We start from the raw sequence: 144,179 nt of genomic DNA, 5'->3' as shown, positions 1-144,179 counted from the left end.
GGTCCTGTGTCATAGAGTAGAGCAGCATCCATTCCTCTCTATGACCCAGGCACCAAAGCAACGATGGCAGCAGTGCCTGGGTCACAGAGAAGAGCGCGGGAGTGATGAGAAGCCTATCTATCTACTGAGAGGCATGTGCTGTGACTACCTATCTACTGGGGCCTGGGGTCATGTGCTGGGGCTACCTATCTACTGGGGGCATGTGCTGTGACTACCTGTCTACTGGAGCCTGGAGGTATTTACTGTGGCTACCTGTCTGCTGGGAGGTATTTACTGTGGCTACCTATCTACTGGGGGCATGTGCTATGACTACCTATCTACTGGGTGCATGTGCTATGACTACCTATCTACTGGGTGCATGTGCTATGACTACCTATCTGCCTTGGGCATGTGCTATGACTACCTATCTGCCTTGGGCATGTGCTGTGGCTACCTATCTACTGAGGGCATGTGCTGGGGCTACCTTTCTACTGGGGGCATGTGCTGGGGCTACTTATCTGCTGGGGGGGGCATGTGCCGTGATTATCAATATATTGGGAGGCATGTGCTCATCATATTCGGATATCGGATACATTTTCTGCTACTTTGTGCCTTTTCTGCAAAGGCTCCTGGGGTATGAGCTTGCTATAGAAGATAGTGAACATTGTATAAAACAAATAATAGTTTGCATCTCGTCCATGAATGAGGATTTTTTTTCTCTTAGGAGATTATCTATACAGTCCTCGCAGACCATACAAGCCATGGGATAACAATATCATTCATTACAAGGCAACAGTAGGCCACCTGAAAAACATTAACTGGTGACATAAGTTGTCAGAGCCCTGCTCAGAACACGATCATGGGAGCACACATGGCGAGCCCGGGTAGAGGAGATACTTGTCAGAGACCCAATAGCAGCGTGCGAACCGGCTGCATTTTTAAACTTACCACTCCATGCTCCTGTATCCACCATCACTGCTGACCCGAAGCCGGAACACATGCTGCTTTATCCCGGTGTTGTTAGCCTTGCACGGCAGCGGACAGAGCCGGATGACCCGATAACGGCAAGGAAGGAAGACACCGATCGATGCCTTGGCCGGACTGATAAGGAAACCAAGCCACACGCTGCAACTGCGTCTCCCTCCCCCCCCCCTTTCTTAGTGTCCCCCTTGGAGGAGGAAGCGAGGAGAGATTTCTCTCTACTCCCTGCCCTGTATAGGGACAGGAAGCCACTGGAGTGTGGATGCATGGGTGGGGTATTTAACCTCTCTGCTTCCTGTGCCTACAAAGGTTCATGGGTCATCCTCCAAGTTGGGGACGTCATGGAAAAACATATTTCTTTAAAATAAAAAAATAAAATAAAAATAGAAAATAAAACACAGACTGATGAACACAATTGTACTTGGTGTAGTATAAGGTTAAGCCGCCATCAAATGTAGATTAATGCAAAATATATCCAGACAACATCAACATTTAGTCACATGTGGACACTTAAAGGGTTTGTGTCACCATAGCACATGGCTGTAATTGGGTCCAATGCATTGTGACAGGTACTTTCCCCATTTACACTTCTTACTGAGATAACTCTTTTTGTCCTGGTTGCTGGCCCCCCTGCTGGTAGCTGTGTCCCGTCCTGAGCTACAGCTGATCTGGCCGAGTCTGCGCACAAGCATTCAGCCTGCTGCGCTGCACTACAGATCACTCCAGCTACTCTCCACACTGAGAGATCAGCTGACACACTGCAGCCAATAGGAAGTGAGAGAGGAGGAGGGGCAGAGATTGTGCTGTGATGGCCACTGCTTACCAGCTCCACAGGTGCTTCCAGCTGCAGATACATGGTAACTGCAGCCAGACATGACTATCTGCAGCTCAGAGGAGTCCTCCCCTAACATGGATCATAGCAATGTAGCAGCCCTTTCCTCGCTCCACCATTAGTCAGGTCACACAGGAGATAACACAAGTAACAGGCTGAGCTCTGACATCTCCTGATGCAGTCCTCCCCCTGTACTCTCCTCGATGCACTGTCCCTCCATGCTACCCTGCTCTCCTGCAAAGGGGCCCCTGTGCCTGACTAGCAGGCAAGTAGCTAAAGATCAGTAACATGTGAGAAGCTGTCACCTATTTATCTATCCAAGTCCTATTATGTATCACCTGTCATCTATCTATCTCCTATCTATCTCATATATATCTTCTATCTATCCATCATCTGTCATCTATCTATCTCATGTCTATCCATCCATCTATCTCTATCTATCTATCTAGTGAATTAGTTGCAATTCCTTACAAAATACACAAAAAGAGATGCAATTAACGGCCCCAGAGTTACATACAAAAATACAAAAGTTTATTAGTAAAAGTCATAAAAACAACTAAAAAGGTCCATTTTAATGCACCTAATATTGTACAATCAACGCATACAAGTAGAGCAAAACAATATATTCTCACAGCATCATGGTCGGTCAGGCGGACAGTAAAGTGTAAATATGTCGGAGGTCTAGAAAAAGGCAGGGACGGCAAACTCCATGCGTTTCCTCACATTGAAGTCACTTTGGAGTGACGATACACGTGGGGTTTGCCTCCCCTGCACCCACCTAGACTTCCGCCATGCATGTCAGCCTGACCGACCATGATGCTGTGAGAATACATAGATAGAATACATAGATGCAAATTTTCTAAAAACAGTGCAGTGTGTACTATGTGCAGTGACCTGTGTAGTGTGCAGGGGCCACCAGATTTAGGATTTTTGGCGCACGTTCTTCATGAATCTGGAGGCCCCTGCACTGCCCTGACAGAGTGTACCAACTTTTTTTGCACTTTTAACATGGGGCGTGTGACACATTTCTATTGGATTTTGCATGTTAAATCTGGCGCATGGTCAGACTGAGCTCCGGAATGCCCCCTAATTTGTCATGTATTTTCTTTTTCATGTATATATTGACATTGGCTTTGGTAGGTGACACACAGCATCAATAGCAGATTCCTGCTGTGCTGGGGATCAATAAATGCAGGGACTATTTAAGCACAGCAGGTGGAAGGAGACTCTGAAGGCTGATCGCTAGGCCCCTCCCACATCTGCTTCTGTGTGGAGCAGAATAGAGGCTGAACAAGCATCATAATAACAAATAGAAAGGTATTTTTACTTCCAGGTTACCATTACAAATAGATTTTTGAAATATTTTAAACTCTTTGACAGCTTTTTGTAGTAAATAGTTTCGTGGCATAACCCCTTTAAGGGAAGTCTGAAGAACAGAGAAATTTCAGTGCATGGAAAAAAATATGTATACAGGCAGACCCCATGTGACATACAAGATAGGTATGTGTTCCTCACTGTATGGGGCAGTGTTCCTCACTGTACGGTGGTAGTGTTCCTCACTGTATGGGGGTAGTGTTCCTCACTGTATGGGGGTAGTGTTCCTCGCTGTATGGCGGTAGTGTTCCTCACTGTATGGAGGTAGTGTTCCTCACTGTATGGGGGTAGTGTTCCTCACTGTATGGGAGTAGGGATACCAAATTTGTATAGGTTTTATAATGTTTTCATACATTCACAAAAATTAAACCCCCCCCCCCAATTTTTTTTTTTCATTTTGCCATTTTCTGGCGCTAATAATTTTTTTTTATACTTTGGTGTACGGAGCTGTGGGTGGTGTCATTTTATGAAACTTTTGATGACATTTTCATTTCTATCATTTTAAAGACTGTACGACCTTTTGATCACTTTTTATTGAATTTTAAATATTTTTCAAAATGGAAAAAAACTGCTATTTTCGACTTTTGGTGCTATTTTCCGTTACAGGGTAAAATGCAGTGAAAAAACATTTATCATATTTTGATATATCGGGCATTTTCGGATGCAGCGATAGCTAATGTGTTTATTTTTACTGTTTATTTATATTTATATCAGTTCTAGGGAAAGGGGGTGATTAGAATTTTTAGGTTTTATTATTTAAATTTTTTACTTTTTTTAAATTTTTACTATTTTTCACCCTAGGTTGTCTGATCGATCCTATCATACACTGCCATACTACAGTATGGCAGTATATGGGGATTTCCCTCATTCATTACAAAGTGCTGATCGCACATTGTAATGAAGGGGTCAAACCGAGGCAGCATCGGGTCTTCGGAAGACCGGGGGGCTGTCATGGCGATGGATCGTCGCTCCCTGATGGCGTCACGGGGAGCGACGATCCTTGGAAAGATGGCGGCGCCCATGCCCCACTATACTTTTGAAGCCGCCGGCAGTTTTTTGACAAATTGGGTCGAACCGAATTTTCACTAATTCGCCCAGCTCTACTGACCACCCAACCCTCCAACCTCACCAAGTTTTCTATCACCAGATAAATGCCATAATTTTACAACTTGCCAACAATCCAAAGTTTAGCAGCCTGCAATCCCACTCACATTGCCTCCCCATGACACAGCTCAAACCTAGCTCTGCCTTTCCATCAGACATAACCACAGCTCCTCATACCACCCCCACAGCTCTGCCTCACACAATGCCACAGCTCCTCATACCACCCCCACAGTTCTGCCTAACACAATGCCACAGCGCCTCATACCACCCCACAGGTCTGCCTCACACAAGGCCACAGCTCCTCATACCACCCCACAGTTCTGCCTAACACAATGTCACAGCTCCTCATAACAACCCCACAGCTCTGCCTCACACAATGCCACAGCTCCTCATACCACCCCCACAGCTCTGCCTAACACAATGCCACAGCGCCTCATACCACCCCACAGGTCTGCCTCACACAAGGCCACAGCTCCTCATACCACCCCACATTTCTGCCTGCCACAATTCCTCATACCACCCTACAGTTCTGCCTAACACAATCCCAAAGCTCTTCATACTACTCCCACATCTCTGCCTCACACAATGCCACAGCTCCTCATACCACCCCCACAGATCTGCCTCACACAATGCCACATCTTCTTATACCACCCCCACAGCTCTGCCTCACACAATGCCACAGCTCCTCATACCACCCCCACAGCTCTGCCTCACACAATGCCACAGCTCCTCATACCAGTCTCATGCCTCCAAGTTTGCAAACCTCTATTCTTTCTGTCCCAAAACCCCATATTCACCATCCACCATCACATGAATGTAGCACGGCAGACACACGTCGGTGCCCCTCTACATAGAGAAAAATAGCGCACAACGCTTTGTTACGGGGAAAGAAAGGACATGTCCTATCTTTTCCCTAGGTAAGGAACGGTGCCGCACCGTACAGCGCCCGTTGCCATCTATGGGGGACGTATATGCGGCCGCCGTATATACATCCCCCATAAGGTCGTGTGAATGTAGGCTGACTGAACACAAACATGATCAGCTTGTGAACAAATACCTGTATCCAATCCCATAGACTGAACACATAATATGGGATGGTAGTTCTTGCATCATATAGAAATATAATGCACGGACTCCCTGTCATCCGAATTGCAGCACCAGCACTGTAAGAACTGTTACAGCATCAATGCAGACAGGGAGTCCTTGCATCGTATTTCTGTATGATACAAGGACTCCCATCCTGTATAAAAATGAGTGAACTTTAAAGAGAGCTGGTCATCAGAAACTTTACACCTTACAGCATAGTTCTATCACCCAGAAAATCAACTTTTAAATGAAATGTAAACTGGTAGTATAAAGTCAAAGAGGTGGAGAGCTTAAAGGACACCTGTCATCAGGTCTGTGTCACTAGTCCTGTCACCTCTACCTGTTGGAGCAGCTCACAAGGATCCCATCCCAGCCTTTATCTAGTTATTTCATACATTATTCATTGTAAAATCATCTATTCTTTATCATGTAAATGAGGCTGGTCACATGGTCAGAGGCAGTGATGTCACCCCTGTTCCCCCTCCCCTCTCCTCCCCCTGCTCATGTCTGTGTGTAATGTATAGTAAAGCATGGCTAGTGTGTGTTGCATCTGCTGACATGTTGCATCCTCCTAATATACAGGTGAGAGACACAGACATCAGCTACACATGAATCTGACATGTTCTGCTGTAACATGACTGCCTGGAGCTGCTGTATCTCTCCTAAACACACACACATGCACACACAGGCTGCCGGAAGCACATTATTATACAGCCTCACATCATTATGCAGGCTGTCAGTCAAGCACTGGGGGTGTGGCTGTGCCTCCCACTCATGAATAGAGTGGACAGCTTGAATATGCTAATGCTTCATTGGACATTTCTCAGGTCATTTGCATACAGCTTTAGGACCTCATTGCTTAGGTTTACAGGCATGTAGAGGGACAATGAAGGGATAGAGGCAATGCTCTCTAATGGCAGTTTATGAAAATATATTTAGTTTAGGGGGTTTTTTTTGCATGACGGGTTCTCTTTAACAGTGAAGTCAAGCTCTCCTTGCCTCTGGACACCTCCTCGCATGACTTGTATCATGCACCAGACATCAGGAGATCTGCTTGGTAATTTCTCCGGGTGCAGGACTATCAATTACAGTGAAGCAGGATTTCTGGGACAGGGAAAGCTTGAATTCAGTGTTAAACGGTCCGCCTCTTTGACTTTATTCAACAAATTTACACTCACTTCAATGTTGATTTTTTTTTAGATGATACCACCAGCCTGGGCCATGAAAGTAATGAGATCTGGAAGGTGTTCACCTGCTTAACAACATACTGGTAGTGGCTCATTGGGTCAATTTCTGCTGACAGGTTCCCTTTTAGTTTGGGTCTGGATGATTGGTCAGGGCTAAAGTAATAGCTAGGGGCGTCAATTTGCACGGCCGGGTGAGTAAGGCTCAGGCCGGCGCCACACGTGGAGCTTTTGTCTGCGTTTGCAAACGCAGACAAAGTCGCGCCCACCGGGGCGGGCCTCGGCCTGATCGCATCGGCGTTTCTATGGAAACGCCTGCGATCGGGAACGAGCCGCCGGTGTTTCGCGTTAAATTAACGAAAAACACCGGCGGCTCGTTCCCGATCGCAGGCGTTTCCATAGAAACGCTGATGCGATCGAGTCGAGGCCCGCCCCGGTGGCCGCGACTTTGTCTGCGTTTGCAAGCGCAGACAAAAGCGCCACGTGTGTCTTCACCCTCAGTTGAGCTGGAACAGGTAGGTTTATCCACTTCACCTACTATGCTGTACACTAGGAAATTTTTATGAATTTTTGAAGTTTTATCCCTCATTTTGGATGTGCACTATAATTTTTTCGTATATTTATTGGCCTGTGGCAGAATTGAACTAACCCTAACCAATATGTTCAGTCCATGGGCTCGGACCAACATAGTTATATCAACACAGGCTGAACACGTTCATGTGCAGCTGACTTACTCCACTGCTTATTGGCCTCATCATTAGCTTTTGATAAGGTTAGTTTACAATATCTACACTCAACCTGCTCTCATGCCACTAGAATTACTAATCCCCCTCCTCCTGCAGCGCCGAGCCTCCATGTGCCTGCAGAGCCCAGACACCTCAGCCTGGGAGTAACGAGCTTCTCCTCATCAGAACCTCACAGCCCGCCTCTCCTTCCGAATCACGTGGCTCAAAAACTTCCTTCGTGACTCCACCCACCTGCGTCGATTCGACTCGGGGAGAAGGCTTAGCAACAGCATTCTAATTGGCCAGCTGGTATTTCCCGACAGCGACGAAAAACAAGTAGTTAGCCAGTGATTGGCTCTGCGCATCTCCCTTGTGGACCAATTGCAGCAGAGCGCAACGTAATTCAAAACGCGAACTCTGAGAGGGAGTTACGTAAAGTTAACCGTCTCAGTTGGCGGTCGCCATTCTCTGCGTCGGAAACTTGTGGGATATTTGCTGCCTATACCGACAACATGTCATTCAAAAATATCTATTATTCCGACAAATACACGGATGAGAAGTACGAGTACAGGTAAGAACGTGTGAATGTGCTGGACAACGGGGGCCCGAGATATCTTCACTGCCTATTGTCAAGCCTGTCCGACAGCATGACTCCCAGAAGGCGGTGAGGTGCATGAGGGCTCCTGGCTGTTATTACTGGCGCTCGCTATCGTGCTGGCTGTAATGTGCCCGCAAGTGCTATAATCCCCGTAGGAAGAACCAATTCACCGTTAGTCTCCGTTGTGTCAAGCTTCAGGGCAGGATAGTGCAAGCTGCTCTACAATTCAAACGCTGATGCCTGAACTTCTTGGATCATGTTCACACTAAGCAGAGAAAGGGATTTCCCCTCCCTAGACTGAGGTTAGACCAATATTGCCGGGATGTTCTCCCTATGCCAGTGGGGATGAATTTAGAAACTACAGACTTATTCACACCATATGAGGGAAACTGCTCAATAAAAATGTTTGCTTATTTTACATGAAGGTACTGCAGAATGAATATACTTTTACCCCCTCGCCTCTACAGTTTCTGTTTTTGCACCCCTCTTTCTAGGAGCTGGAACTATTTTTTTTTCCCATTTGTGGTGTATAAAAGGGTCTATGTGCTCCCAACTGCCACTGTTTGATTTTACTGTATATTCTAAATGACACACCCTTAAAAAAAATATTTATATATAATTTTTTTTTTTTTATCCTTAAGCATAATAGTAAGGTTAATGACAAATGGTTTTAGCACAGCTGCAGAGAGCCTTTGACAACAATTCCAACTACACCTGTCTCCTGGTGTCTTCCTCGCTTTGGATAACAACTGGTATATCTATCTTCTTATAAAATCATATTTGGGTATTCCTGAAGGGGGCGGCACTTCCTGGTTGTGACATCAGCTAAAGGCACTGAGGGCTTTTACATAAATCTGGACAGCAAGTTTGTAGTAGGATGACATGAAACATGTGATGACACACATGTTTGTGACATCACCCAGGGACCTATTTTTTTGCACCCCTCTAATACTGTCCCTCCCAACAAGCTTCCTCTTGTCTCCAGCCCTGGTGTACGGTTTCCCATAGTTACCAGTAAGCACGACAAATGGAGATTAGCCTGGGGAGCAAGGTAAAGACTCTGCTAGCAGCTAAATACCCGCAGATAGCTAAGTAGAGTAAATTAGAGAATTGGTTATTATTGCTTAGTGCAGAGCTAGGCAAGTTTTTATACTTTACAGCTCTTTAAAGAGGACCCATCGCCTATAAAAACGGCACTAGGAGCTGCTTACTAAAGTCATCTTGCACCCCCACTTTGAGAATGGTCCAGCCTTTCTAGTGTACAGCGCAGCAGTGTTTGCAGGTCCTCTTTACGGCTACATAAATACAGATCTTTGTATTAACATTTTTAGAGCTATATGCCTGCAAAAAGGTCTGACCAAGCCACAAACTTTGACTAGAATATGGACTGCTCTGAGTTTTCCTCTCACTCACTGGTCTATAGCAATTCATGTGTTAAATTAATGTATTGCATACAGACAAAAATAATGTTCATGTACTCGTAGCTTTAGCAGTTGTCTGACATCTTGCACCCCCACTGACCAGTTACTCAATGTGGTCTGTGGTGCATATCATGATCATGATCTCCTTCTGCCCTTTTGGACAAATGTACTGTGGCTGTTCTCACAAAACAACTTTTCTTATTTGTGTGAATAGATATTTAAAATATATTTTTTTTCCAATAACACCTTTTTATAGTCTCATATTTGGAATATTGTGGAGCTGTCACCTGCACAGTGTAAATCTCATAATGTAAAGTTTGTAAAAAAATTTTAATTTGTTTTTAGGCATGTTATGCTGCCAAAAGATTTGGCAAAACAAGTGCCAAAAACACATCTGATGTCTGAAGAGGAGTGGAGAAGACTTGGCGTTCAGCAAAGCCTCGGTTGGGTTCATTATATGATCCATGAACCAGGTGAGTAATAGATGGGGCTCCTGATGTAAGCCGGTTTGATACAACTATTGGGAATAAGGCCAGCAGATCAATTTTGGGCTGTAAATATGGATAGTAAGTTTTCTTGGACCAAACAAAATTCATAGGGTAGGACTCCCAGTATCATAGCTGTAGTGATGTAGGTCACTGCCTCCACGAGGAGGCAAAACATGATTACAGAACAATAATCCTATGGGAAGGCAGAAATTCACAGCATTATAGAGTACTATTTCCTGTACAGTGTTCAGTCTGTAAAGTGCAGATGATGTTTTACAGTTGGTGCTCAGCTCCTTTAACCACTTCCTGACATGTGACGTAGTATTATGTTACATGCCGGCTGCGGGGGTACGCTGCGGGGGTACGGAGAGGGCTCATGGGCCGAGCCATTTGCATACAGGGTGGGTGCTTGCCGCATATTGCATATAACACGAGCGGTTGCGAGTGTTAACCCTTTAAATGCCCCCGGCAAAGCTGCCAGAGGCATTTGGATCCTGTTGGTGCGTGGGTGCCGCCATCTTTTAGCCGATCGCCACCTAAACCTACACAAGTTTGGTATCACCATGATTGCACCAACCATAAGAATGAAGTAGACATGTCGTTTGGGGCGCACAGTGAAAGCCATAAAATCCAAGTCACCAACCATAAGAATGAAGTAGACATGTCGTTTGGGGCGCACAGTGAAAGCCATAAAATCCAAGTCCACAAGAATACGGCTCTGGACACCATAGGTGTTAATGTAGCTTGCAGCTTTTTTTTTTCTTAAAAACAAGGGCATGGAAAGCTAAAAGAGCAGATCCTGCCAGAGGGGACACACACCACTATGTCAGTGGGCTTGGTGTACAATCCCCCCGCCCCCTCTCCCCCATCATTCATCTGAAGTTCTACCTTTAATATAGTCCCTCCCATTAGTACTGATTGGAATCAAAGCAATAAGGGGGTTCTCAGGGATTACAAAATGTTTTATTTTGTTGCTTTGACACACAGCCAAAAATATTGTGGTCGTATTGAGCCCAAGTTATTAGATATCAACACTTACACAGGACCGGTTGTTGTTTGGCAGGGGATTGCTACATTTCTGCTATTGCATTTAATAAGCCTACTTTCTCTTTGGCAGAGCCTCACATCCTGCTTTTCAGAAGACCACTTCCAAAAGACCAGCAGAAATGAACTTTTCACTTGTGGCTTTTGGGACATTCTGTATATATTGTAGTATTCAGTGAATACAAGGACTATGACCATCGCAACCACCACTGTGCAAGAGCTGTATTCTTAACAGCACAAGAGCTCAGTTAAAACGTCTACATGATGGAGCTGCTATTGCAATTTTTTCCCCCTTTTTGTCTACTGTCACATTTCTGTGTGAATTTTCTTTCTTGCACCACTGTTTAATAAAGTTTCTATGTTCCTCTTGGCAAGTGTGATTTTAGATTGTGGGTTAAGGTTTTGTTGTGAGAAACTTGTTAAACTTGTTTTGCGTTTTTAGATGTTATGATCTGTTCTGTAAATGTAGACATGAAGTACCCTGTTTTGAGAATTTGCCACTTTTTGTGATATTGATGGCACAAGATACACAACATTGAAGAGCCTACACTTTAATTTGTGGTGTAAGTGGAAGCCATTTTTTAAAGGTTAAGATATGCACACTTGTGTTGTGTGGTGCTTCCACAATGCATGCAAGCGGTTTTCTTCTAGTGTGCATTAACACATGGCGTTGAATGCATGTTTCAAAAAGCAATGGATCAGCTGAAGAGAGATTTGCCTAATTAAATGGTTAACGCTTGCATTTACAAAACACAACCATCAATGCAATGTTAACAGCCATTTAATTGGGCATATCCCTCAGCTGATCCATTGCATTTTGAAACCCATGTGGTTTATGCCATGTATGGATGCATCCTCAAATGTTCTAGATATGGAGCCGGCAAAGGACACTACTCATGCCATCAGTTACTGATTGTGGATGTTTGCGCTCTGTATTGCATCTCAATAAAATTGGAAGCCCTGTTCTTGCGGCTAAAAATTTCTGTAGTCAAGGTTCATTTTTGTTTATCACTTAGTATTGATTAGATTTTTTTTCATACAAAAGGCAATACAGACGATGAATTAACAAATGGCACATTACAAATTTCACAAAAAGGAGAAAGTTACCTAATGTAAATTGATTAAAGGCAGTCCCTGGGTTACGTACAGGGTAGGTTTGTTTTTAAGTTGAATTTGTATGCGAGTCGGAACTGTATATTTTATCATTGTAACCACAACTAAAACTTCTTGGTCCCTGTGACAAATGGATTTTATAAAATGTTGGGTTGTCATAAGAACCAGGATTAACAATAAAGCTTCATTACAGACACCTGTGATAACTGTTACAGCTGTTTATTATATATTACCAACATCCAGAGGTCCACTTGTAACTAGGGGTAGTCTGTAAATTGGGTGTTCTTAAGTAGGGGATCGCCTGTACTAAACTGCTATTAACAGAATGGGGGACATTTACATAAAGTGTCGGTGTCTGCATTGGCTTTGTTACCGACCTGCTCTGGGAAAGAAGATACACATTTAATATTGTGGAGCTGTGCAGAGACATTTCTGGCGCCGAGACTATTTTCTGTCCCTGGGACCAAAATCTGTCCCGAGCACCAGAAATGTGTCCAACAGTCCCTGCTAGACCAGTTTTCTTTTGGTCTACTTTCCGCCAGTTTACAGCGCCCAAAAAGGGCTGCGACACATTAATTGTGTCTGAGTTTCCACTCCGCCAAAGCCACGCCCCTTTTCGGAGAAGAGTCGGAGCAGGCGGAAAAAGGCATTTTTTTTTCTGGCGCCGCCAGCTAATAAATAGGTCTGAGAGCAGAACATGTGGTGAGAGCGCCACAAAACTGGCGGAAACGCCATAGTAAATGTCCCCCAATGTGTTTTAAAGAGGACCTCACAAATTAAGGAAGAGGGATGCACATGCGCTAAATATGAAAATTATTTTATGAAACATGTTTTTAACCTTTGTGATATTTCAATAAAATTTTCATATTTAGTGCATGTATTAATTTGTGATTTATTTATTGGATGCATTCTTATAAAGCCATAAAAGGCCTGGTTTTTTTTTTTTTTTCTTTTTTGAAAATACGTTTAAAGAGGACATGTCATCAAGAAATTCGGCACTAGGAGCTGCTTACATTGCGCCTAAACTCGCCCACAATCCTGCCTCCTCATGAATACACTGAACAGCTGTGAGAGCGGTCCGGTGTTTACATTGTACTCCACTGCAGTGCTAGATAGCTTTATCATTCTAACACCGCTGCATTTGTTTTAGCTCTAGGAGCTGCAGCTGCTAGTGCCAAGTTTCTGAGTGACCGTTCTCTCTAAGTAACCATTAGTGTAAATCCCCCCCCCCCTTTGTCACTAAAACTGATACAAAAATAACCTTCCACCCCCCCCCCCCCCCCAAAAAAAAAATCAATACACAGGTTATTGATATGTCCAAATCTTAACACTGACAGTGAAACCTGTAAGGTTGTTCAGTCCCTAAAATGATACTACTGATATATGTCCTCCAAACTGCTGTGTGTAGCCTTTCACAGTTCTGCACAACAGTACAATTTTTTTTATTTTTTTTGTACAAAAGATTTAAGGTTTTTTTTTAGAATCTATTAAAACCAGTATAAATTTGGTGTCGCTGTTCTCATACAGACCCAAAGAATAATAGGAAGGTGTCAGTTTGTGGGCCATAAAAATGCTTCTATTTCAGGGCATGAAACATTATATAGTCATGAGGAAATTCAATTTGTTGTGCAAAAAACAAGCCCTTGTACAGCTTTGTACCCAGAAAAATAAAGTTATGGCTTTTTGAAATTGGGGAGTGAAAAATGGTTAAAAAGAAAACCTGAAATCTCGTACGATGGATCTCATCACCTGACTTGTTACCCTCTGTGTAAAGTACAAGCTGTGTCAGCAGTCATCTGACATTACAAGAGGAAGCATACGCCTCCAGCAGCTCTGCCCAGCGGCCATGTTTCCGGAGATACAGCGGTAAAGAACATCGCATGGGCGTCACAAACATGGCCGCCGACTGCACGGCACCTCTATTCTTCGTCAGTGTTTACAGCCCACGCTGACGTCATGGCTCTCACTGTTTTGCCCCACATGATGCTTGTTTTTCCGGTTTGTACTATTCCCGGGAATGTTCTTATCAGATGACGTCTGCTAGTGACCGGGCGCCTGGCTTCCAGCACAAGAAGTTATAGCACGAGATTAACATGGATGCCGTGCGGCTAGGGGGTAGGTACAAGCACTCCCTACAACTTACCGTGTCTCCGGTTATCTAGTGAGACTGCTGCAGCACTGTCTATGTAGGCGGCATTCTACAAGGGAACATACTGTACATGTCATTAAAGATCGGAACGTCAGGGGGCGCTGCCACTGGCAACAAACAGCAGTAGATCTTGTATAAAACTGCATTGTAAATTGAGGTGCCTCTTCCTTCCCCTTCTAGATGTAAGGGTCGTCAGTGTTACAAGGGGGCCCGGCCTCTACCCCTCTAATGGTGCTTGAATACACCAATAAAGTGAATGTTGTTACTCACTATGTAATGAAGAGTGTAGGGGTTTATACTAACCGTTCATGAGGATTAAGGACCCACAACCACCTCCATCCTGTTATTCAAGATGGTGACCGGTCCACAGTGATTCAGCAAAATGCAGAAGAAGGACTGCTCTCAAATGATCTGTAATAATGATAATCTTTATATAGCACCATCATCCTTTATAAATCATAGGGGACATATACAAATATAATATTACATTACAGAGTACAGACAGTGATATGGAACAATATAGCTCAGAAGAGCTTTCAGTCTATGAGAATCTGTAAGGAGTCATGAGGGAGGGGACATCCCAGCATGACTCCCAGTAACTTTCCATAAAGTGACCTGGGGTTGTGTTGCCTCTATTTACTGGTTACCATAAGCCACAATCGTAGGTCTTGTGACCCGAACAGGTGCCTATTGTAACATTACGAAAAGCTTAAAAACAATCCTCATGTTTTTAAAAGTTTAAGACCACCATACCTTCATCGCTGGGTGCAGTAGAGACAGTGGCTCTGCATGTATTGAGCTTTATTTAGACTGGTTTCTAGCCTCTTCTGATTTTTCTGGGCCCCGGGCTATCTTTAACTAACGGACCTGCTTCTAGATTGCATTTACACTAGCAGGGTGGTGTGCTCTACTAGAGCTTCACCCTCAATTACTTTTTTAAGGTAAAACATATATGCATGTAAACATGGCTCTTCTCTCTCTTTCCCCTAGATAACTTCACTGGTCTATAAAACTGTTGCTCTTTTTTTCCGGTCTTTAGATATGGCTTACGTGTCTTCTGCAGGACCATCGCCGACACCATCATGGGCGAGCAAAGTAAAGCAGCCCCCAAGAAATGTGACCTCCTCACCTACCTCAGTGAGAACAGCCTACTCTGCCCCCAGCACCACCAAGGATCCTAAATTACAAGGTCACAATAAGGTAATGTTTGTACGTGCCATGTCTACATACAATTTGGGGGGGGGATTTAACAATGTGTCTCCGCTTCCGCCAGTCTCTGGCTGGAAAACACTTCTTTTTTTTATCTTTTGCAGTGACAGATGATAGTGAATTCTGGTGCAGCTGACTGTTGGTTCCTACTTTAGGGCCAGTTTTAGTTAGTCTAAACTGTGCGGCAGACCACAACAATGATAGATGATACTATTTCCGTACCACTTTGCATTTCCTATTACCTCATCACTTTAGCAGGTTAAGGATGCAGAATGAGGTAGAACGTCCTAATTAGTGGGTGCTTCCCTCATTAGGACAATCTATCTCTTCCTCCTGATGGCCAGTGTGCCAGCCCGAACTGCAGCAGGAGACCGATTGTTACATATAGCCACGTCTCTGTTGCGTTGGCCCAGCAGGGAGATCTTTGCCAGACAGTTTAACACCTTAGCTGCCATGATCAATCAAGATCGCAGCCGCTAAGTAGAGAGCCAGAAGGAAAGGGGTACACTCTATCCCCCGCGATTCCCTAACATGATTTCAGGGTCAGATGAATGCCTCAGTATCTACCATGTACGGTGGCCTATTAGGCCCAGTCTACTGAGTCTTATAGGCAAAGTGTCAGTACCACCAAGTACTGCAATGTTTTGTATGAGGGATCAAGGTAATCCCAGTGTAAGTCCCCTAGTATATAATTATATTTTAAAAAATAAATAAATAACCCACACACAAAATTGGTATTGTCACATCTGTAGCGACCTTGGCAATCAGATATAACATTATTATACCCATATTGTAAAGGGTATGAAAAAATAAAAAAACTAATTAAAATTTTAAATTTCATTTCATATAAGAAAATATTGGGGGAGATTTATCATAGGTCTCTTAGAGCAGAACTGTCTCAGGTGAGCATGGCTCAGCTTTCATTTTCCCAGAGCTGTTTATAAAATGATGATAAACAGAGAAAGGTTGACATTTTCCTTGTTAGAGCTAATTCACAACTGGCGTTCTCTTGCAGCCATCGCTTATACCTAACATAGCTACAGAAGCAGAACCTGAAAAAGTTATGTCAAAGAAAAAAAGAAAATCAAAAAAGAAAAATAGACATGATGTCTCCGAAACTGTGAAGTCCACAAATGAGAACTTTGTCTATCAGGAGCCCCCAAAATTTCAGGTATGGCTGATGTGCGTAGAGGGAATTTACTGATTTGTTAACAGACATATTTATATGGAGCCTCTTGTAGATGGGTGGTCCATTCAAAGCAGACACGCAGTTTTCGTTTCAAAATTGGGAGATCTGAGATCTGACTTTTCATATTAACCCCTTAATGCTCTGTGCCATATCTGTACGGCACAGAGGTGCGGGGGTGTATGAAGAGGGAACACAGGCTACACCCTCTTCATACACAGGGGGGTTTGTTGTATATTGCAGCAAACACCCACCGCTTATAACCGCTGTCGGTGCTTGCTTTTCTTTAAGTTGGGACAACCCATTTAATTGTAAAAGCAATTACAATTGCTTAATTGTGTGGAGATGATCATAGCAATCATAAGGCATGATTGGGGGTCCGGTAGATTCGGATCCCAGAGGTGGGATGTCAGATATTTAAGGCATAACCAATGGTCCATTAAATGAATGTAATTGGACCACCCTTAAATGTTATTTGCATTCCTGTCATCAATGTTTAGTTCCAGCAGATGTCCTTTTAGTATAGAAATTTTAACCCCTTTGTGACATTTTACGTAATAGCACTGCATGGCGGGAGGCGAGTTCCCACATTATGCAGTCCTATTACGTCAAGCTTTGTTAGCTGTATGTTACAGCTTACACCGGTCTCTTACACCTGTAATCACACATTCCTCCGATTGTGGGCTTTAACCACTTACACGCTGGGGGGTTACAAATGACCACGGCATGTAAGGGTCTTCTAAACTGGATCGAGCCCCCCCCAGGTGGGGGAGGCAGTTTCTCTGATGGCTGGCCTGGGGTGTGTGATGCACTCCGGAAAGTCGACCCTGCCTCCTGGCAGGACATGGTTGTAACACACTGAACATGTGCAGCATCTTCAATGTGTTACATACCACTGTGTAATACAATTGTATTGTATTTTTTTTTTCCCTTAAAACCAAGGGCATAGGAAGCTTAAAAAAGAGTGGATTCTACCAAAGGGGTCACACGCCAGCATGTCTGCGTATTTGGTTTACAATCCTTCATCCTGGTGGTAGATGTCCTTTTAAACAAGCAACATGTCAGGTTTTAGAGTTTTCCCCTTGTTGCCGAAGACACTTTCCACCTTCCTGATGCGGCCCATTGTTAAAGGGGTTATCCGGGTTTAATTTTTTTTTTTTTATGGCCGGGCAGGGGAGGGCTAGTTAAACATAATAAACATGGACTTACCCCCTCCGGCGCCGCCGATGTCCGGCGCCGCCGATGTCCCGCGCCGCGGTCCCTTCGGTCCCCACGATGTGGACGGCTCCTCCCATGCGTCCCTATGTCTTAGCGTTGTAAGCGCTGAGAGATGGTGCGCATGGGAGCATCCGGCCGGCCGGAAGCTCCCTGTGCGCCGGTGTAATGAAACCGGCGCACAGAGAAGACGGGCCGCGGCGCGGGACATCGGCAGCACCGGAGGAGGTAAGTACATGTTTATTATGTTTAACTAGCCCTCCCCAGCCCGGACATAAAAAAAAATTTAAACCCGGATAACCCCTTTAAAAATTTGCCCTGTGTCACTATAAGTGTTTTGGAACGCTTTAACACAGCCAAGTGATTTTGAAATTGTTTTCTCGCAACACTTTATGGTCTTAAGGTTAGTTGAAAAATTTTGGTGGTATGTGTTGTGTTATTTATGAAAAATATGTATATTTGGATATGTGGCCATCCTTTACATATACCGTATTTTTCGGACTAGAAGGCGCACAAAAAATCCTTTGATTTTTCTCAAAGTCTCCTTATACAGTTGCCTTGAACTGTGCACAGGTCTGCCACCTGCTGGTCATTCATTCTTATAATCAGGTGCGCCTTATAATCCGGTGCGCCTTATATATGAACCTAGACGTTTTAGCAGGCATTTATTGATGGTGCGCCTTATGGTCCGAAAAATACTGTGCATAAAAATATTATATAAATATGCAGCGTTTATTACTAATAAAATAACTAACATGGTATTAACAATTACTCTTCCACACAGGATAATGAAGAATTCCCTGAACTGATATCCTCTTCTGCAGGTGGCAAGAACGAAAATAAAAGCAACCCTAGACAGAGCTGGGGACCTAGAGGATCAGCGGTAAGGACTTAATGTATAAGGTGTGATAAGCCTTTACCCCTCAGGTACATAGCAGAGCCATGTGTGGTAAGCCTTTACCCCTCAGGTACATAGCAGAGCCATGTGTGGTGAGCCTTTACCCCTCATGTACATAGCACAGCCATGTGTGGTAAGCCTTTACCCCTCAGGTACATAGCAGAGCCATGTGTGGTGAGCCTTTACCCCTCATGTACATAGCACAGCCATGTGTGGTAAGCCTTTACCCCTCAGGTACATAGCACAGCCATGTGTGGTAAGCCTTTACCCCTCATGTACATAGCACAGCCATGTGTGATAAGCCTTTACCCCTCATGTACATAGCACAGCCATGTGTGGTAAGCCTTTACCCCTCAGGTACATAGCAGAGCCATGTGTGGTGAGCCTTTACCCCTCATGTACATAGCACAGCCATGTGTGATAAGCCTTTACCCCTCAGGTACATAGCACAGCCATGTGTGATAAGCCTTTACCCCTCAGGTACATAGCACAGCCATGTGTGGTGAGCCTTTACCCCTCATGTACATAGCACAGCCATGTGTGATAAGCCTTTACCCCTCATGTACATAGCACAGCCATGTGTGATAAGCCTTTACCCCTCAGGTACATAGCACAGCCATGTGTGATAAGCCTTTACCCCTCATGTACATAGCACAGCCATGTGTGATAAGCCTTTACCCCTCATGTACATAGCACAGCCATGTGTGGTAAGCCTTTACCCCTCATGTACATAGCACAGCCATGTGTGGTGAGCCTTTACCTCTCAGGTACATAGCACAGCCATGTGTGATAAGCCTTTACCCCTCATGTACATAGCAGTGCCATGTGTGGTAAGCCTTTACCCCTCAGGTACATAGCACAGCCATGTGTGGTAAGCCTTTACCCCTCAGGTACATAGCACAGCCATGTGTGGTAAGCCTTTACCCCTCAGGTACATAGCACAGCCATGTGTGATGAGCCTTTACCCCTCAGGTACATAGCACAGCCATGTGTGGTAAGCCTTTACCCCTCAGGTACATAGCACAGCCATGTGTGGTAAGCCTTTACCTCTCAGGTACATAGCACAGCCATGTGTGGTAAGCCTTTACCCCTCATGTACATAGCACAGCCATGTGTGGTAAGCCTTTACCCCTCAGGTACATAGCACAGCCATGTGTGATAAGCCTTTACCCCTCAGGTACATAGCACAGCCATGTGTGATAAGCCTTTACCCCTCAGGTACATAGCACAGCCATGTGTGATAAGCCTTTACCCCTCAGGTACATAGCACAGCCATGTGTGGTAAGCCTTTACCCCTCAGGTACATAGCACAGCCATGTGTGGTAAGCCTTTACCCCTCAGGTACATAGCACAGCCATGTGTGGTAAGCCTTTACCCCTCATGTACATAGCACAGCCATGTGTGGTAAGCCTTTACCCCTCATGTACATAGCACAGCCATGTGTGGTAAGCCTTTACCCCTCAGGTACATAGCACAGCCATGTGTGGTAAGCCTTTACCCCTCATGTACATAGCACAGCCATGTGTGGTAAGCCTTTACCCCTCATGTACATAGCACAGCCATGTGTGGTAAGCCTTTACCCCTCATGTACATAGCACAGCCATGTGTGGTAAGCCTTTACCCCTCATGTACATAGCAGAGTCATATAGCATTTCTCATTACTGGCACACATTTATATACACTGGACATTTTTTAGACTATTTATAAAACATGTGATTACCATAGATGTGGATAGGGGTTGCTTCTGAGAGCATTTGTCCCTGTCTTAATTGGTCTTAAAAAAAAAAAAAAAAAAAGCTCTCATGCTAAACTGGTTATTTTGTAAAAGGAGGGGTGTATACACAGTACAGAGCTACAGTTTGAGAGTTTTTTGGCCTTGACATTGTGAGCATTTCATTTGTGGACCTTGGATTGGTGTAAAACCTGTTGTTAGCTCTATTGAGGTGCATATACAGTATATATATAGACCAAGTCTTTCTCCAGGTCTCATAGGCTGCATGCCAGGAATTCATATTAAAATCAGGTACAGGACCAAATATACCCCATCAACTCACCATGTATCTGGTCAGACATAAGAATGGTTAATATTAAGGAGATGCTCCGTCACATCTTCCATGGTTTTGTCTGGTGGTATTGGGCAGATCTGTTTTATTTGCTTACTCCTTATTTACAATAACACCTCTGTTCTTGTTCCTTGTGTCCTGTGATCAGCATCTGATGCACCAGATCATACAGCCTTCACTATGTGAACCAATAGCCAGTTTCTATTTATAAGGCAAATAAAAATAGCAGCCTCAATGTGTGTTTTATATGAACAGAGGCTGTATTGCCAGTAAGTAGAAGTATTACTAATGGGGAAAACAAAGAAACTATTTGTCAGATGGCTTCTGTAACTTCTAGGTTTGTATTTTACTCTTTTAGGAGTCAGAAAATCAAAAAAGTGGTGGCAAAAAGAGCAAAAAGCCAGTACAGCTGGATCTGGGAAGCATGTTGGCCGCTTTGGAACAGAGGCATACTACAGAGAAAAGTAAACAGATTAGCAAACCATTAGTCTTTTCTGGTAAGTGGAAGCCAACTCTCTTACTATATTCTCACCATGTCATTCCACCTGTGTATTTATTATGGAGTGTAATTAATATCTGTAGCACTGGTTGTGCACAACTCATTCCGTCTATTATTCTTGGTATTCAAGTACACAGACTTTCTCTACTACCGTAGTATTCGTAGTAGTATTACTGAATTTAGAATTTTTTAAAGAAGTGTCTGAATACTGGAACTTCTTCTTTTAGCAGGCTTCTGTTTGAATACTACAGCAGTTATTCAGTGGGAGGGGCTTGCTGTGTTCAGTGAAATGATCTCATACACTAGTGCCCCAGAGTGCTACAGCTACTCTTCTGGAATGTAAATTCATCTTTCACAGTCCTGCTACTACTTGCATAGGTTAGATCTCCAGGGCTGTTACCCAATACATGTTCAAAACTGCTGGTAGACTAGAATATGAATTTTTATTACACGGATGTGAATGATTCCTAAGACTTCATTCACAGAGAATAGGATAGGGCCTAACTTTCTGATCGGTAGGGGTCTCAGTGATGATACTGTACTTCAGCGTGATGTTTTGCGGAGTGGAATAGGGTTTATAAACCGTATCTCCATTCTCCCTAGAGCCGGCTACAGCTGAAGACCCAGTCCTGCTCCTGCGATTAGCGCAGCAACAGAAGACTGCAGTGACCTCAAAAGACGCTACTACAGACTTCAGACTCGCATCCACTGACGTCTTTTGTCAGCAGACGGTCGAGTTAAATGGTAGAGCTAGCAAACACTGCACTGCATAGCCCTCAGAACGCCGGACCAAGCTTACAGCGGTCCAGTATATTCATGAGGGGGTAGTCCGAGGAGGCGGTGACTCCCAATGAAGCCTGGCAGTCACCGCCAGCATATGGTGTGGGAGGGGCAGTCCAGGGTAGAAGCATAGGCGAGGAGAGCTCCTCGGATCACCCGCTCATGAATCCGCCGAACCAAGCTTACAGTGGGCGGCAATGTAATGCGCTGTTTTCTAGCTTTAACGGTATGTTCTAAAAAAGCTAGAGATTTCACACTTCTTACTGGGGTAGGACTAGGGAGCTGCTTACTTTAGTAAGCACCTCCTAGAGCAGTGATGACGAACCTTTTAGAGACCGAGTGCCCAAGCTACGACTAAAATCCACTTATTTAATGTGAAGTGCCAATGTGGAATTTTAAGCAGTAACTTATTTCTACTAGTTCTTCCACATATTTCAATCGTATCAGCCCCTAAGGCCACCAATACAGTTGAAAGAAGAGGAAAATTCAGACTCTCATTGTAGCTTTTCTCCAGAAAAATAATGAAGGGTCCAGCAGGATGACCTCCAAAGATAATGCAACCCCTTCCACACCTTCTTACTTTTGTCGCAGTTCCAAAGAGCCAATGGAGTGTTTCTTTAAAATAGTGCTGAGAGCAGCATCTCTTAATTTTCCTGGGACTACAGGAAGATTTGATGGATTTGTTCCTGTCTGGTGAACTCTGTCATGGGGTGAGAACCTGAGTGCCCACAGAAATGGCGCTGAGTGCCGCCTCTGGCACCCGTGCCATAGGTTCGCCACCACTGTCCTAGAGGGTTTATTTAGGGTGACAGGTCTTCTTTAACCCCAGACATCCCAGTAACTATAGGGCAGCAGAATTGTGAATTCTGAATTGTGGCCCCTCGTTGTGCAAATTTTCTTTATTTATTATAATTTTTAATTTGATCCAGTCTTTAGTCTAGATAAGTCTTTTGGTTTACATTTTGTGTTTATATTTTTTTTCATCTCCGTTTTAGCAACATTATAAAGGAGCAAAAGGTAGTTAAAACTTTTAACTAAAGAACTTTAAAAATCCTGCACACTTCTTAACTTAACGGCCTTATCTTCTTAATGTTGTGTCTGAGACCATAGGAGTTGTTTTCATGAATTGTAAGTTCCAAGTGCAGGTGTTAGCACATGATGGTCAATACACTATATTACTTTTAGTATAGAAAAATTACTTTTATGAATATTACTTGCAATGTGTTAAGTGGAATATCTGCTGTCATTACAGATATGATAGAATATTGGACTAAACTTTTAATCTTGCTTACAGTTGGAGGTGGTGTCCCTGTAAAGCCCAGAGGTCAAACAAATGTAGGGAAGAACCCACAAACCAAACAGAGTTTGGCACCACACAACCCACTAGATTCTAGTGCACCGCTGGTCAAGAAAGGGAAGCAAAGAGAGGTGCCCAAAGCCAAAAAACCAACATCACTTAAAAAGGTATTTAGTTTTGTGATTTCTTACAACTGTACAGGCAGTGATATATACAGTGTGTATACATGGACTACTACATCACCAGATCATTCTGAGGAGACTGGTGATGGCCATATAGTGATTGTGGTCTCCAATAGGTTATTGTAACATTTGCTAAATGTAGATGTTTGTTCACTGTAGACAGCAGGAAGGAATGGGTCCAACAGGATACTCATTTGGGCTCTTTCTGAAAAAGTCTGTCTGTTGATACCAGCTCACTGAATGAAAAATAAAAATTTCCGTACCCACTGTATGTTCTTGATCTGAATGTGATTGTCTGGATATAGTGTAAAAACATATACGTTGTTGGTGTGTGCACACAGAGGTATGTAGATAGATAAAGATATGTTTGTATTCTTTTTTTTATCATAGATCATTTTGAAAGAGCGAGAACAGCGGAAACAGCTCAATATATTGCAATCCCAGGATGCAACAGATTCTGCAGGAGAAAGCCTGATAGAACAGTGTCCAGCTTCTTCTGACCATCATGATGATAGTGGGAATTCGGATCAAGTAAAAAATGGTGGGTAGAACTTTCCCAGTCAGGCCTGTTGTACTAGCAGTACATCTTTGTTCACTGCAAAAAGGACTTGATGAACTGATCCACCTTTTTTGGTATCTGTACAAAGTTATTGTTTCACAACCAAAGACATTGGGTCCTATTGGTCAGATTTAAAAAGCGTATCTATCCTGTGCCTAAATCATATTAATGTCCATATTCGTGTCCAAACTCTTTGCAAATAGAAGTATCGCCATTCCATGTCAAGTGGTTTGGAACAGCAATGTGACTGAAAGGCATTTCATTTTCTGAGCTATGATGGAAGTGTCCCTTTAATGATGTAGAAATCATGTGAATGCCAATAATGTATAATGAGGTTTTCTTACATATCTATAATAGCCGCCTGTGACTGCTCTCTATAAATATTCAGAAACAGATAAGTTAACAATATGTTGTTGTTTTTTATGTGAAGTTAACTGAAACAAAGTGCTTCTACAATTTACATAAATTGAACAAATGACAAATGAACTATTGAAATGATACAGAAGAAGCTCCCAGTAATGTATAGAATTTGGCTTTACTAAGTGTCCTCTCATCACAGCAGAAGAGAGAAGTGAATCCGCTGATGCCTGTTCACTTCCTCCTGATGAACCATCTCAGGATGTCCCTGATGCCACAGAAGTTTCTGTTCCACAACCAAGTTCCAACCTTCCCAAAATTCATAGTAGGCGGTTCCGTGAGTACGTAAATTCACAATCCCATTCATTTTATCACTCTGCATAGACAGGCTTCTGTCCTGAGTCAAATGGTTGACCTATTCCCGCATTCTCATGAGACTGTAAGTCAATGTCTGCAGTTATTATATTTGCTTTACGGTTCCACCACAGTAATGGCACAGACTTGCATTTGATCACAGCAGATCAAATAATAATTTGGAGATGCTCCTTGCTGTCCAGTTTTAAGAAATAAATGTGATTTGTGTCACGATAAGTTATACAATTTTCCCAAATACTTAATGATTTCTCACTTTTCTTTTTTTTTAAGATCTCTGCTTGCTGTCATTCTATAGGAAGCTTCTATGTTCACTCCCAGTGGGTATAAATCTATCCCTGGTCATGTGATGTCACACAGGTGCATGGCTCGTTATACCACCCAGCTCTGATTACACTAACGAGCAGTGCACCTCATTACGTGACCAGGGACTGATTTCTATACACTGGAAGTAATCATAGAAACTTCCTATTGAATGACAGCAAGCAGAGCTGCTTGAAATATTGCAAAATTGTATAAGTTTTCATTATAAAAGCAATCACATTTATTTTGCTATAACTGGAAAACCACTTAAACTTGTATTGGGTCCAGTGTTATCTAATATACAAATCCACATACTTAAAGGGGTATTCTCATCTGGGCACTCACATTCAGTTTCATTAATCTGCCATAGGTAAACATTTCTTCAATTGGATGTTATTAAAAAAAATGTTCCTGTGTGAAGATAATTTCTCATAAATGTAGTCATGTTATCCCTTAGAAACAAGACTGTATCCTTGGATACGGCCACCTCTGCTGGAGGGATCGCACAATGAAACTAAAAGTTTTTGTATATGAAATGTCCAGGAGTTACTGTATGTCCCTCAGCCGTCCTGTGGTAGTGATTGCTGAATCCTGGTGGTCCGGCAGGACTATATAGCGCAAATCTGGTCACCGCTGCCAGAGTGTGACGTGGTCGTATCCGAGGAAGCTGATCTCATTTCTAAGGGACAGAATAACTACATTCATGAGAAATTATCTTCACACAGGAACATTTTTTTCATTAACATCCAATTGAAGAAATGTTTACATAAGGCAAATGAATTTAATTAAATGTAAATGTCCAGATGGGAATACCCCTTTAAGAATTGCACAGCTCATTATATCAGAGGATCACTTCATTAAATCTCATAGTTGGACTAAAAAAGTAAAATATATATATATTTCAGAATACATTATGAATAAAAAAATAATAAACAATACTTGTTATTATTTCAACCCCCTAATGACTGGTATGATAAATCTAACATAATACAGTATTTTCCTTCTCTGTATAATGTAAAAATAGCAATAGAAATACAGTTCTTTGGCTTTGGCTATCTTACCTCCACAAAAATGAAACCGTAATCAAAGTGTCATAAAAAGCACATCTCATCTTGTAAATATAAGCCGTCTACTATCATAGCCTATGGAAACCTATAGGTTTGTCTTTAACTATATTTATACAACAATAGATGGATAGTGATTAATGCATAATTTTATTAGCCTTTTTTTTTTTTTGCGGTTGTGGAGTAATCACTTTATTTATTAAAACATTGGGTTTGGTTTTTTACAGGTACTGCAGTCAGGTTCTCAATAAAGAAGTGGACTCCTGTGTAACAGAACTACTTAAAGAACTTGTACGTTTCCAGGATCGTTTGTTCCTAAAAGATCCAGTGAAGGCAAAAACCAAAAGGCGCCTGGTGATGGGTTTACGGGAGGTGTTAAAGCATCTAAAACTCAAGAAACTTAAGTGTATAATCATTTCCCCGAACTGTGAGAAAATACAGTCTAAAGGTATTAGAAACTGTATTATTTTATAGCGTACAGCCTGGAGGAAGGTACAGAAGGTTTTATGCTTGGGTTCACCAGATTCCTTACTCCACAGGGCTGAAGGGTCACTGCACTTTAGCTACTGCTTAGGATCCCCTCAGAACCTAATCGGATGTAAAAGTACTTTGACTATTAACCCCTCCCTGAAGTGCATTTTAATGACCCTCAGTTTGGCCTTGCATGAGTTGTCCAGAACTGTCACAGTACGTTGTACAGATATTCAGCATATATCATTTCATCCCCCCAATAATAATATGGGTAGATTATCTAGCATACTCCCCAGTTTCTGTAGATGAAATATAGAAATGCGGGAATTTAGAAGCAGTGAAATAATTGCAAATTCTTGTACACTGTTTATTATGCGCTGCACCACCTCCGTGCCATGTGGGCATAGAGGGGGCATTTAGGGGCGCTGGCCCCAGTAGAGTGGGTGGCCATGGGGCCTTTGTGTTGCGTGCCTCCATACTTTTTAAAAACCAGTGAACATTTACATGTTAAAAACTTTTATTTTAGTAACGAGTTAGGTTATGTTCCAGGATTATTACGTTACAGATTAGGGCAGAGGCAGGCAAGAGGAATCTATCATCAGAAGTAGATCTGATGATAGATTCCTCATGGTAGGTTTCCTTCAAGGTCCAAGGAAAAGGATAGAAAGCAAGATATGGGTCAGCTATGTTTTAGCAAAAAGATTTTACTGGTGCATCCTGGGCATTCCAGTTTAGCTGTGCCTATATTCCGGGCAACGTCTGCCAGGAATGTATATCTTGTTTTTCTCTTTTTATCCTGCATGTGCTGAGAAAATGGCAGCCTTCCAGTAATTTCAACAGGAGATCCATTTGGTCACAGATTTACCAAATATATCTAAATAAACAAAAAAAACACTCGCCCTGACATATTATAGTGTCTGTTCAGTTTTTTGTCTAAGTTTGCATGAAAATGCAAGTCTTTGGAGCTTGCACATGTATTTATTATGTGTTTGTGGTTGCATTTTGGCTGACACTTTAGAAACTGTGCACCTAAAAGGGCTTTGTACTGATTAGTCGGAGATGGAGACACATTTATGTCTAGAATCCAATTTCTTCTATCCTGAATTTACTCTTTTGACATTGCAGATTCCTAGGGATCAGAAACTTAATGGCCACATATAATTTCTGTGGACAAGAATAGGAACTGTATTGTATGGCCAGATTTAGTATATAGCCACTCCATGTCTGAACCCCTGGTGTAAAGCACTCAGCCCCATAACATTGGTCACAATCCCTACTGCAGTACATCTGACTGATATACTGATTCATTCTCTGCACATTGTGTAAGTGTTGGCTGATGCACTATTTATCATGTACAATCTGGTTACAATGACATGGAAGTATTAGAAGTTTGATGATGGATGATTATGCGGCATGCCGAATATTGGCTACGTCCTTGGGGAATCCGGAGATGAATAGGTGGTGTTGTAGTATTGCATTCAGATGATCTTTTTTTGTCTTTCTTTCTCCAGGGGGTTTGGATGACACTCTACAAACAATCATTAGCTGTGCCTGTGAACAGAATGTCCCCTTTGTGTTTGCACTCAATCGCAAAGCTCTGGGCCGGTGTGTGAACAAGGCTGTACCTGTCAGCGTGGTTGGGATATTCAGTTATGATGGCGCTCAGGTGAGGGAGCATTTACCCATGTGCTGGTAAATTAGAAGATTAATGTAATATAAAGATATATCTTTCTGTGTGACAGCAGCAAGTTGATCGCATGTGGTGACCTCTCTAGTGATAATTACTATGACTCACAACAGAAGCAAAGTAACTGCACCAAAGTTTTGCTCTAGTAATCTCTTTTGATTTCATACATGTACATACAAGCAAAGGTTTACCTTTGATCCCCATTTTCCAGTCACTGAACAAACATTTTCACAGCTGCTTGAACCAGCCAAATGCATGGTTAACAAATTCATGTGTTAACACAACGTTAACATGTGCGTTAATGGTTGTGTTCTGTAAACGCAAATGTGAACAGCTGTTTAATTAGGCAAATCTCTCTGTTGCAATGCGTTTTGAAGCACATGCGTTAAATGCCACGTGTGACTGCACCCTCAGATGTGTAATTGGCCGTAGAAGTTTAATTTCAAGGGGTTAAATGGCATCTTTTTATGTTGCTGTACTAAGTCACCATGTGGTGGTACTTGCAGTTCATACAACTATATATGATGTGGAGCTCCACCCTATACAAAAGCAGTAAATCATTCACACTCCTCTCCGTGACATGTCTCCTGCTAACTAGAAACCAGCAAGATTCAGCTTATGCTTTTATGCTTATGCTCAACAAAATGTTACCTTTGTAAAGGTGTTTCCAATAATATGTTGAATGCTATTTGTGATATTTTTCAGGATCATTTTCACAAATTGTGTGAACTTACAATGAAGGCGAGAGAAGACTATAAGGAAATGATTAACTCCTTACAAAAGCAACAGAAAGAAGATGAGGGAGAAGAAACTGATGTCACCATTGTCTCGGAAGAGAACCAGCCACAAGATCCTGAAGTCGCTGCAGAACCTCCCATCGAAGAACCAAATTACAGTAAGTGGCTACCACCACATTTACTTGTGTGAAATAATTGTCCACATTTTTAATCTTTCCTACATGAGAAATGGTTAATCCTGAACAATAACAAAATAAGTATTTCAGTGATGCAGAAAGATCAGATGTAGTGTACACTATATGGGGGAGAGTTATCACTACTTCTGCGCTTCTACAGTTTTCTAGAAGCAGTGACACACAATGTAACAGTTTGCGATTAAAATAGGATACATTTGCATTTATGTGCTAATCCTTTATAGCCCTGCGTGGCGACCTAAGAGTGTATGGGATGCATGCTGAATATGCCATAAATAATTTGTAGCCCTGGCTGGGATGGGGGTGGGGGGATTGTTTTTTTTTTCTTTTACTGTTTGTATGTTCTTAAAATTAAAAATAAATAAAGAAATATCCGATTAAAAAAAAAAAATAGGATACATGCAAGCCCTGCCATGTGGGCATAGAGGGGAGCGGCAGCCGGTGGAGAGGGCGTAAATGGGCATGGCAGTTGGTGGAGAGTGTGGGCATGGGGTGTTTGTGCCCTGTGCCTGTGTGCTTTTGACAAACCAACGTACATTTTACTCAAAACTACGCCTGGCATAGGAGCAGCCGCAGGCACGTTAACATATACTGACATAGGGGGACATTTATCATCTCTGCCATAGTTATAATAATGTGTAGTCGCGCTATAGAGTTGTATATTTATCCCTGTGTTTGGGTTCTTTTTCCAGTTAAAGTTTGGAGACGAATGCTAGAAGAGAAATACACTCCATATGCCATGAGCCTTGAAGAATCTCTGACAAGTGACATGTTTAATTTTCATCTTTGATAAACAAAGTTTCAGTCCGTCTCATCCGAGAACTAAAATGGCTCCTGCAGAGGTCTTCCGGTCACTTCACCGAATACAAGCGCCTTTGTGGTCTTCCTGAAGCAAGAGCTAGAGGTCTCTCAGCTTGACCAACCTCCCCACAAAGCAGGACACCCCTCTAACTATTAAAGAAGGCGAAGAAGCTTAAAGTAATTTCTCTGGATTTCACCTCAATAGTTTAAGAGGACTGTAGCTCTTAAGTGTGTTGAAGTCGGCCGATACAACAAGAAGTGTCTTGTTCTTTATATCACTGACTAACTACCAGGTCCTGGAGGCAGTAAATGACCATATAACCACTGAATACATAATAGTGACTGGCAGAGCCTGAACTGAATGTTATACATCACAAGAGACGCTCCACTCCGATTTTTTTTCTTGTAAATCTTTCTTAATAAGTATTTTTGTTGATCTTTTGGATGCAAGAATCATGGAATGTTTCTTTTATGTACTTTGTAAAAAACAAAAAAAAGTAAATATTATTTCAAAAAGCTAAAGGAACTAAAAGTCCGATATTGGTTTGTATTCCACTGTTCTGAGACAATTGTGTGAATCTTGGTCTGCTGTTATTAGGCTTGTACAATCCAAGCTTTTACACACATTATCATCTGCTTATTTCTATTGGCCTTTTCCGATGGGGGAGAAGCAATCTCTCCATCCTTATTCAGGGGTATTGATTATCATCAGCATGTCCCTATTCACAAAGGGCAATGTGATACTAGTAATCTTGGATGCTTTATGTTTTTATACAGGTTTTCCTGTGAAGACTAGAAGAAATGGCGCATCCCATTTGTTGTGAGATGTATTCTATTATGTTAATACCTTTGCTTAGTTTTATATTATATGCATATATGGAAGTTTACATCAGAGCTTAAAGGAAATCGACCACATGGATGCAGCGCTTCTAAGCCAAGCACACTTACATGCTGACATGTGCTTTCTGAAGCGGGACCCATTCTTCTTTTTGCTTTAAATAGCTTAGTTTTTGAGAGAAACTTACTTTAAAATTATGTAAATGAGCCTCAGTGGCCCCTTGTCAAGTCACAGAAGCCCTTTCAGGCTCAATTGTTCACTCCTCCATTTGTGGAGGGAGGAGGTGGCAGAAATGCTGGATGGAGGCGTGAAGAATTCAAAGAAGCAAGAAGAAGAATTTATCCTGTTTCAGGAGGCACACCCCAGTATGTAAGTCTTGTCTTGGTGTAGAAGCACTGCACCCATGTGGTAGATTTCCTTTTAGTGTTCACTAAATGTTTTTTTAATTTTTAGGATCAGTTCACATCTGTATTGTGACCACTGTTAGACTTCCATAACATTTTATTGATGGAAGCTAACAGATCCCTTAAAATGTTGATTGGTTTCATTGTACTCTTAATGGTTTCCGTTAATATCCATGTGCACTTCATTCCGATTCCATTTGAAATTGAAAAAATGTCGCTGCTGCTTCCATCCAATTTTCTGCTCAAATAACGGAAGCATTAATGGAAGTAATTTAAAAGTTAGTTCCTATCAATGGACATTTAACTGATCTGTTATATTTTGTTATTTTTCATCATCAAATGATAACAGGAGGTCCAAACACAGGTGTGAGCTTGGCTTTATCTTACTTTTTCTAAAATCTTATAAAATTAAAGGGGTATTCCCATCTGGGCATTTACATTTAACCCCTTAAGGACGCAGCCATTTTGTAGCTTAAGGCTCAGCCCGATTTTTTGGATTCTGACCTGCGTCGCTTTATATGGTTATAACTTTTGAACACTGTTACTTATCAAAGCGATTCCGAGATTGTTTTTTCCCCACATGTTGTACTCCATTTTAGTGGTAAATTTTGGCTGGTAAGTTTTGCGTTTACTTACAAAAAAAAAGGAAATATGATAAATTTTTTTAAAAATTTGCCATTTTCGAAATTCAAAATCATTGCGTTTTCAGGCAGATAGATTTACCACCTAAATAAGTTGCTGAATAACATTTCCCATTTGTCTACTTTACATTTTCATAATTTCTGAAATGTCTGGATAATTTATTTTGATGTCACGCGGCTTACAAAAAGAATATCGCTTTTCCGGATTTTCAGAATTGACTATTTTGGGGATAAATACAGTTTTGAATGAAATTTTACATATTTAGCATCAAAACCCCCTATATAACCAACCCATTTTCAAATCTGCACCCCTCAAGCTATCAGAAACAGCTTTTACGAAGATTGTTAACCCCTTGAGATCTTCATAGTAATTGAATCAAAATGGAGGTGAAATTTAGAATGGTCAAATTGTTCCCTTATACGTTCATTTAGCACTAAAATTTACACATTTCCAAAATATAAAAAGAGAAAACCCACCATACAATTTGTTCTGCAATTTCTCCTGAGTACAAAGACCCCCCACATGTGGCCATTACTTGTGTTATGGGTGCACAGCGAGACGCAGAAGGGAAGGAGCACCCTGCAGCTGCCAGGATTTTATTTTCCTCATTGGCCCCTTTTGAAGGCTATAAAATTTTCACTTTTTCGTTATTGGGGCCATGTGATGCCATTTTTTTTGCGCAATGAGATGCTTTTTCCATTGTTACCATTTAGGGGTTGGTATCACCTATTGATGAAAATTTAGGAACTTTTTTTGAGGGCAGGAGTAGAAAAGCATCAATTCTGTACTGGATTTTTTACTCTTTTTTTTTTGGTGTTCACCGTATAGACTAATAATCATGTTATCTTTATTCTATGGGTCGATACGATTACGGGGATACCAGACTTGAATATATTTTCTTACGTTTTACTAAATTTGTCAAACAAAACCCTAATGTGGGGAAAAATCTATCATTTATGTATTGCCGTCTTCCAAGTGGCATAACATTGTTACTTTTTTGGCTACGGAGCTGGTTGATGGCTTATTTTTTGCGGGACATGTTGTACTTTGCACCAGTATCATGTCGGAGTACACATGGTTTTTTGATCACATTTTATAGCATTTTTTGTGGGATTGAATAGCTAAAAATCATAATTTTTGGAAGGTTTATAGCAGTTTTTTTTATGGCGTTTATCGTGGGGGTTCAATAATGATTTACTTGTATTCGACGGGTTGTTACGGACGCGGTGATACTATATATGTGGGGTTTTTGTTATGATTTAGACTTTTTTGGGTTTATATGTCTCTTTATATGTTATGGGGCTTATGGGCATTTTTATTGATTTATTACTTTATTTTTTATTGAATAACATTTTTTTTTTACTTTTTCACTTTTTCCACCATGGGAAATGACCAAGCAATCATCTGATTGCTTGTTCATGATAATACTCTGCAATAATCATGTATTGCAGGGTATTATCAGTGTTAGCCTATGCACTTGCATAGGCTGGCACTATGCCAGTAAGATGACGTCACAGACGCCATCTTACTGGCAGTGCCTGCAGGTAGTGCTGGGGACCAGATCGGACCCCAGCACTTCCATAGCAGCGATCGGTGCCCCCCGAAAACGGTTCGGGGGGGCCGATCATGGGGGAAAGACACCCCAGAGACATGTTAGATGCCGCGGTCGTGCTGACCGCGGCATTTAACGGGTTACACACCCGCGATCGGAGCCGACTCCGACCGCGGGTGTTACACTGGGGTGCCGGCTATTAGTTACAGCCGGCACCCCGTGTTTCCCGATGCCGGTTCGGCTCTGATCCAGAGCCGAGCCGGCATAAGCGCCGTGGCGGATATATCCGCCACTGAGCGCTAAGTCACTGCGCTCCGTGGCGGATATATCCGCCACGGAGCGTGAAGGGGTTAATTAAATTCATTTGCCTTATGTAAACATTTCTTCAATTGGATGTTATTTAAAAAAATGTTCCTGTGTGAAGATAATTTCTCATAAATGTAGTCATGTTTTTCCTTAGAAACGAGATAGCTTCCTCGGATGCGACCACGTCATACTCTTGCAACGGTGGCCAGACTTGCGCTATAGAGTCCTGCTGGACCACCAGGATTCAGCGATTATTACCACAGGACGGCTGTGCGACATGCAGTAACTCCCGGGCATTTTATATACAATAACCTTTTGTTTCTTTGTGCACTCAATCTATCAGAGGTGGCCGTATCCGAGGAAGCCATCTCGTTTCTAAGGGACAACATGGTTACATTTATGAGAAATTATCTTCACACAGGAACATTTTTTTAATAACATCCAATTGAAGAAATGTTTATATATGGCAGATTAATGAAACTGAATGTGAGTGCCCAGATGAGAATACCCCTTTAAGTCAACTGGGGGTAGTAGGTAAAGCAATAGAGAAGAGGACACGTAAAGTTCATAGTGTTTGAAGGGCTTTGTTCAACTAAGGTGGGGAGGCCTTTCTATAATACACTTTCCTTTTGTACCTCTCCTTTTATACAATTGAACACAGCTTCTGTGATTCCAAAAAAATAATATTTTATTCCTTTTAATTGCCATTTTCCTGCAAGGCTTTGGCTTTCCCACTATAAACCCATTCCTGGACCAAGTCAATCACTTAGTCAGCCCTAACCTTCCCTCTTTTTTCGACATTGCTCTTTTGGCTGCCGAAATTGCTATTGCACAAGTGAGTTTAATAATTTGTATGTAATCCTTATAGAGTGAGTAGTAGAAAAAATTATTATTAGAATAACACAAAAAACCCCTAAAATTTGATTAAAAGTCACATCTGAAGTTGAAGCTCCCCAAAGCCATTAATATGGTGTTTTGTTTTTATTGGATCATTTGGGTACAGTAGAAACCAGTTCAACTTGATGGCCTTAGGTCTTTTTCCAACCAAATTTGTTCTAATGCTAAATTAGAAAAAATTGCGGCCTTGAAAAATCGTGTGCAGCAAGCGAGCTAAATAAGACTGATGTCTATTGTGTGTTGTTTCCATTTTGCTTCCCTTTTTTTTTTTTTTTTTTTTTTTTTGTCCACGTCCGCAAAAAAAACAAACAAAAGGTTTAACATTTATTAGAAAACGTAACACCCGATTTCCTAGCCTCATCAGTGAAATAAACTGGCCTATTATCAGTATTTTTTCACTGACCCATAGATTTCTAATGTCTTTCTGTGATCCGCAACCGTGAAAAAAATTGGACAGGTTTCAGAATCATTGGAAAACAAGTGAAAAGTAAACGCTCCTATAGAAAACAATGGTAAGTAAGGCATTTGTGAAAATCACTGATCCACAGTCATGCAAAACAACGCCAGTGAGTAAGAGCCTACAGAGCAATAGTTTGATGGGTGGAGCTTGAATAACCGTGCAGCATTTTACCTTGCTAAAATAGAGAGCGTTAATAAGGGTGCAGTGTTACAGCTAATCTCTGTGTGACTGATATACCTACCCCTGTGCAGTATAGGAATATTCTTATCCAGCTGTTTCTGTAGTGTCCAGCAGGTGGAGCTAGCCAGCCACTTATACACTGTCAGACAAAATGTTTTTGTAGCCGCATTACATGGTCACTGCGTTCCCTTCTGAACAGCCAGGTGAGATTTGTCCTTCTGGAGGCCACGTCAAAAGGTATTAAGGACTTCCATATCAAGGTGCCTCAACTGCGGAAGACACAACATCTAGTCTGCTTTACTTGATGTGACAGTGGATTCCAGAAGTGTCTCATACAGAACACTTTAGATTTGCAATGTTCATAAACCCCCTTCAGATGGCAGTATTCTGGTCAGTAGTTACAGGCCAAAACCAGAACATAAACATGGGGTTCTGCTTCTGTTTACAGATACTGAAGATGCTTGTGTACAGTCATGGCGATAAGTTTTGAGGATGACACAAATATTATATTTTCACATGATCTGTTGCCCTCTGGTTTTTATGTGTGTTTGTCAGATGTTTTTATCACATACAGAAATAAAAGTGCAATCATATTATGAGTAACAAAAGCTTTTAGAATGAGTTAATGCAGCAAGTCAATATTTGCAGTGTTGACTTCTTCTTCAGGACCTCTGCAATTCTCTCTGGCAGCTCTCAATCAACTTCTGGACCAAATCCTGACTGATAGAAGTCCATTCTTGCACAATCAATGCTTGCATTTTGTCACAATTTCTTGTTTTTTGTTTGTCCACCCGTCTCTTGATGATTGACCACAAATTCTCAATGGGATTAAGATCTGGGGAGTTTCCAGGCCATGGACCCAAAATCTCTATGTTTTGTTCCCTGAGCCATTTAGTTATCACCTTGGCTTTATAGCAAGGTGCTCCATCATGCTGGAAAAGGCATTGTTGATCACCAAACTGCTCTTGGACGGTTGGGAGAAGTTGCTCGTGGAGGACATTCTGGTACCATTCTTTATTCATGGATATGTTTTTAGGCAAGAGTGTGAGAGAGCCGATTCCCTTGGCTGAGAAGTAACCCCACACATGAATGGTTGCAGGATACTTTACAGTTGGCATGAGACAAGACTGGTGGTATCGACACCTTGTCTTCTCTCAACAAGCTGTTTTCCAGATATTCCAAGCATCAGAAAGGGGATTCATGAGAGAAAATGACTTTACCCCACTCCTCAGCAGTCCACTCCCTGTAGCTTTTGCAGAATATCAGTCTGTCCTTGATGTTTTTTCTGTAGAGAAGTGGCTTCTTTGCTGCCCTTCTTGACACCAGGCCTTACTCCAAGAGTCTCCCTCTCACAGTGCGTGCAGATGCGCTCACACCTGCCTGCTGCCTTCCTGAGGAAGCTCTGCACTGCTGGTAGCCCGATCCCAAAGCTGAAACACTTTTAAGAGACAGTCCTGGTGCTTGCTAGTCCTTCTTGGGCGCCCTGGAGCCTTTTTGACAACAATGGAACCTCTCTCCTTGAATTCCTTGATGATGCGATAGATTGTTGACTGAGTTGTAATCTTTCTAGCTACGATACTCTTCCCTGTTAGGCCAGTTTTGTGCAGTGCAATGATGACTGCACGTGTTTCTTTAGAGATAACCATGGTTAACAGAAGAGAAACAATGATGCCAAGCACCAGCCTCCTTTTATGGTGTCCAGTGATGTGATTCTAACTTAATCATGACACGCAAGGTTTTTTCAGATTAAAAATAAATATTTATATTGTATCCAAGATTCCAGCATCCATAAAACAAATACAGTGGTAATACTGATAAACGTCTATCCTCACACAGATTTTTATTTTTTAAGCTGTGTAAAACATTAGCATCCAAATGAATATGATTTTGCTAATGTAATGTTTACTTTCTTTTTATTATTATGTAAAAGGGGTTTCCAGGAATAAGCATAATTCATGTACAAATGGGTAATCAGCCAAAATTTACCACTAAAATGAAGTAACACATGTGGGGAAAAGCAACCTCAGATTCACTTTGATAAGTAAGTGTTCATAACCATATAAAGCGACGCATGTCAGAATCCCCCCCCAAAAAAATAAAAAATAAAATCGGGCTGAGCCTTAACCCTTTCAGGACCTGGCCCTTTTTTGTTTTTTCATTTTTTACTCCCCATGATCAAAAATCCATAACTTTTTTCATGTACAGAGCTGTGTGACGGCTTATTTTCTGCGTAACAAATTGCACTTCATAGAGATGGTATTGAATATTCCATGCCGTGTACTAGGAAGCGGGAAAAAAATTCCAAATGCAGTGAAATTGGTAAAAAAACGCATTTGTGCCGCCTTCTTGTGGGCTTGGATCTTACGTATTTCACTGTGCGCCCCAAATGACATGTCTACTTTATTCTTTGGGTCGGTACGATTACGGGGATACCAAATTTGTATAGGTTTTATAATGTTTTCATACATTTAAAAAAATTAAAACCTCCTGTACAAAAATTTTTGGGGGGATTTTGCCATCTTCTGGCGCTAATAACTTTTTCATACTTTGGTGCCCGGAGCTGTGAGTGGTGTCGTTTTTTGCGGATTTTGATGACGTTTACAATGTTATCAATTTTAGGACTGTTCGACCTTGTGATCACTTTTTATAGAATTTTTTAATTTTTTTAAATGACGAAAAAGTGCCATTTTCGACTTTGGGCGCGATTTTCCGTTACGGGATTAAACGCACTGAAAAAACTTTATCATATTTTGATAGATCGGGCATTTTCGGACGCGGCGATACCTAATGTGTTTATGATTTTTACTGTTTATTTATATTTATATCAGTTCTAGGGAAAGGGGGGTGATTTGAGTTTTTAGGGTTTTTTATTATTATTTTTTTTTTAACTTTTTTTTATTTTTATTTTTAGTACTTTTCAGACTCCCTAGGGTACTTTAATCAATATGAAAAGAGCACAGTGTCCCGGCACCATACGACCCAACTCTCCTACTCCGGTCGACACGGGTGAGGGTCTTGGCAGGTGAGGCGAGCCCAATAAAACAGTCTGGTAGGTGGTGCTCAGCTGAGGTAGTATAGCAACATGAGTCAATAGTTCAAAGAAACCAGGCCCCGTTCTGCCTTTGTACACACCGCAAATAAAAGATTTTCTTCACGTTACCGGTGAGTGCCGCTCCGTTTTCTTTGAACTATTGACCTAGGGTACTTTAACCCTAGGGGGTCTGCACGATCCTATCATATACTGCCATACTACAGTATGGCAGTATATGGGGATTTTACTACTCATACATTACAATGTTCTGATAGCACATTGTAATGCATGGGTTAACCCGAAGTAGCCTCGGGTCTTCGCGAGACCCGTGGTTACCATGGCGACGGATCGCCGCTCCCCGATGACGTCACGGGGAGCAGCGATCCTCGAAAAAATGGCGGCGCCCACGCGCCGCCATCCTTTTGAAGCCGCCGGCAGCATTGCCGGCGGCGATCGAGGTGAAAACACCCGCAATCGGTGCTAGCACCGATCGCGGGTGTTACCGGTAAGCCTTTGCTGCAATATGCAGCAAAGACTTACCGGCTATGGAGAGGGCTCAGCGCGTGAGCCCTCTCCATGCACCTGCGGCCGACCCGTGACGTGCTATTACGTCACGGGTCGTGAAAGGGTTAAAGCTTTACACTGGCTGCGTCCTTAAGGAGTTAGTCAGTCCTGTGACTTTGTTCCTGTGGAGGAGACACAAGACAAAAGATGGCCACTGGTCACATGTCCATATCACATATCCTGCACCTGCCTGGGCAGGTCATGTGATCATCACTAGGTTTAGCTGTAGTCGGTTGGTTGCAGTGCATCCAGTATGATCGGTATTGTGGTGAGACAGTGAGCAGTGCCTGGTTTTCTCCACACACACCACTTAGAATTAACACCAAAAAGTTCAATCTTCATCTCATCAGATAAGAGAATCCATAGTCTGGGAGTTCATGTAGTTTTTTTTTTTTTGTTGCAAACTATATGCAGGTTATCATGTCTTATAGGCTGCCATAAAGTCTCTACTGGTGGAGGGCTGCTGTGAATTTAATTCACATGACCATGGGCAGATATCTGTCCACTGGAAGTAATGTCAAACATTGCACAAGCAATTAGTATCAATGATCTAGAAAACAGAGAGGAATTGATACAAAAAATATATTGGAAAATTGTACAGGCGGTCCCCTACTTAAGAACACTCGACTTACATACGACCCCTAGTTACAAACGGACCTCTGGATATTGGTAATTTATTGTACTTTAGTTCTAGGCTACAATGATCAGCTGTAACAGTTATCACAGGTGTCTGTAATGAAGCTTTAGTGTTAATATTCATTCTTATGACAACCCAACATTTTTAAAATCCAATTGTTGCAGAGACCAAAAAAAGTGCTGGCTGGGATTACAATGCTAAAATATACAGTTCCGACATACAAATTCAACTTAAGAACAAACCTACAGACCCTATCTTGTATGTAACCCGGGGACTGCCTGTATAGCAATTATTTGCTGAAAGTTGACAACCCCTTTGAGGATTATGGAGGCCACTGTGCTCTTAGGAACCTCGAGTGCTGGAGAAATTCTTTTGTAACCTTGGCTCGATCTGCGCCTTGCCACAATAATGACTTTGAACTCCTTGAGCAGTTCCTTAGACCTCATGATTCTCATGTGTTCAGACATGCACTGTGAACTCTTATATAGACAGGTGTGTGCCTTTCCTAGCTGGACTCCATTGAAGGAGTAGAACCATCACAAGGAGGAAATGAACAGCATGTGAGTTAAATCTGAGTGTCATAACATAGGGTCCTAATTTTAATCACCATGTATATCAGTTTAGCAAACTTTCAGAGAATTAGCAAAAACTTTTTTTCTGTCAAGATGGGGTGCAGGCTGTACATTAATAAGCAAAAGAAAAAACTTTTGATCTTCCAATTGGCTGCAATGAAACAAAGAGTGAAAAATCTAAGGGGTCTGAATACTCTCCGTACCCACTGTATGGAATCTGTATGGAATGGCATTGATAGTCATAGACAGTAAATCTGTATTTATAGGATATGTGCCATCTAAGAAACCAGTTTGAAATCAGCAGAAAAAATTTTTTTGCATCTACTAACAAACCTTTTTTTTTTATAGCAAAAGTATTCTCCATCCAAGTTCTTGCTTGACAATTTTTTAACCAGGCATTTCCATGGGTCATTGTTTCAACACTGCACCTAGAATTGCTAACCAGATCAGCATTAAACAGGTCTGCCCCTTCATACAGTGTCACAATGTGTAAGAGCATTTGGACTGACAGCCCACTCTCAGCAGGCCTCTCATTAGCACAAAGAATGAAAGAGACTCGCCTGTGCTGAGGAACATTTGGATAGAGGAGAAGTGGTTCACAGTTCATTTTAGTGAGAAAAGAAAGTTTAATTTATTTGGGTCTGATAAGAAACATCTGGGCACCTTTACTGAGGGTCGTGCTGTGCACTTTTGTCGGACTGTGAATGTTCTTCATGGCTAAAACAGCTTGCACCGGTATTTAAGCAGTATCTGCACTGAGCTTGGGTCGCATGTGACCCTTTTGTGGCGCAGCTACACTGGCTTCCATGCGGCACAAAATAGGGGGCGTGGGGTCAGAGGGTCCGACTGATTCGGATTGAGTGCCATATTTAACTGTCCATGTGTGTTGCACGTCCTATGTTAAAGGTGCACCACAAAAAAGATGGTGAACCAGTGCAGGAAAGCAACACAATCCTGATTTTTGGTGCACGATCTTAGCGAATCCCCGCATGCAGCATTATAGAAGGGCAATGCTCTTTTATTGAACTTTAGTAACTTTGTGAGTAAATGTGTCCCATTATGTTCATCTACAAACTTGGGAAAGACTGATCTCAAAGTGTGTAAAGAAGTCAGTGAAAGGTGGTGGATGAAGTTCTGTGGTTTGGAGAATGTATTCTGGAGCAGGAGTTGGACCTCTCATACAATTACATGGCAGAGTGAATGTATGTGTGTATCAAACCCTTCTTCAACAACACGTGGTTCCTTCCTTACATTCTTCATTCAATAAGCCAGCAATTTTCTTGGCGGACAATGCCCCCGCCACACAGCAAAACGGGTAAAGCAGTTTCTTGAAACAGAAAACACTGAAACGACCAGAGTCCTGATCTAATCCCAATAGAAAACCTCTTGAGAATTCTTGGTGACAAAGTTATGGCCAAAAAACCCACAAAAGTCATTGGTGACTGTGGTCATTTTCATAAAATGTAGCTATAATCTCTCCCTGTGCTACAGTCATTGTTGTTCTACAATTATAATCACTGTTTTGCAAACTAAAAGTTTTATAATGATATACTTGGGTAATTTTGTGACATAAAAGTTTGCTTCTATCCACAGGATAGGGGCTGTGGTGGTCTTAGTGATGTGGCCCCCGCGGATAACGAGAATGGGCACTGCACTACCCCCGTCGTAGCGTTGAGATGAAGAGTGCACCCAAGAGCACCCCGTAAATAGGGGCTAACTTGCATATCCCTGGAGAACACCTTTAATCCTTCAAGTGTTATTCAATGGAGATATAGTATAATCTGGAAAAAAAACCAAATGATAACACATTGTATGTTGATCTAATTTTGATCTCATATTTATAATGTTTTGCTGCAATATTAATACTTTAACTCTTTGCTGTATGTTAAAAGTACTGTTTTTGTGAGGATAATATTTCATGGGGAGAATCCTTTTTAAATTGTGTAGGACTGAGCAATAGAACACAATTTCTATTGTTGAGGTCACTTTTATAATAAGAGCAGAGGACAGAACAAGCCCAGAGCACTTTGGGTTTCATTTCCTGTGCATTATAACAGTACAATAATATAGTACATATACAAATGGAATTCATGTATTTCCACATAATGGCCTACAATTTATAACGTTACTGCTGCTGGCAACAACTTCCAATAGAAAGGTCTAAAGCTTATCTGTCATCATATGTCCACCAGTATTTCGCTCATGGGGGAGGGGCTGATTACTGGACTACATCCTTTACATGAGGACACATCCCTTTAAGTGCATGTACATTGATAACTACAGACCCAGCTGCTTCAAGACAAGGTTATTTTCAATTAAGGACAAATGTAATATGAGAATTAGTTTTCCTGCTTCCCACTTGCGAGTTTTATCCATGCACTTGTGGGATTTATCGGAATCTACAATCACTGATCTGAGATGCTGAGTTCAGGTCACTAGTTTCACTCTATGTAATCACACACACCGATTGATTTTGTCAGATCAAACTTGTGGGCAATAGGCCTTAGAGGGAGTCCAGATACACCACTATTATTGGTCAGTGTTTGGGATATAATAAGGTCAAGTGCAGATGGAAAGTAAGGTGGTCACATTGGCTGCAATGCATAGTGAGCAGGAATGACCCTTTATTGGGTTAGAAGCTTTAGCATGTATCCAAATAGGCAAGTAATAATCTAAAGGTAGGTTCTGCGCCACAAACTGCAATGCATTTTTACCTTCAAGAGTTATACAGGTGAAGACAGGATGTCAAGTGCTTTACATATAAAAACCAGCACCTGTTAGCGCAGGCTTAAAGGGCATCTACCAACAGGATGAAGGACTCTATGCAAATGACCCTGGGGTGCTTCTGGCTCAATGAAGCCTGGAGCCCCTCAGATTCATTTGCATACAGTCCTTCATCCTGGTGGTAGATGTCCTTTAAAGGGAACCTGTCACCACATTTTTCACAAATACAGCTAGTGACAGGTTCCTATATAGCCCCGTTAATGAAATGTGACCTTTCTTTCATGGTGAACTCACATGTTACGTTTTGGTTGCAACATGTCAGCGTATAAAATAGAATATGTAATTGACATTGTCCATTTTCGCCTTGTGCATTATTTATAAAATAAAGATATTATTTTATATTTTGTATCAAGTTGGCTTTTTCTTTTTTCATGGTGTTCTCCATAAAGTCTAATCTTCCCATTGCCTCCATTGTCGTCTACGCGCCTCCACACCCCCATGGCTCCATGGACGTCTCCGCGTCCACACCCCCATGGCTCCATGGACGTCTCCGCGCCCCCCCATGCCTCCATGGACGTCTCCGCGCTCACCCCCCATGGACGTCTACACGCCTCCACCCCCCCCCCCCCGTGCCTCCATGGACGTCTGCGCGCCCACCCCCCCCATGCCTCCATGGACGTCTGCGCGCCCCCCCCCCCATGCCTCCATGGACGTCTGCGCGCCCACCCCCCCCCATGCCTCCATGGACGTCTCCCCCCCCCCCATGCCTCCATGGACGTCTCCCCCCCCCCCATGCCTCCATGGACGTCTCCCCCCCCCCATGCCTCCATGGACGTCTCCCCCCCCCCCATGCCTCCATGGACGTCTCCCCCCCCCCATGCCTCCATGGACGTCTCCCCCCCCCCATGCCTCCATGGACGTCTCCCCCCCCCCATGCCTCCATGGACGTCTCCCCGCCCACCCCCCCATGCCTCCATGGACGTCTCCCCCCCCCCATGCCTCCATGGACGTCTCTCCCCCCCCCATGCCTCCATGGACGTCTCTCCCCCCCCCATGCCTCCATGGACGTCTCTCCCCCCCCCATGCCTCCATGGACGTCTCTCCCCCCCCCCATGCCTCCATGGACGTCTCTCCCCCCCCCCATGCCTCCATGGACGTCTCTCCCCCCCCCCCATGCCTCCATGGACGTCTCTCCCCCCCCCCCCATGCCTCCATGGACGTCTCTCCCCCCCCCCATGCCTCCATGGACGTCTCTCCCCCCCCCATGCCTCCATGGACGTCTCTTCCCCCCCCCATGCCTCCATGGACGTCTCCGCGCCCACCCCCCCCATGCCTCCATGGACGTCTCCGCGCCCACCCCCCCATGCCTCCATGGACGTCTACACGCCTCCACCCCCCATGCCTCCATGGATGTCTACACGCCCCAACCCCCCATGCCTCCATGGACGTCTCTCCCCCCCCATGCCTCCATGGACGTCTCCGCGCCCACCCCCCCATGCCTCCATGGACGTCTCCGCGCCCACCCCCCCCATGCCTCCATGGACGTCTCCGCGCCCACCCCCCCATGCCTCCATGGACGTCTCCGCGCCCACCCCCCCATGCCTCCATGGACGTCTCCGCGCCCACCCCCCCATGCCTCCATGGACGTCTCCACGCCTCCACCCCCCATGCCTCCATGGACGTCTACACGCCTCCACCCCCCATGCCTCCATGGACGTCTACACGCCTCCACCCCCCATGCCTCCATGGACGTCTACACGCCTCCACCCCCCATGCCTCCATGGACGTCTCTCCCCCCCTCATGCCTCCATGGACGTCTCTCCCCCCCCCATGCCTCCATGGACGTCTCCGCGCCCACCCCCCCATGCCTCCATGGACGTCTCCGCGCTCACCCCCCATGGACGTCTACACGCCTCCACCCCCCCCGTGCCTCCATGGTCGTCTACACGCCTCCACTCCCCATGCCTCCATGGACGTCTGCGCGCCCACCCCCCCCGTGCCTCCATGGACGTCTCCGCGCCCACCCCCCCATGCCTCCATGGACGTCTACACGCCTCCACCCCCCATGCCTCCATGGACGTCTACACGCCTCCACCCCCCATGCCTCCATGGACGTCTCTCCCCCCCCATGCCTCCATGGACGTCTCTCCCCCCCCATGCCTCCATGGACGTCTCCTCGGCCCCCCTCATGCCTCCATGGACGTCTCCTCGGCCCCCCTCATGCCTCCATGGACGTCTCGGCCCCCCTCATGCCTCCATGGACGTCTCGGCCCCCCTCATGCCTCCATGGACGTCTCGGCCCCCCTCATGCCTCCATGGACGTCTCGGCCCCCCTCATGCCTCCATGGACGTCTCGGCCCCCCTCATGCCTCCATGGACGTCTCGGCCCCCCTCATGCCTCCATGGACGTCTCGGCCCCCCTCATGCCTCCATGGACGTCTCGGCCCCCCTCATGCCTCATACTGCTGTATGCAGGACTTATACTCAAGAGGAAATAAAAGACACAAAAATCTGTAAATACAAATCATTTTTTTTATTTAATGGGAATGGTCAAAATGTATTTGCCACTTGTAAACAGAGTCTTCATGTAGCTCTGAATTCCCTTGGTAGGATATTAATTATTTCTACCCCCCATTAGGCATGGGGGGTAGAATAAAGGATTATATATCCCCAGGATGTGCCATAATCACAATAAATACTAGTCTCTGACCTCAACCTCGATACTTACACAGAATGGAGTGCTGCAGCTCTTTTCTGCGAGACTTGAGAAAAACCTAGGCCAGGACATGGTATATTTTGTCCTTAAGTGCAAATCTTGAATGTTTTCACATTTTTCAAGAGAAACAAAGTAAACATATACCTGCACATGGCAAGTAGTACTGAAGTCTAATACCCCACAATCTACAAACACACTCATAGTAAGTTACATAAAAAGTCATATTTGTCAACAATTCCAACTATATGTACTGACAAATATAAAATTAGAAAAACTAATTGCAAATTAAAAAAAAAATGTTTACAGGGGGCTTGCTGCTTGCTCCAGGAATTTGTCTTGTTGCACATTTGCCATTTTGTTTAATTGACATCTTTCTTGTTGCAGCTCTCCTACAATAACAGAAAACAGTTTCAGCACATTCCTAGGGACAGCATTCATCAGGTCAAGTGTTGGGTCTGTGACATGAAATCCAACACCAACACAACATTCTGATCATGTTCATAAATGTTGCTGAAAGAAGTTCCAAAAATCAAAAGGAATTTAGAAACTGAAATATGCAATAATCAATTACAGATCTATAAATGTCACTGTTATAACAGAAACAAAATCATTCAGGGCCATTATCAGCCTGATCTGTCAGTAGCAAGTTTTCTCATAGAACATTAAAAGGTACAAAAATAATCTCATTTTCATTAAAGGCCAAATTAGGCCAGTTATTCAGGGGTTAAAGAAACATTATGTTGGATTAATGTATAGGATGTCAATGGTGTGCATATTATACATCTCTCTCATTGCCAGCATTATACTGCTGATTATATGTACGGTATAAGTGTCCCCAGCCTGAAATTCTTATTGCCTTGCTTGAATGGGGAGAGGCCTTTACGTCTAAAAGGGTATTTATACCTTCTATTAAAGCTGTTTATATTAACCTCAAATTAGTTTATGTATTTTAAAATTAAAAACATTTTGAGAACCGAATTCAACACTTTCTCAGACATGAAAGCATAACAAAATTTTTTATACATTTATTTCAGAAATGAATAGAGCAGATCATTATAGTAAACTTTGTAATATACTTCATTAAAGCATATCTAAAGCAAAATTAGTTTTAGCACAGCTAGAGAGAGCTTTTGACAACAATTCCAACAATACCTGCCTGATGCTGCTGGCTACTTCCTAGCCTGAGATCCATCTTGGTATATCCAATCAGCCCTACTTATCAAATTATTTTCACCTTCTCTTGAAGTGGGCGGTCTCTTCGTGGTAGTGACATGAGCTAAGGACACTGAGGCCAGAGCAGCTTCCCATAATGCTGACCTCTCCACACTATCTCTAACAACTAAACCAATCCAGTGGCACATCGTAATGAATGCTGTGTAAAAACGCCATATACTGCAATACAATAGTATTGCAGTGCATAGTAGGAACAATCAGACCATCTAGGGTTAAGGTAATAGCAAAAAAAAAAAAATTCAAAGTTCAAATCCCCCCTTTAACTAGAACTGATATAAAACTTAATGGTTTTACTTAACAGTAAAAATCACTAACACTTAAGGTATCGGCGCATTCCAAAATCCTGATCTATCAAAATATAAAACTTATTCATGGCTTTGAACCCCCATAAGGAAAAATAGCACTTAAATGTCCGAAACGCTACTTTTACACCATTTTACATGACATAAAAAATTTTATAAAAAGGTTGCACAGTCCTCAAAATGGTAGCAATGAAAACGTAAGCCCATCTTGCAAAAAATGATACCTCGCATAGATCCTTAGACCAAAGTATGAAAAGGTTATTAGCGGCAGAAGATGGTGAAACTATTTTTTTTGGTACACTATAGAACCTATACAAATTTGGTATCACTGTGACAGTACCGAACCAAAGAATAAAATAGACGTATCATTTGGAGCGCACAGTGAAAGTTGACGCAAATGTGTTTTTTTCGCCAATTTCACCACATTTGGATTTTTCTTTTCCAACTTCCCAATAAACAACATGGAACAATAAATAATGTGACTGTACACAGAAAATAAGCCCTCCCCTTTTTGAAGGTGGAGAGCGAAAAATGCTGCGTCCTTAAGGGAATAATCTAATACAGCTTAATGACTACTATTGACACTACCTGCTAAGATGGATGTGATAGCTAGGCTGTTCAGCAGATGCCATCACTCTCCCCTCATGGGGATGTGGAATACAGATAACGGAGGAGAAAGAGCACACGCAGCAGTAAATGGCCTTCATCCTGTGTATCAGAATGCTGTACTGATCCTACCTTCTCTTCACTGACACAACTATAGCCTTGTGGAGAGATGGAGATGGTTTGTAGAGCAGGCTTATGAATGATTTCCTATGCACGCTAGATTATAAAACCGAGCAGCTTCTCTACGTGTGGGAACATTAGACCAGAGTGTACACTGTAGTGATGGATCGTTCATGAATGAGACGCCACTTTCTAGTGAACGACAGGAGTCTGCTCTCTTAACTACGTCCCAAATCATGTACCACAGCCCTTTCATTGCAAAGAGAGTATGTTAAATATCAAAAGTGTTAAAAGGGGGGGGGGGGTAGAATTGGGCGCGTATGGCACCTCAAACTATTCCCTATGTAATTACGTAGGGAGTCGTTTAGGAGCCTGAAGAGTTGGCTCTTATAACTGAACACTGCATAGCCCCATCCTAGGAAACAAAGAACTAGCAGAGAAACAGCTTCAATAAGGTTATGAATGGATATTGAAAAAATGTTAGTTTTCAGCTATTGCAGCTAGAGGAAAAACTTCATTAACGTTACAGTTATGTTTTCAGCTGAAACTGAAAATAATGAGGAGAGTCGCACAATTCTACTATACCCAGTTTTTTTTCCAGCCCTCCATGATATTGCTGTGCTCACTAATAGCACTCTTCCATCTTGACAGCTCGTTTGACCAGCCAGGATTTAGTGAACCTAAAGAAATAAAGTAGAGGAGTTTGTGAATTCATGTCTGGCAGATTATAAAGCACTTTTTTTTATATACCTGTTTTATAGGTTTTTCTTATCAATATAATTGCTAGGAGTTACCTGTTGTGATTACATATGTATATAAAAATGATATATGTTATGACTGGCCAGTAGTAGATCGAATCAGTGTAAGGCCCCGTACTCACTGGCCACGTGGGGACGTATACATATGTCCCCATATACAGCGTGTTGTTAAACGTGAAAGTAGCCCAAGGCATGAGTTGCCTCTACAAACATGACTAGGAGCATTTCATGTCACAGCATTCCTGGTCTCCACTTTTTTTTCCACTGCTTAATCAAAAAAAAAAAAAAACTACATGTTGTTAAAAACTCTTTTAGCCAATTCCTCTTAGTAAAAACGGTGTAAAATGATTCCTTTAGGTTTGCAAATTCGCAAATCATATGTTGGACCCTCCACCAACAACTGGATGGTGTAGGGGAAGATTAGGATATTGCCAAACCCCCACCCATGCTACAGCTCCTCCTCTCTGACGATACCAAAGATTGAATAGTCAAACAACGGGGCTCATATCTCAGAAACGGAGGGGGCTAGGAGAAAAATTAGAATTGCCCCTGTGCAGTCTCCCCGCTCGGTTACTGTGCAGTGAGACAGCATGTGCTCTCTGCACTTGACAGGGAAACATAGACGCCTATGCGGACCATGAGGCGGCCTCATCAATGACCCCCATACGTTGGTGGTGAAGACTAAAGTCTTCAGTCTTACTGAAGCTGTCTGCAAGTCTCATCCATTCAGCAGCGGGGCAAGGAAAGTATGATCACATATGCGCAAGACTTGCAGACAGCCATCATTTAAAAGTCGTTTTTACGTGAATCCAACCACTCTAGGATTAAAGCAAAACGGTAGTCACCTAGAGAACTTGACAAGCAAGTAAGTAAATCTGATGGTAGATGTTCTTTAAGCTACAAATAATTAGAACTGAGCTGCAGTAATTCAACATTGCCAGCAGAAAGAAAACTGAGCAATTTGCTTTCAGCTATGTTCTCTCTATTGTCAAGTAACTAAACATAAAGCCTCATTTTACACGCAGTGTTTGAATTGGATTTTCAAACACAATTCAAAAGCTGCAGGGAGGAGTTTGGCTTATCACATATATATTTAATCTTTACATGCAAAACACATTGTACTCACTCCTGATCACATTTCAGTGGTGCTACAGGGCATGATGGCAGGCGATGTGATTATTTACCCCCTCAACATGGTATGACTCCTCAGTCACTAACTACAGTATCCAGCATCCATATTCTTCCCCATATTAGTGAATATCTACACCCAAACTTGGACCCTAGGATCTCCATCACAGTATTCTTACATGTATTACAACCCTAGTAGGATTACAGAGTCACATTGACATTGTATTTTTGCTTTTGCACTAAATTGTTTATTGTTATATTTACTATTTTTTGTAATATTAGTTTTTGTTATTCTCTGAATCACGCTTTAGTGTGGTTCCCAAAAGAGCAAAACGTGTACGAAATGAACGAAGGCTCTTTTTGAGCCTTCTATGTAGCATTCAATGTATTTACTATATCAAAAGAAATCTGAAGCATAAGAAATTTGAATTTCATCAAGTGGATCATTAAGTTTTAACGCTGCAAAAAACATGCAGGTAATGTGGCAGGTGTTTTTTTGTGAGAAACAATCACTTGTTTAACCCAAATTTTTTGTGATTTGATAAAATCTATCATTTGAAAAATTTGACTCAATAAATTGGAAAAGCGATTTACCCAACCCAACTTATCGAAAGTTGTAGGATAGGTGTAAAAATATATAAAAAAAATATTTATGCAGAAAAGCAATAAATATACTTTTGGTCTTTAGGAAATGCTGCATTACACTTATTAAAATAACCAAAAAACAGACACAGTAAGGTACTTGCAATGGGATTTTACCTGTTACTCTAACAAACACTCTTGAAGACTTTCGGCCAGCTACTGTTTCAATGGTGCAACGGTACTCTGCATCCTTAGTGGCAATATCTCTCACCCATCCAAGGATGTGCACATTTCCTCCAGCAAGTGGGAGAATAGCATCCTTGGCACAACTCTCCATTTTTACTCCATCTTTTTCCCACAAAAAATGTGAATCCTTTGGTCCTAAAGAATAAAAAGGCTCATTATCTACACACTATAAAGATCAATGAAAACTGTCCAGGCAGAGTGTAAAAAGTCCCATCAATTGGCACATGAACATCAGGACTGGATCTATTGGCGTCACTACGATCGTAGTTGCCACAGTGGCTGCTCTGCAGCCTAAAGTGTCAGTAGAATCTGGTGCCCGAACCTAGTGGGTCCACAAAAGTGATAAAGGATTCAGCACTACTAAACACACAGTAGCCTTCATCTAGCATACACATCTACCAAAATAGTCCAGAAGAAAACATTTTAGGCACCCTTTAACACAATACAATGCATACTTGTGTAGATAACACATGTGGATAACCACTAGGTGCCACGCTGTACCTGTAATTACCGTTTATACAACTGGCGCAGATTGGCATCAATTGTTATGCAGTTACCACCTTCAGGGCACACTGTGTACCGACATCCACACCACAGACATACAACACATGTGCAATGTGATGTTCAAGGTTATATAAAGGGGGCCCAAACACAGTGTTTGCTATGATTTATGCCCCTGACTGGATCACAACCCCAATGAAAGTAACCAGGTCTTCTATTACATTACGTGGATATCTTTCCCAGCTTGTAGTACTAGAATACACCATGTTGAATAATGTAAGCAGAGACCTTATGATGCTCTGGGCAATGTTCTTATGGAAATCTTGTGCCATGGTATATAACACATATCACCTTCATGGCAATGGTATCCTCTAATTGCAGTATAAATGCATCCTGGCATATACCCCTGAATAATTTGTGCAGTGTGAGTGTAATGTGATGACTTCCCTTCCAAAGTCCCAGATCTCAATCAGATAAAGCAATCTTTGTATACACTGGAAAACAAAGTCCAATGCATTAAAGGGAAACTGTCACCACATTTTTCACAAATACAGTCAGTGGCAGGCTCCTATAGAGCCCTTGCAACTATCTGACTCTTTCTTTTAGCTAAAATTAGTTTCCCTCAAATCTCCATAAATCAGAGTTATAAACTTGCCTGGTATCTAGGGATCTTTAGAGCTAGTCGAGGGGCATGGCCTAATGTCATGTGACCAGGGTGATATCATCAAAGGTCTTTTAGCCTCTTAAAATTAGCAAACTGTACCCCATACACATATCTGACCATGGCTCTATGGGAAACTGCCACTAGCTATATTTGTGAAAAAACTGGTGAGAGGTTCCCTTTAAGCTCCTAACGAGCACCTTACCAGGTTTACTGTCCAAGCAACAAATATCAAAAGCACACCTTCAGAGGTCTTGTGGCGCTCAATATGAAGGTGAGAAACATTATTAAACCCCTTAAGGATGCAGCCTTTTTCACTCATTTTCTGCTCCCCACCTTCAAAAATCTATAACTTTTTCATTTTTTCCTGTAGAGAGTTGTGTGAGGGCTCCTTTTCTGTGTAACAAATTTTACTTCTTAGTGAAGTTATTTATTATTCTATGCCGTGAACAGGGGAAGCTGGAAAAAAAATTAAAATGTGGTGAAATTGGTGTAAAAACGCATTTGTGTCACTTTCTTGTGGGCTCAGTTTGTACAACTTTCACCATGGTTTGGTATGGAACTATATTTGGAAGAAGGGTGCCATTTCTTTTCAACCCCAGGGCAACCCCCTTTTAGTTAAGATCTTGCATTTGTGATACAACCCCTTTAATGCATCAGAACTGATTGGGTAGCATCATACCTCCCAACCGTCCCGCTTTCAGCGTGACAGTCCCGTTTTTTGGGCTCTGTCACGCTGCCACGGAAGGGGGAGAGAATGTCCCGGGCCCCGCCCACTTTCCCCGCTTTGTCCCGCCTCCTCCAGCTCCCGTAGTTTAGAGCTGCAGAGCAGCCAAGGCATGGGGGCCGGGAGGAGGCGGGACCAGCCCTTGCTACCTCCTCACATGATTGTGCAGACACGCCCCCTCCGCGAGTCATTGAGACTCCAGCCCCGGAGAAGATGGAATGACAGCAGGTAAGAGTGAGGGGAACAGGGGGGGTTGGAGGCTACTGGAGGAGGACAGGGGGGGCTGGAGGCTACAGGAGGAGGACAGGGGGGGGGGCTGGAGGCTACAGGAGGAGGACAGGGGGGGCTGGAGGCTACAGGAGGAGGACAGGGGGGGCTGGAGGCTACAGGAGGAGGACAGGGGGGGCTGGAGGCTACAGGAGGAGGACAGGGGGGGCTGTAGGCTACAGGAGGAGGACAGGGGGGGCTGTAGGCTACAGGAGGAGGACAGGGGGGGCTGGAGGCTACTGGAGGAGGACAGGGGGGGGCTGGAGGCTACTGGAGGAGGACAGGGGGGGGCTGGAGGCTACTGGAGGAGGACAGGGGAGGGCTGGAGGCTACAGGAAGAGGACGGGGTGCTGGAGGCTACTGGAGGAGGAAAGGGGGGGTGCTGGAGGCTACTGGAGGAGGACAAGGGGGTGCTGGAGGCTACAGTGGGGGCTGGGGCGCTGGAGGCTACAGTGGGGGCTGGGGCACAGGAGGACGACAGTGGGGGCTGGGGCACAGGAGGACGACAGTGGGGGCTGGGGCACAGGAGGACGACAGTGGGGGCTGGGGCACAGGAGGACGACAGTGGGGGCTGGGGCACAGGAGGACGACAGTGGGGGCTGGGGCACAGGAGGACGACAGTGGGGGCTGGGGCACAGGAGGACGACAGTGGGGGCTGGGGCACAGGAGGACGACAGTGGGGGCTGGGGCACAGGAGGACGACAGTGGGGGCTGGGGCACAGGAGGACGACAGGGGGTGCTGGGGCACAGGAGGACGACAGGGGGTGCTGGGGCACAGGAGGACGACAGGGGGTGCTGGGGCACAGGAGGACGACAGGGGGTGCTGGGGCACAGGAGGACGACAGGGGGTGCTGGGGCACAGGAGGACGACAGGGGGTGCTGGGGCACAGGAGGACGACAGGGGGTGCTGGGGCACAGGAGGACGACAGGGGGTGCTGGGGCACAGGAGGACGACAGGGGGTGCTGGGGCACAGGAGGACGACAGGGGGTGCTGGGGCACAGGAGGACGACAGGGGGTGCTGGGGCACAGGAGGACGACAGGGGGTGCTGGGGCACAGGAGGACGACAGGGGGTGCTGGGGGCTACATGACGACAGGGGGTGCTGGGGGCTACATGACGACAGGGGGTGCTGGGGGCTACATGACGAAAGGGGGTGCTGGGGGCTACATGACGAAAGGGGGTGCTGGGGGCTACATGACGACAGGGGGTGCTGGGGGCTACATGACGACAGGGGGTGCTGGGGGCTACATGACGACAGGGGGTGCTGGGGGCTACATGACGACAGGGGGTGCTGGGGGCTACATGACGACAGGGGGTGCTGGGGGCTACATGACGACAGGGGGTGCTGGGGGCTACATGACGACAGGGGGTGCTGGGGGCTACATGACGACAGGGGGTGCTGGGGGCTACATGACGACAGGGGGTGCTGGGGGCTACATGACGACAGGGGGTGCTGGGGGCTACATGACGACAGGGGGTGCTGGGGGCTACATGACGACAGGGGGTGCTGGGGGCTACATGACGACAGGGGGTGCTGGAGGCTACATGACGACAGGGGGTGCTGGAGGCTACATGACGACAGGGGGTGCTGGAGGCTACATGACGACAGGGGGTGCTGGAAGCTACATGACGACAGGGGGTGCTGGAAGCTACATGACGACAGGGGGTGCTGGAAGCTACATGACGACAGGGGGTGCTGGAAGCTACATGACGACAGGGGGTGCTGGAAGCTACATGACGACAGGGGGTGCTGGAAGCTACATGACGACAGGGGGTGCTGGAAGCTACATGACGACAGGGGGTGCTGGAAGCTACATGACGACAGGGGGTGCTGGAAGCTACATGACGACAGGGGGTGCTGGAAGCTACATGACGACAGGGGGTGCTGGAAGCTACATGACGACAGGGGGTGCTGGAAGCTACATGACGACAGGGGGGGCTGGGGCACAGGAGCAGGACAGGGGGGCTGGAGGCGGCTGGTGGGCAGGAGGCGGCGGTTGGTGGGCAGGAGGCGGCGGCTGGTGGGCAGGAGGCGGCGGCTGGTGGGCAGGAGGAGGCGGCTGGTGGGCAGGAGGAGGCGGCTGGTGGGCAGGAGGAGGCGGCTGGTGGGCAGGAGGAGGCGGCTGGTGGGCAGGAGGAGGCGGCTGGTGGGCAGGAGGAGGCGGCTGGTGGGCAGGAGGAGGCGGCTGTTGGGCAGGAGGAGGCGGCTGGTGGGCAGGAGGAGGCGGCTGGTGGGCAGGAGGAGGCGGCTGGTGGGCAGGAGGAGGCGGCTGGTGGGCAGGAGGAGGCGGCTGGTGGGCAGGAGGAGGCGGCTGGTGGGCAGGAGGAGGCGGCTGGTGGGCAGGAGGAGGCGGCTGGGGGACAGGAGGAGGCGGCTGGTGGGCAGGAGGAGGCGGCTGGGGGACAGGAGGAGGCGGCTGGGGGACAGGAGGAGGCGGCTGGGGGACAGGTGGAGGCGGCTGGGGGACAGGTGGAGGCGGCTGGGGGACAGGTGGAGGCGGCTGGGGGACAGGTGGAGGCGGCTGGGGGACAGGTGGAGGCGGCTGGGGGACAGGTGGAGGCGGCTGGGGGACAGGTGGAGGCGGCTGGGAGACAGGTGGATTCTGGAGGGGACTGTGGGACTGGAGGACAGGTGGAAGATGCTGAAGGAGAAGGCTGGAGGACAGGAGGCTAAAGGAGGAGGCTGGAGGACAGGAGTCTACAGGAGAAGGCTGGGGGACAGGAGGACAGGTGGAGACTGCTGGGGGACAGGAGGAGGAGGCTTGGGGACAGGAGGCTACAGGAGGAGGCTTGGGGACAGGAGGCTACAGGAGGAGGCTGGAGGACAGGGGGCAACAGGAGGCGGCTGGGGGACAGGAGGAGGAGGTTGGAGGACAGGAGGATTCTGGAGGCGACTGTGGGACTGGAGGACAGGTGGAGGATGCTGAAGGAGAAGGCTGGAGGACAGGAGGCTACAGGAGGAGGCTGGAGGACAGGAGACTACAGGAGGAGGCTGGAGGACAGGAGACTACAGGAGGAGGCTGGAGGACAGGAGACTACAGGAGGAGACTGGAGGACAGGAGACTACAGGAGGAGGCTGGAGGACAGGAGACTACAGGAGGAGGCTGGTGGACAGGAGACTACAGGAGGAGGCTGGTGGACAGGAGACTACAGGAGGAGGCTGGTGGACAGGAGACTACAGGAGGAGGCTGGTGGACAGGAGACTACAGGAGGAGGCTGGTGGACAGGAGACTACAGGAGGAGGCTGGTGGACAGGAGACTACAGGAGGAGGCTGGTGGACAGGAGACTACAGGAGGAGGCTGGAGGACAGGAGACTACAGGAGGAGGCTGGAGGACAGGAGACTACAGGAGGAGGCTGGAGGACAGGAGACTACAGGAGGAGGCTGGAGGACAGGAGACTACAGGAGGAGGCTGGAGGACAGGAGACTACAGGAGGAGGCTGGAGGACAGGAGACTACAGGAGGAGGCTGGAGGACAGAAGACTACAGGAGGAGACAGGGGGACAGGAGGCTACATTATAGAGATAGAGAACAGGGACCACACCATGTGAGGATGGGTGGGGGGAGAGGTACAGATAGGATTATGTGTAAGTTTGGGGAGATAAATAAAAGTGGAAATGAAATGTAAAGGGAGGATAAAATTAAAGAGGGGGTTTTATAGGTTGCAGATTTGCTTTAGGGGATATTATACGGGTCCATAGGGGTGGCCAAAGTAAGGGGCACTGTCAATGTTGATATTATACTATGCTTGTGGGTGGGACAATGGGCGTGGTTTAGAAAAAAGGGGAGGGGCTTTTGTCCCTCTTTCTCTTGTCCAAAAGTTGGGAGGTATGGGTAGCATGAGGGGGACCTCCATAATATTAGGCAGCTTGTTTTAAATGTAATAGCCATTATACAGCATAACTCAATTTATTATGCAATGTTTTACCTTTCTGAGCATTGCAGGTGCAATTGCAGCCTAAATTTGGCAAATAGTCTTAGTGTGCAATGAGAGCTACACAAACCTTGTGAATAAAAAATGTCTGAGATGACGCCTATGCAAATGCAACATTTTAATAAATGGTCATTAAAACCCCAATATGCTGCCATAATGTAGTATGGCAGTATATGGTAGGATTAATCAGACAACCTAGGGTTAAAGTACCCTAGTGGTTCTGAAAAATATTTTAAAAAAAAAAAAAAGATATAAACATTGACAGTAAAAATAATAAAAAATGTATGGTATTGCCACGTCCCAAAATGTCCGATCTATCAAAATATAATAATGGTTATTCCTGCCGTTTGACCCCGTTACGGAAAATAGCACCGAAAGTCGAAAATGCTACTTTTTTGCCATTTTGCAACATATAAAAAGGGTAATAAAAAGTGTTCAAAAGCTCATACAGTCCTCAAAATGGTAGCATTGAAAACGTCATTACACCACATCACGACATTACACCAGAAAATTACACCACACATAGCTCTGTACACTGAAGTATGAAAAAGTGAGGGCAAAATGAAGATTTTTTTTTTTGTACATTAGCGCCAGAAGATGACAAAATCCCCCAATTTTTTTTTGTACAGGTGTTTTTCATTTTTGTAAATGTATGAAAACATTATAAAACCTATATAAGTGTTATTTGGGGGCACACAGTGAAAGTTGTGAAAACCAAGCCCAGAAGAAAATGGTGCAAATGCATTTTTTTCACCAATTTCGCTGTATTTGGAATTTTTTTTTCCTGCTTTCCAGGGCATGGAATATTAAAAATCTGTCACTATGAAGTGGAATTTGTTACGCAGGAAACAAGCCATCACACAGCTCGTTACTTTGAAAAATAAAAAAGCCAGAGATTTTTGAAGGTGGGGAGTGAAAAATGAAAATGCAAAAACAAAAAAGTGCTGTTAAGGGGTTAAAGGGAATCTACCACCAGGATGAAGGACTGTCCCTCAGACTCATTTGCATACAGTCCTTCATCCTGGTGGTAGATGTCCTTTAAAAAAGTAAATGCACGATATATAGCTTGGGCACTTCTATGAAGCCTGGAAAGTCATTGCTGTAGCAGTAATGCGCTGAACACTATTTGTTTTACAAGCTTAAATCAGTGACTTCGTATAGCCGAAGGCACAGGATTTCAAGCAAACCATAGTCTGGAAAGGACAGGGTGCTGATGGATTTAACATGATAGCACAGCTCTGTAATTTGACATAATGACACCTTTAAAAAAAAAAAAAAAAGTTTGCTTTCTGCTTCACTGCATTCTCAAAATGCACATTTCAGCAATCACAAAAAAAGAAAAACCATACTAAACATGTGTGTGTACTTTTTGAAAGCCAGCACTTACCGATGTCAATCCAACAGAGGTTGCTTAGGATTAATAAAACAGAGAAATTGAGTAAATCTGACAGGTTAACAATGTATAGTAATATTCACAAACTGAAGCTCCTGTACTTAAAAGGATTGTACCAACTACTTCAGTTTTCCCCTAACAGGATAGGTAACAAACTTATCGGTAAGGGTCAGACTGCTTGGACCCCACACGATTATGAAAATTCAACTCCCAAAAATCCAGAGAACGGAGGTCCTGTTCTCACATATGGGTGGAGCATCAGGGCGAGCATGCATTTGCCTGCTCCATTCAATTGTATGAGATTGTCAGAAATGGTCCCTCCATCCATCAGGATGGTATAGGTGATCACAGGATTGCTGGGGGTTCCAATCTACTGACTATGGTGTCTCCGGCAGTCAGAACCTCACAGATAGACTTGTTATCTGGGAGAACTTAAATAGTTAATACAACCCTTTTAAAACTGCAGAAGTGGGGTAAACTCAATGAATATATTATTTCTGACCCCTCTGTTTCAGCGCTGGCTATAGCTCCAATTGTATTGCCTTATTGGGAAGAGCTATCCAAGTGCATGTCAGCACTGTAAGCAATTAGGCTACACCCACAGCACATTTTTAGACACGTTCAGCATATACGTCAGAAAATCTCCCGACATATACACTGAAAAAGTCAATAGACATAGAATTCCTGACCAAGGCTCACATTATGTATTTTATATAGTGTCTGCTCTATATATTTCTCGGTCATTAGAGACTATGTGGTACACATACAACAGCATGGCGTCCATTCCCAGCCTCTGCTGAGCATACACTGTGGGTGTTTCCCTAGTGATATAATTTCCAAATATGAACAGTTATGTCACTCAGAAGACACCCTGAACACCAGCAAAAATGTAACCAACAATTCCAGCGGAAAGCACGACACAGGAGTATTGACAGCCTGATCATGGTGAGTGATGCTGGAACAGAGGAATCAGATATTCATTTTATATATTTTATTTTACCAGAATGCTCTATTAAGGTAGCTTTTTGAATAGCCAATGTAAGTTATCATGAAAACAATAACCGTTTAAGTCTTTGTGCCATTTTTGTCTTGTAGAATCTAACCACAGAAGATTGAATGAATGAATCAAAAAATGCATCAATATACACAGAATATTATCCATTATCTGATTCAAATTAATCCAACAAACTGGTTTTGGAGTTGAGCGCATACTCACCAGTTCCATGACAAAAGAGGTGAAACGTTGCATGAACCTGAACCAACTGGCCCTGATCACTTAGGAAAGGAGGAAGCAGTTTTAGCACATCTGAGTCTGTACTAGACTGAACTTCAAGTGGCATACTGGAGAGTGAAGGATGCAGTTCAGAAGCCATAGAAGACACAAGAGAAGTGACAGGAGGAGGAAAAAGGATGGGAGATGAGGCTGTGTGACAGACAGGGATAGAAGAGAAAAAAGCAGCTAAGAAAATAGAGACAACCAAGATGTATAATATCACAAAATGATATTTATGCATTAAAAGGGATTGTCTGGGTGGAGGGTTTTATACAGAAGCTCAGTGGGGAGGTGACATTAAGAGGCACATACTCGCAGCAGTCTACTGGCAGTGCACAAGCCTCTCTATACAAGCAGAGGGCTGCAGTGACAGGTAGAGTGGAAAAGAGGGGTGAATATAGCACATTTTACTCATTATTAAAACCCCCTTGATCCCGGGCCACCGCTTACAAGACTTCAGGGAAGGTAGAGATGCAGAAGGTGAAAGGCAATGCTGTAAATGTATGAAAGTCAATAAGACAATACTGGCCAGTTACTCTTAAAACAATAAAATAATACTTTAATTTTAGGGCTTTCTGAATTTACATTTATACAGAACTGGTATAGAAAAATAGAACAAATTATTTTTCAGAAATATAAACAGCAAGCATCACAGTGTGTTTTCCCCTACAGTATATGGAAAGTACCCCCTAAACGATATTACCGCTACAATGTATTCAGATTCCAGTCTTTATATCAATACAAGTTTATAAAATTTTGCAGTTTTACTCCAGTGTTCTGACAGGTAAAATATATTATTAAAAAAAACAGTCTTTGCTGAAACAGTTACATTTTTCCCTCACTGTCCAAACAAGCATTGGCTTCTAAAAGTAGTCTCTTTTGCTTTATCCGTGGTTAAGAGAGCAGGGTTTACTTGCATCTTTCCCAGTTTCAGATGTCATATCTGTACTCTGCTTCCAGCCAATGCTGCGACGCACAACAAAGTGGAATTTTTGTGTTATCTTCTAGTTCATAAAAGGAAGGTTTATTTTTCTCCCTGAGAATCAACTAAATATATTTGTCACAAACCATATAGAAATTAAAACACGGAACATTTTACAGCAAGTTTGTTCTTAAATGTATACCTTCAAGTACTAAAGAAAATAGATGGGACCCATGTGGCCCAGTTGAGCAGATCTTTAACAATCTGATAAACAATTAACTTCCAATTTGGAATTAACTTCATAATTCGGTTTTGTGCAATGACTGAACACACTACATCAGTCTGTTGTGACGAAGAAAACAAGGAAAACAAAAAGGAAAAAATGGTAAAGGAATGGAAATAAGAAAGCATTTTCTCAGGGCCTACAGAAGTTATACCCTAATACCCACATCTCCTTTTAGGAAATGGAGTGAAGCTGGGTAGTGGACTGCAGCATAGCCCTATTGCTTATGGCTCAGATTGCTTTAATCACTGGTTGTAGGACGCTCAATCTCCATCAGAATCTGCATATTTTATTTCACACTTGACATCGAATGGTTGGTCCTTTTCTGTTTCTGTTGTTGTCTCATCCTCCTTATGTGTGATGTTCCCGTTGCCACAGTCTGGCTCTGTCTCGTAGCCGGTGTCATGAGGCGCTTTCTGAGCTCCTCCACATTGGTTCTCAGGGCACACCTTCTCCACCAAGGTTTCTTTAACACCTTGCTCACAGTCTTTCAAGTTGAGGGGAGTCTTCTTCTTGCTATGCAGCATGGCATCACGGTACTTCAGACAAGTGGCTGGTAGGAAACCCTTGTAGCAGTTGTACGTCAGCAATAAGAAGAACAGGAAAAAGAATACGATAACCAAGATTATAAGGAGAGAGCAATCATTGGTGTTGCTCAAGTACAAAGCCTTTCCCACACCTACATCCGCTACGGAGCTGAATACCTCCATCGTAGATATTGTGGGTGTTACTTTGTTGTTTAATTGTGTTACATCAACCAACTGTGTCACTGCTTGAGTCGTTGATGTTTTAGTGGTCTTCTTTGGGGCTGTATAAATCCTTGTGATCTCTATGGGCTCTTCCTTCTGTGTTGTAGATTGAGTTGTGCTGGTCAGGGGGAGTGGTGTCCTTTCAATTTCTAAATCATGTTTCATGACCACCTGAGAAATCAACTTGTCCTTTACAGCCTCTTGTGACCAGCACCGGTAAGTGCCTGCGTCCCACTCGGTCACATTGAAAATGATTAAAGTACTTTGCAGAAGATATTTCGGTGGGTTTATTTTCAAGGTTTCATCATTGAATGTCCAAAACACCGAAGCCAAATTAGATTTGTAAGAGCATTTCAGCTCCACCGTGCTTCCTGCCTTCACCTTGTACCTCATACTTTCCCGGATTCCTTTATCAGCAGAATCTAAAAAAGTGGGTACATATCAACAACCATTCTGTTAAATAAGGCTACATTGCAGTTTTTACTTTTAAAGCAGTGATGGATGGCTATCCAGCATGCTTTGTGTCAAAAGAGAAATCATTTGCTATGATGAACACTGGGCTTTGTCATATTTGATAAATAAATTCATAGTATATATAAAGAACCAGGTCAATAAAGTTATATATAAAGAGAACTACGCAGTATATGAAAACTTTACTAGAAAGACAATTCTATTCAACATCCAAAGACCCATTCAGGAAACATACCTGGGCAGTGAGACGAGTCTCCATTTAAGGACTGAATCAACAACCTATAAAAGACAAAGATAATGTACACGTGACAATCCAGACAAAATAAAGCTAATGCTGGTGTGCATTAACAATGGGTATTTTAGATCTGGGAATTTGATCGATATAATAGACAGGTTGCATTTATAGGCAACTGAAAATTTATACATTTGAAGGGAATGGGATAGATATTTTTGAATACACAAGTGGTTAACTACTTTAAACATACAGTTTGCACATATATATATACACATAAAAATATTGGCAGCTGCTACTTGCCACTGGTTACATTAATATTAATTAAGCAATTTTCTACTTAAACTTAGTACCTGAAAATATTAAAGGCACTTCACTGTGCCTAACTACAGCGCCATAACTACAGCTCATACGCATTGCAGCCAGGGTGTGGTACACTGGCTTCACTGTGCAGGTGCACCGGACTGAGGCACTGATATTGGGCCACAATACAAGCCCATGCGCAGCTTAGGTTTCCTTCACAATTTGCAGGTTACAAACAATGAATATTCAGTTCAGTCAAGGGCATATAACAGCAGAACTGACTGCCACAAAATTTGTGCCTCCAGCTGTCAGCTCACACGCCGGGCCCCAAAAACCACAGCCTTATGTGGGAGCACATTGTGCTGGTGAAACAATGTATAGCACCAAAGGCCCAAAATGGCATTGTTGTGCAGGGGGCATTAATCTGGGCATATACAGGCAGTCCCCAGGTTACGTACAAGATAGGTTCCATAGATTTGTACTTAAGTTGAATTTGTATGCAAGTCGAAACTGTATATTTTATCATTGTAGTTCCAGACAAATTTTTTTTTGCTGTAATTGGAGAAAGGATTATCAATAAAGCTTCATTACAGACACCTTACAGCTGATCACTGCAGCCGGGACTAAAGGAAAGCATCCAGAGAGCTTCAACAGAGGTCACAGGGGGCATAGGGGTCTTTCTGTAACTAGGGGTCATCTGTAAGTCGGTTGTCCTTAAGTAGGGGACTTCCTGTACTACAACATCACTGAGTGAGTTGTTAATCAACATATTTTCTCCTAGTCATAGCAGTCACATTGTAGCAACCTTTTATGTGGTAAAAAACCTTTGGAAAGTCCAAACACACAACATCCATGGTGGTGTAATCCACAGTTTTTGTTTCTCAAAACATTAATAGGAAGTAGGAAAAACCCATAGTAAAGTTAACAAGGACCATTTTCAAATGGAGGCCGATTAGTTTGTATTCTACTTATTCTACATTTGTTTTGTATATTTCTTACATTATGTTTATGAACCATAACATACCTGTCAGTATTACTCTCTGCAAGGATATTAACGCAGGAATTCTTGCCTTTGTGCCAAGCACAGTAAGGATCCCTTGTCAGTATGCACTCTGCACACGAAGCAAGCTTCTCACAGAAAGCAACAGGAGTTTGTACCACCTCAGTGTTGGATCCAGCATAGATGTATCTTTTGGCCTGGAAGTATTAAAAAGAGTGAGGTAGAAATCATGAACTGTAGGCATATAAGTGGACAAATAAGAAACCACAATGTCAGTATAAAAAGTAATAAGCAGTATATGAACAAATATAAAAAAGGTGTTTTAAAAAAGTAAATTAATGTAAAGATTTAACAATATCTACTGCTTACCTGCTTGTCTGAAAGAAGTAATGTTTGGACGGCCTGATGATCAGGAAAAAGGACTATTTCTTCAATAATTCGCATGTCCATGTCATGGCTGACTGCTTTGTGCAACATCCCTTTATCTACAAAAGATCATTTAAGTTTGGTTGTTTATATCGGGCATTTGACATGTAAAGCCAAATAACACTGTAACATAAAGGAATTTATGTGACAGCAAGTATTTTTATTAATTGATATACTAATAATAGAAGTTTATACTAAATAGCTAGCTAACCAGACTTCCTTTCCTGTTTCCCAGTGAAAACTGATTTCCATGGAAACAAATTCACACACTGCCTGGCAAATAAGTTGCCATGGTATATACTCCTGCAGTAACGAGTTAGGCTGAATTCACACGATGTATGCCCACCGTACCGTAGTACATCGGTGCCGGGGAGAGCGCTGCTCACTCCAGCCCCTCTCCATAGCTTAACATCAGTATAAACCCTCCTTGCATGTTATTTATTATTAGCGAATTAGTATTTAGTGAGGCTGGTAATTATTGAATTATTGAAATTTATAAGGCTGTCCAAAACAGACAATTCTTAGCATAGTACAATCATCTTATATTTGTTATCTATGGCCTTCCTTCTAAAATGAACTTTTAAAATTATGCTAAGGAGTCTGAAGGGCTCTGGTGGGCGTTACCAGAGCCCCTCCTTGCTATAGCGTTACAGGCTGTACCAGTTTGCAAGGAGCACTTCCCCCTTTCCACTGTGTGCTGGAACTTTTCCTGCATCGAGATTACAGCAGGCAGAGGGAAGGTGGAAATGCCTACGAAGCTGCAACATGGAGGGGCTCTGGTAAAACCCCCCAGAGCTCTTTTAACTCATTAGCATAGTTTTACATTTTGATTTTCAAAGGAACGAGGCCATGGACAACAAATCTAAGAATATTACAACAGCAACAGTGCTTGCATATACATGTAAGTGCTCCTTAATAGATTGGTAGGGGGCCGACACTCATACCCCACAATCTGCAGCTGATACCAGCAGAGTGTATGGAGATGGAAGTAGATAACGTTGTAGTCACTCAGTAGTTGTGCTGGGTTGGCAGTTTATCTCTCATTCTTTCGGAGTTTGAAACCATCTTTATACAGCTCTGTACACACTGATAAGACAAAGCTTTTAAAGCAGGGCCCAGTGTCAGACCACAGTAATGTTTATTAAGGACCTATCCTTACAGATTATCTATTAATTGTCAGTAGCACAAACCCCTTTAAATAAAATATAGGAATAATGATGTTAAGTATTGATAGCAATCATTTTTACCTGTACTAATAAACATGACATCGTAAGTGTTCCCATCCAATGCGGTGACCTGGTCTACAACTATCTGAGTGTAGGTCACATTTTGATGCACAAGTTTGGGTCTCTTTCCAATCGGAGCCACAGAATCATCCATTAGAGGGTGGTCTTTCACAAACTGCAATGTCTTGTCTGGAAGGTTAAGCGAGCTGGTATAGTTCATGGCTTTAGCTTCATTGTTAATGCACTGAAAACAAAAAAAGGTCATAAATGAAGATGAAATTAAAAACCGATAGCAGATAACAGATGCTCACAGATGCATCACTACTGAGGCACATTTACTGATTCTGTCTAATACTTAAAGGGTCACCAGAAATTACCCCATTAAACTACTAACCCCTAAGGTATAGAATGTCCTTTCTATTAAATAAAAAAAGAAAAACTACTTGGACTGCGCAATTCAGCGACAGGGCAAATTTATTAGGGTGACTCATTGGGGGACAATTATCATTCACTGACTGTCAGCACATGATAAAGTCTCCTCCCCTGACCATGGACAGATTTATAAGCAAACATAAGCAGTTTTCTATAGAAGAACAGTAAGATGAGATATTGAAAATGGTGAGGAATTGATGCAGAAAGTATATTGCAAAATTGTAGAACTATTCATTATACAAACAATATCAATTATTTGCTAAAAGTGAACAACCCCTTTAATAGCTTGTACGTCACTGGTGTACAAGCCCTGATAAATCTTCCCCATTCTGTACCATAGATCTGATGCATCGTCAGACGCTTTCTAATATAGTTTAACACAACCTAATGATCGATTTACTTTGCAACAAAATACACCTCTTTCATACACAGCCATATCTCCTTGATGAGCATTGCACAAACATTGTTTAACACATAAGATATATTATGCTTTATTTAAAGTCAAGTTCTTGAGACTTCATTTTTTTGGTTCCAATTTTTGGAACACCCTTAATACAAATCCTTTATTACTAGAGGAATATGTTGGCATAACCAAGTAAAAAACTGCCAAAAGAAAGTAGATAACAGGAACCGTTTAAAATGAATAATCTAAAACTAAACCATAAAATATTTTCATAGTAAAGCCATCACTTACTGCTCCAGGACGTGGCTTCGGGATCTCCCCATTAAACTGCACCCACTTTGTGTGCGCTTGTTCCACAGTGGCGCTCTGCATGTACTTTCCCTTAGTGAAGACATCTTCCACTGTAGATAAACTGTATGAGCACACTGCTGACATGCCAACATTGTTCCTTAAAGAAAACAGAAGAGTGTTGAATACTTGTACAACTTTTAGAAAGTCACATAGAGGACTTTTACAAGAAGCTTAGGGGTAACAAAGGGATGCATGATACCAAAGCATTCATGACATGATTATACTGTCACAGAGAAGTAATGAATATCTTGCTAATAATAATATATACTTACAGATGAGAAGTAAAAACTCCATAAATGACAGGTTCTCTTAATTTCAGGATAAAAACATCATTGACAACATTGAAGATCAAGTTATTTTCTGGGGAGTGACAAATCATCCTGGCTTTGAGAAATGTTGTCCATTTCTTCTGCAATGTTCTGAGTCCTCCTTGATCACTCTGGGACATAAAAATTGAAAGAATGTATGAAACAGCGGTAACTAATGGCTATGGCCACCATCACACAAGAAAACACAATGTGGACCAATGACATGTAGCCAACTGTGGTTACACAATATCACTCCAAAGATCTCTCGCATGTTAGTTCTTGGCATGCTCTATAGTGTGATTATACTACTGACATACATGTCAAACATGTCTGCTGGAATACAAGCATTCCAACTTATAACACATGGCAGATTGATCCTTTCTGTGTTTTTAAGAGAGTGTTCCATTAATGGAGAATGGCACTCAAAGTGAACCTGTCACATCAGAACCCCCCACAGACTCCAAACCATACCTTATGACTACTAGGCGTTTTAATATCTTGTATGGAATGAAGCATTTCTTCCAAAATGACATTTATTAATGTCCTGTCTCTTTTTAGACCCATGCGATCAAGAGTTACCCCACTTCCACCCGGCGGTCTATACTAGTAACCCCATCCCCATCCCGGACATAACTATTCTCCTTGTCATGACTCCTGAACAGGCACAGTGTGCACGTGAGTTCAGTGCTAGTCCTGCACGTACCCTGCTAGGGCTGGTCAGTTGCACACACATGACGTGCATGCGCCTCAGCTATCTAATTGTACATTGAAAATGCTGGTCTATGTAGCTAGACAGCGCTAGCAGGGTATGTGTAGGACCAGCACTGAACTCACAGGAACACTGTGCCTGTGCAAGGATCTTGCTAGGGAGAACAGTGAAGTCCTGGAAGGGGGCAGGGTTACCAGTTTAAACAGCCAGGTGGAGGTGGGGTAGCTCTTTAAATAGGATATGGTCTGGAAACATAATTGCCCCCTAAACACAAACTATATACATATATCAACCATCAGAAAAAGTCTTTATTGACAGAAATAGTAAATGGTACAGTATGATCATATTTTGGTTAAGACAGCCTCTTAAACCTTTCACAACTGCGTTGTGGTTTGCAACCATGTATCACACACCACCAGTGCTCAATCAACACCCCAGCCAATCAACAAGCCGTCCATGGTTTTGGAAGACCATATAGAACTATTTCTCAACCAGTTTTTTATATTTTATATACATTTGAAAGTTTTTCTTGAGTGTTTATTAAGGTTTCCAAGTCACTACATCTAATAATAGAAAAAAAAAAACAACCAGCAATTTTCACACTAACACTGGGGTTAATATATCGGATGCAATGATGTTTTGTCATTCAAAGTGATCAAAAAGTTGTATAAAATGGTATCAATGACGTGTACAGAGCTGTGTTTATAAACATTAAGGGGGAGACTTATCATATGATCATAGGATTGTGCCGGGCTAAACTACACCAGGCCCAACTCTGCGCAGTTTTGAGTAAACTAGCTTTGAGCCCTGTGCCCGCCCCTTCCATGTCCACATGGCGTGGAGGTGGCATAGTCGCTATTGTAATTGCAAATACTTGCACTGCACAACAATTTGTGATTATTTAAGAAAACTGCCGTAGAAGCAATGATAAATTATCCCCTATGGGTGTAAGAATGCGATGATACAAACATTTTTTTTAAGATTCTTATTTTTTAAAGGTATTAAGAAACAAAAGGCTATACAGTTGGTATCTCTGCCATCTTTCCGACCCTATGAATGGACATACGAAATACTGGCCACACATTAAAATAAAAATCATAAGAAAATGGTGCAACTTCCCCTTTCAATTCTACCAGGTTTGCAAATTTTTCTTTCCAGGGCATTTCCCAGAATACTATATGGTGAAAAAAGGAAGTACAATCTATACAACAGATAACAGATTATAAGTTGCACACTTCAAAAGGTAGAGACAATAAGTTTCTATGTTATGTACAAGTGTGTATATCATACAAATTACACACATACATTGAGGTGCTGGGTTTTTTTATTTAAAGGGAACCCATCACCAGGGACCTCCATGTGTCCTTTTCAAATATATGAAAACACCCATCACTTGGCTTAGCGACGCCCCCTGCTCCGCTACAGCCAATCCCGAGTGAGGGGATTTATTCATATATGTGAAAAGGACACATGGAGGAACAGTTTCCCAAGGGTGGGGGTGGGGGGACTGCTCCTTTCCAGCCACTCCCAGTGGACGAGTGCCTAGTCACACAGCAGATGCTAATGAAAGGTACAATATAACATATCTTTTTTTCTGTAAAACCAATTTTTTTTATACAAAAACACTTTGTCAGTGTATGTACTATGCTCTGCGGGGATTGGGGGAGTGCTAAAAATGGATCTCCTGGTGACAGGTTCCCTTTAAAATGCATGAAGTATTACAAAAAATAGGACATAACATCAACATAAAACATAGGTTCACAGATGGCTACATGTTGTTTATTAGTAATGATTAACATTCCTCAGTACTGTGTAATGTTTAGCCAGCATTTCAGTATTCCCCCTGCTGAAGATGATGCACATGATCACCAATAAAAGTGATCTCCATGCACAATTGAGATTGCCTATTATGAAGCATTGCCAGCCTTCTCTACAACCCAGTGATAGAAGCAGGCAGCTGGGCTCATTTTTTGGTTTGAGTGATGACAGCTTGGCATGAATTTTCACCTGTCATCGCTACTTAAGACAAAGCACAGCCTGTCAGAAGCATCTCGTAGCACTTAAGGAAAAAATGTGAAAAGGAGAGTGCAGATATATTTTCACCATAAGTCATTCCCATACATCTATTAATGTATTTGGGATCGGAAATCCATCTGCAGTAATACTCGGAATACTCTGTGTGCTTGAAGAGTAAGGATATAAAATTATGCTGTGCTTTTCAGAAAGTTAGTTCAATAATCTTCTTAAAAAGTTCTCTGCAACTTGCCAATCACAGCAGAAGTTTGCACAAAACACATGTGTTCCCAGAAAGCTTAGCTGATGGTAGACGATTATTACTCACCTCCCAGTCCCCGAATTCTTCATCTTCCATTACTCAAAACTTTTTATGGCCGCATTTTGGAAAAAAATTATTTTATACCATACTCTGAAAAGCCCCACCAGGCTCTACAACAATTTCATTTACCGTATTCATGGCCGGGTCGGACGTCACCAGCTCTCAGAGCTCTGCAGAGCACCAAAGGCTAATTTACATATGGTATGAAATCTTTTTTTTTCTTCAAAATCCGGCCATAAAAAGTTATGAGGAATGGAGAAAAGAAAACGTGGGCACGGGAAAGGGAGGGGAGCAATAATCAGCTAAGCTGATGGTAGATGCCCTCTAAGCAGCAATTGCGTGAGCTCACCCGCATGCAGTTGTTAAGCAAATTAATTTGCCCCAAGAGATTTATAGAAGAGGCAAATCAGTGATTTTCAGATACACGGGTATGAGTGTATAGAGATAACATGTGGTCTGCAGATTAGAAGGTTCATAGGAACACATTAAAGCTCTTTTTCACAAAACAAGAATAGCCTGATTACCTTACAAACTCTGGCAATTCTGGGTATAAGAAGCTTGTTGAAAAATTCATACTCCACAGATACTTCAGTGAAGAAAAAATAGACTTTGTCATCATCCCCATCTGGATTATTTTCCGGTGCCCTGATGACATCCGCATGCACAAATCTGGGTTCTGTGTAGACATAATGTAGAATTTTGATGAGCAACCAAAAAAAATAGTAATTTGGATGAAATCTTACAATGCTACAAAAAAAGGTTACCTTTATAGGAGAATGGACTATGTAAAGCACAGAGATAATGGTTTCTGAAAAAGTGGCTAACAAGAATAAATAGTCCTATAAGGTCTCAATGGATGTCTTTATAGGACTTAAAGGGGTATTCTCATTTCGTCAAATTAATGTTATTGTTTGTATACATATATGTTTAATTTAAGTAATTATTTTTCTCATATACTGGACTCCTTACAGTTTTCTAGATCGCTGCTTGCTGACATTCTATAGAAAGCTTTTATGTTCGCTTCCAGTGGACAGAGATCTGACCATGGTCACACATGTGCAAGGCTGGAAAGCATCCTAGTGAGTAATCAGAGCTCTGTGATAACGAGCCATGCACCTGTGTGATCATGGTCAGATTTCTGCGCACTGGAAATAAACAATAAAGCTTTTTATAGAAGAATAGCAAGCAGAGATCTAGAAAACCATGAGGACTTAATACATAAGGTGTAATGGAAAATTGTATACATTTTCATTCTACAAACAATAACATTTATTTAACGAAATAGGGAATAACCCTTTAATGATTGTCAATTATGAACATGAAGTCTATTCTAACATTTATTGACATTCAGAGGAAAAATACTGCTAAGAATGAAAAAAGTCAGAAATGTTAACATTGACTGAAAATCCAGTGTTTTATAGCTCATGCTTCATTTTTCATAGTGCTTATATTGAATGTACCTTCAACACAGTTTTTAGAGGTATACAAGTATAAGAGAGAGTCTAGTGGATTTCCATTGTACGTGGTTGGTGTTTGATAGCTTTCTGCAGGATGGTGCCAAACAGAAGCAGATTTAGTGATTTCTTTTGTTTGAGAATACACATGAATTAGTCAGGTCCATTTTAGGGTCTGGACTAAGTGTCTGGATTCTAATGAAAATGCTAAACATTTTATATAGTGCAATAAAACTATATTTCCTCAAAAAGATTATCACAATTTTAGAGGCTCAGGAAGCGGAATTTGAATTGTTTGCCAGGGACTTTATCATAACTGAGGATTTCCTTTCTCTAACAAAATACCAGCTCTGAATGGTTATTTTTCACCTTTTGGCCATGTCAATATTTTCTTCAATACTGCAATCTGGTAATTAGCTTTTTGGGCATTACAAAACTTTAATACCAATGAAGAAAAAGTTTACATCCAAAGCTTTCTGTGTTTCTGTACAGCCATGCTATGTTCACACTGGGGCTCTTGCATATGTTTATAGTGGACCCCAATGATACTATGACTGTCAAACAAATGATCTGAATGATAACGGCAGATATACACACTTGTATAAAAGCGTTGCCAGGCCAGGCTTCGATAGCAAGTACAATGGAGCACAATGTGCTATTCTTGACATTAAAGTGATTGAGAGCACATGCTTTAACATAACCTAAAAATATTAAATACCATTAAGCCAAGGTACAGCATATTCTGTCCTTAAGTAGCTTAGATGTTGGGAGTTTCTACAGATGATCGGCTCACTGCCAAGAAAGGTGAAGGAAGTTCCAGAGTACAAGTCCCCATCTTTTAGAAAGAAAAAGAAAAAAAAAAAACATTAAGAATTTAGCTTAGGGAGAAAATGTGAAATCTAACACCATGTAGCTCACATTTAATTGTGATGGAGCTTAACAACTGTGCATTCCTAATACTGCTAAACAAAGCTGTGCCATTAATGTTAAAGCAAAACCATTATGATCGAAGTGCTTGCAAAACTTTTAGAAAAAAATGTTAAAAAAAAAAAAAAAAAAGATAAAAACAGACAAAATTGAAAATTATGCATTAGTTACTGAGAGTAATAAAATTATCAAACAAGAGGTTTTTTTAAAAAATTTTTTAAAAGAATTTCATTAGAAGGAACCTGTCAGGACAGTTATGGACTAGTATCCTAAAGAGACCAGTATTGTTCCCCAACATAATAATAAAACTGAACACTTAACTTTGTCCAAAGCTCTAGGCACTTAGTCAGTGATGCAATGAAGCCACTGTAGTACACCCTGGCTTCACTGTGCATGTGCTGTAGGTATGGCCCATGTGCAATAAAGCTGTGGTCTATGACTCCGGCTTCATTGTATCACCGTGCAGGCGCCTAGAGAACATGAGGTTAGTCGGATGTGCCTTTGTGCCTTATTGGACTCATCTATTGGCAAGTTTTTTTAAAATTTATTTATAGCGGCCAGAGACAGGAATGTAATAGGCCTATTTGGGACATGAAACCATGAGTCCACAAGGACCTTTAGATGGTTTAGTGTTCCCAAAATGACCCTAACAGATTATTTGCAAAAAGGGATGCTGATCCTATGGATGAATATCAATATCAGGGCAGTGGAACCCTCAATGTTCAGTCATCAATGGCAAAAGCCTCAACAACTTGTGCCCTACACATTTTAAGATTTCATCAGCAGAACAGTAAAGGCGCTTGTCGCTTTATTATTCTGCTATAATTAGTCTTCTGACAAGTTTTCTGTACTTTTTAGAGATCATACTAAAACAGCTAAGTGGTTAAATTGTGAATATTACTTCAGGTTGTGTGTTAAGCTTATACATATTAACACATGAAATAAGTGCCACTTACCAACCATTACTGAAGTGTAACTCTGTGCAGGGTCAAATGGACATCTTCCTCTACCATCTTCATTTTTCCCCGCCAGCTTAAAACTATTTAATTCCTATAATGGCACATAAAACTATTTAGACAAAAAGCCTACACACAAGAGGCCATTGTACTTATTAAAAATGAAAACCCATTAGTATATATATCATTGCACTACTATATGTGTCTCAAGTTACAATTTATTTGCCAGAGTAACTTTTCGATAATGTGTATCTCACAATCCCACAAAACACAAGTTCAGAGTTGCCTTAACAAGACTTACCAGAATGTCACAGACAGGCTGAAAAGCATTAGTTCCACACACAAACAAAGCACTTTCATTAAATGGCTGCAACACACGAATGTAGTTCAGACACTCCGTCTAAATAGATAGATAGAATGGGGAAACATTTAGAATTATTGTTTTCAATTTGTTAATAGAACTAAAAAGAAAAGAAAAAAAAAACACGAAACACAGATATGCGCCATAACATCTTCTAAATCCTACAGACAAAAAGTAGAATACAGTTGAATTTGTATGCAAGTCGGAATTGTATATTTTAGAATTGTGACTTCAGACAAATTATTTTGGTCACTGTGACAATTGGATTTTAAAAATGTTGGATTGTCATAAGAATCGGGATTAACAATAAAGCTTCATTACAGACACCTTTAATAACTGTTAGGCTACATTCACACGATGTATGACCGCCGCACATAATACATGTTCAGCACCGTACCCCTACCGTACGGCGCCGTGAGGCCATAGAAGTGTATGGGAGACGTATACGTGTAACTAGGGGTCGTCTGTAAGTTTTTTTTCTTTAGTAGGGGACCTACTGTATGTCATTTTTTTGCAACTTCTTAAAAAAAATACGGTACAAGAAAATATTTACAGAGGGACTATGGGACCAAATGTTTTCTGTACTTTGTTTCTCTTAATGAACTTAATATAGAAAAAAACATTGTAAATGTCAGGTAAAACTTAGATAGACATACATGCAGGGTAACGTAGGGTTAACGATATGTATAGTACCTGTTTAGATTTGCCCTTTCGGGAACACTCTTCATTTTTTACTTCAGTAACCTTCCAGTAAGCCTACAGCAAAAAGGTCAGAGTAGAATATTTACAAAGTAGGTTATATTTAGGATATATAAAAAAGTTTTGGCCCACGCTTAACCATCCTGTGGGGCAGGTGTGACCATAAACATAAAAGCATATTCTGGTCGGGTAGGGAACTAGACCAGGTTATGAGATGACTCCATATTATACCTGCAAGATCAACAATATACATCCATTTCTTTCAAACAGAAGGCATATAAATGACATAATGATAAATGTATGGGATCCTCACTAATGCTATTAGGGACAATATACAAAGCCCAGTTTTAACATGCATTGTGGTGCAGCTGGCTGCGCACATTTCCAGTAGCCAGCCTGCGTTTTCTTGCATAGGCGATTACACCAGGCACTACTGCGGAAGGAATAAATTCCAAACAATCATAAAGTGGTGTCATACCATCACTTTATAAATAATGATTATTATTATTAGCTAATAAAGTACCATCATATTCTGTAGTACAAAACCCATTATATAGGGTAATCTGTACACCACTTCACATATCATCGTAATTTGTGATGGTCTTGCAATTTTATTGAAGTTTGGTGCTAGGGTTATGCCATAAATCCATAGTTCCTGTTTTGGAATTTTGATTTTAGATAAAAATTACTTTGAAATGGCACAACAGAGACCCTTTCTTTATATGCAATGGGACAACAAGAACACATCTGACTATTTTGGCGAGTACTTAGTGTGCCTGAGTTAATGCAGAGATAGTCCATTTGAGTGACAGTTTATTCAGTAATGGCGCTTACCCTAGAAGATTAACTAACTCCCAACTATCCTCCCTCTGTGTTGCTAAAAAACAGAGATCCGAATGAACACTGGTGGCCTCCTTAGTCAGGTAACCGTATCATGTTAGTGGCACCAGTATTTATGTGCCAGTATCTGCCGTGGTGTCAACAACCAGCAATATATATTGCAAGAATCTACAGTGTTTGAAGACTATTCCACTGCAGAAATTGAGCTGAGTTCAGAGGGAAAGTTTTCATTCAGTCCCTACTGTGTCCATGCTTAGTGTAAAGGACCTATGCTATATAGGCCAGTATCTTATAGTTATTGGTTATGCAACATTAGCAGTGGCAGACGAATAGTGTCCCATTATGACATGTGAAATATATAATTAAACTGGAAAGAGAAATTGAATAAGGGTATAATCCTCACCATTATTTGGATATAGCCGTGCACTAACTCGTGGACAATTCTTCAGTATGTGTCTAGTACATATAGGTGCACAATGGAATTTACACACAGGTTTTGATATTATGTTTTAATATTTATAAATAAAACTAAAATCTTAGGTGTTTAAAATCACAATCACAACCTGTTCTCCCTTCTTCCCACCAATTTTTTGTGATATTGTACGTGATAGATGGTGCACACCAATGCGAGTGTAATTACAATAAGACTATACACTATTTTTTAATTTTTTATTTTGGTGAGAACAGAATCAAGCCAATGGTAATCTTGTAAAAATCAGATTTGTGGTACAAAAACTGATCTATTAGCCAAACTGTGTCTATATTCATTGGAACTGTTGAAAAAAAAAAAGAAAGAAAGCAAACATTTCCTCCAACATTTTTACTAGCCTAGCTAGACGTTCTACCTATATGTTCTGGTAAAGTTGGAAAATGTTGTATATGTGAACTTTACATATTTATCATTAGTTGATTATCACACATAATTATCACAAAGATAAAGAAGTAACTAATTTACCTCCTGCTTTTTCTCAGATATATTTTGTGAATTCACTGCAAAAATCACTTCACGGGCCCCAATGTACAGAACATTGTTGTCATCACTTAGCAACAAAGTGGAATAGTTATATACGTCTTGAACCTGGAACCGAGTAAGGCTAATTTCTGCAAAATAAAATAGATACATTTACTGGGCTACAGACAAGATAAACGGCATGCACAAAATAACACAGCAATGGGGGCATATACATCAGCATAAATGAGGTCATGTAAGAAGAGAAGGCGTCTTCCTGTACACTGTCTCTTTTGCATGGAAGAGTCAAAGAGCTGACAATGAAGACTAAAACAATGAGAACATGACTGTAGACCACAAGAAGCTTCTCTATTTGCTATGTGCAAAGCATGGAAGGGGTTAAAAAGAAAGCTGAAAGCTATAATTATGCTCCAGAGTTACTTGAACAGCTGTGCGGGCAAGTGAGTTTACCAATCAGAGTAAAAATAATATGTTTAAGAGGTGTCAGATCACTAAGAAATCAGAGCCGCAGCATCTTATAAGTGTGACTCACAGGCAATTCATGTGAGAGCAGATCAATCTTTACCTGATTCCTGCCACGTGAGCCTCGGCTCCAGCGCAAACGCTTCAGCCCTTAGTGCAAAACACACGAGAAAGCTCAGGAAGTAAACCGCCATCTCCGAGCAGAATCTCTCAATGTAGCAAATTACAGATGTAATGTAGAAAAAGCGCTGGTCTGATCACTAGAACGGAGAGGCCATCATCTACAAGGAAGAAACGCTGGCAGGAGTATGCAACAGTGTGACTCTGATCACTGCTCTTCTTCCTTTATGCCTCATCTGAAAGAAATATAGGAAGTGAGAAACCAATGCGACATGGCTAAAAAAGGAACTTCCTACACACATTCATAATCTACATCATGGAGGGAAAAAAAAGCAAGCACCACCAGAGGTTCACACAAAATACAGAGACTATCACAACCCCTTATTACATGTATAATATTATTGATAAAGGCTAAGGACACGCATGGATTTATTTATTTATCATTTTGCTGCAGTCATGTAACTGCTTCACATAGCTGACAGTGCAGCTGAATGTGGCACATATTTAAAGGACACCTGTCATCAGGTCTCTGCCACTAGTCCTGTCACTACTACCTGTTGGAGCAGCTCACAAGGATCCATCCCAGCCTTTATCTAGTTATTTCATACATTATTCATTGTAAAATCATGTATTCTTTATCATGTAAATGAGGCTGGTCACATGGTCAGAGGCAGTGATGTCACCCCTGTTACCCCTCCCCTCTCCTCCCCCTGCTCAGGTCTGTGTGTAATGTATAGTAAAGCATGGCTAGTGTGTTTGCTGCATCTGTTGACATGCTGCATCCTCCTAATATACAGAGACACAGACATCAGCTACACATGAATCTGACATGTTCTGCTATAACATGGCTGTCTGGAGCTGCTGTATCTCTCCTGTACACACACACACGCACACAGGCTGCAGGGGGTGTGGCCACCAGCACCAGGAAGCACATCATTATACAGCCTCATCATTATTATACAGGCTGTCAGTCAAGCACTGGGGGTGTGGCTGTGCCTCCCACTCATGAATAGAGTGGACAGCTTGAATATGCTAATGCTTCATTGGACATTTCACAGGTCATTTGCATACAGCTTTAGGACCACATTGCTTAGGTTTACAGGCATGTAGACGGACAATGAAGGGATACAGGCAATGCTCTCTAATGGCAGTTTATGAAAATATATTTAGTTTAGGGGGGTTATTTTGCATGACGGGTTCTCTTTAACAGCATACATCCCCTGCTGCAGCTCTCCCCCTCCCTTCTCTCATATTTGTGTGACTAGGCAGTTGCCAAATGGGAGGGGCTGGAAAGGAGCAGTTCCCCCCCACCCACCCTTGGGAAACATGTGACCTTTTCAAATATATGAATAACTCCCCACACTCGGGATTGGCTGTAGAGGAGCAGGGGGTGTCGCTAAGCCAAGTGATGGGTGTTTTCATATATTTGAAAAGGTCACATGGAGTAGCTGTGGGGAGGAACTGCTCCTTTCCAGCCCCTCCCATTTGGCAACTGCCTAGTCACACAGCACATGCTAATGAAAGGTACAATATAACATATCTTTTTTTCTGTAAAACGGCTTAAATGGGTCTCCTGGTGACAGGTTCCCTTTAAGTCTGAAAATAGGAGCAAGTTGCATATCTGAGGTAAAGAAAGGGAATGAAGTGTTTACAACCTTTTTACTCTGCAGATTGCACTGTTAAAATACATTATAGTGCCCTCAAAGCCCTAGATATCTTAAATTGCCCTTAATATGGAGTGGTCTCTGTCTTTAACTTGGGGTAGTCTCTGATTATTATAAAGATACAAGCCACCAAAATATATGGGAGCTCAGTGTAAAGCACTGCAGGAGTAGGAGACATATTGTTTTCTATGAAATGTTAATGGCTATTAGTTTCCCTGGAAACTTTCATGGGGGATGGAGGACGGTGGTGGAGTGCGAGCAGGGTGTTACAGATACAAGACTGGAGATTACTGCTCTCTAATTCATCTCTGCTCTAGGTTTGCAGGACTCTGTCCAGGGTAAGATAATTGCTGGTGAATGATCTTTCACTATTTCATTTTACTTCTCGTATTCTAAATGTGAAGAAAATGTGCCTGTGTCTGCTGCCTACCAGCGTGAGTGAAATCTGGTACACGCATATTAAACACTAACTGAGAGAGCTGCTCTTTGTTCTGAATTGCTAAGCAGGTCAACGTCTCACATTTCCTCAGCATCCATTTGGCAGGACATTTATCATTCTCTTTACTGAACAATTGTACTCCGATACCAACAAGTACAAGCAGACAAAGGCCCGCTAAATCTGGGCTGCCATCTCTCGTAGTGCTTGTTGCTAGGAAACCTTTCAACTCTTAAGCAGCTTGTTGCTGCTCATCATTTATTAAACTGCGAGTGGTGAAAGGGAATGTACAAATAAATGCAGCGATAATTTACTTCTACTAAAAGTAAAAAAATATGCACAGCAGAAGCATCCGCCAAGCAGCTAATGCAATATGGAATATATATATATAAAAAGGAGCAGCCTGCACTTTATCCCAAGACACAAAACTAGTGCACGGCCAGGAGTAATAACAGCGGTGGATACAGAACATCTACTGAATGGTCATTTAAAGCTTGAAAATGATTGTTTTTTTACAAATCCTCAGCACTTTTCTCATGACACGATGTGGCGAGACAGACACCAACTGATGAATCTAACAAAAGACTAAATGTGTCATGTGAGACAGTATTCTGGACTGTAACATACCGGGCCGCAGATCGATGGCACAGATGCACCCAATAACCTTCACAGACCAACCATGCATGACATATTGGTCAGAAGACTGCAGTCTACAAACCCCAGTGTACGGCTAGAGGGGACACTTATTTATACTTTGCTGTACAGTATTCACTGTCCATTAGCTTGTATCCAGACAAATGTCACACAAATATGGTGGACGACGGGGTCTACAGGCCGGAGGCCGTGTCCACCCTCTTCATGAATCCCTGGGGAGAAGTGGCCAAACATGTCTTTAGTTCCTAAACCCACGTGCATGAAGGAGTAACTCCTCCCCGATGCGTTTGAAGAAAACAATGTGTGAATGAGGCCCAAAGCACAACCATTTCACAGACTACCTGCTCAATTTCCTGTGAATGTGAATTATCTATGTAAAGGGGTTTAATTGATTCTAGACCGACCGCTGTAGATTCACAGCATGCGGTCCAAGTCCCTAAAGCCTGAGCCAAAGCATATTTGTGGCACAGGCTTTAGGAGACCTGCCCGAATGATAGGGTAGCCCTATTGTCGTGTCCTCCACTACAGGTAGTTGCAGGGGACCCGTAGGGAGAAGACAGACATGGAACTTACACTCTCGGTCTTCTCATTTTCTCATACACAGTACTAAAGAGAATAGAGGCAGCGGCAGATCTGCTGCCACTATGTATCCTGGTGGTCACATGACTAAACATGTAATCAACTGGATTCCATTACAGAGAGGCAGCTTCAGGTGGACACAGCAAAGATACTGACAATTGTCACTGTTAGGGTATCCCTTCTCACCTGTAACTGGGGTTAGAGCCCTCGCAACTAACTGGCACCCTGCATTTAGTTAAAAATGATTCCCCTGAGATTCCCATATTTTCAACTTTATAGTTTTACCTGGTATCTAAGCATGGTTACAGCGAGTCAAGGTGGGCGTCACAGGTCCTATACTTTTTATAGCATTAGAAATTGTACCCCAAGCATATATCTCATGAAATCACAGCATATTGTATCACATGAAAACACTGTAGCCTGCATGGAGAGGAGTAGAAGTCCATGCAGGCTGCTGTGATTGTTTTATGTGGTCAGACATGTACATGGGGTAGAGATTAAGTAGCTTGAGGACCTTTGATGATGTCACCCTGGTCACATGACATTAGGTCACGCTCCCGCCCCCCCCCTCGACTCGCTCCACAGATGCATAGATACGAGGCAAGATTATAACTCTGATTTTATGGGGATCTGAGGGAAACTACTTTTAGCTAAAAGAAGGGTGTTAGTTACTAGGGAACTATAGGAACTTGCCACTACCTTTATTTGTGAAAAATGTGGTGATGGGTTCCCTTTAAATGTATGTTTTAGGGTAACACTTTATTACAGTCCGAAGAAAATTGTTAAAATGTAAAAAAAAAATATGTATATATATTGTTTTCCCATTTTTTACTGCTTTAAAGCCTAAAACTTAGTTTAAATTGAAAATTGTGACCCTAAAAAAAAATAAAACAATAATCCGGTAAATTAGCCTAGATTTTAGTATGGTTAAAAAACAATTTTTTTGTCTATTTTGACTAACGCTAACATCTACAATTCCCTTGGGCTTACAGTTTTTGAACCGGAAACATAAATATCATTGAGATAATCAATTACTGCAGCCATATAACAATTTTTAACTGCAAGTTTAAAATAAAGACAGAAAAACAAACCTGTGGCCTCACATATACATCTTTTGGGTAATATAAAGATATATATGTAGAAGGTAGAATTCAACTTTTTTTCCAGATCGCAGCTTAACTTGACCTGCAATGTGAAAAGAAAACAAATTGTAGTGTAAAAAGTAACGGAACATATAAGTGTTTAGGCAGAGAATTGTTAAGCATTTGATAGAAGTGACATTGCTACGTTACATGCCTTGGGGAGTTGCCAAAAAATAATCTTTGCCAGGAGCAAAGGAGTCAGGGCGGAATGGATAGATTGCATACCTAAAGGGCCTCTAAATCGCTTCTGTACTTAACAGCTTGTCTCCTTTGATGTAATCCTTTTATGGGTAGAAACTATGTCAATGTGTTCAGGATAATTGAACCCATTACAATTAGTGATACATTGTACATTGCTTCAATGAAACATACAAAAATATTCACAAAAGTCAAAACAATTCTTACACATGGTAAATGCAGCTCTGAAGCTGCCTTTATAGTATGATTTTCTAATACAGACAATTCCTGGGTCACATACAAGATAACTTCTTTAGGTTTGTTTTAACCCCTTCATTGATGCCCAAATGTCAAGGTCAATTTGCAATGTTCTATTCACTTCTTTAAAAGACGCCATCGCTGGAAAAGTTTTACATATCATAACATTTTTTACTTAGTTTTTTTCATGACATGTGAGACTTTAACTTGATAGAATCATTTTATTAATTTAGTTAGTGAAGTAGTTACTTCAGCTACAGATGCAGAGGGTGCATGTACTTCTGCAAAGTGAAAGTCTCCTGCAGCTTCTTCTATATCCTGGCTTCAGCTGAAAGGCTGGAGGGGAGCACACATCAAACGCCTATATCTCCTAAACCCTTGCACCCAATTCTGTGTCATATTAAACAGAACAGTCTCCCCTTTAATATGGTATATGGATTGCGTATACATGCTTAACACAACCGGAGATATCCACTCTTAAATCTACAATCGGAAAGAGAAATATGTATATAAAAATCTATTTTTTTTAGTACAACTAAGGATATTTCTGGTTGCACCCATACAGAATCCAGATATTAAACCTTTCCTTTTAATATCATATGACACCAGAATTGCGTCCGAGGTGTCATGGTTCAGGAGATATAGGCATTTGAAGTTGGTCACTGTCATGAGGTTTACAGAAGTCTTTTCTGCATGGAGAAAGTGCAAATAGGATGTATATAGTTGTATGGCAAGTGTGAAGGGGTTAATATATTATTATATTATATTTTATAATTGTAACTTCGGAAAAAATATTTTTTGTCCCCGTGACAATTGGATTTTCAAAACATGGGAACAAGGATGATCAATAAAACTTCATTACAGACACCTTACAGCTGATCATTACAACCTGGGACTATAGTAAAGCATCCAGAGAGCTTCACCAGAGGTCACAGTGGGCAGAGAGGTCCGTCTGTAAGCCAGGGACTGCATTTAACGAGATTTTGGATACAAATTTTCAGGATTGAGAGAAAAAAATTTTTACTCCACTTTACCAATAAAACAGCTTAAAAAATCATGGAGATCATTTTGTTTACACAGAAATATTTCAGTTATAAAATAGAAGATTGAAAAAAAAAAAAAAAACAATAGTTTTCTGAAATCTGGAATATTTCTCTGATCCTCAAGACAGTAGTGCAGCCGCCTCTAGCTAAAGGAAAACATTGTATGACCCATAGGATTGCAGTGCAATGTATCCATAAGAGAACTAAATAGGACTTGGCATGGGGTCAAACATGTAACAACAGCATTCACTAGATGTCAATGTATCCAAGAAGTGAATAGTAGCATAATATATACAATATCACTATAGCAACAACATCAAGCCATTGTCTGTAGAGAAGAAGGTCTGACATTAGTCTCCGTCTCCTCCGTCTGTTGTGTTTGTTTGCTTTATTTAGATAACTTTATTAACATCACCTGGAGACCAACATTGTAACAGTGTGACAGTAATAACCGTTATTCCTATCAAAGTGTCCACTGTACTAACCCAAATGATGTATGTCATATAACCCAGGAACTTACTTAATACCAGCCCCATGAATCATTTATCATAACAACTTTTACTTAATATTTTTCAAGACATATGAGACTAACTTTACAGAATAAAGTACAAACATTTTTTATAGAATTAGCAGCCAACTAAAAATGTGAAAAACATTTTTTCAATAAATTTTTTTAATAAACGATAAAATTGTATAAACCTTTACCATTTAAAACCATCACTAACATTGCTATATTGGAAAGAGTCTACACTTTAGGAGATCTGTGAATGATGACCTAGCCATTGATATACTGGCATAAAGGATGCGATTATTAATAAAATATTTATGTGGTACATAAGGTAGAATCCACTGCACATCTGCAATAAAACAACTGTTCAAGCCAGATTTTTCCATTGCTTTTCATGTGACCTGCCCACAAGCCTGCGGCTTATCATCTTTGCCCAGATACATATGTACCTATTTACAAAGTAACCTCTCATAGTAAATGTAACAGTAGTACACCATGTTCATAGTGGTAGCCATTGCCCACTGTTGTAATTTTTTTATAATAATTCATCAAAGTGATTTGTGAGCAGATGGCGGTTTTTGGTTGTACTTTAGCCAGTAAATGAGAAAAGTTATTAGCTGCTAACATGCACAATGCAATAGCCACAAGGAAAGTAAAAAAAAAAGCCTGCAAGCTTCAGAGCTTTCCTACACCACACAAATACCAAGGACACTAAACAGCACAGTGCTATTTACTCACTGCAAACACGGACCACCATGATCTACCTGCACTTACATTAGCACATACAGTAGGCACAGACCACACATCTCATATGAGCCCAGTCTAGGGTAGTCATTCTGTACATCACAAATCTTTGGAAATTCCCTATGAAACAGAAAAATTCTATTCTTACAAGATAATGGAAGGTGCAGCCAGGATTTTTATAGTACAATACTTCATCTATTCTTCTATATGGAAAAGTAGTAATAATAAATATATATGTCAGTAAGTAATACCACAGTGCTAAAACACATGGTCAAAGGTGGAGATATAAACATAAAACATCCAGGGAACCCATTGAAAGAATAACATTTTGATAAAGCATGAACTCGTGAAGCATTACAGAAAATTAGGTCATGGTAGAAGAGAAGTGATATTCTGCCTCGCTCAGTTATTATCGATTGGTAGAGGTTAAATGGATATCTCCAGGCAACCAGGCAGCCGTGTGGAAAGGTTATATTGATGGATCCTTGTAGAGAGCATGAGATGAGTACAACACATGACATGAGATATGGTATATCATGAGTACCCATGAAAAGCACAGCTATGGACGTGTATTAAAATGCCATTCAGGAACCGCTCCTGGGGTTACTACAGTGTTACCACTGACTTACACAATCCTCATGTGACCATCTCAGACACAACTGTTTCCCAACACACATAAAACTACAAATTCCCTGATGTGACAACAAGAATGGTTTTATGATAAGGCTGCACTACAGTGGAGCGATAGCCTCAGCACTTGCTAGAAATAGAACGGCTGAGGAAGAATCCACTACTCCAGCTACTTGCCTACTATAGGATCCTTACATAAGACACGGGTACTTTCTATCCAGCATCGGATGGAGCAGGATGTGCATCCCTCTCATCATCTGTGACTTACACACAAACAAAGCCTACAGATCTGCTCTATGTAACCATAAGCTGCACTCCCATTGCTTTCTTTGCTTTCATTACTGAGGTCAACTGGTGGCAGCAGATAATCAATAATTCACTAAAATCAGACAGGTTAGAGATAATATTATAGAAGAGATACATTGTAGGTTGAAACTTCACATCTGCAAGAAGGTTTCTGTTGTTCTGTTACGAAAGACAAAAAAAGTCCCAGTATGGAGCAGGGAATTAGCTGGACCTTGCTATTTTACACTGCCCTGTGTAGCGCACAAGGCTAGAAACTGTACTGTGCAGATGGGCTGACCAATGTCTTGTTCAACCTTGCAACCTAGTTAATACATGATTTGTTATGAGATGAAGCATGGGTAAGTGTTTGGCACAGCGTGATGTACAAGCAGTCAGACATATCCGCAGGCAAGGTGAAAGGAGCAGTGAACAGACCACGCCTGAGAGCAGCAAAAGGTTACAGGCATTTACAGGCAGATAGAAATAACACCGGTGCCTGGCTACAAACAAATCTCCACAGCACGCTATATACAGTTGTAAAAGTTTTACATACGACATCTCAAACCGCATGATAAAACTAGTATAATATGTTGTATCATAGGAGCCATAATAGTTTAATAGTTACCATGACCTAAGAGCCACTGCTCTCTAACCTCCTTACAATAAAGCATATGCCATAGAAAGTACTGCTGGAGATCTATCAAGCCATGTCACATACAAGCAGCGTATGGGGGAGGTTATCAGTGCTGCTATGCCAGATTTCTGCAAGAAATTGTGATTATTCTCATGACCATGCCACCTCTATGCCATGTGGGCTTGAAGGGGTACAGCCGCCAGTTGAGTGGGCCTGTATGGGGCGTTCCTACCCTGTGTCTGCACATTTTCAAAAAAACCTGCAAAAATTCACCGTTTTACACGAAACACAGATCACAGCCTGCAAATACATCACGAGGTCTAAGCCTCATTACGTACCCGCCGTGGCTTTATCATACGTAGACGCATCATGCACCAATGTAGGATAGATCTCCCCCGTGAGTCCTTCTGTGTGCAGCAAACCTGGAGGGCGCGCTCACACGTTGCGTTTTGGCCTGCGGTTTCATTGCGTTTGAAACACATCTGAGGAGAGGTGATTTGCCTAATTACATTACCGTTTACATTTGTCAATCCAATGATAACGCATATGTTAACAAATTGCATGCGTTAACGCATGCGTTTACTATACGCTTTGTAAACGGAAATGTTAACAGTAATGTAATTAGGCAAATCACCTCTCCTCAGCAGTTGTAATGTGTTTCAAACGCAATGAAAATGCAGTACAAAACGCAACTTGTGAACGCGCCCTCAGGCTTTTTTCTAGGTCTCCATTAGGGAAGTATACAATGGTATTCCTTTTCTTAAAGACATACTGATCACTTTATTGTTCTAGAAATGGGAAAAATAAATGAACCACTAATATAATTGCATTCACTCTTACATTCTTACTTTACAGGGTAAGGAGCCTCTCTACCTCTAATTTCAGGACTCCAAACCTGAAAAAATGTGGATGAACTGAATTTTACACAATAAAAATGGATAAATAGCTTTTCTGCACTCTTTACATTTGTGGTTCTAAAAATCTGATATGCGAAGACCCCACACAACACCTTTCCCCCAATGATGCTCTAAACTTATGTACTAATATGATGGGAATGGAGTGGTTTTTGCAGTTGTTCCATAGGTCTTCATTTATTTGATGAGAGCTAAATTTTGACCTTAGGAACGAGCAGTAAACTACTTTTTTTCTGCATAAAACCCTACACATTACAAAACTTTATCACACAAGGTATCCAATAGCCGACACACACCACAATATGCCAACACGGCGTTATAAGTTAGAGCAGTATTTCCAATGAACAGGCTCTTGGCCCTGAGCCAGTAAGATCAGATGATGTAGAATTAAGTGTGGCAAATCTCTCATCAGCAAGTCTACAAGGAATGCCAACACGCTGTGCACAATCGCACTGCAAGTTACACTTCTAAGTGTTTTCTTCCAGCACATCTTTAGTGCTAAAATTAAACACACAAGCTAACACAAAGTTTACCACAAGCCAAGTGTACATGCTGTGGCTTTAGCAGCTCTAATAAAAAAAATAATAATTATGAGCCGCAGTCTGCCAATAGTCAGATATACTACATACAGATACACTGATGTTCACAACTAGTGTAGTTCTATGTGAATATATCTAACATGAGTAAAATAGCAGTACTTCAAGCTTATTTCATAATTTGTATAGATTCACATAAAAAATGTAAATGAGATCATTGTAAAGAAACGAACACTGATAAAAATTAGAAAACATATTCAGGGAGCGTTCACACCTGTAGTTTGCATTGTGTTTACAAAGGCAATGCAATTGCCCAATCACATCTGTGCCTGCAGTGAAACGCATGAGATCGGTAACCAGCAACCTTTGTTTTGCATGTGCACAGCGCAAAATACAGGTTTTTGGTTACCAATTGCATGCGTTTCACTGGAGACAGTTGCGATCGGGCTAAGCCCTGGCTACCAGGTGTTTGCATTGTGTTTGAATTTGGATCTGATAAGAAACATTATGGGAGATGTATTATGTATGTGTTAGAAAGTTCTAGAAAGTTCTCTGCTTCGCTAGATTAATCACTTTGTCTGATGCAGTATAACACTGGAAAGTTGTTTATTGAACCTTCTGTTAGTTGGTCTAGTTTGATGCGTCACAATATTGCATTTTCTGGAGAATAGACCATTTTCTGTCTGGTCACGGCCCCCGGGATTTTGGAGCACGCGATCGGATTTCGGCGCAATCGCGCCGGGTTGCATGCAACAGAAATCGGGTGCGTGGGCGTCGGATAATCCGACGGATTCGGAAAAACCGCTTGACACGCACTTACCTGCACCAGGAATAGGATAGTGAACTCCGGCGGACCTCGGCGCAGCAGCGACACCTGGTGGACATCGGGCGCACTACCTTAGTGAATCGCCAGAAGACCCGAATCCTCGACTGAGAACGCGCCGCTGGATCGCGACAGGACCGGGTAACTAAATCAGCCCCAAAGTGTATAAAGAAGTCAGTTTTCTGCAGCAGGGACTGACCGTCGTACAGTGACACGGCAGGGTGAATGCAAGTGCGTATAAGAACCATTTTCATTTTAGTGTGGAAAGAAAGTTTCATTTATTTGGGTCTAATAGGAAACATTATGTTTGTATACAAACTTGGGAAAGACTAAACCCAAAGTGTGTAAAGAAGTCAGTGAAAGGTATATTCTGAAATATATTCTGCAGCAGGAGTTGGACCTCTCATACAGTCACACAGTTGCATTCACTCTGCGATGTATCAGAACCTTCTTCAACAGCAAGTGGTTCCTTCCTTGCGTTCATCACACAATCAGACAGCAATTATCATGTAGGACAATACCCCCTGTTACACAGCAAAATAGGTAAAGCAGTTCCGTAAACAGAAAACACTGAAACATCGAAATGACCAGCGCAGAGTCCTGTTCTGAACCCAATAGGAAGTCTCTGGAGAATCCTTGGAGACAAAGTTATGGCCTAGAAACCCACAACAGTCACAGAACTGTTGAAGACAATGGAAAAAGAGTGGACCAAAATCCCACCAGAGCGGCGTAAGAGATCAGGGATGTCCTTTGGCTGCAGATGTGCTGAAGTCATTCATAGCAAAGGCCTGTGCACTTTCTGATTGGTGACGGTTGTTATCTTCAGAAAATTTTGTTATAATCCTTTTCTCTGCTTTTCAATTATGGTCATTCGTTTTTTTGCAAAAAAAAAAAAAAGGATGTGTTGATACATTTTAGTAATTCTGTAAAACACAGTTCTAGTGGCATGGTGTACCCCTTAAACATAATCGCCTATTGGTGATAAATTGAGATTAAATGATTTCTGAAAAAAATCAACTGATCATACATTGCTCTCCAATTTTAATTGCCAGTGTATATTGCAAGGTAAGTTTATCCAGGTACTGAAGCCTGACACATTGAGCTGTGGAAAATGCCATGCATAGTTCAGTCAATAACCAAAGGGTTAATTCAGAAAAGGCGGCCACAACTTGTCCAGGAACCACACTGTCACACATGGCTGTATCACGAGAATGAAGCTTACATGCAATCACATTGTGTGCCTATTGTGGGAAACATGTCATTGAAATTAACTACATAACGTGTATACAGTAAGGCCAGTTGCAGACAAGCAGGTTTCTTCTGTCAAACCCAGCATGTGTCTGCAGGGTTGAGTTTCACTGCTCAGCATTCGGACAGGTTAATCTAGTGGACACAAGTAGGGAGATTGTGTGAAAGCAGCCTGAGGGTAGCCTTCCATATTACCTACAGATTTGCCACAGGTAATACAGCATCATTGTGGTGTATGGGATTGATGACAATCCTTTACAAACAATCCAGTACAAATCTGCAGCAGAAACAAACTTTTTTTTCTATGAGCAGCAAATAAGTGACCAGTCATTTAATGATGCAGAAGACGGTGAGGAAATCCATCTTTGTAGTAAAAGCTCTGCTCCCCAACCCCAGCAGAGTGATGGCAGCATACACATCACAAACCAGCAGATTGTGTCCAGGGTGCAGGGTAAATCCTACAGCCATGCCATCATCGTGTCTAGATAGCCTTTAGTTATAAGACAAGATCAGTGAAATCAATGTCATACCGTGGTAGGATTTTCTCAACACATAGGCCGTGGGTACACTGCGGAGAAGTATCCAAACAAAAAAAATGGGGTAACTATATAATGTACACGGTAAGAAGCAATAAAGTATTATCCCAATACACTGAAATAGCTGATATACATAGATTGCAAGATTCAACTTAGTAATGAGTTTACTCCCCTCTTTACATCATGTCTAGACAGCCATAAGAATCATGCCATTAGTCTAGATTAGGGTGCTGAGAGCTGAGCAGTCTGCAGCATGGACAAGTCACATGTTGCTTTTGAAATGCATCCAAACCAAGGGCCTACCCCTGGGACTACACAGAGGATTCTGTCAGGGTGCAAGGTAAATTATAGCACACAATCATATTGTAATGCAAATGCTTAGAAAAGGCAGAAAGACAGATTTGCACTGCAGGTGTGATGGGCTTCTGTAATCTGTCTTTAGTGAAAACGAGTTCCCTGGTGACAGGTTCCCTTTAATAGCAGTGATGTGTGGAGATGGTGACATGGCATGTAACGCTTATAAACGGTCATAAATATGTCTGAGATAGGTCAGCTTGTCAGTTCTCCTGAAATGTCTAATTTGGTAAATAGTATATATTTTTTTTAATTCTCTAATGGGATGCTCACCTAGCTGTCAATTAATTCACATAAAACAATAATTCATCCTGTAAGTAAGTATCAGTGGCACAATGCAGAGTTAGGAGCATTAAAGTAAAAATATATTGGGTAACCTGATAACAGTAGGGCAGTCTGGAGAGCTTCCGTGCCTGCCACATACACAACGCATGAATTATCATCCCATCTAAGTCACTTACGGCATTCAGATGGCTAATCTACAATAAACTACTTTGCAGCAAGGCAAAGCTGATAAAGGCAAACGCATTACAAGTCTTACCCAGACACACTGCAGATAGAAGGAAACCAATGGTAAAGCAGGGTTCCAGTTAACCCTAAGGTCCTAGCTAATTTTGGCCTTTGGGTGCAAGATGATTTTTCATGGACCTATTAGAAGAGTCAGCTAAATCTGTTGCATGGATGGTTTGTTTATTTCGCTGAACATGATTTTTTAACCCAATGGTACAAATAAGATTGGTCAGTATAGAAATTGCAGTACAAATATTTGTTTTTGATTTTACATATGACATTGGGGCTACTGTACAAACCCAGTTAATGGATCCATCAATAAGCTTAGGTAAGCCTTATCTTGCCTTTCTCATAGCAACCAAAAGTAGAGAACAAGTCCTTTCCTTTAACAAAACATGAATTTGAAGTGTGAGGTACCCCTGCCCAGAGAGAAGGAGAATGGTGGAGGTACCCAGCACCAGGGGTGAGCTCCTACTTCCCTACTTAAATCAGAAATACCAACTAGAGAGACAATAACCACAAACAATGCATCCAGCAAGAGTAATATATAGTATTATGGACATGATTGAATACCTCATTATAGTACACATCACAATGGGATTTAGGATCAATAAACAAGTAGAAGGAGAACACAGCAATGATGTTACACGTCAAAAACAATATCCTGAACCGGAAATGAGATATTAAAGATCAGTCCATCGAGCACTTATACAGTCCATCTTGTAAAACAATCACAAGTCTACTGAGAGTTTGGTCATACAGCTTTTTACATTTTAAATAGCAAACACACACAAAAAGAATGGGGTGGATGAAATGTTATGGAAAGAACTTGTAATGTGTGAAAGACAAATATTGGCTAATTCACGTCTCTGTGATTTCATCAGGTTTTTTTTTGCCACAGTGAGGCCTTATGCACATAAACATGTGCAGAAACAGGCACCACAAGCAGGGCAAAGATTTCTTCCCATTTTGGTCAGGTGGAGATGGCAGGGGTGACAGCTGCTCACCCCTTCCATCTGCATCGGAGCTGAGTGCCCCCTACCACAATACAGGCAGGAAAAGGGCCGGATTCATATTTTGCAGCGCGGCACCTCGGGTCGGTCACAATGGGGTGAGCTCACTGCACCAAGCCCATACACAATGAACCTTCATGAGGGCCTACTTGCAATTTGTCCTTGTTGTAGCTTACAATAACTGAGGAAAAAAAAATATATAAAATAATGGAGATGTGAAGCAGCCTGTGCATACATATATCACACATACAGATGTGTCTGTCCTCATCACACACTCCCATGGCAAAAGATGACCAGCTTTGTAAAGAAAAACCATCTTAAAAACTTTTGTATGGCGTAGTAAAGCTGGTCTCTTTATTTCCCTCAAAATTTAAAGGGGTTGTCCACTTTCAGCAAATATTTGATATGATTTGTGTAAGGAAAAGTTATACAATTTTCCAATATACTTTCTGTATCAATTCCTCACAGTTTTCTAGATCTCTGCTTGCGGTCTTGCTATAAAAGCTACCATTTTTACTGCCAATAGATAGAAATTTTTCCATGTGATGTGATGTGATGGAGGTGCACGAACCGTTATTATCACACAACTCCTATTACTCTGGGACAATAAGGGTTCATGTACATGCTTGTCCATCACATCACATGGACAGATTTTTATCCACTGGAAGTAAACATAGAAACTTCCTATAGAAGGACAGCAAGCAGAGGTCTAGAAAACTGTAAGGAATTGATACAGAAAGCAAGCTTGGATAACTTTTCCTAATACAAACTATATTAAATATTTGCAGAAAGTGGACAATCCCTTTAAACTAAAATAAAACGGTAACAAAGCAGACCTCTGTATGTATACACACAATCCGCTGCAGTTTCTAGTAAGTGTTCACTGTGCTCCTGATTTCAGTTCACAGGAACCGAGCTCATTACAGTCCCCGGGTTACATACAAGATAGGGTCTGTAGGTTCGTTCTTAAGTTGAGTTTGTATGTAAGTCGGAACTGTATATTTTATTATTATAATCCCAGCCACAACTTTTTTGGTCTCTGTGACAATTGGATTTTAAAAATGTTGGGTTGTCATAAGAATCAGGATTAACAATAAAACTTCATTACAGACACCTGTGATAACTGTTACAGCTGATCATTGTAGCCTAGGACTAAAGTACAATAAATTACCAATATCCAGGGGTCCGTTTGTAACTAGGGATCGTATGTAAGTCGAGTGTTCTTAAGTAGGGGACCGCCTGTATATCTGTTTAATGTCCTTAGTGCTGCTGCAGGCAGGAGTTCTCTTATGGGTTATGTCCTCCTTAAACCATCACCACTATGTTATATATTCTTACACATACACATCAGGAATATCCAACAGCATTTTTAAAATCCAATTGTCACAGAAACCAAAAATTATTTGGCTGGGGTTACAATTATAAAGTATATGGTTTCAACTTACAAATTCAACTTAAAAACAAACCTACGGAACCTATCTTGTACATAACCCAGGGACTGCCTGTATTCAGCTTTTGTTGGCGTCACTTACACAATATATTCCTACATAAAATATGTAAACAATAAATCTTCAATAACAAGTAAAAAGTAGTTTGTAAATTTCTTTTGTGGAGTATTACTCAGTGTACCGACTCCTCATACTCACTGGCTGACTATTCATGTCTCTACTTCAAAAGGAACACACACAACAAGTCTCTTCCAGGAAACCTGTAAAGGTGAGCAACAACAATGCATGCCAATGACGTTTATCTATGCCCACACTTACTTTAAATCATGTCACGGCATGCCAGAAGTTTGTATCCCACTTTATAGATTTATTACAGGTAATCTGACTCATGTCGTCACAGATTCCAAAAGTGGAGAAAATCAGGGGACAGAACACAAGAGTCTGCTAGTGCCTTCAGCACAAACAAGAACAAATAGTAATAGAAAATACTGCCCTACAATCCCCAAAACTCCAGATGCTGAAGGGTGCAGAGTAGATGCGATATTATATACATTTTTAAATAAAGCTTTTTAAATGAGCCAACACTGGGCTTGTGCGTGATTTCCAGCAGAAGGAGCAGGGAGGCGGACATAAGTGTAATAGCCACAACCCCCAGAGGGGAATTTAACCTTTTTTTAATGTTAATAAAGCACAAGTTTATAACTACAGGAGAAAAGCTCTTAATAAACATATAGTTCTTATCACAGTGCTGGGAGCGACCCGTCAGCTTTAGTGGTAAAGAAAAAATCAAATGGTAGATTTCCTATTAAATAAAATAGTGTAGAATAAATAATAACTTCTAATACTGCCCAGCACCAGTCTACAATGCCTGGAGAATTATACCCTTGCAATAGTGCGTGGCAAACAGAGAAGTCCGTCTATGAGGAGTCTGTAGCTTGAAAGTGGAACCTCTCTGCAGTCACAACCTTTAATTACTTCTTCTAAACTTAGCTAATCTGATAACGTGCAGAGCCAGTGCTCAGTTCTTACCCTGAATAATCTTTATCATGGCCAAGACTCAGCAAATTAAACTATCCTGGCTGGCAGACACTGAACTGCCTGTCCTGTAGTCAGTGGAGTGAGAACATTAAAGGAACACTTGTGTTTATGTGCCCTCTCAGGTCCTGCCACAGCATTGTGTCTGCTTCAGGTTCTTAGGTGTCAGCTTATTTGCCGAGGTTAGAACTCATCATCATAAATCACTCAGTATTACATAAAATCTTATACATAGGAGATAGAGTCTTTAAAATTATTTGGCTTTGTAAGATTGAATTCGTCTGTTACAGAATTTCCATGCATTTGCTTCAGATGAGCTGGTTTGGAAAAAGAGCATTTACTGTACTTAGTTACCAGATTTTACCTAGATGTCTAGTGAAGTATTAAAATATTCCTTCATTTCCATGCATCAGTCATTACTGTATACAGATCCACTATGTATTTGTCTCTTCACACAGTGTGCTGCTTGCAATCTATGCCTCCTTAAGATTTTTGTTACATCCCTAGAAGCAGCTCAGAAACATGTAAAGAAATCCTTCACTTCAGTAAATGGATCCAACTTTATCCCACTCACCGATAACAAAAAAACCAATTTAACAGCCCGACAAAGCTGCTCATACTAGTCTTACAGCTACAACAAAAATTCAATACTAAAATATTTAGAAAACCAACAACTAAAATGATACAAATTGACAAAAATCAGACAAAAGAAGAAAGCTTCAACAGGCTACATAACACCAGCCGCTTATATTACCAAGCACCTAGTACACCAGTAGTATCTGTGACAAAACCAGGTTCATAAGGAGATAAAAATACATTTAAAAAATTAAATATTGTGAAAAATTTTGAGCACGTTAATTCAATTAACTCTACACATTAAAGGGGTTATCCCAGTTTAAGAAAACATAGGGCTGGGCTATTTAAAAATAATGAAAGTGTACCTACCTCCTCCGACGCTGCCGATGTCCCGTGTTGCGGTCCGTCTGATCCGTGCCAGCCCTAAGCCCGTCCCCAAATTATTTCTTAAAATCGAATAACCCCTTTAACAAAATGACACCCTCCTTTTAGCAAGAATTGGTAATATTATCCTACATGGCATCAAAGAGGGAGTGTCCTGCTTGTCCAGTCCCTCCCCAATCTACTCCTCCTCATGCCTCTTTACTATTCAGAACTTCATGCCATATGACCAGGGTGATGTCATCTAAGGTCCTATAGCCTTTAGATGTGCTAAATGTACACTATACATATCACTGCATGCCTCCATGGACTACTCTCATGGAAGCTGCTGTGATTTCATGTGCTCAGATACATACATGGTGTACCTTAGATGACATCACCCTGGGCACATGTCATGAATGTTACAAAAGGCTAAAAATTTACACAATATAAATAGAGCTTTATGTGTCTGTAGTTGAATATTGGCAGACAGACCCTTAGTACAAAGGCACAGGCCAGTAATTTGAAAAGACACAAAGCTGTCAATCAGAATAATGGGGTGTGACTCACTTTCAGTCTGGGACAAAAAAAAAGAGTCATATCCAGGATAAAACCGTCAAGTGTTCCAATTTACATATTAGAAAAATGTCTTTGTGTAATTAAAGGAAACCTACCACTTGAAGTGGCAGGTTTCCGATGGCAATACCGGGCACCAGCTCAGGGTGAGCTGGTGCCGGAGCTTATTTTAGTTAGTGTTTTAAACCGCGGTATCGCGGTTTAAAACACTTTTTAAACTTTATAGCCGGCGCAGGCAGGTACGCGCTCGGCGCTTACAATGCGCGCGGCTACATAAGAAGTGAATGACAGCCGCGCGCATGGTAAGCGCCGAGCGCGTACCTGCCTGCGCCGGCTATAAAGTCTAAAAAGTGTTTTAAACCGCGATACCGCGGTTTAAAACACTAACTAAAATAAGCTCCGGCACCAGCTCACCCCGAGTATTGCCATCGGAAACCTGCCATTTCAAGTGGTAGGTTTCCTTTAAGGTACAGTGCCTCACTGGCAGCTAATTTTAAGTGATATGGGGAGGACTTGTAACCCTTTACCAGCAGGCATTGTTGGTTTGGGGGATAAAATTCTGGTGCAGGTCTTCTTTAAGTTATCACATGCCAAGTGACACACACTAGGGCGGACACTTCTACAAAACTTCCCCTGATAGCTCCACTTTATTCCCTAATGGATCTCTGGGGAGATTCCTAATGAGATTGTTTTCATATGTCAAGGGGGATCAAGAATTACATTACTTACCAAGATAAATTCTGCCCTGGATTAAAATGATCTCCATAGTCAGCAACACCATAATCCAGACACAGAGGTATATATGGTAATCTATGCCACATATTATATAAATCAATGATAAATAAATGATGATGCCAAGAGTAAATACCCGCTCCACCCCTGCAGATCTGCACCATGACTGGACTGTAGTGTACAAGATTTAAGTCTAAATGGCAAATAATCAGGGAAATTTGCCAAGCAACCACGTTAAAATTGTACCCGGAAAGTGCTATACAGTCACAGCATGTGCAAAATTATGGTTTTAGGCACTTTTTCCAACTTTTTTTTAAAAACGAGTTTTAACCCCTTAAGGACCAAGGTTTTTTTGGCTCATTTCTTGCTCTTCACCTTCAAAAATCCATAACTTTTTCATTTTGCCGTGCAGAGAGCTGTGCGAAGGCTTATTTTGTGTTAACAAATTTTACTTCTCTGTCACATTATTTATTATTCCATGCCGTGTACTGGGAAGCTGTAAAAAAATTCCAAATTGGAAAAAAATTGGAAAAAAATCAATGTTCACGTCATGTTCTTGTGGGTTCAGTTTTAACGACTTTCACTCTGCGCTCCAAATAACACCTCTGCTTTATTCTTTGGTTCGGTACGATCACGGTGATACCAAATATACCGTATATAGGTTTTGTGTTTTAATACATTTTTAAAAATTAAACAAATGTGTACAAAAGAAAAAAAATATGTTTAGCAATCTTCTGACACTAATAACTTTGGTGTACAGAGCTTTTTTTTTTAATTATTTTTGAAACTTTTTTTTACATTAACCCTAGATGGTCTGATCGTTCCTGCCATATACTGCAATACTACTGTAGTATATGGCATTTCTGCATAGTATTAAGCTGACTAAGACCCAAGGCTGTCATGGCAACCGATCACCGCCCCCGATGAAGTTCACAGGAGCGACGAACAGATGCAAAGTGGCAGCGCCCATGTGCCATTGTCTTTTAAATGCTGCTGGCGGCATCGGAGGGGTAAATGGCCGCAAATGGTGCAAGTACCGACCACGGCTATTAGCGGTGGGGGTTTGCTGCAATATGCAGCCCGTGAGCCCTCTTCATACACCCCCTGCACCTCTGTGCCGTACAGCTACGGCGCAGAGCGTCAAGGGGTTAAAGGGTTGCCAGATTTATGAATAGGGTTTTCCATGAGAAAAAATTTAGATACACCAATAAAATAAATAAATAAAATAATAATAATACACTGCAGCTCATATAATGAATACACCGGCACCTCTGCTTATTTGGCTGCAGCAATGACAAAGTCTAGATCATGTGACCACCACAGCCAATCACTGGCATCTGTACTGTACAGCTGAGAATAGCACAAGTTACTGCTATTAAGTATCCCGAGAGGTGGCATAAACCACAGACAGGGACCAAACAAATTATCAGTCACCTCCCTGAACATTAGGACTTTGTGTCTTTTAGTCAAGCAATCCACCAGAGCTCTCATTACACCCATCATTTAAGGATGAGATCGTCCTATAAATCAGGCCCAATCTACGTTATTCTGGCAGTGTACTGACATTATCCTTCTATTGTGACGACAGAAATTACATGTAATATGAATTCACAAGTCAAAAAAAAAAATACTGATAATGGATAAAAAAGGGTTTAGCATTTAAACATGATTATAATCTTTAGATTATGCAGCCCCTTTAACGGCAGCAATGAAAGTGTAAACCTAGGTGCATAACTACATTAATATTTGATTGCTTTTCACTTCAGTGAAAGAAACCCGAGACTTGTCATTAGATTTCCCCACCACATGTAAGATACACGAGTCTGCGAGCATCAAATCGCTGGCGACTTAAATGTTGAAGACTCAACACCAGATAAAGCAGTTAAAAATGTTACATTTATATAGGAATATATTAGTGAAAGCGTAACTATAAAGTTACGCTTCTTCCTATCCTGAGATACAGGGCTAATAGATATGTGAGGCTATCTGTAATATCAGCTTTCCTGAAGTGGGCGGGACTTCCTGGTTGTCACATCAGCTAAGGGCACAGATGCCGAGAGCAGTCAGGGCATTCACGTGAATGTGCACAAAGAGCTTAGCCAATCAGGACACAGAATCAGCTCCTACAGCTTGTACAGATATCTAGTGCAGAGAAAGGCAGAGAGAGATACTTCTCCAAAAGATCACCTCTCTTGAGAGGAACCCCCCCCTCAAAACCCCAGGCTTTTTTATCCAATCACTGATCTTTTATTTTTTGCCAATATACTCTATGGAAGCTGCACCCTAGCTGCAGACCACCTCCTGTGCACCAAGATCCGTTCAAAGAGGTTGCACTGTATGTATACTGTGCTGTGTGTGCAGAATCGGATGCCATCCTTGGGGAGCCAAAGCGCTGTCTTTATTTCAAACTTACATACATATACAACTTTGCTACATTCAAACTTTCAAACACAATCAGCTCTGCTACATACCATTCCTGGGGAAGTATGAATAGATTTCAATCCAGACTAAAGCATGTTTGTAAATGGATGACCTGAAGCATTTGATCAGTCACATACTTGTGACATCACTCAAGGACCTGGAGTTTTTGACATGCTGCCGGGAATAGTCCAGAGTGACATTCTCAGAAGGGTGCAATCTTTATAGAACAATATGAGCGAGCCAGATATGTCTAAAGTGTTAGTGCACCAGAGTAAATAAACCAAATATTCTCTGGCAGGCTAAAGTAACATGACTATACGTTTAGTCTCTTATGATTTACCCATACTTTGAAGTTACCATTGGTGGAAGTGAGGAACCCCATGTCAAATGGAAGCCTGGCATATACCTCACCTGCAGAAGGCCCTGCTAGGCAAACAAGTTTACTTGTACGTGAGGAGGATTGTTGTGGGATTTGCTTAAGGTTTAGTATGTTGATGCGTCAAGATCGTGTTCAACTCTTCTTCAGAGCCTTCCCTGGGTTAAACAGCATAAACATATCACCTCCTTTATTTAAAAAGAAAATGCCAATTAAAGTACCTACATAGTCATTGCTCTCATCCGCATTAACAAACTTTTAGGATCTGTAAAAGGTTATCAACATAGACCCTCATATTCTCAGTGTAGAACTCTTTGCTAACAAACAAAATGGCCTTACTAAAACTGACACAACAATGAACGAAAGATCAAGTGATTAGCTTGACTGCTGATAATTTGGCACGCCCTTGCATGACGACAAAAGACACAGCATCTAAACCCTTTTAAATTACAGGCCCTTAAGAGGATCAGTCAAGAGCCTTGTGCTGCCTGGTTACTAGCCTCTGCAGACACATCTAGGAAAGTGACTAGCCCAGGGGGAAAAACACTGAATGGGGTAAAAGGTTTACATAGTGAAGCAACTCAAGTCTTTCTAATATATTCTTCCTTTTTATTGGACCACACCGGTATCAATCTGCCCAGTGTTAGCATAGTCCACAAATCCTTCAAAAATGTTTACAACATACAGTATTCACTCCCAATTGCCAAAACACCTACATGCTTGGTTTGGCTGCAGATATATATGTATTCTCTATCGGCAGAACAAAAGATTCCCTAAGAAACAAACAGATCAACTGTGGATTCTCATCTACCTAGAAAACTCTCATATTTATTAGATGGTTGACAGGTTTGGCCAATATAATATGTATCAAAAAAACTTTTACATAAACAAAAGAAAGAGCAACATATTCGGACATTGGCCTGACTTCAAATGAACCCAAATCCAAGAAAAAAGGAACCCAAATCCAAGAAAAAAGGAGCAATTTACAGTTACACAAATCACCTTTTTCATACAACTATAAATATTACTGTCTGGACAGATTTTCTTCTCTTTTACAATATTACTCTGTGTTCATTGTTTAGTCACTAATGTTAGATCAGAAAAGCCAAAACTTCAAAAGCTTTCCCCAAGATCTTAAGTAACTACTTGTGACAGCAAAAACTGCAAGTTTCAAGGCAGGAGCACCTAGATTATACCGGATCAAAAGCAGAAAGGGGGGAAATAGTCATTGACACTTTGTTCACACTTGTGCACAGCGGAGAAAACACAGGAAGCCGACTCTTCCAGCCCTCATAAAGGACCCGACATGAAAGAAGATAGCCGCTGAATCTGGTGTAAGGTTTATCTCACCATATAATGCAGCTCAGGCGTAATTTCACAATTATACTTGTGACCACACGTAACAAATTTGCTAATATTAGTCCTAGACAGGTCAGACATAGACCACAGCTAAAATATAAACTATAATGGTTTTCTACCGTAGCAGCTGCTACAATATATAATGTCTGTATATATCTATCTATTTATAGGTGTATATGTAAGGAGGCCCATAAGAGACTGTACTGTCACTCATTACACACACTAAATACTAATAAGTTAAAGGAAACAAGAAAAAAAAAACAACTATTTGCACATGACTATTTAACCTTTCAAGGACACATTGCCGAATAACATTTTCTAGGAGACCATTTAATATTCCATGTTGAGTAACGGAAAGATAAAGAAAATCCGGAATTTACAAATTTCAATGCATGGTCCAAATGACACATCCGCCTTAGTTTTTAGTACACCTAGTTTTTTAATACAGTGATATTTTGTTTTAGCTATTCCCTTAATGCCTCAGTATAGCAGAGGACGTCCAGTATTTTTGGGATATTTCATCCACATGGATTCCCGCTGGAGCTGTGCTAGTTCCAGTACACCACTATTCACAGCTATTCTAAGATTTCTGTCCATTGCTTAAAGGAAACCTACCACTGCTCACATGATGAAATCATGCAAGCACACCATCCTGTAGGCTATTTAATCCTGATGCCGGCACATACTTTGGTTAGGCACGGCATTCTTTAGTTTAGCTAAAATAGACGATTAACTCACATATGTAAATTAGCCCTCCAGTGCTACCCCTACATCATCAGCCGTCTGTCAATGGCTTCTCATTGTTAATTATTCACGCCTCCGTCTTTCTACCAGTGACATCACCGAGCTCTCGGCACTTATCGCGCATGCGCAGACACTAACTCTGGCACAACAGGCCAGCGATAAGTGCCGAGAGCTTGGTTACATCACGGCTTTCGGCACCTGTAGGTGGGCAGGTAGAAAGGAGGCATCAATAATTAACAATCGGAAGCCATCGACAGAAGGCTGATGACGAAGGGTTAGCACCGGAGGGCTAATTTATATATTTTTTTAGCTAAACTAAAGATGGTCGTGCCTAACCAAAGTATGCTCCAGCATCAGGATTAAATAGCCTACATGGTGGTGTGCTCGCATGATTTCATCATGTGACCAGTGGTAGGTTTCCTTTAATAATTAATAATAATTCTTTATTTACATAGCACAGAGCTTGCCAAACCAGTCTCTGTCTCCATCAGGCTCACAATCTAATCAACCTGCCAGTATGTTTTGGAGTGCGGGAGGAAACCCAAGCAAACACGGAGAGAACATACAAACTCTATGCAGATGTTGAGCTGGATGGGACTTGAGCGCTGCAAGGCTGTAGTACTAACCACTGAGCCACCGTGCTAAACAAGAACATAATTCTGGAGTAAATTTCCAGAGTACTGAACACAATATTCACCCTTTCATGTAAATACACTGCTGAAAAATGTTAAGACCTACACCTAAAGAAAACCTGCCATTCACATTAACCCACCCAAAATAAATACTCAAAGACTATGATTAAAAAGCTTATGGTTCCTACCCATGGCTGTAATGTTAAAAAAAAACTGACAAATTCGAATTCACATGACCGTAGGGGTGCAGCAATGTACCGTTCCATGCCAGGGTAAAGATGTGACATGTCCTAGCTTTTCTCGTAATACGGCGCCATGCGTCATATATCTCTATGAAGAGGGGCGAGCAGCGCTCACCCCTTCCTCCTCCCCCAGTACGGCAGGCACACATGTGTGTGAATTCGCCCTGAGTATAATTAGAACCTGCATATTGAGTGGTTACTGCATTACCCTGCCTCATTGTTCCTGACTGACAGGTCTCAGTACTATGACATTCTGCTGTATGGGACATTGAGCGAGAGCTGTGTTACATGATTGGGCACTTCAAGTCATGTGGCAAGGGTGATGTTATCTAAGGACCTATTACATCTGCAACGTCTAACCCATGTATGTTCCTGATCACATGAAATTACAGCATGACCCCATGGACTTCTACACCTCCCCCAATGCCTCATGCTGTAATTTCATGTGACCAGATACATACATGGGGTAGACAGATGGAACGGGACCTTAAATTACATCATCCTGATCACACAACATGAAGTGCTGAATACTTAGCAGAGGAATGGGACATGGGGAGGAGTAGATGGGATCATAGGAACAGGTAACCAACACTTTTTCAAAAATGGGTTTAACATGTGTGCTAGAGCATGGCTGTGTGATTTATTGTTTGATACACATAAAAAGTGAACATGGACCCCGTGTAGTCATGTGCCTCTAGCAGTGGGGCTATAAGGTTGCCATGGCATTCCCATGTCTTGCTGCACCTGTGATCTCAGCACGACTCATGTAAATTACCTCCCCACTTTACTGAAAAACATACTATTATGTGTGTGTGTCACAGAGCTATACAAAACGCTACTGAATCATGTTTTGTGCCCAGGCAGAGATGTCTCCTCTCTTTGTATCCGGTATCATTCCAGGCACAAGCCCCTAGGAGCGGCCGCATCATCATGTTACAAAATGTCAACAATGGAGAGATTGTAGGAGAAATAATATGCACACAACTAACGTTTCTCCAGTAATTCTCCACAGTGCGGAGTCCATACCACAGAACAGGAAAGGACATGGCACTGGAAATACAGAGCTGGGGGGACCCATGTATCCCATTGTCACAAAATAATGTTCACTGCAGTTGCCCAACATATATTTCTGCATGCTGTACAATTTTCTAACCCTGTATAAATATGTACCTTTATACAGAAGATAGATAGAATAATGAACTAAGCTTGTACGCTGTCCAGACGTGTCCCCATGCATGTCTGGGCTTCAACAAATACAGGCCATCGGCCCGAACACACATATACGATTCTATGGAAATCGGTAACCCAAACCCGGTGGGATCCATAAGGACCAAAATTGTATTTGGGAGCTGGGTATACAGCTTTCTGTGGGACATACAAGGACTAGCATTGAATGTTGGATTTGGATTTATTTATCTTCTAACAACACGGAAACCTGACCAACACACCTAAAACCTGACTGGGGAAAGAATTATCATGTCTCTTATTATGTGGTGCTAAGGGCATCAATGTATGTCATCCCTCTATTGTATAAGTAATGACATCTCAGTGAGAGTAGGGATAGCACCCCCCTTTATAGGCATAGGTTCCTGTTGGGGTAAGGGTTATTTAGGGCCTTTGCTCCGAGTTGAGGCATTAGGGTATAATAGGGTTCCTGCCATACATGAGGGCTATTTCAGGATCTAGTTGACTTCTTACTGTATGCTTTCTCTATATGTGGAACGGCACTATTTCCTCCTGCGACTTTGCAGACGTTCTCAATAGGTGTTATCTAGCAACAAACATCTCTTGTTTGACTTTTTTATATTTGGTATATTAAAAGTTATATTTTACTTCACCATTTGTACTACTGCTAGAACCCGGTGTCTTGCATCATTGAAAAATCCAACATGCTCGATCTTTCATCTCCATGAATTTTACCAGCATGGGATCATTCGGGTGAAACTGATAAATCAGAAGAGACCATTGAGAATCACAACAGGATAAAATACCGTGGATTGCTGTTATACATATTTATGTTATGTACACATATATCACCTGCTGAAACAGAAATCCACAACTTTTGGAGTTTGCAGGTTAAATTACAACCAGAGTAAAGTCAGTGCATTCTATATGATATAATGGAATCGCCCAGGACAAACAGTCCTGACAAGTTTACAATGGCACCGACCCAAAATGCTAAACTCTGCTGGACACCCAACAGGTGCAGCGCTGCAATTAAATCTTAGGAGCGAGCTCATTGCACATGGAAGGCACAAAAAGAGATGCCGGAAATCTCAAGACCTGTTCACACAGCAAGCAGAGTATTCAAAACAATGAGGGTGTATTCTTCAATGCAAAATCATTAACCCCTAGGGGACACAGCCTATTTTGGCCTTAAGGACGCGGCCCCATTCTTCAAATCTGACCTGTGTCACTATAAGTGGTTATAGCTTTGGAACGCTATGAGATATCCAGGGGATTTTTAGATTGTTTTCTCGTGACACATTGTACTTCAAATTAGTTTAAAAATTTGGATGATATCTTTTGTGTTTAGTTATGAAAAAAACAAAATTTGGAAAAAAATTGGAAAAATTCTTTATTTTCAACGTTCTAAATTCTCTACTTTTGATGCAGATAGTCATAGCTCCCAAATAAATTCATAACTTACATTTCCCAAATGTCTGCTTTATGTTGGCATGGTTTTTTAAGATTCCACATATTTTACTAGAATGTTATAAGGCTCAGAATTTAGGTATCATTTTTCACATTTTTTGTAAAATCACCAAAACCCGCATTTAGATGGACCTGCTCAACTTCTAATTGACACTGAGAGGCCTAAATAATAGTGAGACTCATAAATTACCCCATTGTGGAAACTACACCCCTCAATGTATGAAAAACCACTTTTAAGAAGTTTGTTAACGCTTTACGTGTTTTATAGGGGTTAAAACAAAATGGAGGTGCAGTCTGCAAATTGTAATATTTTTTCACAATACACCCATTTTGGGTGGAAAATTAAACATTTACAATGGATTAAATAAAAAATGTCTCCACAAAGTTTGTTACCCAATTTCTCCCGAGTACACGGATACTCTATATGTGCTGGTAACCTGCTGTATGGGCGCACGGCCGGGCATAGAAGGGAAGGAGGCGCCATCCAGATCAGATTTGCTATGTCACATTGTACAGGCTATAATTTTTTTCTTTTTTTTAATGTGGACCTATAGGGGCTTATTTCTTTTGCCACATGAGATGCACTTTTCTGGTACGTAATTTAGGGGAATCTATAGGCTAATTGGTGAGATTTTATTAACTCTTTGTTGGTGGAGGAAATGAAAATCATCACTTTTCAGGAAGATTTTTATGGGTTTTTTTTTTTGCCCGTTTACCATACCATAAAAATAGTATATTATTTTTATTCTATGGGTCGCCACGATTACAAAAAGACCTCTTTTATATAGATTTTTTATTTTTTTCCCATTTTTACTGCATAAAAAGTAATTTGGCAAAAATGTTGTTAATTTTAGCATCACCGTCTTTCATATGCATAACTTTTTTATTTTTTGCCTCACAAATCTGTTTAAGGGCTTATTTTTTGCGAGAAGGATTGTTCTTTTTAGTGGTCTTATTTTAGAGTGCATAACATTTTTTAAATCCCTTTTTAGAGCATTTTTATAGGGTATTAATTGAAAATGATCTTTTTTCTGGAGCTTTTTTTGTTTTGTTTTTTACGGGGTTCACTTTGCGGATCTAATAACGATTCTGTTTTATTATGCAGATTGTTACGGACGCAGGGATACCAAATATGTGGGGTTTTGTGTATTTTATTCAATTGTACTGAATAAAAACCAATTTGGAGAAAATCTTGTTCATTTTAGCATCACCATCTTTTCATATGCATAACTTTTTTATTTTTCGGCTGACAAATCTGGTTAGGGGCTTATTTTTTGCGAGAAGAGTTGTTCTTTTTAGTGGGCTTATTTTGGAGTGCATAACATTTTTTAAATTACTTTTTAGAGCATTTTTTGATAGGGTATAATTAAAAATTATCTTTTTTCGGAACATTTTTGCGGTTTTTTTTCTACGGCGTGTACCGTGCGGGTCCAGTAACGATTCTGTTTTATTATACAGATTGTTACGGACGCGGCAATACCAAATATGCAGGGTTTTTTGTGTTTTTGTGTTTTTTATACTTTATTAAGTGTTTTTATGGGAAAGTGACATTTTAGGGGCTTATATTTTTATGTATTTATTTTTTATTTATTATAATGTGTAGTGTTAAGTGTTTTTGCATATTTTTACTTATACATACTTGAACTTAAACCATTGATGCTCTGATCACTGGTTTAAGTTCAATACACTGCTCTACAATACTATTTTATTGTAGAGCAGTGTAAACTGTCTGAGCAAGCTTGCGCATGCTCAGACAGTTTACAGCCAGACCCGGAAGGGGTCTGGCTGCCATGGAGACCGGGCAGCTCCGGGGCACATGCCAGTCCTCGGAGCTGCCCAGAAGTGGATCGGATCCCCCGGTAAGCGGCACGGGGGATCCGATCCACAACGCAAACACCCTTACACGCCGCGGTCATGTTTGACCGCGGCGTGTAAGGGGTTAACACCCGCGATCGGAGCCGGCTCCGATCGCGGGTGTTAGCGCAGGCTGTCAGCTGTACTAGACAGCTGACAGCCGCTGCTTCTGGTACCGGCTCCGTTCGTGAGCCGGTGCCAGAAGCAGGACGTTATAGAACGTCCCCGTGCGCTAAGCATCTAGCCCCGGGGACGTACTATAACGTCCTGGTGCGCCTAGGGGTTAACTGCAAAGTAGGTGAATGTCTTAGCGAATGTCTTAGTGAATGTCTTAGATACAAGGATGAAGAAGTTCCCCCATCTTTCTAACCCCTAGCAGTATGAGGGCTTGTTATTTGTGGGACAAGATGTACTTCCTACTGGCACCATTTTATATTCTGTACAATTTATTGAGAAGCTGAAAACTAAAAATGTGATGGAAAAAAATGTAGTTCTACCTTTATCTTTCAGGCTTTGTTTTTACAGCCTTCACTGTACGTGCACAGTCAGAAGGATCAGGAAACTGCCACATTTTAAGCTGATTTGTCCATTAATGGCATTTTAGGTTCTTCTGACCTGTTGATAATATTTTATTCCAACTTTTTAATAGATCACGACGTATGTATGAATTATTGTGTAATAATCACAATTGCGTTATAGAGGGAATAGGCATTTAAGGAAATCTATCAATGTATTTTGCCTTTAGCACTCATTCACTCGGCTGGGTAGCTCCCAGTAGTGCGAATACAGACATATGTTTAAATTAAGATAAATGATGATAAAAGTTCATTTTATACATAAAGTACCAGAGCAAAGCTCCTAATAAACATTTGTTAATATTCACACTGCTGGAAGCTACACAGCAGCGTGAATTGTTAATAAACGCAGAATAAGGCTACATTCACACGACTGTTGGGGGATCTATATACGGCAGCCGTATATACATCCCGCATAGGCTGGCAATGGGTGCACGATACGGCACCGTTCCGTACCCGGGGAAATATGGGACATGTCCTATCTTTCCCCATTTACGGCGCCTTGTGCCATGTATCTCTATGGAGAGGAGTGGAAGTGAACAGCGTTCACCCCCTCCTCCTCTCCTGTGCACCGAGATGTGCCTGGCAGTGCAGTCTGACAATGCCCTCCTGGCGTTCTTCTTTGCCAAATTGCACTATAGTTTACGCCTGAACTGCACAAACCAGCTTGCACCAATACAGTGTCAAACACTTCATCAAAACCAATTTGTGATGGGGTTCAAGCTGCCCCCCCCCAATCTCCTTGGAAATGAGGAAAATCTGTGCAGTACAGTACAATTATATTATATCATGTATGATATAATTGATTCAGCGGAGACCAATATGGGACACCTTTAAAATTTCCTTACAGCTATAAATGTACATAAGATGGATCATAAAATGCCTCCAATATGCTTCTGAAGTTGCATACAACACCCAGGACACTTCTACATTTTCCTCCATTAAAACAGGCGTAACATCAGTGCGGATTATTAGGGGTTAGTGACAAATTTACCACCGTCCAACAAGTTTTATAGGAGTGGAGTGACAAGTTAGAGCGGGCGCCCCACTTCTTCAGGTTTACTACGAGCATTTAGTATAAGCAGCATTTATCATGAGTCATGAAAAATTCTACTATATGGGTGAAAGGCAGCACTCTAATAGCAGAACACTAAATATGTCCTTTATAAAGTCACAAAGGGCCTAAACCGGTTTTATAAAAATGTGCACAATTGGATTCACACACAGGGTTGCAATATTTTACATGGCAATTTCTTAGCTGCCAAACTAAGCATTGGCCATATGATAAAATCTACAGTAAATCACTAAGATTTTCATACACTGCAATTTGTCCCCCCCCCCCCTCCTTACCCCAAATCCTGAGATCATTGAAATATGGTCTGTTTTGTGGCATATCCTAAAAGACTTCTCTATATGACGTAAACATCTTCAGGAAAGGCTCCTAAAAACATTTTTTTAATTAAAAGACATTTAATTGAGCAATATCAAGTGGAGTTTCCAACACCAAGAATGTCCAGGTATCTCCATTCCCAGGCTTAAAGTCCTGTACCGAAAAACAGTACAGGCAGTACGAGTTTTCTGGATTCTGGTAACACTAAGTTCACACTACTGTTCAAACCTCTTTTCCTTAACTCTGTTAAAAAAGTAAAGAACAGAGGTTTAACATGCCGATTAAAAATCCCATTGCCATAAAATCTAAATTTTATGTCATGCTTTATGGTTAGTTAGGCAGGTACGTATCCATTATCCATGCGTCTTCTTCAAACAACAAAAAAATACTACAGCAGTCAATTTTTCTGTCAAAAAATGCATAAATAATGGATATCTGTCTTATCAGAGGACATAAAATTTACATTGATGTCAATGGGAACGAAGGTTTGAAACGATAGTGTTGACTTAGCCTAATTTATTGTACTTTAGCCCCAGGCAGCAATAGTCAACATAAGAGTACAGGAACACGTAAGAAGGGGAGGGAATTGGTACTTGGCCTGATCACAAACGCATGCAAGGAAGTGTTATTATTAATTCTTCTTCCCACAACAACCCACAATTTTTACAGAAACAAAAAAATAAATTTGGTCTGGAGTTAAACTTACAAAAAAAATATACCTGTACTGTGTTACATACAAATTCAACTAAAGAACAAATCTTGTCTGTAACCTAGTGACTGCCTGTTGTCCCATAAGGAAGCTCCTACCAATTCCAGCTCCTATTCAGATCTGTCTACAACCCACAATCCGTATTTCACTTTACACAACCACTAGAAGCCAAAAAAATATACACACAGGCATCTATACATCCAATTTTGATGTATGCAGGCAGACCATGCCCCTAACCAACCAGGTCTCTTAACCTCTCTCAGCACCCACAATGGATGGAGTTACAGAACGTGTCAATAGAGCTAGATTATCGGTAATAGAACCCTCTATTGAGAAAGCTATGGACCCTCAATTGGGCGCCTACTATGAGTCCCTGTATGACATCTCCATATATCACATCTCAAACAGGTTGCATATGTTTCTTCTTGACATGACAGTGGGGATGGAGAGATGCATTCTGGGCTGGCATGGTGCCAAAGCAACCATCCTATACCCAAAGCATTCAACTGGAGGAGGATTCAGGCACAATACCCTCAGAAAGTCTTCCACCCCAACGGGGTACATTATTTACATTAATGTACTGGGTGACACATGGATTTCACAGGCCATACAGGGAGGGATCACCCAGCATCATGTCCTATGCAAATAAAGGGACTCCAGACATCATAGTTCTATATAATACACAGAGTCTGAATTACAGTATGCTACAGTATGGCACGCTTGTCCCATGACTATGCAGGGAATCAGCCTCTCCGCCCCACATGACAGGGAGAAGCATGACTGGGTGCCATTACTCCAGCAAGACATTTACCAATTATCCACCAGAAGCAGGAAGGTCAATGGTGCAGTCCCCATATAGACATATAATTAGATTGTTGCTCTGGACCTCCCCCGCACAAAATCCATCACACATTGCTGCTCCATGCTGCAGGATCTGGCTGCTAACTTTCACTAGTCCCCTGCAGCTGAGGGTGGGGAGGGGGACAATAGAAGGAAGGAGGGGACAATGACATCTAATAGATAGGCAAATGAATCAGGTGGGCGACCAAGTGCCCCAGTTATGCAGAGTCCTGGGAGGGGGGAGGGGGAACAAGTGCACCACAAACATACACTGATTTCCTGTATCCAGTGCATATAGCCCAGCACATACATACATACAGTAATCTGCTGTATCCAGTGCATATAGCCCAGCACATACATACATACAGTAATCTGCTGTATCCAGTGCATATAGCCCAGCACATACATACATACAGTAATCTGCTGTATCCAGTGCATATAGCCCAGCACATACATACAGTAATCTGCTGTATCCAGTGCATTTAGCCCAGCACATACATACAGTAATCTGCTGTATCCAGTGCATTTAGCCCAGCACATACATACAGTAATCTGCTGTATACACTCCATATAGTCCAGCACATACATACAGTAATCTGCTGTATACACTCCATATAGTCCAGCACATACATACAGTAATCTGCTGTATACACTCCATATAGTCCAGCACATACATACAGTAATCTGCTGTATACACTCCATATAGTCCAGCACATACATACAGTAATCTGCTGTATACATTGCATACAGTCCTGCACAAATATAAGGTAATCTGCTATATACACTACATATAGCCCAGAACATACATACAGTAGTCTGCTATATACTCTACACATAGTCCAGCACATACATACAGAAATCTGCTATATACAGTCCACATAGTCCAGCACATACATACAGTAATCTGCTATATACATTCCATATAATGCAGAAAAGGTTACTCAGTTTCTGCTTGAGTTGTATCTATTGTTCGCTGTTATCAGCCATAGGGTTTTGCTCCTGCACAAAGCTGCCCAGAAAGTTAGAGAGACAATAGCCCATACTAGGCAGCAGGTAACCGGCTCTCCGAGAATATTTCACCTCACGAACAAATGGTCGCATGCACAAAAACAACGGAAACCTGTGCAAGCACTGCAATAGTGCGGTACCGCATGTTATGAGGTACAGTCCTGCCATAGCACGCTGCACCCTCACTACATGGGCACCTTACAACCTGGGGGAAGGAATTCAGCCTCCACCACAGCCATTTCACAACTCAACTTCCCAGAAATGGCTGAGAAAGAGGAAGCTGCGGGCTGACAGAGAAGTGGCCTCTTACCTGCTCCGAGACGCTGTGCTGGCCGCAGTATGGCGGAGTAACAGGGCGCAGATCATCACCACAAGCCGCTCCAGAGCAGCAGCACAACAGCAGCAGCAGCAGCAGCACAGGCTGGGGAGGAGGAGGGGGCTGTCACACGGGAGGAGGAGGAGGAGAGAGGGGCGGAGGGGGATGGGAGGTAATTGGAGCTTAGGAGGAGAAAAATGATCAATCCTGCACTATCCGGCAGCTCTCCTTCTCTGCTGGAATGTCGTCCCATGGGATTGAGGTGCTCATCATTATCAATCAGCTATGCCAGGCATCAGAGAGTGTGGTTATAGGGTTAAATACCCAGACATCAGCTATGCACGACATCAAATACTGCGACCGATCCGTAAAGTGGTACAGCACGTCCTACAACTCAAATGTGCAGCTTCAAAATCAAGACAATGAAAAAAAACACACAAAGTGGGTTTAATAATAATTAATAAGACAAAACATATTTGTCTGTTTACAAAACACACCTGCATTTCCACGTGATAAGATAAGGCACAGTCAGCTAGATGCTACCTTTAGCCATGCACAATGATAATACTTTGTAGGTTACACACAGTAGTATGGTAAGTATCTGTAATATGGGGCTGGGTAGACAGATGATAGGGAGATTGATGATAAATATGAAAGATTATATAGTTTTATGGATAGTTGATTGAGGGATGCATACATTTAAATAAGAATATATATATTTATTTAGATACAAATATAGATAGATACAGTAGGAGAGAGTTAGAAGATCGATTAATTGATATAGATAGATAGGAGATAATGATGTTTTACTCCACCATTGTTTCACTATACTGGAGTGCTGCCATTTTTCTTTGGATATTTGTGGACTCTTTTTGGTGAGAGTTCGGAACAGCACCCATTGCTCTTGATTATACTAAGCACTGTGATGCAGGGGTTTTTTTTATACTTTTTAGATAGGATATAGATATTATACAAAGGAGATAGATGATAAGCATCTTCACCCAGGCATTCAACCAGTAATATATCCTCTGCCCACAAAAGTCCACATGCAAGGGGCTCCTTTAGGACAAGAAGCCCTGGCCAAATGCTCAGTTTGCCGCCCCCTAACGCCGGCCCTGAGCATATATGGGTATTACCGAGAACTACCACTGCCACCAGTGACGTCACAGTACTGCAATAATACACACAGTGATTTCACAGTAATGGGATAATACACACAGTGATAACACAGTACAGTGATAAATCACACAGTGATGTCACAGTACAGGGATAATATACACAGTGATGTTACAGGATAATGATAGTGCAAACAGTGATGTCACAGTACTGGGATAATACACACAGGGATGTCACAGTAGAGATATAAAAAATAGTGATGTGCAGTGGTGTAACAAGACCCCAATGAGTCCCGGTGCAAATTTAGAAACGGGACCCCCCATATGCCTAAACCCAGTGGCTTAACTAGGAGAGGTTGGGTCCCATAGCAGTTTTTTGCAATATATATTTGTAAAATTACGCACATTTATATACTTATACACACAATTAAAGTACTACACTCATAAACACATTAATACACACATATATATATTTATACACTCATACCTACATTATATACAAACACATATAGTACATGCACAACACAATACATTTATATGCAAGTACAGTATATACACATATATAAACACATTGTGGCACATTTACTTACCTGGTCCCTGCGCAATCCCTGAGATGCATTGTCCGTCAGAATCCACATCTGCCGCGATTCATGAAGATCGTGCGCCCAAGTTCCTGCATCTGTTGCTTCCTCGCTGAGGTCCTCCGGAGTTCACCATCTTCCTCCCGGTGCATGTAAGTGCGTGGCTTGCGACACAAATTGCTTTGTTAAATCCCACGCGTTGTCCGAATCTGTCAGATCGTCTGACAGCCCACCCCCCCTCGATTTGTGTCACATGAAAGCCTGCGCCGATGTGCCAAAATCCGTTTGCGTGCGCCAGAAACCCTTTCTAAATGCGCACATCGGAAATCGTTGGGTATTCTGACAATAGTGCGGACTGCGGACCCTTAGTAAATGAGTCCCATTATGTATAGCACATATATGTACACATATAAACACAGTGGAAGATTTATCATAGGCTAGCGCTCCTGCCATTCCCCCCACCCCCTTGTCACATCGGATACATCAAGAGGCTTAGGCCTCTTGATGTAGCCCTCGGGTGGCGCAGAAGGCAGGAAAAACAAAGCCCTGTGCACAACCACCTCCACTGGCAATTATGTCCCTGTATGCCCCCTCCAGGATATGTGGCATATTTGCAATTTTAATAGCAAATTCTTGCACTCCCCCATATAGTGTATATACATACTATACTAAGACGTACAAACCCATACACACACACATATAGTAATAAAGACACCATATACACACATACACGCACATATACACATGCATACACATACATATAGCATATGAACACATATGTATATACACACCATGCATCATATACACACACATACAGTGTATACAGACATACATTACAGTATATACTCATCATACACACATACATATGGTATATAGGGTATATATAGTATACTATATACACACCATACATCATATACACACGCATATACACTCATAAAGCATACACATAAACACACACACACAGATATGTATATGTACATACCTCCCAACATTTGTGAAAAGGAAAGAGGGACAAAACGGCGGCACGCGTTGTGTGCCGCGGCGATCCCCCTAACCCACACCCCCAATCACTCCCTGGCCACGCCCCAAATTTTAGCCATATTAAAATAATAAAAATCATCTCAATAAAAAAAAAAAAAAATTATCCTCATTGGGATTTGAACCCAGAACCTGCAGTGTCCATGTACAATAATAACCAACCTCAACCAACTGAGCTATAATCTCAGTGATTAACAAGGTGGAGAATTTTGGTAACTAAGAACTATGACTATATACTGCCTTGGTATATAGGGAGGGATCTTCTCAGATTATTGTAATTATTGAGACTATTATTATTATTATGGAGATTATTATTATTATGATTATTATTGAGATTATTATTATTGAGATGATTATTATTATTTTTACCATTATTAATAATCATCTCCATAATAATAAAAATAATAAAATTTATAATAATAATAATAATAATAATAGTCTCAATAATTACAATAATAATCTCTGAGAAGATCCCTCTCTATATATCAGTGCATTAGTCTGTATCACAATGTAACACTGGCTGATAACATGTCTTAGTTACCAGAAATCCTCTGCTCTGTATCCCTGGGCTTATAGCTCAGTTAGTTAAAGGAAACCTACCACTTGAAGTGGCAGGTTTCCGATGGCAATACCGAGCACCAGCACAGGGTGAGCTGGTGCCGGAGCTTATTTTAGTTAGTGTTTTAAACCGCGGTATCGCGGTTTAAAACACTTTTTAAACTTTATAGCCGGCGCATGGTGGTACGCGCTCGGCGCTTACCATGCGCGCAGCTCTCATTCACTTCCTATGTAGCCGCGCGCACGGTAAGCGCCGAGCGCGTACCTGCCTGCGCCGGCTATAAAGTTTAAAAAGTGTTTTAAACCGCGATACCGCGGTTTAAAACACTAACTAAAATAAGCTCCGGCACCAGCTCACCCTGAGCTGGTGCTCGGTATTGCCATCGGAAACCTGCCACTACAAGTGGTAGGTTTCCTTTAATCTCCTGTCTGCAATGCAGAGGGTCCCAGGTTCGAATCTCAGCCTGGCCAAAACTTTATTTAATTTAATTATATAAAGAGCTTGTGTCTGGGGAAGCCCTGGAGACCATATATGGACAGATGCTGATCAGACCTGATGACGTGGTCCCTGCTCTCTCCACTAAGCCGACACTTCTCTGAAAAGGATTCCCTGCCCGATGTCTGCTCTGGGGAACCCTAGGAGATGCAGTGACCATATATGGACAGATGCTGATCTGACCTGATGACGTGGTCCCTGCTCTCTCCACTAAGCTCGACACTTCTCTGAAAAGGATTCCCTCCCGATGTCTGTAGAATCCATTCTGTACTGTGAGTTCAGACTTTCAAAGTATTTACTATGCGGACACAGCGCCGGGACACAGCGGGACATGGGGGGAGAATCCGTGACAATCTCATAGCTGCCCGTGACGCGGGGCAGAGGTACGAAAAATGGGAAAGTCCCGTCAAAATCGGGACGTTTGGGAGCTATGTATGTATACAAGTATATATACTTACCAGAAGATGTATCCTCTCATCCTTCTCCTGGGGCCTAGTCAGTATGCTCCTCAGTCCCTGGGATGGCACAATTCTGTGGCCGGCCTTTGTTGCGCTCTGTGTGGCTGCTGCCATTCCCAGTAGCACTATGTAAAGACGCTACGGCCGGGAGCAGCCTGGGCCTCGCTGCTGCTGTGCAAGTACTGGTGGACATAGTGGGTATCTGGTGGGCAAGTATCCTGGGGAGTAGGAGCGGCGCCTGTGGCAACTTCAGCGTTCAGACCGTCCTGGAGCGCCCCTGATGTGAGGTGCCGGTGCCTAGCGGTACCGTTGCATTTAATATAATATCTAGTACTCTATGTGGTCTGTTCTGGCCAAATGGAGTACTACAATGACGGGTCTCAGCGCTGAGGTGTGGCCCATACAGGCTCGATTGTCACAGTACAGGCATAATACACACAGTGATGTCACAGAACAGGGATAATGCACACAGTGATGTCCCAGTGTGTGGATAATACACAGTGATGTCACATTACAGGGATAATACACACTGATGTCACAGTACAGAGATAACGTACACAGTGATGTCACAGTACATAAATAATGTATACAGTGATGTCACAGTACAGAGAAAACATACACAGTGAGGTCAAAGGATAGGCATAATGCAAAACACTGATGTCACAGAACTGGGATCATACACACAGTGATGTTACAGAACATGGATAATATACATATTGTTAGGATCAGTGGATCCTCTGGACCACCGCGGGAGATGGAATTAGCCAACACCTGGGACCGGAGTCTAGCGGCACCTGGTGTTCACCAGAGCCCGCCGCAAAGCGGGTTGGACTTGCTGCGGCAGGATACCACTAGGTCGTTCCCAGGTGTGACTAGCCCACGGTGGCAGCCGAGGTCGAGGTACCTTAGCGGATGACAATCTCGTAGACAGGTCCAGGCACGGGGTCAGGGCAGGCGGCAGAGATGCAACGTCAGGTCCAAGTCCGGGGTCAGCAACAGGAGGTCCAGGCAGGTGGGAACGGGAACACAGGCACATGGAATACAGCAACACGGAGGAACTCAGGTAACACGGCAACACAGGACTCAGGAGCGGGAACTCACAGGAATACACAGGAACGCAGGAATACAGGAATACGCAGGAATACAGGAATACACAGGAACGCAGGTATACTCGCTTGGAAGCTTTCTCTAAGGCTATGAGGCACAAAGATCCGGCAGGGGACACAGGAAGAGGCAGGATTCTTAAAGGTGAGGTGTTCAGCCAGTGCACCAATTAGCGGTGCGCTGGCCCTTTAAATTTTCGGCAGGAGCCGTGCGCGTCCCCGCCTCCACGGCAGTCCGGGGAAGAGCAGGAGTCGGGAGAGGTGAGTGAGGAGACCGGGCTGCAGCGGGGGCACACGGGGGAGCACGGATGCGCCCGCGAACCGAGACAGAGATCGAGGGAGCACCCGTGACACATATAAAGCTCACAGAATGGGGATAATCCACACAATTATGTCACAGTACAGTGATAATACACACAGTGATGTCACCGTACAGCAATAATACACAGTGATATCACAGTACAGTGATAATGTACGCAGTGATGTGACCATACTGGTAAAATAAATGCATTGATGTCAAAATAAAATATACATAACCGTGGTACATCACATGAATTATATATACAATCAAACCACAGAGAAAACAAGGGAATTATGCAAAAAATCATATGAAAGAAAGGATTCATTCTTGGTAATAAGTTAATTATTAATAAAACTAACTATTAGCAAATAGTTGAAACTTAGAGAGAAAGGTTTTCCATTCACCTTCCGTTCCCCTTAGACGTTAACTGAACTTTAATTATGTATATGTTGTTAATAGTATAAAAAATTGATCTGGGCCGCTGTACTATATTTCCCACTATTAATAACAGAAGTGTAATGGAACCTGCAGGGAGAAAACCATCTGTTAATCACCTTTCCAAGAGATCATTTGCAGAAGGTATTTTCACATAAGGAGGCAGGATTGCAAATGTGAATTTCATAGCAGCAAAGATTTTCTGGGTGACCTAAGAAACATAGACAGATGGTTTGCTAAAGCAGAACAGAGGGTAACCATGGACAGCGCTGAGCAGTTATTTTTGACTCACAAATTTGTTTATCCAACATGGAGAAAAAAAATAGAAATTACAGCCGACTGTGCATCAAAACCTCATGTTTGTTTCTGAAAATAAGTTTGTCATGTTTGAAACTTTTATGCAGTAGTCGTAAAAAATCCTTTGTACAAAAGATCTTTCATCTTACCATAAACTATTTTTTACTGAAAGAACATTAAACTAAAGATGACTAATTTTTTATTCAATGGCACCAAGAATACATGGTAAGTGTAAACAACTAAAAAGCCCAATATAGACTGAAATGTGTTTAAAGGGAACCTGTCACAAGGGACCTCATTATCACTAAAGACAGGTTGCAGAGCAGAGGCCCATTAGAGCTGCATTGCAAATATGCCTTTCTGCTTTCTCTAAGCATTTGGAAGACCCAAGGCTGTCATGGCGACTGATCGCCGCTCCCCGTTGACGTCACGGGGAACGGAGATCTTCACCAAGATGGCAGAGACACCGCCATTTTTTTAAGCCGCCAGCAGCTTTGCTGATGGTGATCACAGGGTCAACAACCGCGGTCGGTGCTGCAATATGTGGCAAAGACTTACCGGCTATGGAGAGGGCTCAGCCTGTGAGCCCTCTCCATGCACCCGCACCCGGCTTGTGATGTACTATTACGTCACATGTCGGTAAGGGTTAATGAGGAGACTCTCCTGTTTAATATTGTTATGGGTGCCCCTGCAACCCATGTTCCGGGTCGCAGGTGCACCCGTTTGCCCTCCTGTGCCCTCGGAGCGCTGCAGATTCACTTACCTCGCCACGCTGCAGCGACGATCATCCCGCTCTGCCGTGCATGTCCCCGCCTCCTAGGGTGCTCGTGCCCCGCCAGTCTAAGATTTATAGGGCCAGCGCACCAATGATGGGAACTGGCAGACTGCCTTCCCAGATAAATTCACGGCCTCTTCCTGTGCCCCCTGCCGGATCTTTGTTCCTTGTGACATAGAGAAAGCTTGTTCCTGATGTACCTTGCCTTTATGGTGATTTCCCGTTGTGACCTTCACTACTGCTCCTGACTTCGCTCCTTTGCTGCCAGCCCTGACTTTCTGCTACATCCCCGACTCTGATCCCATGCTGCCGGTCCTAACCTTCTGTCTGACCACGACTCCATGCCTGCCTTCTGATTCTGTACCTTGTCTTGGACACCACCGTGCACAAAGCCGCACCTGTGGAGCGACCACAGGTACCAGTCCAACCCGCTTTGTGACAGGCTCGAGTGAAAACCGGGTGCCACTTAGACTCTGCTCCCAGGTGTCGGCTTGCGTCATTGTCCACGGTGGTCCAGTGGGTCCATTACCCCTGGTCCCTGACAGTCCTTCTTCATTGTCTATGGACAGCACCCACGCCTTCCTCTTTCTGTGCCTCCAGATGTTCCTGCCGTGCAAGAGTTGGCCAAGATCTGAAGTCTACCTTGGATCAGACTCGACTATTCCTTACTCGGTCTGCTCAAACCAAGATCCAGCCCGACATAAGAGGCAGGCCTCCTCTGACCTTCGCTTTGTGTGATGATAGATAGATTGATAATAGAAAATAAATATGAAAGATGATATAGATTTACAGATATGTCATATATAGATTTATAGCTGCATAAATGTAAAGTAGATTCTATATAGATAGCTAGATAGATGATAGAAGATAGATAGATATGAGAGATGGATAGATGCAGAAGAAGAGATATAGAAGATTGATTGATGAATGGATAAATAATAGATTGGAGATAAATATGTAGATAGAAGATATATACATAGACAAAATGCTAGATAAATTGTTATATATATAGATAGGAAATAGACAAATTATAGGAGATAATAATAATAATCTTTATTAATATAGCACCATAAGCTTATATTATATACCACTTTACAAATCATAGGGGACATATATAATAATAATAATACATTACAGAGTCCAAAAATAGTCATATGGAACAATAGGAGTGAGGGCAAATAGATAACTAGATGATAAATAGATATATAGACAGGAGATGGATGATAAGGGGCAGGGGGAACTGCATGCCCTGGCACACTGTGCAAGCACTTAATAAATACACCCTGTAAAGCCTATTCTGAATGGCCACTTTTCCAGTGATAGAATCAGATTGTATTTGTTTGCAACTTTGAAGCTACTGAGGGTTTTGTATGAGCAGCAAACACAAATATTAGAAGCTAATTTTTTTTTTCTGTTTCAGAAATATATATATATTTTTTTAAATGTGAGCATACCCTCCCAAATCTTTTGAGGAAAGTGGTAAATTTTATGACTTTTTATTTTATAAATAATAATAATAGTAAACTGAAACAGGAATTCCTTTTCAGAGTTTGTGGAGTAAAATAAAATATTTATGCATTTTAGGTCGGGACTTTGTGCAGAAGTTCTGTAATAGTAGAAGTGTCCATCCACTACTTCAGTTTAGAGTATGTTTTGGAGGTGAGGCAGTATCTATGGAAATACATTGGGGAGTTTATAACATTATTTTCTCTTTTCATTCATTTCTTATTGTAGCTTTATTGCACATTATTTTGCACATTTTTTAACCACCCAGTAAATTTTACCACAACTGAGTTTCCAGCGTTGTGCCTGATTTATCTTTGGAATCCAGATGTTGAGGTCTTAAAAAGTCGCTACTTTTTGTGCTCCCGTCAAAAAAAAAAAAACGGTGTTCACAAATTTGTGACTTTCGTGCAACTTTTTAAAATTATTGGGTTTCATTTATCAAAATTTTCAGAGAGCCCAACTGTTTTAGTTGCTCATGGCAACTATATATACTATTCTATTCTATATATATAAATTCTGATTGGTGGCCATGAGCAATTACAACATTTTTGCTCTCAGACACTTTTGATAAATCTCCCCCATTATGTTCATGTCATCTTTACAGTTCATGGACCAGATGTATCAAGGCTGTGGCACACTAGTTCAGTTTTTGCGCCTAAACGAGCCACATTTTTGTACCTGAATTATCACAATCTACAACCATCTATGATGGTTTAGTTTATGCCTTTAATTTATCACTTGTGACTTTCAGCATGATTTTGTGACTGCACTATACTTTAGGCGCAATACAGGCGCAATCTTTGATTTGCGTACTTAGATGTGATCCTCCTACCAGTGCTGATCTTCTGCTCTCCTGTAATTCTGGCTAGTATTCCTCCTCAGACAAGGGTGTGCTACGCCTGCTACATGGGGACACTTCTCTTTACTGTCTCTTCCCCACACACTTGTTTTCTATCCTGCATTGAACTACTGCTTTTGCAGACTATTTGTAATTAGAAGCTTATGAACTATAAGCAAAGGCTGGTTTACAGAACAAACATAAATTTTTGTATATCGCGCTCCTCCAATATGATATAGAGTTTTGATGTTTTTTCCTTATCCAATTGCGGTATTCTTCTTCCACGGATTTGGAGTAGCCCCGGCCGGTGACGGCGTTCGGATGTGCGTGGACGCTGTTCGAAGTGTCTGCTTCGGTGACATCACCACTGGAGCTACGGAAAGGAATGAGGAACAAATTTCCTATGTGTTTCGAAGACAAGCTCAGTCTCCTTCGTTCTATATCATACTGGAGGAGCACGATATACAACAACAATTTGTATATCTTCTGTCGAAGAACTCAGTGCCTAGCTTCTCAGCCTACGCCACCTTCAGGCTGGAGTATTTATGCGTCAAAATTGAGACTAAATAAAATAAGTTCCTAATCATTAGTAGGCGCAGCAAAACATCTGGATTAATAGTTTAAATGAGGAAAAGATGGTTGTTTTTGATGTTGGTGGGTGTTTAGGTGAAAAACTTGTGCAAAATTCCAGTTATACATACCATTTATAAATGCTGACATGAAGTTAGAGAAGGAGTTCTACCATAGATCTATGACAATTTGCTACTTTCATCATAGATCATCCAAAACTTTGGTTGCTATTATTCTTTCCTTTGATCAGTGTTTGTGTGACAAGTATAGCTAAGAGGAGGAAACCGACAATAAGGACAAAGCAAGTGAAGTATCTAACCATCACACCACAACAGTCCTGCATCCTCATTGATGAAATAAGAAGGTTGGCAGGGGGTAGAAGGCATCACGTCACTGAAGGTAGATGTTAGGAAACATATAATGAATGGTGGAATGACATTCTAAAAGAAGTGAGGATGTTGAAAAATTATCAAAGAGGCTTGAGGAAATCTGTGCTCACAGACAAATGAACCTGCATGCAATCTCAGTTGTAGGAAATCCTAGTCTACTACCATGTTTGTGAGAATATGTATGCCCAAGACAGAGCAATCAGCTTTTAGAGTCCTACCTCATTTCTATAAAAAGTTACATTTTAGTTACTATTTGGAATAATTCTTACTGGTGAAAAATTCAGCATGTTTATTCATACACAAAGGAGGCTGGTCATACCTTCAAAGCATGGCAAGCAAAAAATAATTGGGTGTTTATGGACAGAAATTTGTTACAATATATACCCCATATAAATAGCCAAAGATACCACTAAGGTCCAGTTCATGCCTGTGTTTGGATCTCCGTTATTGTCTTCCGTCACTCTGTAACTATAATAACAGAAGACTAATGGATTTCTTGAAATGTCAATTGATTTCAGATGACTTTTAATGGCCTGTGTTAGTGTTCGTTTGCACCACTTCCTTTAGTGCTTCTATTATTTGAGCTGAAAATCGGATTGGAGCTGAAGTGCAAACGGACACTAATGGAGGGCATTAAAAGTACATAATGGATCGGTTAGACTTCTGTGGTACAATCAAGGTTCTAACAATAAACAGTAGTAATATGTAGTTAAATGAAATCATGTGCAGTTATAAATCAGTGAAAAAATTTGAAAAATGTGTTCTCTGGCTGGGTTATGACTTATATCTCAAATATGCAATGATGTTTACTTAAAGGTTGCTACGTGTACATTTCATATTTTATCTCCATCTAATGTAAATGAACACATATGAATGCCATCCATGTGGACTTATGGCATGTTTATGCATGTAAAGCATGCTAGATAGCAATCCTGGAATTCACTATTATAGATGGTAGATGGAGAAACCATTAAACATTCCACAGCGCGGAGATAAGAACATACTAATAAATTAAAGAAAATCTGTTACTATAAAAATATAGGGTAATTCACTATATAAAAGGAGGAGCTGAACAAATTGATATATAGCTTTGTAAAATAGCAGAAGTATAAGGCTTGGTTTACTGAAGAATGGTTAGTCAAAGATTTCAGATTACGGACTTCAAAACTTCAAAATAACAGATACCCTAACGTATGCCATTAAAGTCAATGGGGCAGATTTACTTACCCGGTCCATTCGCGATCCAGCGGCGCGTTCTCTGCGGTGGATTCGGGTCCGTCCGTGATTCACTAAGGTAGTTCCTGGTGTAGGTAAGTGCAAGCTCCGCGACACTTTTTGTTTTTTAAATGCTGCGGTTTTTCCGAATCCGTCGGGTTTTCGTTTGGCCACGCCCCCGATTTCCGTCGCGTGCATGCCAGCGCCGATGCGCCACAATCCGATCGTGTGCGCCAAAATCCCGGGGCAATTCAGGGGAAATCGGCGCAAATCGGAAATATTCAGGTAACACGACAGGAAAACGCGAATCTGGCCCTTAATAAATGACCCCCATTGGGTTCTTTACGGCTCCATTGTTGCTTATAAGAGACAAACAGAGACAAACAGACATAGTTGTCACCCTAGACTAAACTGGAGTCTAACCACTCTTTCTATGATCAAAAATAGTCTGAAACCAATGATATTCTCCGAAGCGGAGAAAGAGAGGAAAGACACTAACAAAAAAGTCATAGAAATACAATTAATCTTTAATGAATAAAAAGTGTAAGAGACATACAAAATACATAACAAAAATACAGTATAGAATGCAAACAGCTATACAGAATGGTGAAACACAGACAAATTGCAGTCGACAACATATGGAACACAGTAGAAAAATCTACTCAGTGTAAATGTATACAAGGGCTGGATATAGTATATGATCCTAGGGATGTCAATTGAAGGTACTCAGGTACAGGGAACTGCCAGATTGGCACGTAAAAGCATACTGGGGCATCCAGGAGGATGTAAATACCAGTCCTTACCAATGAATGAGGTATAGTGTTCCAGTAGCTGCAACGACTGCGACTGTTTCCCCCTCTACACTGTTCCTTATTGTTTGCTTCGATCAAAAATAGTCAACTAGTCATTTGGGTTTATCTCTGTATGGAGGTTCAAATAGGACAATGAAAAGAAAAGTTCTTTTTTTTCAAGATTCTTTTTTATTACAACTTATATAGCAAAAAAAAATAACATAACATAACTGTATAGACATGGTAACGATATGTTCATATTGACCTTCTAAAACACATAACTTGTAATTTCAGTCAACAAAGAATATATATTGCCATTTTGCAATCATATGATTATCACCTTATATGCAACGGTCAGTAGGATACTAGCTGTGCAAACAACGTCTGTTAAACGATCCCTACTAGAGTGGGGGACATGTGTTATAGTTTTTTTTCTTTGGCATATAATTGAGACATATGGCAGGTCTTTTTAGCTCCTTATGTATAATCATGTCTTTTTACTTGCGATATATGTTCAGTTTTGCATACCCTGGCCGGCTGTAAAATTTGGCTTTTTTGAGACTTTTTGTTGCAAATGTCTCAAATCCACATGGACATAAGCCACGTGAGGGGGTTATATGTAGGAGTGGACACTACTGTTAATTTTGGATTTGAGGCCGTTGTCCGGCATTCTCTAGTCACACCTCAGGGAGATGACAACGTATGGGGCTGCGTTCACGCGTGATGTTAAGGATGCGGTCACACGTTGCGTTTTGGTTGCATTTTGAAAGACATTACAACAGCTGAGAATAATTGATTTGCCTAATTTGCCTAAATCACCTCTTGTCAGCTGTTTTATTGCGCTTCAAAACGCAACCAAAACGCCAGAAGTAAACAATACATTTAAAAAAAAAAAATGTAGATGCATAAATTTATGAATTAAAAAAAAAACAGGTTACTATGCAAAATTTTAACATTTAAAGTATGTGAAATAATTCAAATTTACATGTTAACATGGGTTCCATGAAAATGAATCCCTTCTTTGCACCTGCCCTGGACCAGGTGCAGATTTGCGTCTAAAAAGTCACAAAACTAAGCAAAAAAAGTGAAACATAAGTGAAAAGTCGCGCGGAACATCTGGAAAATAAAGATATATAAGGCACTGCACAAAGTGCAGACCAAGGTGTACTTGAAAAACGACAGCAAAAGAAGCAAAAATGTCAAAAGTTGTCAAATATTGCGCAAGTAATGCCTTTATCATGCCACTTGGTTGTAATGTTGTTAACTATGGAAGGAAGTATGAAGTTGAATATGCTATTAAAAGGATCCTAAGTGCGAATGAGGTCCTAAATGTCTGGATTTTCCTGAGTTAGGTAAGCTTATGGGGTGATCAGTCCCACTAGATCCCTGGTGCAAGAATTCCATGATTAAATTTAGTAGTGGCCCAACTCCCAGACATTACATTAACACAAGTGTGCAATTCTGCTGTTATCTGAATTTCTGTGTTTGACCCCCAGTTTACATTCTACAACTTCAATTCTAATCTGTGACTAATTTTTTTTCTGTTGACAACCCTTGATTTGACCGTGAGCTGTACGTACCTGCCGCAACCTCCATCCTGTAGCATTGAATCAGTTTGTTTACCTCCAGTCCTGTGTAGGATCCAGATTACTGTTCATAATGCTCTTTTGACAAGCCCAAAGCCAAATCAGTTTGGTGACACAGTGGGCCCCTGATTTTTAAACACTTACGCTCTGGACATGACTTTTCCCATAGTCCTTCTTTTCCCACAAAACAGAAAAAAATCCTATAAATTGGGGAATATATATATTTTTACCATTTTACTCATCACTATATAGAGATGTACTTCTTACAATTGCGGTTTAATGAAATCATGAACTTTTAGCTCAGAATTGCAGGGGCTCTTTTTAGGCAGTACACCAGCTATTTCTGAATACCTTGAATTCCTTACATTCAGGTATAGTGGAATCAGCTGCAATTTTCTGTTACTTTTTACTAATTTAATGGGTATGTAACGTACAAATGACTGATCCTCGTGAATAGCAACTTCATGAGCAAATAAAAACATGAAAGCAGATGTCTAGTCTTGAAGTAAAATTATATATGTGAATCATTATCTGTAGGTGATGCTTAGCAGCTATTTATGCTTTTTTAGTACTTCCTGCTTCACTTTATTGTATTATAGCTCAGCTTTATTTGGGATTGAGAAAGCTATTCCATAACTTAGAGACTCTCCATAACTTACAAAGGAAATAATGGTTCAGTGCCAAGCTGGTGTCTGCCAATCTAATAAACACGTTTTTCTTCTAAAATCCCCACTCAGTATTGGGCTATAGTATATGTAAATATTACCTGTCCCTGTAAATGCCATCATGGTGCCTGCGGCGGACCGAGCGGGTCACAGAGCCGATGCCGGGGCCAAGATTGATAGAAAGGGACCTGCCGGGTGGGGGTGTCAGACGGTGAGTACACTTTATTGTTTCTTAACTTGAGTATAAGCTGAGTTAGGGTTTTTTCAGCACATTTTTTTTGTGCTAAAAAACTTGGCTTATACTCGAGTATATACGGTATAATAAAGGCTGTACTGTAAAATCCTCACCTCAGAAAACATGCAAAGTCACTAAAATGAATTTTTGCACATGCTGTATTATGAGCATATTTGCCGCACAGCATTTCCATACTGAAAATCTGTAGGGAAATCCAGTAGCAGTGTAGTGTGTGGGATATATGACAATCCCATACACACATCGTGCAGAAAATCGGCTTCAGAACTGTGTTATCACTGTGGATTTTTATTCTGTAGCAAATAAATGACATATCACATATTCCTGCGGATGCCGGTATGAGAAATAAATCTTTACAATCAGTCCATTAAATGTATCAGAATCCAGCTAGCTGTGCAGTCATTGCTGCGGTAAATCCGGAAGCCATTCCACTACCGTGTGCAGATACCCCAAAAACATTTTATTTTTCATGGCAAATTGTTTTGGTATTGGGTATTGTGATACTACGCTAAGTATGGATGCTAAATTCAAAATTCTGGTAAATAGGACACTGCTATACTGTAATTTCGGTAGATTTTTACTAGCAATTTTGCCAAATTCTGAGGCCAATAACTTTTCCATACTACGGTGTACAGACCTATGCAAGGTATCATTTTTTGGGGTACGTGATGGCATTTCAATTTATAATACTAATTTGGGACCTATATGACCGTTTGATTATTTTATTCAAATATTTATCTATGGAAAAATGGCAAAGAAGTGGTGATTTAGACAATTGGGCGCTATTTTCAGTTACAATGTTCACGGCCGGGAATAATCTTTTTTATATTTCTATAAAACAGGCATTTTGGGAAGAGGTGATACCTAACATGTTTATGATTTTTTCTGTTTCTGTTTATATGTGTTTTTAAATTAATATTTTTACTATTATCTCAGACCCATTAGGGTACTTTGACCCCGCAGGATCTGATCACTCATACCATATACTACATTACTACTGTATACTGCAGTATATAGTAATTTTACTGCTGATCTCTTAGAGCCTACAAATGGCAGGCTATTAGAGATCAACATCCATGGCAAGCCTATGAGTCTCTATGAGACTGTAGGCTGCCATGGCAACCGGTCGGTGGCCTTCAATGACATCACAGGGGGCACTGATTGGCCAGCCAAGATGGCAGTGCCCCTGGCAGCACTGTTAGGTGCCAATTAACAAGTTAACTGCCGTGATCTGTGCCAGTACCACTCGCTACAGTTAGGGGAGGGTGTCAGCTGTGTTGTAGAGCTAATACCCCCACGTATGCAGAGAGCTTAGTGGGGGTCCCACAAAATGGCCTGGTAGAGGGCCCTCAAATTCCTAGGAGAGAGCCACCTTATATGTTTTACTGCAGCCCTTAGAAGTGACCAGAAACAGTTGTCCACTCCTGTCTTAGAACCTGTAGCTTGCAAGTTCTAGAAGCCTCACTAGAAGTATGAAAGTCCCCAGTTGTACGTAACAATGAACTATGTCTGAGGGTGTTCAGAAGTTCAGGTTTGAGGAAACTAACCTAGAATATGGATTAAAATGAGGCATTGTACAGAACAATTAATAAAAAGCCAGATGAGAAGTATAAAAAAGCATATGAATACAGCTCTAGGGTAAAACTGTTAGCCTGGTGAATGGATGCCTGCCAATACTTGTGAGATCAAATTTCTCTTCCTCAACTTGCCAACAATAGGCTTTCCTAAGACTGTTTTAGAATTTCTGAAGGAAAGTGCAATGTGTGAAGAACAGAGTTTTCTAAAGAATCTATGGGAATATTTTAACAAACAGAACCACCATAGAATGGCCACAGAGCGAGTGATTGAGATGAATATAAAGAATACGCCAAACACATAAATGGGACAAAGCGCTTTCTTTGTTGGATTCAATGAACTGCTGAGGAAATCATTGGTTATATATATATATTCTGCTGCTTTTCATTATGTGTTACTTACACTATTTTATGGTGCAATGCAAGAGAAAGAAATGTAAGAAAATGACCCAGGTGTTTCTGTAGCTCCCAGTGTTTACTGCTGAAGTATGAAAGCTTGAGCCTACAATTATCCTCTGTGGAAAACCATTAGCAGAAAATGTTTTTTTCTTTTCAGACTAGACAATAGTGACGTATCACATTGCTAACTGAGCATAGGCCAGAATGGTAGAGAGGAGGATAAGGCTACATTCACATGTTTTCTTTTGTAAACTCTAAGCATACATGACAGAAAAGCTCCAGACATGTACGCTCCAAGGAAAGACTCAGAGGCCAATGGAGGAAATGGTGGGCAGATGCAAAATATTGTATGTTCTGCGTACGCTCAGGGAACTCTCCAGTGATGTCTCTGTCCATATAAGGGGGAAGAACCCTATACATCGACAGCTGCCAATGTTCACTCCTCCTCCCACTTTCCGGGGTACAGGATGACGTATCCTAAAGTATTTGCATACAGTGGGATACGTATTTGCCCTCTCGGCCATGCAGATTCTCAACGTATCCACACAACCAATTGCAAAAATGGCAAGCAAAGCTGTTTCCAAATACTGTTTGCTACAAAACCATCAGACACTGTAGAATGTGATAATATCAATCTATGTGTACTCCAGGACATGTACACCATGCATAATGGCACAAGGAGAATGAATGCTTGGTTATTCTTGTATACCATCAGAGCTTGTTTTCTTTTGCAAGCTGGATATTTTAACATGATAAAGGCACTGGTGACGGGCATACATTGGACTGTATGTAGTAAAGTGGTGTTAGGTAGCACTCAAGTGTTATATAAATTAATAAGAGTGCAATTGCAAATTTAAAAAAAACTAGAGGATATCTTGGAAATGTGTACAGAAGAAAATTGCTGTGATGACAAAAATGTCAACATTAAAGTCCATGAAGCTAATATATGACGTACAGGAGAGCACTGTCTCTGAGTGCAGTGGTGATGGATAAAGTCAGCAGCCCTTTGCAATACTTGTAGCTACAGTAAGTCTATTTTTTTCCTGACAGCTGCAACTTCTCGATGAGCAGCTGTGGACTCTCTTCTGACTAGCACCAGTTTGTTCCCTGTTTAAAATTTCACACATTTACCAAGACTAAGTAAATGGATCCAGGGATTAAGGTGGATATGGAAAGCTGTGCTTAAATGCATCTAACTCTGAAAGTTGCAATTCAGGAGCTTAACAATTAGACAGTATTTTACAGACATCATTTTCCACACAACCAGAAACTACAATGACCTAGTAACCTGACAATGTGATTTTGTAGGTCAAGGAATTCACCAATGAGTTATGAGCTGATGTATATAAAATAAAGTAGCAGTAGTATGGAAAACACTTCCAGAATCTGCTATTTCATATGAATAAAATACATATCGCCATAATGGCCGCTAATGATTTATAAACTATACAAAAGCTTGAAATTTAAAAAGAGAATGCAGGAAGATAAGGGAACATAAAGCGTATGTGCCATTGAACTTGAAATAGCAGTTGCTGTTTAGGATTTGTAAGGAAGAAATAAAGATTGTACATCAACCATTTTCAACAATTCTTCATGAAATTTAGCATAAAAAACCTGTATGGATATATTTTTAGAGGGAAACTGTCAATGTTTCCCAGCCTCCCAAACCGAGATACCAGTCTGATAGGCCATGCATAACTTTGTATGCATACTCACTGTCTTGACATGCCGTGGGACATTTATAAATTATTCCGCAAGGTCCGTGTTTTTGGCGTACAAATCGTACTATAACTTACATTGTTAGATTGTGGCGCAAGGCGTTAATGAATTAGAACTGTCTCAACATTCATGAAGGTGAAATAGAACTCTGTAGACCAGCTTTTTGCGGCTTTAAGTGTGTGCTAAAAACAGTGTTAGGAAACAAAGATCGCAGGAAAAGTGCCAGCATTTCAAATTTGCCCCAAATTGTGCCCCCAAAAAGAGTAAAGACGTGAGTGGGGGAAAAGGACAAATATTGCAGCACCAACACTTCATTAAAATAATCCGCCAGAAAACTGGCTGAAAGCCAATAATAAATGTCCCCCACCATGTCTGGACAGACATGAGGACTTCAATGGAGTAAGATACTAAAAAATCTGTATTTATATATGCTTTGTCAGAAGTGTTACCCCTTTCTTATTAAATAGGTATCTAGCTCTATGTAAATAGGAATCTAAGGGTGCAGTCACATATGGCATTCCTAGTGCGTTTTTAAACACATAGAAAACACATGTTTATCATGCATTTGGCTGGTTTGAATCCATTTTTCTAAATTTCTGGAAGTGTAAGGAGCTGTGAAAACGTTAACACAGCTGCTTACACTTCCAGAAATGCTGAAAAACAGATTCAAACCAGCTAAACGCATGGTAAAAATTTAAAAAACACATGCATTTTCAATGGGTTTAAAAATGTACCAAGAACTCACCCAGTGACTGCATCCTCGGAAGCTTTGCTGAGTTTGGGGTAAAGGGTAATTGAGAATAACCCATTAAGAATGTGAGCAGTCCCAGGACTTCAATCATACCTGTCTGAATGAAGCACCTAGCGCCACCCAGATCATACCTTGTGCTTTGATAAGCCTGCCCCATATTTATGCATAGTTTGGCAGAACAAGGATGAGAGAGATCCAGAACACATATACATATTGTGGCTAAGTGATATAAAAACAGCTTAGGTTCTTTCAAGACAATTAAAGATTTTTCTGGTGGCTACACCTGAAACAACTATGATAAAACCACTTTTAGGATATTGGAGCAGCCGATACATAACAAGGACCAGGATGTCAAGTTATGAAGATTTGTCTCAAGTTTGGTCACTGCTTGTTTAAAGTTGAGTTCAGACCTGGAGCATAAAGATAAGATAATCCTTTATTAGTCCCACAGTGGGGAAATTTACAGCGTTACAGCAGCAGAGAGGGTACAGAGAGTGAAGTACAAACTATGACAACAATAATATTAGGGATAAATGAACAAAAAGAAAAGGGGGATAAAAAGACAAAAAAGAGACAAGCAATGATCGGCAGTTTGATTTTTAGTCTGTGGATGGGACCTGCAGGGACTGGTTAGGTGGGGGTCGCAGGTTACTTCTGTTTGGGCCTTGTTTGTTGAACAGCCTGATGGCAGCGGGGAGGAATGACTTACGATAACGCTCCCTCTCACACTAGGAGACTGAACCTAGCTATATTTCCAACACTGGCTGCACTTAGACCAACTTTTCCAGTATACTGTAAGTATGACATTCAATATTTATGCATAATCACTGGGAAACCCATGAAGATGATATGTAAAGGAACAGATCATTAGCAAGTATGGACATCTTTTGATTAGTGTTCCCCAACAGATATCTATTTAATGTATTTAGTAAGGAATTAACCATAGTACACCTATAAGCAAAAAATAGGTTTACAGTATTAATGGGAATCCAATGAGACATTTCCCTCACTAGCGCCATTGGTCGTGATGGAGAGCCATGATACATCCTTGTATTTAACAACCCAGACCTAAAGAGCAAAGGGTATCCCCCATGAATTATTATTCTCAAAAACGTTCTCAAAAATATGTATCTGCATTTACACAGAACAGACACAGAGGATACAGAAATGCCCTCCCTTTTGCTTTACAACCCAAGGCAAAGGTAACTATCTGATGAATAACTCTACCAAATGGATCTTGTCCCACTTGCAAATTTGTGTGCATGCAATTTCCTAATATGCTCTTAAATGTAACTGGATCATACCCTTACATTATACCCACTGGCATAACATTAGTGTATTCTGCAGGCTATGGATTTCCTGGTACAGTACATTTAGAACACTCAAGTACAATGAATATTCCCCTTGTCAGCAGTGTATTAAAAATAACATCAAAGGAGCTATTAAAATCTCAAGCCATTAGACAGAAAACAATTTAATGGCCACATTATATCATATTCTTGAAAGATTATTAACTCCTTCATCTACAAATTCTTATATTTATATCCTAACAGTAATTAGTCAAAATTATAAAAAAGCACACAATTTCCCAAATGGATTGAGGGTAGATAAATAGTACAGCTCACCAATGCTATTTAATCAGAATACTGGTGCAGAAACCATGTGCATATTACAAAATTGCAATTGGCAAGATGCCATACTCACTTGCACTACCCTGGGTTATTCTTACAACGCCTACTTCTGGGGCCTAGTCCCCACAAGATTATTTTTTTCTAAATACTTTTAAAGTATTTATCATTTATCTATACGGTACAACCTGATATGTATAAAGATATGTATAAAGAATTTGTGTGAGTAGCACTATTTTAATAAGAGACAGTCTATTTGGCATTGACCTGAGTAATCTGGGCCATAAATTACCTTTAGCTCTAATCCTGGATAAAAAGGGAAGTAAGTTAAGTTCCCTAAAACAAGAAATGTCTGTACTAACTACAACTCCCAGATACTCAAAATGCTGATGGGGTTCTAATACCCTCAAACCTCCAGAGGATAGATTTACCTCAATTTATACAGTGCCTACAAGTAGTATTCAACCCCCTGCAGATTTAGCAGGTTTGATAAGAAGCAAATAAGTTAGAGCCTTCAAACTTCAAACAAGAGCAGGATTTATTAACAGATGCATAAATCTTACAAACCAAAAAGTTATGTTGCTCAGTTAAATTTTAATAAATTTTAAACATAAAAGTGTGGGTCAATTATTATTCAACCCCTCAAACCACCAGAATTCAGTTTGGTTCCCCTAAAGTATTAAGAAGTAGATCAGGCACAAAGAACAATAAGCTTCACATGTTTGGATTAATTATCTGTTTTTCCAGCCTTTTCTGACTATTTAAGACCCTCCCCAAACTTGTGAACAGCACTCATACATGGTCAACATGGGAAAGACAAAGGAGCATTCCAAGGCCATTAGAGACAAGATCGTGGAGGGTCACAAGGCTGGCAAGGGGTACAAAACCCTTTCCAAGGAGCAGGGCCTACCTGTCTCCACTGTTGGGAGCATCATCCGGAAGTGGAAGGCTTATGGAACTACTGTTAGCCTTCCACGGCCTGGAGAGCCTTTGAAAGTTTCCTCCCGTGCCGAGGCCAGGCTTGTCTGAAGAGTCAAGGCTAACCCAAGGACAACAAGGAAGGAGCTCCGGGAAGATCTCATGGCAGTGGGGACATTGGTTTCAGTCAATACCATAAGTAACATACTCCACCGCAATGGTCTCCGTTCCAGACGAGCACGTAAGGTACCTTTACTTTCAAGGCGTCATGTCAAGGCTCATTTATAGTTTGCTCATGATCACTTGAAGAACTCTGAGACAGACTGGTTCAAGGTTCTCTGGTCTGATGAGACCAAGATCGAGATCTTTCGTGCCAACCACACACGTGACGTTTGGAGACTGGATGGCCCTGCATACGACCCCAAGAATACCATACCTACAGTCAAGCATGGTGGTGGCAGCATCATGCTGTGGGGCTGCTTCTCAGCCAAGGGGCCTGGCCATCTGGTCCACATCCATGGGAAGATGCATAGCACGGCCTACTTGGAGATTTTGGCCAAGAACCTCCAGTCCTCCATCAAGGATCTTAAGATGCGTCGTCATTTCATCTTCAACAAGACAACGACCCAAAGCACACAGCCAAGAAAACCAAGGCCTGGTTCAAGAGGGAAAAAAATCAAGGTGTTGCAGTGGCCTAGTCAGTCTCCTGACCTTAACCCAATTGAAAACTTGTGGAAGGAGCTCAAGATTAAAGTCCACATGAGACACCCAAAGAACCCAGATAACTTGGAGAAGATCTGCATGGAGGAGTGGGCCAAGATAACTCCAGAGACCTGTGCCGGCCTGATCAGGTCTTGTTTGAAGGCTCTAACTTATTTGCTTCTTATCAAACCTGCTAAATCTGCAGGGGGTTGAATACTACTTGTAGGCACTGTGTCTAAACCAGATAACTCCTCAAACTTTTTCACTACCCTCACTGTAGCAGAAGCCGATTTTTCCAAATCTGCCAAACACAGCAGCATATTATCCTCATATAACGTTATTTCATCCCCCATATTCCTCCAAAACCAAATCCCATTATTTCTGGCTCATTCCAGATGGCCATTGCCAAAGGTCCTATTAATAAGGCAAAAAGTAGTGGGAAAGAGGACAACCCTGTCTTGTCCCTCTAGTAATTTGGAAACTAACAGATAGGTTACCTATAATCTGCGCTGAGGAAGAGCTATAAATAAGCTGAGAGTGAGAACCTATTATAAACTCCACCCCCAATACCAAAATTCCTCAGGACCCTCCAGAGGAACACTAACTCTGCCCTGTCAAACACCTTTGTGGCATCAAGTGACAATATGGAGCTGCAGTCGGCCAGACCTAATTGAATAATCAAGCCTACAAATGTTAGTATGCAGTGACGGATTAAGGGTCCCATGGGTCCCAAGCTGTACACACGACTAGGGCCCCCCCAGCGTCCAAATCAACATGTGCCCGGATGTTACGACTTAAGTACTACTCTATATCCTCTATATACAGGCAGTCCCCGGGTTACATACAAGATAGGGACTGTAGGTTTGTTCTTAAGTTGAGTTTGTATGTAAGTCAGAACTGTATACTTTATCATTGTAACCCCAGCCAAATATTTTTTTGGTCTGTGTGACAATTGGATTTTTAAAATGTTGCGTTGTCATAAGAACCAGCATTAACAATAAAGCTTCATTGTAGACACCAGTGGTAACTGTTATAGCTGTTTTTTGTAGCCTAAGACTAAAGTACAGTAAATTGCCAACATCCAGAGGTCCGTTTGTAACTAGGGGTCGTATGTAAGTCAGGTGTTCTTAAGTAGGGGACCGCCTGTACTTTATATCCTCTATATACTTTATATCCTTAATCTTATACTGTTCATAAAAGTAATTTAAGGATGAACTTCAATTGTGCTCTAATAACCAATAAGCCAATCACATTCCCTAACTGCATGAAACCATCCACCCAACTACTGTCTAGACCAGATCTTCCAAGGAAGAAGTCAGAAGGTGAGTTTCCATCTTTTTTTAGACTGATGGCGAATCTCCATAATCAGGAACAAGAAGGCAGGGCAATGCCAGTAAAATTTACTATGCAGGTGTTAGGGTTGGGTGCCCCAACCTCTGTCCCTTCCTATAGCTCCCCCATGCTAAACCGTGGGGCGACTACATGAAGACTCGGAATACACTGGATAAGTGTGGGAAGGGAAACACAAACAGACTGACAAACATAAAACACAAAATGGTAAACTAGCCGGAGTCACAACGAGAGGGTACGTCAAGAGCAAAATCAGTAAGCAAAAGGGTCAACGTCAAAAACTTGCCGAGGTCACAACAATTCAGACACAGAGCAAGTCAAACCTAATGCAGAGAGCAAGTGAAGAAAGGGGTTTCAAACACTGGCACAGGTGACTAGTGAAGCTGCAATTTATGCAGCCAGAACCCCATCTCCAGAACCTGATTGGAGCTGGACAACTTCTGGGAATTAACCACTTAAGGTGCAGAATAACCAGGCACCATGCAGAGGTACCACAAGTCCCAGCAGTCCAGAACACAACCCCTAAACAGCGCAAGGTCTTAGCAGCCGCTGCCCGGGGCACACGCCAGAGAAAGCTGGTAGTGGACGTTAGGTGGAGTTTGCGCAGAGACACGCTGGAGGTCGGAGAACACTGCCAGCACCACCAGAAGCACCACAAGTCTCAGCGTTCTCCCCTGCGAACCTGACAGCAGGACTCACTTAGTTTTTCATTGGACTCACACCAGGTGTTTACAAATGGATTTTTTTTTAAATTGCAGTCATGAAAAGGGACCATTTAGGGATAAAGGCAATAGTTTTTAATTGGTTTAGGCAATAGTTTTTAATGGGTTATTTATTTAGCATGGGTTTATTTCAATGGCAGGTTCTCTTTAAGCCTAAAACAATATACATGGATATATAACACAACCATGTACAATGTAGTCATCAAATCATCAAATAAAGTCACCTCTTTTAATAGTAATGAACAAAATGAATGCCCATTTGATTCACTCTCTCTCACATTACATACAGGATAGGTTCTATAGGTTTGTTCTTAAGTTGAGTTTGTATGTAAGTCAGAACTGTATATTTTATAATTGTAACCCCAGCCAAACTTTTTTTTGGTCTCTGTGACAATTGGATTTTAAAACTGTTGGGTTGTCATTAGAACCAGGATTAACAATAAAGCTTCATTACAGATACCTGTGATAACTGTTATAGCTGTAGCCTAAGGCTAAAGTACAGTAAAATACCAACATCCAGAGGGCCATTTGTAACTAGGTGTTCTTAAGTAGGGGACTGCCTGTATTTTATATTTTGTGAATATGTGGGCATATAGATGACACATTTAATACGTCATACTATGCAATTGTCATGGTTGGCATAGTCTAGCTTTTCCGCTCTTTTTGAGAATAGTTACATAATAAACTATAAACCCTTTGTACAAAAATGTAACCCACCGTGTACTATTATTATTTTGCACTGGATGTCTGCATAGCTCCATTACTTAATATGCTTACACCAATATCCTTTTAGAAATACCATATATACCGTATTTTCCGGGCCATTAGGCGCACCGGAATATAAGGCGCATTAGTCCGATGCGCCTTATATATGTAATAATTCCATATATAAGGCGCATCGGACTATAAGGCGCGGGGTCCGGGGGCGTGGCGGAGGTCCGGGGGCGGAGCGGAGACCCGACGGGACGCGACGCGGAGAAGAGACGCGGCGACGCGGGGAAGGTGAGTGGGGAAGGTGAGGGGGAGGTGGAGGAGGGCAGCGGACCATACTTACATAGGTCCCCGCTACCGGAGACAGCAGATCTCCAGCGGGAACTGCAGACCACGCGGCAGAAGTTGTTCGTGCCGCGTGGTCTGCAGTTCCCGCTGGAGATCTGCTGTCTCCGGTCTCCGGTAGCGGGGACCTATGTAAGTAGGGTCCGCTGACCAGCGCCATACATAGGGTGCACCGGACTATAAGGCGCACTTTGGATTTCCAAGGAAATCCAAGGCTTTTAAGTGCGCCTTATAGTCCGGAAAATACGGTACCATTATTTTCATCTCTGAATAACCATATTAAATCTATAGACACAGGAAGGAACATGTTCTTCCCCTAAGTGGTGATAATGCAGAACTATGTAACAGAACTTAGCAGTTTTTCTATACTCAAATTATCCTATTAGTTCCTTATACTTATAAAACAGCAACCACAATAGCATTTCCATTAAGGAAACACTGGAAATAGTTTTTTTCTAATTATTATATTACCTTAATTAGTTGGCTTTTCTTCTTAAAATAGGCTGGTAGAAAACTTTAGTGTTGGCTGTGTTTTATTATAAGTTATGTATCATCTTTTACAAAACCAAGGACACTAAACATCTAATATATGAGCTTGTACAATGATCATTTTTTGTTGAACTTGATTTAATGGGCCTGACCTCTTGTATACATATTAAGAATAATAGCATGTAATACAAGATATATAAAAAGGCAATTTTTATTATGCAGTATATGGGAAAAAGGTGTATAGATGTATTACTACCCATGGCCCTACGTAATCCTAACTTGCTATAATGAACAACAATAATGAAAATAATATTATTATGCTCCCTTAAGAAGTTGAAAACCTATCCATAGTATTGGTTATTATAACCCTGGATCTCCAGTGCCCAAATGAAAACAATGAATGGAGCCAAAAGCAGACTACAGCTCTACTTTTCGGAAACCCAGCAATATTATACTATATATAACATTAAAAGAACCTTTTTAAGATTTTTAAGGGAACATAAGAGTATTATTTCCATTATTGCCATTGATTATAGACACTATAAGGTGGAAACCCATTTACTATGAACATAGTAAGGCTCGCAACTTGATTTATGGCTGGCCCAGGGCAAACTGTTCTTATGGATAATTACTAGAGATGAGCGAGCACTAAAATGCTCGGGTACTCGTTATTCGAGACGAACTTTTCCCGATGCTCAAGTGCTCGTCTCGAATAACGAGCCCCTTTGAAGTCAATGGGAGACTCGAGCATTTTTCAAGGGGACCAAGGCTCTGCACAGGGAAGCTTGGCCAAACACCTGGGAACCTCAGAAAAGGATGGAAACACCACGGAAATGGACAGGAAACAGCAGGGGCAGCATGCATGGATGCCTCTGAGGCTGCTTAATCGCACCATTATGCCAAAATTATGGGCAACAGCATGGCAATGACAGAGTGACAGAATGAAGCTAGATAGCATGTAAAACATCCAATAATTGACCCTGACACTATAGGGGACGGCATGCAGAGGCAGCGGCAGCAGCGGCAGGCTAGAGAGTGGCATGGCGACATACCCTAAATGGACTCAGGCTTCAAACCAATGGGTGGCAGAGAGGAACCAAAGGAGGTGAGCAAGAAGCGCTCAAATAATATCGGTACATGATAAAAGTTTGCCAGTATATTTTGTGGATTACACAGCAGGGTGGCGACAAAGTTAACATGGAAGCCATGAAAACAACCCAAAATTCTGCCTGACACAGCTCGTTTGATAAGGGGACCATGTATGGAGGCAGTGAACTAGTAGTAGATTAAAGGTGCTGCAGTTAAAACTATGTTAGTTGGATCTTGGCATGGAGCTGGCGCTCCGCTGCCAGGCGAGCTTTCGCCAATCCAAGCCCCTGTCTCTAGGCTACTCCCCAAACAGCACTTCTAAGAACCTTTTGTATAAGATCAAGTGTAGTAGCGTTCTTATAAGTTTGGGATATGTCGGTTGAGGGGAATGTAAACAGATGCGCAAGAAGCGCATGATGCGCATGGAGCTGTCGCTCCGCTGCCAGGTGAGCTTTCACCAATCCAAGCCCCTGTCTCTAGGCTACTCCCCAAACAGCACTTCTAAGAACCTTTTGTATAAGATCAAGTGTAGTAGCGTTCTTATAAGTTTGGGATATGGCGTGTGAGGGGAATGTAAACAGATGCGCAAGAAGCGCATGATGCGCATGGAGCTGGCGCTCCGCTGCCAGGCGAGCTTTCGCCAATCCAAGCCCCTGTCTCTAGGCTACTCCCCAAACAGCACTTCTAAGAACCTTTTGTATAAGATCAAGTGTAGTAGCGTTCTTATAAGTTTAGGATATGGCGGGTGAGGGGAATGTAAACAGATGCGCAAGAAGCGCTGAAATAATATTGGTAAATGATAAAAGTTTGCCAGTATATTTTGTGGATAACACAGCAGGGTGGCGACAAAGTTAACAACTTTGATGTGGAATCCATGAAAACAACCCAAATTTCTGCCTGACACACCTCGTTTGATAAGGGGACGATGTATGGAGGCAGCTATATGGACGACTTTTGGAGGTAGCAATGGAGACAACATGTGGAGGCTGCTATGGAGACAATTTAATTTGGATAGTGCCTGTATGTGGCAGTCCAAAATAGTTTTCAAACCAGAGGAGCAGGTAGGTGGCCCTCCAGAAAAATGAAATAGATTGAGTGTCTGTATGTGGCAGTCCAAAAAAGTTTTCAAACCAGAGGAGCAGGTAGGTGGCCCTCCAGAAAAATGAAATAGATTGAGTGCCTGTATGTGGCAGTCCAAAAAAGTTTTCAAACCAGAGGAGCAGGTAGGTGGCCCTCCAGAAAAATTGAATAGATTGAGTGCCTGTATGTGGCAGTCCAAAAAAGTTTTCAAACCAGAGGAGCAGGTAGGTGGCCCTCCAGAAAAATGAAATAGATTGAGTGCCTGTATGTGGCAGTCCAAAAAAGTTTTCAAACCAGAGGAGCAGGTAGGTGGCCCTCCAGAAAAATTGAATAGATTGAGTGCCTGTATGTGGCAGTCCAAAAAAGTTTTCAAACCAGAGGAGCAGGTAGGTGGCCCTCCAGAAAAATTGAATAGATTGAGTGCCTGTATGTGGCAGTCCAAAAAACTTTTCAAACCAGAGGAGCAGGTAGGTGGCCCTCCAGTAAAATGGAATAGATTGAGTGCCTGTATGTGGCAGTCCAAAAAAGTTTTCAAACCAGAGGAGCAGGTAGGTGGCCCTCCAGAAAAATGGAATAGATTGAGTGCCTGTATGTGGCAGTCCAAAAAAGTTTTCAAACCAGAGGAGCAGGTCGGTGGCCCTCCAGAAAAATTAAATGCATAAAGTACTATAGCTAGAGCCAGTGGGCCCTGTCAAAAAATAGCCAGTTTCCTCTGCTTTACTGTACAAAGAGGAGGAGAAGGAGGAAAATGAGGAGGAGGAGGAGTGGATAAATTATTCAGGTTGAGCTTCCTTCACCTGGTGGAGATTGGAAATTATGAGAAATCCAGACTTTATTCATCTTAATAAGCGTCAGCCTGTCAGCGCTGTCAATCGACAGGCGTGTACGCTTATCGGTGATGATGCCACCAGCTGCACTGAAAACCCGCTCGGACAAGACGCTAGCGGCAGGGCAGGCAAGAACCTCCAAGGCGTACAGCGCCAGTTCGTGCCACATGTCCAGCTTTGAAACCCAGTAGTTGTAGGGAGCTGTGTGATCATTTAGGACGATGGTATGGTCAGCTACGTACTCCCTCACCATCTTTCTGTAAAGATCAGCCCTACTCTGCCGAGACTGGGGACAGGTGACAGTGTCTTGCTGGGGTGACATAAAGCTGTCAAAAGCCTTGTAAAGCGTACCCTTGCCAGTGCTGGACAAGCTGCCTGCTCACCTACTCTCCCTCGCTACTTGTCCCGCAGAACTATGCACTCTGCCGCTAGCGCTGTCAGAAGGGAAATACTGTTTCAGCTTGTGCACCAGGGCCTGCTGGTATTCATGCATTCTCACACTCCTTTCCTCTCCAGGGATGAGAGTGGAAAGATTTTGCTTGTACCGTGGGTCCAGGAGAGTGAACACCCAGTAATCGGTGCTGGAATAAATTCTTTGAACGCGAGGGTCACGGGATAGGCAGCCTAGCATGAAATCTGCCATATGCGCCAGGGTACCAACGCGTAAGTATTCACTCCCCTCACTGGCCTGACTGTCCATTTCCTCCTCCTCCAACTCCTCCAACTCCTCTTCTTCTGCCCATACACGCTGAACAGTGAAGGACTCAACAATGGTCCCCTCTTGTGTCTCGCCAACATTCTCCTCCTCTTCCACCTCATCCTCCTCCACCTCCACCTCCTCCGATATGCGCTGAGAAACAGACCTAAGGGTGCTTTGGCTATCAACAAGGGAATCTTCTTCCCCCGTCTCTTGTGACGAGCGCAAAGCTTCCGACTTCATGCTGATCAGAGATTTTTTCAACAGGCCAAGCAGCGGGATGGTGAGGCTGATGATGGCGGCATCGCCACTGACCATCTGTGTTGACTCCTCAAAGTTACTCAGCACCTGACAGATATCAGACATCCACGTCCACTCCTCATTGTAGACTTGAGGAAGCTGACTGACCTGACTACCAGTTCTGGTGGAAGTTGACATCTGGCAGTCTACAATCGCTCGGCGCTGCTGGTAAACTCTGGATAACATGGTCAGTGTTGAATTCCACCTCGTGGGCACGTCGCACAACAGTCGGTGAGCGGGCAGTTGGAGGCGGCGCTGCGCTGCCCTGAGAGTGGCAGCATCTGTGCTGGACTTCCTGAAATACGCACAGATGCGGCGCACCTTCATGAGCAAATCAGACAGATTGGGGTATGTCTTGAGGAAACGCTGAACTATCAGATTTAACACATGGGCCAGGCATGGCACATGTGTCAGTCTGCCGAGTTGCAGAGCCGCCACCAGGTTACGGCCGTTGTCACACACAACCATGCCTGGCTTCAGGTTCAGCGGTGCCAGCCACATATCAGTCTGCGTCGTGATGCCCTGTAATAGTTCTTGGGCGGTGTGCCTTTTATCGTCTAGGCTCAGCAGTTTGAGCACCGCCTGCTGTCGCTTAGCGACGGCACTGCTGCTGTGCCTAGAGCTACCGACTGATGGCGCCATGCCCACGGATGGTAGTTCGGAGGAGGAGGTGGAGGAGGGGTGGGAGGAGGAGGAGGCATAGTAGGCCTGAAACACCTGGACCGAGGTAGGCCCCGCAATCCTTGGCGTCGGCAGTATATGACCAGCCGCAGGGTCAGACTCGGTCCCAGCCTCCACCAAGTTAACCCAATGTGCCGTCAGCGATATATAGTGGCCCTGCCCGGCAGCACTCGTCCACGTGTCCGTGGTCAGGTGGACCTTGTCAGAAACGGCGTTGGTCAGGGCACGGATGATGTTGTCTGACACGTGCTGGTGCAGGGCTGGGATGGCACATCGGGAAAAGTAGTGGCGGCTGGGGACCGAATACCGAGGGGCGGCCGCCGCCATGAGGTTGCGAAAGGCCTCGGTCTCTAATAGCCTATAGGGCAGCATCTCCAGGCTGAGCAATCTGGAGATGTGGACATTAAGGGCTTGGGCGTGCGGGTGGGTTGCACTATATTTGTGTTTCCGCTCCAGCGTCTGGGGTATGGAGAGCTGAACGCTGGTGGATGCTGTGGAGGATCGTGGAGGCGACGATGGGGTTTTTGTGGCAGGGTCCTGGGCAGGGGGCTGACTATAAGCTGACACAGGGGAAGGAGCAGTGGTGTGCACGGCCGGAGGTGAACGGGCTTGTTGCCACTGAGTGGGGTGTTTAGCATTCATATGCCTGCGCATACTGGTGGTAGTTAAGCTATTAGTGGTGGAACCCCTGCTGATCCTGGTTTGGCAAATGTTGCACACCACAGTCCGTCGGTCATCCGGTGTTTCCTTAAAGAACCTCCAGACTTCTGAAAATCTAGCCCTCGCCGCAGGAGCCCTCGCCACGGGAGCTTCACTAGTTGACACATTTGGCGCTGATGCACCAGGTCTGGCCCTGCCTCTCCGTCTGGCCCCACCACTACCTCTTCCAACCTGTTCTGGTCGAGGACTCTCCTCCGTCTCAGAAGCACTGTGTTCACCCGGCCTATCAACCCAGCTTGGGTCTGTCACCTCATCATCCTCCGATCCCTCAGTCTGCTCCCCCCCTCGGACTTCCTGCCCTGACAACAACTTCCCCACTGTCTGACAACCGTGTCTCCTCATCGTCGGACACCTCTTTACACACTTCTTCCACTACGTCAAGAAGGTCATCATCACCCACAGACTGCGACTGGTGGAAAACCTGGGCATCGGAAAATTGCTCAGCAGCAACCGGACAAGTGGTTTGTGACTGTGGGAAGGGTCCAGAAAACAGTTCCTCAGAGTATGCCGGTTCAAATGCAAAATTTTCCTGGGAGGGGGCAGACTGGGGGGGAGGAGGCTGAGGTGCAGGAGCTGGAGGAGTGCCGATTTCGGTGACATGGGTGGACTGCGTGGAAGACTGACTGGTGGACAAATTGCTCGAAGCATTGTCGGCAATCCACGACATCACCTGTTCGCACTGTTCTGGCCTCAACAGTGCTCTACCACGAGTCCCAGTAACTTCAGACATGAACCTAGGGAGTGTAGCTCTGCGGCGTTCCCCTGCTCCCTCATAAGCAGGTGGTGTCTCAACCCGCCCAGGACCACGGCCTCTGACCCCTGCAGTAGTTGGACGCCCACGTCCCCGCCCTCGTCCTCTACCCCTAACCCTCGGGTTAAACATTTTGAAAATGAGAGTTATAATAACTTGAATTTTTTTTTTTTACTTTTTTTTGTTTTTTTTGTTTTTTTTTGTGTTTTTTAGTTTTTAAAACCAAACGATGCTATCCTATTGCTATGGCTATTTTCTAGCCAAGTATGAAAGCACACTGCTATGCCAGATGAGATGACGCTGAGTTATGAAAAAAATAAACGTAAAATAAAAAAGGAAATGGCAGACTGTGCCTAGTTGAAATACAACCCCGGGCCCTAATAAATTTTCCCACTTCGGTCTTTGCGATGGATATGTGCGTCACTAAGCGCAAAACACAGTGGTTGCAAGTCTCACTCCAAATTGCTCACAATTTGCTAGTAGATGCACTGCAGCAAGTACAGCCACCAGCAGATCAACCAGAAATCAAATATATATAACGCTACTGTAGGCGTAAGTAAGCCGTTTGGATTCTCCTATGGCTATTTTCTAGCCATGTATGAAAGCACACTACTATGCCAGATGAGATGACGCTGAGTTATGAAAAAAATAAACGTAAAATAAAAAAGGAAATGGCAGACTGTGCCTAATTGAAATACAACCCCGGGCCCTAATAAATTTTCCCACTTCGGTCTTTGCGATGGATATGTGCGTCACTAAGCGCAAAACACAGCGGTCGCAAGTCTCACTCCAAATTGCTCACAATTTGCTAGTAGATGCACTGCAGCAAGTACAGCCACCAGCAGATCAACCAGAAATCAAATATATATAACGCTACTGTAGGCGTAAGTAAGCCGTTTGGATTCTCCTATGGCTATTTTCTAGCCAAGTATGAAAGCACACTACTATGCCAGATGAGATGAAACTGAGTTATGAAAAAAATAAACGTAAAATAAAAAAGGAAATGGCAGACTGTGCCTAATTGAAATACAACCCCGGGCCCTAATAAATTTTCCCACTTCGGTCTTTGCGATGG

General features: G+C 42.0%; 3 protein-coding genes across 7 annotated transcripts; 2 read left to right on the top strand and 1 right to left on the bottom strand.

Annotated features, from left to right (window-relative positions):
- The first annotated feature begins 7,545 nt into the window (after positions 1–7,545).
- On the top strand, positions 7,546–11,803 carry CKS2 (CDC28 protein kinase regulatory subunit 2). Its single transcript, XM_072150784.1, has 3 exons — positions 7,546–7,836; positions 9,630–9,757; positions 10,890–11,803. The coding sequence occupies exons 1-3, from the start codon at positions 7,778–7,780 to the stop codon at positions 10,940–10,942; spliced, it is 240 nt and encodes a 79-aa protein (XP_072006885.1). The 5' UTR covers positions 7,546–7,777; the 3' UTR covers positions 10,943–11,803.
- Positions 11,804–13,776: 1,973 nt separating this feature from the next.
- Positions 13,777–30,566, top strand: SECISBP2 (SECIS binding protein 2). 3 transcript variants are annotated; one of them, XM_072150782.1, is made up of 12 exons: positions 13,777–14,044; positions 15,118–15,278; positions 16,303–16,458; positions 18,473–18,571; positions 21,008–21,146; positions 23,223–23,392; positions 23,798–23,948; positions 24,529–24,664; positions 26,290–26,510; positions 28,045–28,199; positions 28,926–29,115; positions 29,844–30,565. In XM_072150782.1, exons 1-12 carry the CDS (start codon positions 14,023–14,025, stop codon positions 29,939–29,941), a joined length of 1,698 nt encoding a protein of 565 aa, XP_072006883.1. In that variant the 5' UTR covers positions 13,777–14,022; the 3' UTR covers positions 29,942–30,565. The 3 variants fall into 3 exon arrangements, with proteins under 3 accessions (XP_072006883.1, XP_072006882.1, XP_072006884.1); XM_072150781.1 differs by having other exon boundaries at positions 24,526–24,664; XM_072150783.1 differs by lacking the exon at positions 13,777–14,044 and adding an exon at positions 14,644–14,761 and having other exon boundaries at positions 24,526–24,664; positions 29,844–30,566.
- Positions 30,567–45,414: 14,848 nt separating this feature from the next.
- On the bottom strand, positions 45,415–110,929 carry SEMA4D (semaphorin 4D). Of its 3 annotated transcripts, XM_072150780.1 has the most exons (19): positions 110,676–110,929; positions 80,570–80,663; positions 76,129–76,381; positions 75,549–75,694; positions 73,748–73,810; positions 72,995–73,093; positions 72,694–72,787; positions 71,529–71,645; positions 69,881–70,032; positions 66,277–66,443; positions 65,945–66,101; positions 64,840–65,062; positions 63,536–63,651; positions 63,191–63,363; positions 61,867–61,910; positions 59,150–59,356; positions 50,382–50,585; positions 48,322–48,416; positions 45,415–45,864 (listed from the first exon to the last, which is right to left on the bottom strand). In XM_072150780.1, the coding sequence occupies exons 3-19, from the start codon at positions 76,217–76,219 to the stop codon at positions 45,835–45,837; spliced, it is 2,178 nt and encodes a 725-aa protein (XP_072006881.1). In that variant the 5' UTR covers positions 76,220–76,381; positions 80,570–80,663; positions 110,676–110,929; the 3' UTR covers positions 45,415–45,834. The 3 variants fall into 3 exon arrangements, with proteins under 3 accessions (XP_072006881.1, XP_072006879.1, XP_072006880.1); XM_072150778.1 differs by lacking the exons at positions 45,415–45,864; positions 48,322–48,416; positions 50,382–50,585; positions 59,150–59,356 and adding an exon at positions 59,739–61,582 and having other exon boundaries at positions 110,676–110,927; XM_072150779.1 differs by lacking the exons at positions 45,415–45,864; positions 48,322–48,416; positions 50,382–50,585; positions 59,150–59,356; positions 80,570–80,663 and adding an exon at positions 59,739–61,582 and having other exon boundaries at positions 110,676–110,927.
- Between the last annotated feature and the right edge of the window lie 33,250 nt (positions 110,930–144,179).

The sequence above is a fragment of the Engystomops pustulosus genome, chromosome 1, assembly GCF_040894005.1.
Source record: "Engystomops pustulosus chromosome 1, aEngPut4.maternal, whole genome shotgun sequence".
Taxonomy (NCBI): domain Eukaryota; kingdom Metazoa; phylum Chordata; class Amphibia; order Anura; family Leptodactylidae; genus Engystomops; species Engystomops pustulosus.
Note: the sequence above shows the minus strand (reverse complement) of the source record. Positions and strands in the feature narration are given on the sequence as shown.

What these genes read in the sequence shown, in the direction of transcription:
- CKS2 (XM_072150784.1), top strand. Translation starts at nt 7,778, where the DNA reads ATGTCATTCAAAAATATCTATTATTCCGACAAATACACGGATGAGAAG. An exon ending in GATGAGAAGTACGAGTACAG is followed by an intron (nt 7,837 to 9,629) that starts GTAAGAACGTGT and finishes ATTTGTTTTTAG; the next exon opens with GCATGTTATGCTGCCAAAAG. An exon ending in TTATATGATCCATGAACCAG is followed by an intron (nt 9,758 to 10,889) that starts GTGAGTAATAGA and finishes TCTCTTTGGCAG; the next exon opens with AGCCTCACATCCTGCTTTTC.
- SECISBP2 (XM_072150781.1), top strand. Translation starts at nt 14,023, where the DNA reads ATGGATGCCGTGCGGCTAGGGG. An exon ending in AATTACAAGGTCACAATAAG is followed by an intron (nt 15,279 to 16,302) that starts GTAATGTTTGTA and finishes GTTCTCTTGCAG; the next exon opens with CCATCGCTTATACCTAACAT. An exon ending in CATCGAAGAACCAAATTACA is followed by an intron (nt 29,116 to 29,843) that starts GTAAGTGGCTAC and finishes TTCTTTTTCCAG; the next exon opens with TTAAAGTTTGGAGACGAATG.
- SEMA4D (XM_072150778.1), bottom strand. Translation starts at nt 76,219, where the DNA reads ATGGCGGTTTACTTCCTGAGCTTTCTCGTGTGTTTTGCACTAAGGGCT. An exon ending in TATCTGAGAAAAAGCAGGAG is followed by an intron (nt 73,811 to 75,548) that starts GTAAATTAGTTA and finishes TTTTTGCTGTAG; the next exon opens with GCTTACTGGAAGGTTACTGA. An exon ending in CGAAGCCACGTCCTGGAGCA is followed by an intron (nt 65,063 to 65,944) that starts GTAAGTGATGGC and finishes TTTTGTTTTCAG; the next exon opens with TGCATTAACAATGAAGCTAA.